At 45.2% G+C, this 144,179-nt stretch overlaps 1 protein-coding gene across 1 annotated transcript; it reads left to right on the top strand.

The window, feature by feature from the left end:
* The first annotated feature begins 82,918 nt into the window (after positions 1-82,918).
* SMYD2 (SET and MYND domain containing 2) lies at positions 82,919-141,929 on the top strand. The gene is made up of 12 exons (XM_069768505.1): positions 82,919-83,354; positions 104,477-104,540; positions 116,639-116,749; positions 118,184-118,244; positions 126,247-126,371; positions 127,448-127,515; positions 130,872-130,974; positions 133,807-133,917; positions 136,329-136,449; positions 138,585-138,759; positions 140,743-140,851; positions 141,084-141,929. The coding sequence occupies exons 1-12, from the start codon at positions 83,188-83,190 to the stop codon at positions 141,159-141,161; spliced, it is 1,293 nt and encodes a 430-aa protein (XP_069624606.1). The 5' UTR covers positions 82,919-83,187; the 3' UTR covers positions 141,162-141,929.
* The last annotated feature ends 2,250 nt before the right edge of the window (positions 141,930-144,179 follow it).

The raw sequence follows: 144,179 nt of genomic DNA, 5'->3' as shown, positions 1-144,179 counted from the left end.
AGAGAGGACTCCGCTGACCATAAGAGATTACACTCTACAGGAGAGAGAGAGGACCCCACTGACCATAAGAGCTTACACTCTACAGGAGAGAGAGAGGACCCCACTGACTACAAGAGCTTACACTCTACAGGAGAGAGAGAGGACCCCACTGACCATAAGAGATTACACTCTACAGGAGAGAGAGAGAGAGGACCCCGCTGACCATAAGAGATTACACTGTACAGGAGAGAGAGGACCCCGCTGACCATAAGAGCTTACACTCTACAGGAGAGAGAAAGGACCCCACTGACTATAAGAGCTTACACTCTACAGGAGAGAGAGAGGACCCCACTGACCATAAGAGATTACACTCTACAGGAGAGAGAGGACCCCACTGACCATAAGAGATTACACTCTACAGGAGAGAGATGACCCCGCTGACCATAAGAGCTTACACTCTACAGTAGAGAGATGACCCCACTGATCATAAGAGCTAACACTGTAGAGGAGAGAGAGAGGACCCCGCTGACCATAAGAGATTACACTGTACAGGAGAGAGAGAGAGGACCCCGCTGACCATAAGAGATTACACTCTACAGGAGAGAGAGAGGACCCCACTGACCATAAGAGATTACACTCTACAGGAGAGAGAGGACCCCACTGACCATAAGAGATTACACTCTACAGGAGAGAGATGACCCCGCTGACCATAAGAGCTTACACTCTACAGGAGAGAGAGAGGACCCCGCTGACCATAAGAGCTTACACTCTACAGGAGAGAGAGAGAGGACCCCGCTGACCATAAGAGATTACACTCTACAGGAGAGAGAGAGGACCCCGCTGGCCATAAGAGCTTACACTCTACAGGAGAGAGAGAGGACCCCACTGACCATAAGAGATTACACTCTACAGAAGAGAGAGGACCCCACTGACCATAAGAGCTTACACTCTACAGGAGAGAGAGAGGACCCCACTGACCATAAGAGCTTACACTCTACAGGAGAGAGAGAGGACCCCACTGACCATAAGAGCTTACACTCTACAGGAGAGAGAGAGGACCCCACTGACCATAAGAGATTACACTCTACAGGAGAGAGAGGACCCCACTGACCATAAGAGCTTACACTCTACAGGAGAGAGAGGACCCCACTGACCATAAGAGATTACACTCTACAGGAGAGAGGACCCCACTGACCATAAGAGATTACACTCTACAGGAGAGAGACTTAACCAGTGACCATAAGAGATTACACTCTACAGGAGAGAGACTTAACCAGTGACTCTGTGATGACCCCGATACTGACCACAACTGTACAAGATCTGATCATCAGCTAGATGTCATAAATGCAGGACATTATGGGGACTCCTACACGGCAATGGAAAATTATATTAGCCGCTTTCTGAGATTCAGTAGTGTGGGAAATGATGCCAGGTACATTTTTTTTTTTGTAAACCGTAAATCAGATCTCAAAGTTTTTGAATTTGCGTAAAACGTGAACTCGATCGTCCATGAATTGATCCGCTCAACTCTAAATACTGGTATTAATAATACATTTGAGAGACTCAGTCCTCTATATAAATTATTATGTAGCTGAATTTGCATTTTGGGAGACTCCCTGTAATGTGAGGTCAAATAATTTTTTCAGCAACATTTTCTCTGACAAGAACTCCTTGTAGAGAATAATACAGCGGCATAATGTCAGATCGCTGCGGCCCCGTCACTGTCTGTGGATCTGATGTGTGATTGTTCCTTTCAGAGGGACACAGATGTAGTTCTAATCCATGGCAGCAGTACGTGTAAAAGACAGACAGGTTGCTATACGGTACATATGCTTCACACTAGGCTTTCAGTCCTTTTTTTGACTTGGCAAAGGAAACCTTATGAAGATGAGTAAATGTGACAAATTTCACCTGAATCATCTGCAGAACGAGCTCAGGTATAAAATGCAGGAACTTTTAACCAATTGTTTCCAAGAAGACTCACAATACAATATAAGATTCCTCTCTACAACTTTGCAAATTTATTAACTCAATATATACCAATGACAAATCCAGGAAACCTATTTGCTACATCTCTACAGGCTTCAAACACAAAACGAAAAGGGCCTCACAAAAAAACTTTAGCCCCACAGAATGGACCCCACCCTCATTGGGATCTCCCAAAAATGTACTGCTTTTGTCCTTCTTGTTTGATATAATTATGAATGTACGCAGCCTCCACTAGGTGGCGATGATATACTTCTGACTGTATGCAGCCACCACTAGGTGGCGATGATATACTTCTGACTATATGCAGCCACCACTAGGTGGCAATGATATACTTCTGACTGTATACAGCCACCACTAGGTGGCGATGATATAATTCTGACTGTATGCAGCCTCCACTAGGTGGCGATGATATACTTCTGACTGTATGCAGCCACCACTAGATGGCAATGATATACTTCTGACTGTATACAGCCACCACTAGGTGGCGATGATATACTTCTGACTGTATGCAGCCTCCACTAGGTGGCAATGATATACTTCTGACTATATGCAGCCACCACTAGGTGGCGATGATATACTTCTGACTGTATACAGCCACCACTAGGTGGCAATGATATACTTCTGACTATATGCAGCCTCCACTAGGTGGCGATGATATACTTCTGACTGTATGCAGCCACCACTAGGTGGCAATGATATACTTCTGACTATATGCAGCCACCACTAGGTGGCGATGATATACTTCTGACTGTATACAGCCACCACTAGGTGGCGATGATATAATTCTGACTATATACAGCCACCACTAGGTGACGATGATATAATTGGGACTGTATGCAGCCACCATTAGGTGGCGATGATATAATTGGGACTGTGTTCAGCCACCATTAGGTGGCAATGATATAATTCTTACTGTATGCAGCCACCACTAGGTGGCAATGATATACTTCTGACTATATGCAGCCTCCACTAAATGGCGATGATATACTTCTGACTGTATGCAGCCACCACTAGGTGGCAATGATATACTTCTGACTATATGCAGCCACCACTAGGTGGCGATGATATACTTCTGACTGTATACAGCCACCACTAGGTGGCGATGATATAATTCTGACTATATACAGCCACCACTAGGTGACGATGATATAATTGGGACTGTATGCAGCCACCATTAGGTGGCGATGATATAATTGGGACTGTGTTCAGCCACCATTAGGTGGCAATGATATAATTCTTACTGTATGCAGCCACCACTAGGTGGCAATGATATACTTCTGACTATATGCAGCCTCCACTAAATGGCGATGATATACTTCTGACTGTATGCAGCCACCACTAGGTGGCAATGATATACTTCTGACTATATGCAGCCTCCACTAAATGGCGATGATATACTTCTGACTGTATACAGCCACCACTAGGTGGCGATGATATACTTCTGACTGTATGCAGCCACCACTAGGTGGCAATGATATACTTCTGACTATATGCAGCCACCACTAGGTGGCGATGATATACTTCTGACTGTATACAGCCACCACTAGGTGGCGATGATATAATTCTGACTATATACAGCCACCACTAGGTGACGATGATATAATTGGGACTGTATGCAGCCACCATTAGGTGGCGATGATATAATTGGGACTGTGTTCAGCCACCATTAGGTGGCAATGATATAATTCTTACTGTATGCAGCCATCACTAGGTGGCAATGATATAATTCTTACTGTATGCAGCAACCACTAGGTGGTGATGATATAACTGTGACTTTATGCAGCAACCACTAGGTGGCGATGATATAATTGGGACTGTATACAGACACCACTAGGTGGTGATGATATAATTCTGACAATATATGTTAGACTCATGAGGTGAGGTGGATACACTGAGCCCAATGTTTGGGTGGGCACACGGGCCATGGGCATCAGTGCAGTATGTAGATGGACGCAGGACGCAAATAACTGAGGAACAGGAAACTGCAGGTAGGTGGAGGACATAAGTAAACTGCAGGCAGACAGAGTGCAGGAAAGCACAGGTAGGCAAAGGATGTCAGGAAACCACAGACAGATGGAGTGAAAGATGTCGCAGGCAGAGGGAGGACATTAGGAAACCGCAGGCAAGCAGGTGAAGTGCAGGAAACTACAGTCAGGTGGAGGACGTCAAGAGACTGCAAGCAAGTAGTGCAATGTTGGAAGCCGCAGGCAGTTAGGAGATGATACTCCGGAGTAAAGGGAAAGTCAGCAACCAAGGAAGCAGCACACAGCCAGGAAGAGGTCCTGAAAATTGCAGGTGGAAAAAGAGAAGAGGTCCAGCATACCTGGGGACAGGTAGCCGACAGAACTCCGGAGTCACAAGAAGCCGTGAACAAGTTGGAAAAAGCACTAGAAGCTGCTGGTCTACAGGAGACGACCTACAGCCCGCAGTCAGATGGCTGTGGACACACAAACTGCAAGTTTACGCTCAGATTCAATACCAAAGCCCAAGGGAGGGATTAGATGATTTAAATAGGTCTAGGCAGTTCATCATATGGAAGCACACCAGACCTCTTGCAAAACCCAATGTGGAGCACCAAATCGTTCATTGGAGTGAGGCAGATGAAACAGCGTCCAGACAGGGACAGGTGTGTAACAGAATACAGCCACCACTAGGTGGCAACAATATAATTCTGACTGTAAGCAGCCACCACTAGGTGGCGATAATTGCATATGACTTTCTGTAGCATTAAAAGGGTATGCCAATCTCAAAGAATGGAGCTGCATTGCTAGGATATGCCATCACTTTGCAAGAAGCAACCCAAACTCTAATGCATACAATTTTACTTTCCTTTTAATTTAGCACAATATATCTTTTCTGGAAAGAAAAATGCCACAGTTGACCAAAAGATGTAAGCAGTATAGAAATAAACCCCATTCTCAATAAACTTATTCTGCAATACTAGATACGGCCCATCCACAGGTGTGGCACAAGTCCTAGAAGAAAGCAGATATCCTGTTCAATCCCTTTTACGAGGCTACGGACTCCACTGCATTGGTTTTTTACTTATTCATTTGATTGCTAAAAACAAAATGAGGCAATTTTTCAAATGGTTTTCTTAAAAAAAAAAAAAAAAATATATATATATATATATATATATATATATGTATATGCTACCATTTTACTGTAGAGTCTGTGGTACTATTATATATAGTTGTTTTTCCTACTGTTTTTGACATATGTAGTTCAGCACCCTCTATGTATCAGCGCCTTCCCTCTCTGCTCTTCCCCTCCCTTCTCTCAATGTTCAGGATAGCATATGGGATAGGGGAAAGGTTGTCAATGGCAAAGTAAACTGGATTAGAGCACACCCAGTGAGAAAGATAACACAGCATTAGTGTAGAGCCCATATGTCAAACTCTGACCAGTGGGCCAAATCTGACCCACTGGATGAGTATATTTGGCCCGCAACACTGGGCGGGTCCCCCAAGTATATTTGGCCCATAACACCGTGCTGGTTTCCCAAGTATATTTGGTCTGCAACGCCAATGTTTAGCTTATTATACTGTATGGAGTACTATATGGTTCCATTATATTATATGGAGCACTAAGTAAGGCCATTATACTGTATGGAACACTATGTGGGGCCATTATACTGTACGGAGCACTATTTGGCCTATTATACTGTATGGAGCACTATGTTGGCCTATTATACTGTATGAGCATTATGTGGGGCCATTATATTGTATGGAGCACTGTGTGCGGCCATTATACTGTATGGAGCACTATGTGGGGCCATTATACTGTACGGAGCACTATTTGGCCTATTATACTGTATGGAGCACTATATGGGGCCATTATACTGTATTTAGCACTATGTGAGGCCATTATACTGTATGGAGCACTATGTTGGCCTATTATACTGTATGAGCATTATGTGGGGCCATTATATTGTATGGAGCACTGTGTGCGGCCATTATACTGTATGGAGCACTATGTGGGGCCATTATACTGTACGGAGCACTATTTGGCCTATTATACTGTATGGAGCACTATATGGGGCCATTATACTGTATTTAGCACTATGTGAGGCCATTATACTTTATGGAGCACTATGTTGGCCTATTATACTGTATAGAGCATTATGTGGGGCAATTATACGGTACGGAGCACTATTTGGCCTATTATACTGTATGGAGCACTATATGGGGCCATTATACTGTATTTAGCACTATGTGAGGCCATTATACTTTATGGAGCACTATGTTGGCCTATTATACTGTATAGAGCATTATGTGGGGCCATTATACTGTACGGAGCACTATTTGGCCTATTATACTGTATGGAGCACTATATGGGGCCATTATACTGTATTTAGCACTATGTGAGGCCATTATACTGTATGGAGCACTATGTTGGCCTATTATACTGTATGGAGCACTATGTGGGGCCATTATACTGTATGTAGCACTATGTGGGGCCATTATACTGTATGGAGCACTCTGTTGGCCTATTATACTGTATGGAGAACTATGTGGGGCCATTATACTGTATGGAGCACTACAGTGCCTTGCAAAAGTATTAGGCTCCCTGGAACTTTTCAACCTTTTTCCACAAATCATGCTTCAAACATAAAGATACCAAATGTAAATTTTTGGTGAAGAATCAACAACAAGTGTAACACAATTGTGAAGTTGAACGAAATTTATTGGTTATTTTACATTTTTACATACTTTGCAAGGCACTGTATGTGAGGCCATTATACTGTATAGAGCACTGTATGTGAGGCCATTACACTGTATGGAGCACTATGTGGGGGCATAATACTGTATGGAGCACTATGTGGAGGCATTACACTGTATGGATCACTATTTGGGGCCTATTGTACTGTATGCTTATAACAAGAAAAAAGAAAAATTAAGTCAGCTCACAGTTCCTCGTCTCACTCCGGGGATCCGTCCGTCAACCATGGTCGCAGCTCGGCAGCCGCAACAACGAAATACAGACAAAAGATATGTGACCCGGCGATGTAGAATCCAGTACACCCTTAGAGATCTTATTTGTATAAAACTTCCATTTATTGAGAAATCGTTAAAAAATGTAAAAAAAAAAACACAGTTACATGCAGTCTGATCAAACCAATGGACATCTAGAGCAACATGTTCCGGCCTGTAGCGAGGCCTTAGTCATGGTCTCACTGAACAGACACAAATAGACAATATAGAGATACAAAAAGCAAGGCTTTTTAGTTTTTAGATAATTTCAAATATAAAATGTTTTTTTTTCTTCTGGATTTAGTTAATACAAAAATTTAAAATTCTAATAATATTTCTTATTCTTTTGCCCAATCAAAAAAATTGTCCACTAATATCAGAAATATTTCATTTTTCTAAGTATTTTTTACCGCGGCTACAACACATCCCTTACATCTGAATAACATCTATTATTAAAGCAAAGAAAATCACATCTGTAATTCATCTAGTGGAAATAATGACTAGTTTCGACTTATTTAATAGATGTTTAATTCTTGATTTTTTTTTGCTAAATAAAGTTTTCTGACCTTTGGAGGAGATTCTAGCTTCTAGCTATGTGTATAAAACACCTTCTTTCTCTGCCGTGTTAAGGATCTTTTCTTATGAAGATGGCAGCACAGTGGTTTGTATCCGCCATAAAAGCTTACAAATTCTTTTGAGGTTTAGCTGCTCAGCTATTCAACTCTTACCACAAAAACTTTGAAATTCATAAAGAAAAAAATAATGTAAGTTTTTGAAGGACATGTGTTGCTGTAGGTGATCCCATTAATTAAAGTGATTGCCTGCTAGGAAATGATACTTTTTTTTTTTTTTGCACGAAAAAAAAAAAAAGTTTTATGAATTTATTAGAAGCCTGAAGGTAGCTTTATATGCATGAGGCTTTATATGCTACTTATGCAATTTTTCTATCTGATCTGATAAAAAAAAACTACTTGAATGCTCCTGGAGCACGTAACGGCAGTGATGGCAATTGTGTGTGTTTATATTAATTGCATTGTGTGACAGCGTACTAATGAAGCTTATCAGTGGGAAGTTTTTGCTATTCTTAAAGGGGTTCTCAAGTTTGATTAAATTATCTTGAAATTCGTGTAAAATAGCATTATATACAAGTTACTTATATATTTCAATTAGCAAAGGTGCCTTGATTTCCTGATACCAGCAGCAAACCCAATTCCCAAAAGCTTCCCTTTCAGCTTGTGGTTGACACAGTAGAGCATTTATCTAAGGCTACTTTCACACTAGCGTCGGATTCGGCCCGTCGCATTGCGTCGGGCCGAGATTCCGACGCTAGCGTTTGATGCGCCGCACAACGGGTGCAGCGGATGCATTTCTCTGGCGCATCCGCTGCCCCATTGTGAGGTGCGGGGAGGTGGGGGCTGAGTTCCGGCCGCACATGCGCGGTCGGAAAAAGCGGTCCGTCGGCAGCAAAATACGTTACATTTAATGTTTTTTTGCTCCCGGCGGTCCGCCAAAACATGGCGCAACCGTCGCACGACGGTTGCAACGTGTGTCAATACGTCGCAATGCTTCGGTAATGTTACTCTATGGGGCAAAAACGCATTCTGCAAACAACTTTGGAGGATGCATTTTTTCCCCTAAACGACGCAAAACAACGCCAGTGTGGAAGTAGCCTTACTGGGTCATTTCAATAGCTAAGCCAACCTCCTTCTCTGTCTGTCATGGCCGATGCATAGATAAAAAATGGGTGTTATGCCCCTGTCCTTTATCCGTGCTTTGCTTCTCTCGCCAAGGTCCGCTAGACTCAGTTGTGCTCCACATTGGGCTTTGCAGATGGCCCGATGTGATCCCATGTGAGCACCTGTCCGGGCTTATATAAGGCTCTACTATTTCTCCAAGCATCTTGACCTGCTCTGCTGCCTGTCTACATACACTATCCTGGACGTCTTCTGCCTGCCTGCAGTTTCCAGTTTCCCAGCTGCCCGTCTGCAGTCTCCTGCCTGCCTGTGGTTTTCCAGTATCTCAGCTATCCGTGTCCTTCATGCCTCACTTGTTTGCTATACTGATGCCTGAGGCCAGTGTATCCACTAAGACCTTGTGTTTGGTGGATCCACCTCGCCTGGTGAACCTAACAATGGGGCTGGCTTGTTTTGATTATTTCTTGGTTTGAATCCCTGTTTCCTCACTTTAATTGACTATTTACATAGTAACATAGTAACATAGTTAGTAAGGCCGAAAAAAGACATTTGTCCATCCAGTTCAGCCTATATTCCATCATAATAAATCCCCAGATTTACGTCCTTTTACAGAACCTAATAATTGTATGATACAATATTGTTCTGCTCCAGGAAGACACCCAGGCCTCTCTTGAACCCCTCGACTGAGTTCGCCGTCACCATCTCCTCAGGCAAGCAATTCCAGATTCTCACTGCCCTAACAGTAAAGAATCCTCTTCTATGTTGGTGGAAAAACCTTCTCTCCTCCAGACGCAAAGAATGCCCCCTTGTGCCCGTCACCTTCCTTGGTATAAACAGATCCTCAGCGAGATATTTGTATTGTCCCCTTATATACTTATACATGGTTATTAGATCGCCCCTCAGTCGTCTTTTTTCTAGACTAAATAATCCTAATTTCGCTAATCTATCTAGGTATTGTAGTTCTCCCATCCTCTTTATTAATTTTGTTGCCCTCCTTTGTACTCTCTCTAGTTCCATTATATCCTTCCTGAGCAGCAGTGCCCAAAACTGGACACAGTACTCCATGTGCGGTCTAACTAGGGATTTGTACAGAGGCAGTATAATGCTCTCATCATGTGTATCCAGACCTCTTTTAATGCACCCCATGATCCTGTTTGCCTTGGCAGCTGCTGCCTGGCACTGGCTGCTCCAGGTAAGTTTATCATTAACTAGGATCCCCAAGTCCTTCTCCCTGTCAGATTTACCCAGTGGTTTCCCGTTCAGTGTGTAATGGTGATATTGATTCCTTCTTCCCATGTGTATAACCTTACATTTATCATTGTTAAACCTCATCTGCCACCTTTCAGCCCAAGTTTCCAACTTATCCAGATCCATCTGTAGCAGAATACTATCTTCTCTTGTATTAACTGCTTTACATAGTTTTGTTTAATCTGCAAATATCGATATTTTACTTTGTAAACCTTCTACACATATTTGATATCTTCCCGGTCATAATCCAGATATGGACCTTGGTTTTGGCTTCAGGCTTCTCGTTGAATACTCCCTCGTACTTCTCCATGACTCTGATAGTATTCATGGTATCAATTCTTGGTTATCGTGTGATGTTAGCCTCTGTAGTCAGTGCTACATCCCTTCCCAACATCTGTATTAGCAGATATTAGTTACTCCAAGATGCATGACTTGTGGCTCTCATGCAGAAAGTCCATATTTCCCAGAGGGAGTTAAGGGTCAAAGAGACTATACTAAAAAGCTACTTGTGAGCACAATGACCGCTACAAGTGATGTATTAGGAAGCCAAGGGCTGCACTAATTATGCAGGGTTATGCCGAAAAATGCAGAAGAGGACACTATAACTAGAAAGCTGCTTTTCAGGCAATGGCCTGCCTCTTGGACTTAATTCATTTTCATTCAGTATATACTCATTTGTCAGAAATCTTACAGCCACAACTCTTTGGCTACTCAACATCATGGTGCATTTGTTTATAGATTATCTGAAAGTCCCATCTGGACAACCCCATCTTACAATGAAGTCAACCGGATGTTAGACTGATCGCAACGACTCCAACTTCCCTAACCAGGCGGATCTACACTCCCGACATATTTACCACTGAAATGAATGGGTGATGACCATTACAAAATGGTTGCACTGCAACCGCCAACACAGTAGATATCTTCTCCAGCTCATCGAGTGACATCCTAAGCGGTATACTATTTTTTCATAATGCTCATAAGCCCTGATAAGATATCCAGCAGGAGAGTCCATTTTAAAAATGTATAAGGTAATTGTAAGATGGTTTAGCTATTCAGCTACATGTAAAAATAACCTGTCTCTAGTACACAAATTTACTTTTGCTTCTATGTAATATTAACTTGGCTAGCTTGTTTAATGACTGATTAGATGATACCTTTTTCTGCAAATTGTGACTCAAGTGTAAGAACACTCCATTAGAACTTCTTCACGGGGCGGCCTACCGGAGGATTCTCTTGTTGCCTGGTGGGCCAGTCCGAGCCTGCCCACGGCTGATTGGCAGGTACCATCAGTATAAAATCTGAGCCATTCATGGCAGTCTGTAATCTGTGACTGGAGTAATCATGATGTTGTTACAAAGTCCTCCAGAACATCACAATAATGTCTTGTTCTATTCAGCAATTGTTACCTTTATGTCTATTACTATAAACATAGACACAATCTTATCACACCTTAACATCACACCCACTTCTTACCCATCATGCCAACCAAGTGTTATAGCCCTCATTTCAACTCCTGGCTAGTTAACTTTACTGTTAAAAAAAAAAAGTCACTTTTTACATGAAAAAAAATTGCAGTTGGAATTTATCCAAAAAAAGAAAATAAGAACATAAGGATTTTACTATAATCAGCAACATCTTCGGTTGTATATATAAGACTCTGGGGAAAAATGACATGCAAATAGGACATTATATCTACGTGCACATCTGCATTTGCCTGGATACAGATTGATTTTGTAATAACTTTTTCTATAAATCTATATTTTGTGCATAGATAATAAACTTTGTAATTTATGTCTTTAAAGAAACATGTTTCTTTCCACTGGCGGACACCAGACATTTTCTCATAGTCAGTATTTTCTTACACAATGTCCTATATCTAGCTCAGGGCCCAAGGTAGCATTGCATGACATTGGTATTCAAAAACACCACAGGTGGGATCCCTGTGTCATGCATTATCTCTCATCATTTCTACTAGCCATAATCAGCTTTGCCTGTAAGATTCCATTGCATACAGAACATTTTCAAATTGTTTTGTAAAGTTAATTGCCAGCCGTATACAAACTAGGGGAGTTAACTGTTTTTTTAGGGTCCAGATGCAACTGATAACTTAACACCCATCATATTGTATTTACACATATGCATAATATAATGTCTCATACTCTAGATGACCGAGCATGTATATGAATTACATGAACATCCCAAGTGTGTAATACCTCATTTCACCTGCGGGAATGCTGTGGGCCTGCATTCCCCCACAGTTTGCAGTTGATCACTGAAAGTTACAGGAGGAGGATTCCCTGCAATCAGCCTATCTAGTTGTCAAGCGAAGAGTGCAAAAGAAAAAAAGGAGGTGGGGAGCACAGGAAAGGAAGGAGAAGAGGAGGTGCTGAGCACCAGAGATGGAGAAGAAGAGAAGGTGAGGGGCACCAGGTGGCGAGCTACAGAAGTAGAGCAAATAAGAGGTGAGGTGAATATTTATTTATTCTTTATTTTTTCAGCTCCAGAGCATAAAAAGGAGCATTTAATTTGCATCGAGTAACTACAACGTGAATCAAATTTCGAACATGAATCTAGGCAAATTCGCTTATCTCTACCGAGCTTCCCTATAAAGGGATTGTCCCGTGAATAAAGTCCATTTCAATCAAAGGATCTTGGAATAATAATAAGTTCCACAATTGGATGTATTAAAAAAATGTTCCTTTGCTGAGATAATCTTATAAATGTGCCCCTATTATGTACAGTGTCTTATTTTCTGTGGTCAACCATGCAGAGCTACTGCAGCTAATGGTTGGCATATACCATAGCTCCTGGCCAGGGGAGGAAGCATAAGTCACTAACGATAAGTGAGTACACAGACACACGGTAGGGGCTCACTGCTGCTGCCCCTGTGATAAAACAGGTAAGGAAATGTTACCTCAGGAAGTGTTTTTGCTATGTTGCTATTCTGCTGAGCTAATCATAAAACAAGTCGGTGGCTTAGGAGTTCCAGTGACTGCTGAGCTCCTAAGTCACTGACTTGATTTATGACAAACTCAGAGGGCGGTAAAAATAGTAGAAACACCCACTCCTGTGATAAAACAGGAAGGAAAATGTGTTACCTCACAGAAATAAGCAAATGAGAGTCCCTGCTCTCTGAATATATAGTTATCATAAGTGACTTGTGCTTCCTCCCCTGTCCTGGAGCTGTTGGTATGCCTCGACAATGAACTGGAGCAGCTCTTCATGCTAGGACACAGCAAATAAGACAGTACATAGCAAGGAATTATCTCAGCACAGTAAAAAAAAAATGTTATTACATCCAATTGTAGAATTTATTATTATTCCAAAATACATTAATTAAAACATACATAGTTTGTGGGATATTCCCTTTAAACTTTTTTCTGTTCTTTCTAAATGGAAAAATATTTGTTTTTGATGAGTAGATCTTGTCTGTTAAAAGTTTCTCTGAAATCTATAACAAATAACTTAAAGACTTCCACTAAAACAAGCCTGAATATTGTGGTACGTGGTAACTTATTAGTCACTTATTTACTGTGTAAAAGACAATGAGGGAGTCTTGACTTCTCACCTTCACTTCCTCTTTATGAGGCATTCTCTCATCACGCAGGTATCTTCCCAGAGCTGAAAAACAAGCCGTGCGGTTACAGTGCATCTCTTTACAGATGAAAATATTCCCCTGACTCTTGAGGGGAAAAAAAATGATATCAGAACTATTTTGCGCTTTGACACAAATTTGGCAGAAACTGCGAGCAGCACAGCAGGTGTGAAAAGAAGCGTTAACACGGATTTCCATCTTCCTTCTACAAAACTACAAGTCACAGAGCCATTACATCTGATTAAAGCGACGTCCTGATCATTTCCCGACTTACAAAGCCCTGGGTTCAGTTCTTATAGTTCTCGGAATATTTTATATTTTCAACATTCAAATATGGCCGTAGACCCCATGTCACTCCGCAATGATGGTTCAAGTGGAAAAACTGGAGGCATTGGCCAACATTATGGTGGTAACACCATTCCAAAGAAGTAAAAACTCTCTTCAAGGGACAGTACAGGGCCAGCTCAGAAGTTAGAACTGTTGCCTTGCCCTGATTGGGTCCCGAGTTCGAATCTGACCAAGGGTAACCTCCCAAAGTACTGCAGTGCGCAGGCGCCGGGCCTCTCTGACCTTTCCGGCGCCTGCGCACTGCAGTACTTTGTTCTGCCCTCAACAGGGCAGACAAAGTATGCCTGTGCCGGAGCCGTGGCTGAAGATCAGAAGAGGACGTCTTGGAATGAAGATGGGAGGTGCCGCAGCGGACCAGAGACACCCATCCGACCGGACCAGCAGCGGGACCGCCCCTGGGTGAGTATAATCTAATGTCTTTTTCTCCTCTTTCAGGTAACATCGGGGGCTTACCTACAGCATTACAGAATGCTGTAGATAAGCCCCTGATGCCAGTGGGCTTACCTCACCCGCGATTTTCGGGGTGACAGGTTCCCTTTAAAGGGCATTTGTCAGTAGGAGCTACGCTCCTAAGCTGACTATATGGACATGTATGTCATAGAAGGTTGAATAAAATCATATCTGGTGCAGCACGGTGGCTCAGTGCAGCACTACAGCCTTGCAGCGCTGGGGTCCTGGGTTCAAATCCCACCAAAGTCAACATGTGCAGTGAGTTTGTATGTTCTCTCCGTGTTTGCGTGGGGTTTCTCCCCACACCCCAAAGGGAATGTAGATTGTGAGCCCCAATGGGTTTATTGCCGATAATGTCTGTAAAACCTCTTAGCTATTTCACACGTAAGGGGCGGACCTCAAGGTTTTGTTACCGGATGCTTTTAGGGCTTTTGAAAAATTGAAGGCGTATTTTATGTCTGCTCCTGTTCTAACCCAACCCAATCTTCGGGAACCATTCATTATAAAGTTGATTGCTTCAGAGGTCGGGGTAGGGACCATTTTTTCTCAGGGGCCCAAAACTCTGACTAATTTGAGAACGTGTACATTTTTCTCAAATAAATTTTCCTCTGCTGAAAGAAAGTATGATGTCGGGAATCGCTGTAAAATTAGCTTCTGAAGAATGGAGCCACTTTTTGGAGAGGGCAGTAAATCAAATCACTGTGGTCACAGATAATAAAAATGTATCTTACATTGAATCAGCTAAACAGTTAACTCCTAGACAGGCCAGATGGTCCTTATTTTCCTCTAGATTCAAGTTCTGTATCACATTCCTGCTAGGGTATAGGAATGTGAAGGCTGACGCACTGTCACTCAGTCTTGATTCAGTTTCACCTCCAGAACCTCTATACTCCATTCTTCCAAAGGACTTTGTGGTTTATGTGGTATCCTCGGAGTTGAAAGCGGACATCCGTAAAACTCAGTCGTTGGCCCTGTCTACCACTCCAGGGTTCAAGCTATTTGTACCTGACTACTTAAGATCACGCCTGTTACAGGAGTTTCATGATTCCATCTTGTGTGGCCACCCTGATTTAATAGCTACCCAGAAAGCAATTTTCAGACTCTTTTGGCAGCCATCAATGAGTAAGTACGGGTGCTTCTCACAAAATTAGAATATCATCAAAACATTAATTTATTTCAGTTCTTCAATACAAAAAGTGAAACTCATATATTATATAGAGTCATTACAAACAGAGTGATCTATTTCAAGTGTTTATTTTTGTTAACCCCTATCTGACCTCGGACGGGATAGTACGTCCGATGTCAGCTCCCCTGCTTTGATGCAGGGCTCCGCGGTGAGCCCGCATCAAAGCCGGGACATGTCAGCTGTTTTGAACAGCTGACATGTGCCCGTAATAGGCGCGGGCAGAATCGCGATCTGCCCGCACCTATTAACTAGTTAAATGCCGCTGTCAATCGCAGATAGCGGCATTTAACTACCGCTTCCGGCCGGGCGGCCGGAAATGACGGCATCGCCGACCCCCGTCACATGATCGGGGGTCGGCGATGCGTCAGGATGGTAACCATAGAGGTCCTAGAGACCTCTATGCTTACAGATGACCGGTGGCTGTGAGCGCCACCCTGTGGTCGGCGCTCACAGCACACCTCCATTTCTGCTACATAGCAGCGATCAGCAGATCGCTGCTATGTAGCAGAGCCGATCGCGTTGTGCCTGCTTCTAGCCTCCCACGGAGGCTATTGAAGCATGGCAAAAGTTAAAAAAAAAAGTTAAAAAAATGTGAAAAAAATAAAAAAAATATAAAAGTTTAAATCACCCCCCTTTCGCCCCAATCAAAATTAATCAATAAAAAAAAAATCAAATCTACACATATTTGGTATCGCCGCGCTCAGAATCGCCCGATCTATCAATTAAAAAAAAGCATTAACCTGATCGCTAAATGGCGTAGCGATAAAAAAATTCGAAACGGCAGAATTACGTTTTTTAGGTCGCCGCGACATTGCATTAAAATGCAATAACGGGCGATCAAAAGAACGTATCTGCACCAAAATGCTATCATTAAAAACGCCAGCTCGGCACGCAAAAAATAAGCCCTCAACCGACCCCAGATCACGAAAAATGTAGACGCTACGAGCATCGGAAAATGGCGCAATTTTTTTTTTTTTTTTACAAAAGTTTGGAATTTTTTTTCACCACTTAGATAAAAAATAACCTAGTCATGTTAGGTGTCTATGAACTCGTACTGACCTGGAGAATCATAATGGCAGGTCAGTTTTAGCATTTAGTGAACCTAGCAAAAAAGCCAAACAAAAAACAAGTGTGGGATTGCACTTTTTTTGCAATTTCACCGCACTTGGAATTTTTTTCCCGTTTTCTAGTACACGACATGCTAAAACCAATGATGTCGTTCAAAAGTACAACTCGTCCCGCAAAAAATAAGCCCTCACATGGCCAAATTGACGGAAAAATAAAAAAGTTATGGCTCTGGGAAGGAGGGGAGTGAAAAACGAACACGGAAAAACGAAAAATCCCAAGGTCATGAAGGGGTTAATGTTGATGATTATGGCTTACAGCCAATGGAAACCCAAAAGTCATTATCTCAGTAAATTAGAATACTTTATAACACCAGCTTGAAAAATGATTTTAAGATCTGAAATGTTGGCCTCCTGAAATGTATGTTCAGTAAATGCACTCATTACTCTTTTTGCATCAAATACTGCATCAATGCGCTGTGGCATGGAGGTGATCAGCCTGTGGCAATGCTGAGGAGTTATGGAAGCCCAGGTTGCTTTGATAGGAGCCTTCAGCTCGTCTGCATTGTTGGGTCTGATGTATATCATCTTCCTCTTGACAATACTCCATAGATTCTCTATGGGGTTAAGGTCAGGCGAGTTTGCTGCCAATAAAGCACAGTGATACTGTTGTTTGTACACCAGGTATTGGTACTTTTGGCAGTGTGGACGGGTGCAAAGTCCTGTTGGAGAATGGAATTTCTATCTCCAAAACGCTTGTCGGCAGAGGGAAGCATGAAGTGCTCTAAAATTTCCTGGTAGACGGCTGCGCTGACTTTGGTCTTGATAAAACACAGTGGACCTACACCAGCAGATGACATGGCTCCCCAAACCATCACTGATTGTGGAAACTTCACACTAGACCTCAAGCAGCTTGGATTGTCTGTCTCTCCACTCTTCCGCCAGACTCTGGGACCTTGATTTCCAAATGAAATGTAAAATTTACTTTCCTTGTGGAGTGTGTCAATGACTGCCTTCTGGACATCTGTCAAGTCAGCAGTCTTCCCCATGATTGTGGAGCCTACTGACACAGACTAAGGGACTTTTTTAAACACTAAGAAAGCCTTTGCAGGTGTTTTTGTTAGTTATTCTAAATTACTGAGATAATGATTTTTCGGTTTTCATTGGCTGTAAGCCATAATCATCAACATTAACAGAAATAATCACTTGAAATAGGTCATTCTATATAATATATGAGTTTTACGTTTTGTATTGAAGAACTGAAATAAATTAACTTTTTGATGATATTCTAATTTTGTGAGAAGCATCTCTATATTAAAGATTTTGTATCCACCTCTGAAGTCTGCGCTAAAGTCTGTCATATCCGGCCAGCTAGAGAATTTGTTCCATTGCCAATTTCAGAAACACCGTGGAGTCGTCTGTCAATGGATTTCATCACTGATTTGACTCTGTCAGATGGGAAAACCATTATCTGAGCGGTATTTGACCGTTTCAGTAAACAAGCTCATTTTGCTCTGTTGTCAGGATTACCTAATGTAGAAACACTGTCCAGGTTGTTTATTTGTCATGTGGTGAGGTTGCATGGAATTCCTCTTAGCATTGTGTCTCATATGAGAGAGCAACTTGTCTCCAAGATCTGGAGAACTTTTTCTAAGAAACTGGGAATTGACAAGTCTTTTTCTTCTGCTTACCACCCTGAAAACAAGTGTCAGATGGAGAGGACTAATCATCTTTGGAGCATTTTTTTAGGTGTGTTTTGTTGCTGGTCGGCAGAAGGACTGGTCCTCACTCCTACCTCTTGCAGAGTTCGCCTTTAATGGTTGGGTCAATGAATCCACTGGAACTTCACCATTTTTCTGTAACTATGGTTTGCATCCCCATTTTGGTAAGTTTCCAGGATAAATTATGAGTGTCCAAGGGTGGACATCACTATACAGAATCTTGGGGATGTCTGGAAGGAAGCTGAAAGAAATATTGGGGTTGCTCAAGTTCTACAAAAAACAGAAGGCTGATAGAAGACATTCGGCGGTTCCTGTCTTTCAGGTTGGAGATAGAGTCTCGTTATCATCCAGAAACATTAAACTTAAGGTACCTTCAGCGAAGTTAAGTCCGTAATTCATCGGTCCCTATGAGGTCCTGGAAGTGGTCAATCCGGTGGCATTTAAGTTGAAGCTTCCTCCATCTCTCCACATCTCTAATATCTTCCATAGATCCCTGTTGAAGCAGTTTGTTCCCTCAGTGGTGTCACCCTAATCATCATCTCCTGTCAACAGTCTAGCGTATAAGGATCATCGGAAGGTCTGAAATCTCCTTCAGCACCTTATACTTTGGAAAGGATACAGTCCAGAGGAAAGATCCTGGGTTCCATCTCAATCATTGAGGGCTCATCGACTGATCAGGGTCTTTGCTAGGTTTTCTTAGAGTCCTGGGGGTCCAGTGGCGCACCTAAAACAGGGGGTACTGTCACGGTTTCATAAGTGACTGTGGTCTAGGGACTCTGTGAGTGACAGCTCAGCTGCACTATGGAATCTGGAGTGTGCTGGACTGTTGGTTACGTGAGTGACAGTCTAGCTATCCAATCTGATCCTGGGTCATGCTGGGCTGTCAGCATTGTGATTGACAGCTCTGCTGCTCTATCTGATTTAGATTGCAGACATCATCTCAAGCGCCTCCCATGCTTAATCATTTGCAAGGTACTTAGCTGGCTAGTTGTTAGTAGTTAGTGTCAGTTGTAGCTCTGCTTATGCTAGATGTGTTTACTTAGCTCTGTGTCTCTTTCCTCAGACCCTGTTGCCGGACTTGGGATTTGTTGTGACTATTCTTGTGAATTCTCCCTTCTTCTTTTGACGCTGTCTGACTTCAGGTATCTGACCCCGGACTTGGCCTCTTACTATCCTCTTGTTGTACTCCCTGATTTTGACGTACTCTCCTGGCATTTTACTCCAGACTGTTTCCTACCCACACCTTTGGCTAAACCCTCTGCACTACAAGCCCTCCTAGTATCTCACCTCAGACATCCAAACTACCTTGCAACCGAAACAGAATAGCCGGTCTCAGAAGCGCAGAAGGAGAACACAGACACCAGTTAGGGTAAAACCACAACGCGTTTCAACGGCATGCGCCATCGTCTTCAGGTGGAAATATCTTTCTCCCCCGTTGTGGGGTATCCGGCTGGAGCTGCGGGGACCTGCGCACTTATTTCCTCCTCATTGGGACGGCCGCTAGCGCTCCTTCTACAAACCACCATTTGTTGTTCTACATCCTAACTACCTTGTCTCACAGTATGCCTGTGAGTAGTGACTCAACATTACAAATGGGTCTCCTATGACCCAGCAGGTCCTACTCATTCCCTACACCCAGTAATCATATGACCGCTCCGTTAGTGCTTCTTGCTGCTGTATACACAGCGGTAGTTGAGCGCTATATATATACTGTACAGATATCAAAAAGGCAAAGATGGTAATAAACTTGTGCCTTCTTCCAGCTCTCGCACAATTCTGTGCAGCAGTTTTTATATTTTAGAACGTTACTGCTAAGTATAATGTGGACCGGCAGTCCAGAAGTAGGTAAAGTTATTGATTTACTGATTATTAAGATAGTACTTTTGGCAACTTTAAAGAGGACTTGTCACTTACCAAAATTATGTAATTTTTTAAATTTAGGACAAATGCTGCTGTTTTCCTGAATCCAGCATTGTTTTTCTTTTCTTCCTGCACCGTTTCATTCCCAAAATATGGCCTCGTCTTTCTTGTATATAAATCTAGTTTTTTAGCCAACCAGGTGTGGCTCTTCAGACGATACCCACAAAGAAGGGTTAAAGGCCACACATTTAAATATAAAACTCAATTTATATACCAGGAAGAGAGGGCCATAACTCAGGAATGGAGAGGCGCAGGAAGAAAAGAAAAACATCGCCGGATTCAGGAGAAAAGCGGCATTTACACCAGATAAGAGAAAAAATTGCATTTATATTACTCTCTACTAGATGGTGGCCCGATTCTAACGCATCGGGTATTTTAGAATATGTATGTAGTTTATTTATGAAGTTTTCAGAATAACGCAATTTATGCACAGGATTCGGCCCGCTGGGCGCGACCAATTAGCGAAGCGTGGTTCAAATTCCGCGCCAATACCGCGGGCGGACTGCGACTGTCGCTGATTGGTCACGCCCGGCCCCGAACAATCAGTGAAGCCAGGGCCGACTCCAGGCTTTTGAGGGCCCTGGCTCGGTACGAGCAATCAGCGAAGCGGGATTTAAATCCTGCGGCAATGTTGCTGATTGGTCGCGCTGGCTGGCCGTGACCAATCAGCGAAGCGGTGGGACCGGAGTATCGCGAGCTGCAGGAAAAGCTACTGCAGAGGCGACGGAAGGTGAGAATATCACAATTTTTTTTATTATTATTATTTTTAACATTATATCTTTTTAATATTGATGCTGCATAGGCAGCATCAATAGTAAAAAGTTCGTCACATAGGGTTAATAGCAGCGTTAACACACTGCGTTACACCACGTTATGCCGCGGTGTAACGCAGTCGGTTTAACGGACTGCTACAACGCTATGTGGGCGGCGGGCGCTGACTGGGGGGGGGGGAGTATAGAGGGGGTAACTGAGTGCAGGGGAGTAGGGAGCAGCCATTTCACGGCCGGACTGTGGCTGTCGCTCCCAAGAGTGCATTACCTTCTCGCGAGATGATGACGTAGCGGTGTCGCGAGACCCCTACGTCATCATCTCGCGAGACCGCAACGCATGGACCCGAGCGTCGCGGGGAGCGGGAAATGCCTGGGCTGGATCCGGAAGGTGAGTATGTAATGATTTTTTATTTTTTTTTATTATTTTTAACATTAGATCTATTTACTATTGATGCTGCATAAGCAGCATCAATAGTAAAAAGTTGGTCACACAGGGTTAATAGCAGCGTTAACGGAGTGCGCTACACCGCGGCATAATGCGGTCCCGTTAACGCTGCCATTAACCCTGTGTGAGCACTGACTCGAGGGGAGCATGGAGCGGCCATTTTGCCGCCGGACTGTGCCCGTCGCTGATTGGTCGTGGCTGTTTTGCCGCGACCAATCAGCGACTTGGGATTTCCGTGACAGACAGAAAGACAGAAAGACGGAAGTGACCCGTAGACAATTATATAGTAGATTTACGGAACAATGGTGGGTATGCTACAGGCAGAAGTAGAGGGAGATTTATCTGTCGGAAATAAAATACACTAGCTGCTTATGTTATAGCCAGATGAACCAGGTTTTCTCCGCTGCCAAATGTGACCTGCTTTAATAAATCGCCCTCTGTGCTTGCATAATGTAATTGAGTTAGCCAGTGATTCCCGCACCTTGCTCCATGCGGCGAGGTACTGAAAACATGACCTGCTGCGGATTGTGAGCAGAGGGGGCTGCTGCGCCTCCGCTTTATGATATTTAACAGCCATTCTGGTTGTAGCAGCTGAATACCTGGTTATAGCTGTACACCCGCTCGTGTCTTGTCACTATCCGCAGCTCTTCAGTCGCTGCACCTGCCGCACAGATGGTGATTTTATTGGCTGCTAGTCTGGAGAAGCGTAACATATGTCCTTGTGAGACATGAGATGGAGCCTAAAATAACTTTACCTGCTTCCCTTATGGAATTATAATGCAGTTTTCTAGAATACGCAGTATTTTACTCACTTTTTACTGACCTCTCTACCTTTGTTACATAATATACATCTGTTCCCTGCTAGGAACCCGCTTTACCTCTCCACCTGGCAAAAAATGCTCTTCATTTAGTTTTTACAGTTTCCTTTTAAATTAGAGTTAAACGGGTTGTCCAGGATTAGTAAAAAAAAAGACGGTTAATTTTCCAGAAGTACAGTGCCACCTTTATCCAAAGGTTATGGCTGGTATTGCATGTTAACTCATTGAATGGTAATATTAGATGAAACCTATGGCAAAGTGCAGCCCATTTCTGTGTGTTTGGGTTTTTTTTATTCTGTTTTCTAATCCATTAAAGGGGCCACCAAAATTTAAGAAAAAATGCTAAGAATGCTCTACAGTAATAAATGAGGAAATACCTCCGTTCCCGCCCTGATGGTTCCTGAGCCCATGCCAGTCTTTGTTCTACCTTCTCCAATGATGATTTATCATCACAGACATGTGACTGTTGCAGCCAATCATTGGTTGCAAAGGTGACCTTAGTGGTTGTGACATGTCACTGTCATAGACAGTGGTCACACATCTTGCTAGTGCAGCCATTGTTGGAGAACCTGGGAAGAATAAGAAAGATATCAGTAGAGGGGAAAATCAGTAAGATTTTTAAAGAAGATTAGGTCGATGAACAATCCCTTTAAATTATAGCAATCATTATTACCGTTACTACTAATAATATATTAATTATCACAGCCCAGAATATATAGGAAGATTTATGTTCACCCTATTTCTATGAGAACTTTCTCCTGCTATTGCATGCTTAGTTTAGGTGTAGATTCCTGTTCATCCAAAGCATCAGTCAGCAGCCGATTTCACTATTAAAATAATTAAAATTAATAAGAGTATCATATTGCTCACGGCTCTCTACATTACGGTTTACAGGAATTGATGGCTACATTTTATGCCATATGGGACAATACTTTTCCCGATAGGTGAAGTTTCAAGTTGTGAGACCTAGAACTGTCTAGAATTTATTGCATATAAGATGGGCATAGCTCTTAAAATTGCCTTTCTATGAAATGGTTATAGAAATGTCACATACAAAGATACATGGTGCTGCAAGGTGGAATTACTGTGCCAAAAAGCCTCTGTGTGTACTCTGCACCACGCCTGTGGGAGTGCTGTGCCACAAAGCCTCTGTGTGTACTCTGCACCTCTGTCTGTATCAGTACTATACCAAAAAGCCTCTGTAAGTCCTCTGCACCCCTGCCTGTGGAAGTACTGTGCAAAAAAGCCTTTGCCTACCCTGCACCTCTGTCTGTATGAGTACTGTGCTAAAAAGCCCGTGTATGTCCTCTGCACCTTTGCCTGTGGGAGTACTGTGCAAAAAGCCTGTGTACACTGAACCCCTGCCTGTGGGAGTACTGTGCTCAAAAGCCTCTGTGTATTCTGCATCTCTCCCTGTTGGAGTACTGTGCAAAAAAAGCCTCTCTGTAGTCTGCACCCCTGTCTGTGGGAGTAGTGTGCCAAAAAGCCTCTATGTATTCTGCAACCCTGCCTGTGGGAGTTCTATGCTGAAAAGCATCTGTGTGTCCTCTGCACTCCGACCTGTGGGAGCACTGTGCTAAAAAGCCTCTGTGTACTCTGCACCTCTGCCTGTGGGAGTAGTGTGTAAAAAAGTCTCTGACTACTCTGCACCGGTCTGTACGAGTACTGTGCATAAAAGCTTCTGTGCATCCTCTGCACCCCTGTCTTTTGGAGTACTGTGCAAAAAAACCTCTGTGTACTCTGCCAGTGGGAGTATTGTGCAAAAAAAGCCTCTGTGTCTACTCTGCACCCCTGTCTGTGGGAGTACTGTGCAAAAAAGCCTCTGTATGTCCTCTGCACCCCTGCATGTGGGAGTACTGTGCCAAAAAGACTCTGTGTAGTCTGCACCCTTGCTTGTGGCGATAATGGGAGAAATCTTGCAGCGGTTCTGGGCCTACCCAGTTTGACGCACATCCCTTGCCTGGCATGTGTATAAATTTGGCGGTGCAGAGTTTCCTTAAAAATTACCCACATATTTCAGAGCTGCTGCAGAAAGTGCGGGCAGTGTGGGCGCGTTTTCGGCGTTCTTACCCAGTTGCTGCTCGTCTGTCTGCGCTGCAGCGTTACTTCTGTCTTCCTTCTCACCGGCTGATATGAGATGTACCAACAAGGTGGAACTCCACCATGCATATGCTGGAGACACTGTGCGAGCAGCAGCAGGCAATAATGGAGTTTCAGCTGCAGCAAACCCAGCTGAGTCGCTCCGCAGAACAATATAACTTCATCACCAATGAGTGGGCCTCCATGCTGGAAATGTGTGCTGTGTTGCGCTGCTCCGCTTTCTCAACATGCCACAACATCCAGCATCACCATCTGATAAGGTCCATGTTAGCAGGAGGCAGCATTCAAACAACATGGTGAAAGAGTACCTGTCCAAACGTTTCCACGTATTAACTCATGGGTCTGCCCCCATTTAACTTTTGGGTGTCCAAATTGGACACATGGCCTTTATGCCTTGGAGGTGGTGGTCTGTCCTGCGGAAAGTGCACTGTTGGAACATGTGTTTATCTCGGCAGGGGGTGTGATCGCAGACAGGTGTAGTCGAGTGTCCACAGCCAATGTGGGAAAGCTAACATTTATTAAATTGAACCAGGCGTGGCTCCCACAGGACTTGCCCATACCTTTGGCTGACTAGACAACTGTACCAGCCCCACTCTGCTATTGTTCAACTCTATTTGCCATTCGTTTCATTTTGGGGCCTCCACAAATGAAAAAAAAAGTGTTGACTACCTCCTCCTCTACCTGTCCCACCTTCACCGCCACCTCCACCTACTCGACTTGGACATCCGCCTCCTGGTTCTAGATTGTTATTTTTTGTTTTGTTAATTCTACGCTCTTTTAAGCCAGTTCCATAAAAAAATAAAAACATGAACAAAAGGAAAAACCCCACAAAAACAATGTTGGATAACTGCTCCTTTGCCTCTTCTATCTACACCGCCACATCCACCTGATCCTCCACTTTGACCTCCGTCTCCTGGTTCAAGATTTATATATATATATATATATATTTTTTTTTTTTTTTTAAATACTATGTTATTTTAAGCAACTTCTCTGACCCCTTTTTTGCTTCCCTTTGCAGCCCCCTAGCTGTTACTATTACCATTTTAGAGCCAGATTGAAGCATCAAAGTTCGGGTCTCCATTGACTTCTATTGGGTTTGGGTTCAGGCTCATGTTCGTATGCCGAACCAAACTTTGAACTACAGTTCAGGCAAACCCAAAGATCCATGGCTCCGCCCAAGCACATAGCATTATCCTTCTCCACCATCTGTACAGTGGGCACAATGCAGTCAGGCCGGTAACTTTCTTCTGGCATTGACCAAACCCAGACTACTCCAATGGACTCCAGATAGAGAGGTGTGATCGGTCCCTGCACAGAACACATCTCCTCCAGAGTTCAGTGATGGTGGCTTTACACCAATCCATCCAACGCTCAGCATTGTGTTTGGCGATGTAACGCTGCATGCAGCTGCTCGGCCATAAAGCTCCAGGCGAGGGCACAGTGTTTGTGCTGATGTTAATACCAGAGGAGGTCTGGACTCTGCAGTTATGGAGTCAGCAGAGCGGTGGTGACTTTTCTATCCTCTGCTCCTCATTACTCGTTCCCACTCTGTATCATTATGGGGTCTCCACTTCTTGGCTGAGTTACTGCAGTTCCTTCCATTTTTCAGTAATATTACTCACAAGTGATGGGGGAAGATCTAGGAAGAAAACAATTAATTAACTTTTCAACTAACAAGAATTATTGTGAATAGATTCGCGGGACCCAGTTCATTGGCAACATCACTAATTTGTGACTGGACTGGAGCCTGAAAACCACTCCTTACATGATGGCATCTGTGGCTCTTCTTTTAATTTGAAGACCTGATGCAATGTCATAAGTGCATCATACTGCAACAATGACATTGTGCCACGATAGCAAATCAATAGAGGAGCTGTCAAGTTAGTGGCCACAGATTTCTTAAATGACCGATGGAGAACGTCCTGCAAATCAATTCACACCAACTTTAGATTGGACGGCTTCTTTCACACTAGCGTCGGAATCTCCCCGTCGCAATGCGTCGGGGAGAGATTCCGACGCTAGCGTTTAGCGCATTGCACAATGGAGGCAGCGGATGCATTTCTCCGGCGCATCCGCTGCCCCATTGTAAGGTGCGGGGAGGTGGGGGCGGAGTTCCGGCCGCGCATGCGGAAAAAGCGGTCCGTCAGGAGCAAAAAACGTTACATGTAGCGTTTTTTGCTCCCGACGGTCCGCAGAAGCACGACGCATCCGTCGCTCGACGGATGCGACGTGTTGCAATCCGTCACAAATGCGTCGTCAATATAAGTCTATGGGGAAAAAACGCATCCTGCAAGCACTTTTGCAGGATGCTTTTTTTCTGCAAAACGACGCATTGTGACGGATTGCAGAAAATGCTAGTGTGAAAGTAGCCTTACTACATACTTCACTGGTATCAGTGAGCTCTTTACCACCGGTCATTTGTCCACACATATTAGTAAAGGCAGATGGCATGGGGAGGGGCTGGAGGTTATACAATTGGAGCAATGAGGCTAAAACGAAACCTGATTTCAAGGCTTAAAGCCCCACTCCGGTGGGTTTTGTTTGGTTTTTTTTTGCACCTGGAGTGGTAATACTAATATCTGTTCCCTGCCTGTGTTAAAATACAAGCCACTGTATTCTGCTCTTTCCAGCGCCACTCCAGTCTCATTCCAACCATCTTTTGACTGCGGTTTCTGAGTGGCCAGAGAAGTCCGAGATAATGGTCACAAGCTCTCAATGTAAGTCTACGATAAACTCGTTCTGCCTCTCTTAGACTTAAGGTACCTTCACACATAACGATTTCGTTAACGATATCTTTGCAACGTCACGCTTTTTGTGATGTAGCAACGATCCCGCTAACGATCTCGTTATGTGTGACAGCGACCAACGATCAGGCCCCTGCTGGGAGATCGTTGGTCGCTGGGGAATGATCAGGACCTTTTTTTGGTCGCTGATCACCCGCTGTCATCGCTGGATCGGCGTGTGTGACGCCGATCCAGCGATGTGTTCACTTGTAACCAGGGTAAATATCGGGTTACTAAGCTCAGGGCCGCGCTTAGTAACCCGATATTTACCCTGTTTACCATTGTAAAAGTAAAAAAAAAAAAAAACAGTACATACTTACATTCCGATGTCTGTCACGTCCCCCGCTGTCAGCTTCCCTGCACTGACTGTCAGCGCCGGCCATAAAGCAGAGCACAGCGGTGACGTCACCGCTGTGCTCTGCTTTACGGCCGGCACTGACACAGACAGTGAGGGAAGCTGACGGCGGGGGACGTGACAGACATCGGAATGTAAGTATGTAGTGTTTTTTTTTTTTTTTACTTTTACAATGGTAACGAGGGTAAATATCGGGTTACTAAGCGCGGCCCTGCACTTAGTAACCCAATGTTTACCCTGGTTACCCGGGGACTTCGGCATCGTTGAAGACAGTTTCAACGATGCCGAAGTCTTTCCCCTGATCGTTGGTTGCTGGAGAGAGCTGTCTGTGTGACAACTCCCCAGCGACCACACAACGACTTACCAACGATCACGGCCAGGTCGTATCGCTGGTCGTGATCATTGGTAACTCATTTAGTGTAACGGTACCTTTACATTGAGAAGTGGCTTCCAGCTCTTCCAACAAACAATGGAGCCATCCGGTAGGTCACAACCAGAAGAAGACAACTGGAATGGCAGAAGATGGTGACCAGTAAGTATATTACCAGGAGCAGAGAAAATGCATTAGTGATACCACACCAGCTGTGAAATATAAAGAAAATCCCACCAGAATGATACTTTCAAGACTTATGACCATATTGTGTAAGGTTTCCAACATGCTCATGTGTAGCAGATGAACCGATAGTACCCACATATAGGCTCAGGCTGCCGCTCTAACCTCTGACCGCCATGGTACTATCCCTATATTTACCAGCCTCTAAACCCTCCATTTATTTAATGTAAATTATCCTGCTCATCCAAGCGCAACACTTCATATGTATTCAGAGCAGACAACGGCAGAAACAGGACGGAGTAAAGAAGAGCAGCAAATCCTTACTATGCCGTTTAACATAAACTGCACCTGCTCATTTTCATTTAACTTGGGGACGAACAAAAGGAAAATGCATTTGCCGTCCAAGGAATGTCAATGTGCCAATATCATTCGTCAAATCTGTTTCACCTCTAATACAGGGAAAGCTCAGCTCCTTATTTCACACAAGTCCAAAAACTTTGCCAGACTTTTGCATTAGCATCTTAGCTGTGCTCACAGATTTCTTTGACGCATGGTGTTTGTCACAACATGAATCACGTTGCCCTCCCTTTCCCGGGGCTCGGCACTACACACTATCTTCATAACAACATTTGCTGTGTAGGACTTCTTTCTTCTTTCACTCTTCTTGAGTTCCAAGCTGGCAGAAGACTTTTGGACCAGCCGATCTTCTGTAGGCACGTCTTCAAGCTTCTCCGATGAGCGCAGAATTACTCAGCCTTGGCAGCCATTCCATCTGCAATTCGAAACCCATGAAGTCTAAATTGGTTTTAAATCCTTCCAATAACAATCCTCAAAAGACTATTTATCGAATTAACTTCGTAGACTTCTAAATTCTCCGGCTCCCCCAATATTTGCTTATTAATTAATCATCGTTAAGGGACATGAAACTCTAACGTGATTGGTTGGAGGTTGTGATAAGTTTGTAACCTCTCGCTGATGTGATTACGTTGATAACCGAGGTTTAATGTTTCCAATTATCTCGGGATTTTCTCCTTCCAAATTCTTCCGAACATCGAACTCCACATCAATTTTTTTGGACCCATCTTGCCAGGAAGATGTGAAAATCTAATTCATGATTGATAACAAAGGTAAACTTGGTCTTTCTGTAATCATTAGGGCAGAGAAAAATATTCAAGGCGCCAAATCTTAATTATGGCTTCACTTATGAAACATAATAAAGTAGTTAATGCTTAAATTTAATAATCTGGGCAAAGACATGAGATTTAGATGGACAATAAAGTGAAAAACATAAAAAAAGAGCATGTGAAGTAGGGATGCACAAAGCAATTTTGTCTGGTATTATAGTAAGTAGAGGAAAATCCATGGCTTTTAAATCTTTCCAACAATGTTCAGTAGTAGAACTATATGGTACTTTCTGCATAACGGCACAATATTTTGGATACTGCAGGTAAAGATCTCATAACCACACTGATCTTAAAACAGGAGTCACTATATTTGACCACCACTCCACTCAAACTCTATCTATCCAAAGTCCTGTATGTATGGGAAATGGAGGACGAGAGTTGCCCAATCCAGTGATTTGGGTCCAAGAAGTCGGAATCTGACAGATCTAGCATTTATAATCAGCGGCTCATTCACATGTTAGTTTTTCACATATGAGTGTTATCCATTTTTTTCACGGACAGCACTCATTCCTATGACAATTTATGGAACTGTTGACATGTCAATGATTTTGCGAATCGAGTGGTCCTTACAAAATCACGGACACATATCCAACTTTGATTAAAGAGTTGGATCAAACTTCGTAATAGAAGTCGAGTCTGTGGAAACATTGCACTGCACTCGGATGACATCCCTTTGCTGTCTGTTTTTTACTGACAGATAGGACAAAGTAGAGAAACTTTTTTTCTCATCAGTGTATAAAACTGGTTAAACTCTGACCAAACTTTGGAGTGGCTCTGATGAAAATCACTGATGAAACTCGTACGTTAAAAAACAGATGTCTGAATGATGCCTTAGGGCTTACATGCATCTGCGTGAGAAACGGACAAGCGCAATCTTATAACAAAATCGGATTGCACTCTGACTAATGTTATTCTATGATTCCCTGCTCATCAATTTTTTTGTCAGCTCAGATCACTCTGAGAAAAAAATCGATTGGCCAGGTATATCGGACAAGACTCGCCAATGCAAGTTAATGGGTGTGAGAAAAAAAATCAGACAGCACTAGGACTGTCTCCTAGATAACCCAACATTTCATCAGTCAAATACAATAAATTCACTGTGTGACCCATCAGAATAGGACAGAATAGATAGTGTGTACATTGAATAGATAGATGGAAAGATGTTGCATATATAATTGGTGCAGTGCGTGTGTAGTTTGTTGTTCATGTATTTAGTTAATAATTCCATAACTTAAAGAAAAAAAATGGTGTGGGGTCCCCCAAAATTTAATAACCAGCTGAGGGAAAGCCAACAGCTGGGGGCTGATGTTTATAGACTGGGAAGGGGGTAATAAAAATGGAGCTTCCCAGGACATTAACATCAGCTCATATCTCTATGCTTAGCCTTTACGGATTATAATGGGGACCCCCCAAAAAATGCTGCAGGGTCCCCCTATAATTAATAACCAGCAAAGGCTAGGCAGACAGCTGCAGGCTGATACTAATAGGTTAGGAAGGGGCCATGGATATTGGCCCCCCTCCTGGACTAGAAACATCAGCTCTCAGCAGCCCCAGATATAGTGTATCCATAAGATGTGCCAATTTTGTAGCTTAGCCTCTACTCTTCCCACTTGACCTGGTGCAGTGGCAAGTGGGGTAATAGTATTGGGGTTGATGTCAGCTTTGTAGTGGCAGCTGACATCAAGCCCAGGGGTTAGAAATGGAGAGGCGACAATAAGACAATCCCATTACTAATCCCAAATTGTAAAAAACACTGCCTAAAGAAAGTCCTTTATCTGAAATAAACACTCTCCCTCTCTTTTACACATTTATTGAAAAATTAAAAATAATAATGCACCATATTTCTCACCTGGACAACGAGAAGATAATCCTTTTGTCCCACGAGGAGTCTAGCTCTGCTACATCTTGATGCCATGCTGAACGTTGGCATGATGCAAGCATTTGGCTTGGCATTCAGCACAGACACTGAGCTGCATGTAAGCATGCATGAGCAGCATCAGTGTCTTGTGGTGACATGCATAAGCTGAGCGGAATTCATAGCTGATGAACTCCGTTCACCTCACTGACGGCTTTCTGACTTTTCAGGAACAACATCGGACCGATTTTATTAACGCTGATGAGTATAAGGCCTTAACCTGTGAATAAAGGCTCATTCACTATTCAGTTTTTTCACGTACGAGTGAGTTTCAGCAGCGATTTTGGGCAGAGTTTCATCACAGTTTTATAAAAGTTTTATCTGAGTTTCATCAGTTTATCTTGTATGAGCAAAAAAAGGTTCTGCACCTTCTACTATCTGTCAGTATGTGAAAAACAGACAGCACATTGAAAGCATCAGAGTGAGGTCCAATTTTTTTCACCCAGAAACTTGCATTGCTGATTTTGATCAGACACTCGGATTAATATTGGACATCTCACTGATTTTACGCGGATTGTGCACGGATTTTGAGCGAAAAATCTCAGACATATAAAGAGGCCTATTCACTATTAAAAGCACAAGTGAAGTATGTCTAAATGAGAATGTGAAGAAAACATGAAGGAGCAATACCTCGCCACCCCATCTAATTTCAATATTACATCAGCAGGATCACATGGTAAGGTCTCCCCACTTGTACAAATGTGACATTCCGCACCCCCTAGAGACATGTAAGGTCAACTTGGCACAGTTTTACACAGACCTCTCCTGTACACACGGGCCCAGGGAGGTACGGGGAATGAGAGAAGATGGCCCATGCAATCACTGATGTTGCACCACACTCGCCCACAACCAGTACTCTTTTATGGCCAAGATGAATGTAAGGTGAGGGTCACGGAAAAGGCAATGATACATAAAGTTAGCCATATGTGCCAAGCTCTATACAGCCAACATTTCCCTGTCTCCACCATGATGATGACTCTCCATCTCCCCCTCTTCCTCCCTTTCTTCCTCCTCATTCACATCCTCAGTCCATCCATGTAGGAGAGACGGGACGAAGGTTGTGTGTCTACAAGCCTCTGTTGCGCTTGCCACCAGCTCCTGTTCCTCCTCAGCGTCCACCCCCTCATTGTTACCCAAACTGCACTGAGCATATGAGATGAGGCCGGGCTGGCTACAATCTATCTTTGTTATGTCATCCTCCATTCCCACATGGTCTGCATGCAAAGCTTCAGGTTAAATTGTGAGCAACGACTGTTTAAGTAGGCACAGAAGTGAGATAGCTGCGCTGCCTATGGTGTCATCACCACTCATCATCTTTGTGGAGTTCTCAAAGTCTTAGAGAACCAAACAAATGTCACACATCCATGCCCACTCTTCAGTTGTTACGTTCGGAGGCTGACAAGAATACTAACGGGCGTGTTGGAGCTGGTACTCAACCACTGGCCTCTTCTGCTCACAAAGCCTTGTCAGCATGGTCAGTGTGGAGTTACAGAGCATGGTGATGTTACACACCAGTCAGTGAGCTGGCACTTGCATACACTGCTACAGCACTGCCAGAGCAAAGACAGCTGTAGCCGACTTGTGGAAATGGGCACTGACACGGCGCAACTTGACCAGAAACTCTGTTAAATCTGGGTATGTTTTTAGAAACCACTGAACTACCAAGTTGAGCACATGTGGCAAGCATGGCACATGTGTGAGCTGCCAAACTTCACAGCCACCACTAGGTTACGCCCATTATCACACACGACCATGTCTGGTTGGAGGCTCAGCTGCAAAAAACACAGATCTGTCTGGTCTGTTATTCCTTTAAGTAACTCTGACGAAGTGTGCGGTAAGTCAGAATGTGCAAGGACAGGTGCAGGGCAGGAGGCATTTTTGTCAGTTTTTTGGACAGATTTGGGAGCATCTAGCACAGGGGAAGAGGTAGTGGTGTCATCCAACGGCACCAATCATGGATGCAGAAGTTCAGCCCACCGAGTCGGGTGCTTAGATGACATGTTCGTGATCATGCTGGTGGTGGTTAGATTTTTAGTGGTCAGGCTCCTGGTCAGGTGAATCAGTTGTCTGCCTTCTCCCTCTGGTCACCCCACTGCGTCTTCCTGTCTGTTTTTGTGCTGGCGATTTCTCCCCCTCAGCTCTGCGGGCCTCGTTCTGCATGGCAGCTTCCCAGGTTGGGTCAGTGACTTTGTCATCCACCACCTTGTCTTCCACCACCGCACCCTAGTCCTCCTGATTTTGTGACTTAACAACAAGACTTATCGGCAACTGTGTCTCATCATCATCTTCCTGCTTATCCCAAATTTGCCGTTCCCCACCATCATGTTCTTCAGGTTTCCATACAAAAGAGAAAGAAAGTGGAGTAGCCACAAACCACCAATAGCATTAAAATATTAATACTTATTTGAAAAAAATAATTAAAAAATAAGTTTCAGGTAATACAACAATATATCAAAATTAAGAAGGATTAACATGCAGAGATCCACTGAGCGACTCCAGCATAATAAGCAGTGTATAACATATACAAAACCTGTAGACCCATTCAGCGGAGAACCTCCTCCACTGCTTTGTCCCTGTTGTCTCTAAGGCCCAGTATGTTTTAGGCTTCTGTACTTTGGCGGCGGAGCTGGCTTGAAACGAAGAGGCCTTGGCGGCGACCTTCGGGCAAGGCCTCTCTGGTAATTTCAAGGATGAGTTGGCTAGCAGAGACCTACCATCCTCGCTAAATTCCCTTATACACCTGGCCACTAGAATAGATCTCCATTCCATGAGTGAACTCACGAACAAGCTTTAGCGTCTTCTCGTGTCAGAAGATCACCCATACTGGCTCCAAACTTCCAGTTCCCTTTGCTATCACATGTCACACCACGAGCCACTGAGATGATGCAAGTTGAGAGGGTTTAACTTTTTGTACAGCAACGACAGTAGAGATACAGAGAGAATGTTTATATGTACTGTGGAGGCAAAGGACATTTTGTTTGCCACTGCCCTATGAGATCGGGAAACACCTAGAGTTGGCTGGAGAGATGACCTTAGGTTAGAGTAATTACTCTCCATAGTTACTGACCGAAGTTACTTTGACTTGGCAGGAGAGGTCCCTCTGGATTCTGGCACCACAGGCTATTTCATTCATCTGGATCTGGACCGTTGACTTCAGCTCCCTACACAACAGCTTGATAATCCTGACTGTTGCCTCTACTGTCAGACATCTCCTGGCAGAACCTGTTTGATTCATCATGTTGCCAGTTGGTCACTCTGCAGATTGGAGTCCTGCACACTGAGAGGACTTCTTTCTACATGCTATCAAGATCTGTGAATACTGTTCTCCTGGCCCTTCCATGGCTGCATCTACAAGAGCCAGTTATTGACTGGTCCTCCAGTTAGGTACTTAATTGGGGAGCTTCTGGCTATCAAGATGGTGCTCGAGGAATGGCCTCATCTACTGTAGCGTCATAAAAATCTGACCTTCCTGCAGTCCACCCAATAGTTGTATCCTCATCAAGCCAGGTGAGCACTGTTCTTGACTTATTTTAACTTCGAATTACACTTCTGTCCTGTGGAGAAGAATGTCAAAGCTGATGCTCTGTCATGATACTTTGATGTGATCAGTTCCCTGGAGGAGCCTCAGCACATCATTCACTAATCCCAGCCCAGATTGGTTAAGCATCCCCAGTCCTTTTAAGAAACATTTCTCTGGGCAAGACTTTTGTACCTACTGTTAAGAGTAGGAAGATTTTGTTTTGCGATCACGAAACCAAGTTGGCTGTCCATATGGGCATATGCAATTCTATTAAGCTTATTGCTCACCGCTTCTGATGGCTCAGGGACTTTGTAAAAGATGTCTGGGACTTCATAACCGCCTGTCCACAGTGCACCAGAAACAAGTCTTCCAGAGACAAGCCTACTGGCTTCCCTCTGCCATTGCTGGTTCTTTCTGCTCCCTGGCAACATATAGCCTTTTCATCATAGACAGAGCCTTGAGGGAGGGCGAGAAGAAGCTGACCACTGAGCATCCAGAGAGGTGTATTTGCCAGGAAAGAGTGATGAGTATCTGCCTCATCAAGAGGCTGACAAGTGGAAGTCTAGGTGAAACGAGTTGCAGCCTAGGAATAACTGTACTGTCACTGAAGTGTAAGCCACTTTTCGCAATGATTTTGTTATTTTGCATGTATGATCAATTGAGAGATATTGTCACATTTTTTTGTAAGGCTGGTTAGCTATAAATGAATGGTAATAAAGGTTACATTGGATGACTTTTTATAGGATTCAAAAACAACATTTTTTTTTACCTATGTCCCAAATATTAAACACTTTATACAGTAATGCGCCATTGACAACCATCAACAATTACAATCTATTCTTCTGACACTGCACGGATGTTATCCAGTACTTAAGTATAGTATTAGTTGTTTTTTCTTCTGTTGCTCCGCTCTGTGGACACATCTGCTTGGCCATATGACCACTTCCTTTCTTGATCCGGACTGAACACCGGGATTAGGGAAGTGACCCTTGGACACGGCTGCTTCCTATCCAGGTTGCCTCTTGCCAATCATCTTATTTTAAGCATTTACTTGATGAGGAGAATGAGCGATGCTTCCTCCAGAGGGTGAATCCTCGCTTATTCATTCCTGTCTTTTGTTCTTTACACTTCGGAGGAATCATCGCTGTTATCACCTCTGCCTTGGATTGAATGGGTCATAAATTTCACCTTTCCCATAAAAGCGTAAAGTCACCAGTCTGCCCGATGTTTGTTATTCCTACTCTCCAAGTGACGGTTTTGAAACGCGTGTGAGTGCCAAAGTACTCACCAATCTGTCAGTACTAATTGTGAGGATCTTCCGAGCTGTAAGGCTGCTGGAAAGGAGGTTTTGGTGATAGGTCATACATTTATAGACACTGAAAGAATAGTGAAAAACACTTGCTATCCCATTGGTCTTGTTAAAGGGCCACTAATCCTAAAACTCTAGTCAGTTTGTGATCACGAACAATTACCCATGTAATGAATCATAGAGAAGGTGAGCTTACAGTGGTTGTCTAGGAATTTAAGTTGATGACCTATCTTTGGAATAGGTCATCATTATCTGATCTGTGATACCTATTTGCCCCGCCAATCAGCCACTCCTGAAATGCTCAGTTGTGAAGCTGTGCTCGAATAGGAGGCAGATATGCAGTACCTGGCTGCGGCCACTATGCAGTTGATGGAGCTGTGCTGTGCAACTAAGCACTTAGTACCACCACTGGCTCCGGGAACAGCTGATCAGTTGAACTGCCGGGTATTGCACTCCCACTGATCGGATATTGATGACCTAGCCTAAGGATAGGCAATCAATATAAAAGTCCGGGACAACACAAATTTTGGTGCACATCTGGTTTGCAGATTTTTTTATTTTACTTATTTAGCTTTACACCACTTTAATGTACTTAAAAGTAGGCATGGCTTAGCAGGGTGGAACTACAGCCTGGCAGATTTGCTATAATTTACCCCAGAAATGTAATTATATTATAGTGGAAGGTGTCACGTTCTGGCTGGTGCATAGATAGATGTGCTAAATTTATTAATAGATGTGCTTAACAAACTTGGTGCATCTCACTCAGTCAAATGTTAAATTAAGGTTGTGTTCATGTAGGGAATGTGATATTATGCCTTTAATATGTTTTGCCAAATATGACAAAATGTGATACTGTTACACTAGCCAGTGTATTATCACCCCTGTATATGAGCACGAAGATCTTTCAGGTGGCGCCTCTGGAGAAAGCACCGAAGACACCTAGCCACACGTTTCCTGAGACTACTTGAGAGAGAATGGGAGGAGCGACTAGAAGTGATTCCTCCCTGGAGCGGGTGAGGCCCAGAAGAGAGTAAAAGGTGCAGCTGCGAGGTATCATTATGCGACCCAGCACCGACAGCAATGCATCGGTCTTGTGGCTCTGGAGGAGTGGCAATGGCGACAGTAGAGAGAGGTCGGGCCCAGTTCATGGCGTGGAGCAGCGAGGAGTGGGGAACGTTGCCCTTACCTGAAGCCGGAGGACCTCGGCGGCTGCCTGAGGTAGTGCGCCATCTGGATGGTGACAAGCGACGAAGCTCAGTGGGACGAAGCGATCAGCATCGGGAGCCTGTGGAGTCGGAGTCCGGACTACCGTCGAGACCGGGGTCATCTGCTGAAAGGCCGGAGTCCTCATGTGTACGCGAGCCCGGACCAGAAGCTAGGCTGCAGCCGGACTACTTCCGGAAAGATCAGGCAGCACCACCTCCGCTAAAGGATGCAGCCCGAGTGTGCCTTGACCCGTGGCCCAAGTGAGTGAGACCCCTTCCCCATCACCTACCCCTGGAGCCCGGCCTCAGTCACTTATCCTTGCCACGACCGACCAACCTGCGCCCGACGAGTTGGAGGCTCCGGAGCGTACAACGGCTTGCTGGGTGTTGCAGGGAAGCCACGTCATGGGCGCTCAGGCGTCTCAGGGATCCGCATGTCCTGCTCATGTCAACGAGTGCCCATTTCCTTCTCCCGACCAGCTGTCCTGGATAGCTGGCGTAGTGGAACAAAAGAAAAAGAGGGAGAAGGAGGTGTGGGCCGAATTGCGGCAGCCAGGAGGTGGCGCTATGGCCGGGCGCCGCACCTTTGGTCAACTAGTTTATATGGAGTTGGGCCGAGGTTTTGGCTTCATCTGAGAAGTCGGGACCCCCCAGAAAGTCTACGTGAACGGAGCTTTGGTAAAATTTGGGAGACCCCTGGAGGAAGGGGACTGGGTCTCCTTCTACAAGAGGACCGCCTTCGGGGCTATTATGCGATGGCCGTGACCCTGTGCCCCCCAGAGGAGGTGCAATAACATGTGGGATCGAGCTTGGTCTATTCAGACTCCCGCAAAGTTTTGTTCTTCAAGCCCACTACCACAATTGCTTCATTGGGGCAATCCGTGGTTTCTGCGGCTGCAGAGCCACTCTCATCCCGAAGTCGGGGATGGAATTTAAAGGAGTAGAGACAGGACAGTGGTTCATGTTGTGCCGTTACACTTAAAAGAAAAATGGTGAAGGACTGTCCCGCATCCTTCGGGGCAAAAGGGAAATGCCCTGGAGTTACATGATGAGAAAAGGTCATAAGTACATTTGTGTTGCCTTTCATGTTTGATCCAGAGGACTATGAGCTGGATAGCTATATTCAGAGCCTATGGACTCCTTTTTTGCATCTGTTATGCCCCTTCTGCTGGAAAGCAGGACTTTTCTAAGTACTGTATTTTAGGGTACAGGAGTACCACATTCAAAGAAAGGGGGGAGTGTCTCCCGTTGACATATGAACTTGACTCATATTGAGTCCCCTTTACTATTAAAGTATATATATGGTCAAAAGTATTGACACCCCTGCAATTCTGTCAGATAATACTCATTTTCTTCCTGAAAATGATTGCAAACACAAATTCTTTGGTATTATTATCTTCATTTAATTTGTCTTAAATGAAAAAACACAAAAGAGAATGAAGCAAAAAGCAAAACATTGATCATTTCACACAAAACTCCAAAAATGGGCCAGACAAAAGTATTGGCACCCTCAGCCTAATACTTGGTTGCACAACCTTTCGCCAAAATAACTGTGACCAACCGCTTCTGGTAACCATCAATGAGCTTCTTACAATGCTCTGCTGGAATTTTAGACCATTCTTCTTTGGCAAACTGCTCCAGGTCCCTGATATTTGAAGGGTGCCTTCTCCAAACTGCCATTTTTAGATCTCTCCACAGGTGTTCTATGGGATTCAGGTCTGGACTCATTGCTGGCCACCTTAGAAGTCTCCAGTGCTTTCTCTCAAACCATTTTCTAGTGCTTTTTGAAGTGTGTTTTGGGTCACTGGGCCCTACATTATGGTGCAAAATTTGTTGGTAGTCTTCAGACTTCATAATGCCATGCACACAGTCAAGCAGTCCAGTGCCAGAGGCAGCAAAGCAACCCCAAAACATCAGGGAACCTCCGCCAAGTTTGACTGTAGGGACCGTGTTCTTTTCTTTGAATGCCTCTTTTTTTCTCCTGTAAACTCTATGTTGATGCCTTTGCCCAAAATGCTCTACTTTTGTCTCATCTGACCAGAGAACATTCTTCCAAAACGTTTTAGGCTTTTTTAGGTAAGTTTTGGCAAACTCCAGCCTGGCTTTTTTATGTCTCGGGGTAAGAAGTGGGGTCTTCCTGGGTCTCCTACCATACAGTCCCTTTTCATTCAGACGCCGACGGATAGTACGGGTTGACACTGTTGTACCCTCGGACTGCAGGGCAGCTTGAACTTGTTTGGATGTTAGTCGAGGTTCTTTATCCAACATCCGCACAATCTTGCGTTGAAATCTCTTGTCAATTTTTCTTTTCCGTCCACATCTAGGGGTTAGCCACAGTACCATGGGCTTTAAACTTCTTGATGACACTGCGCACGGTAGACACAGGAACATTCAGGTCTTTGGAGATGGACTTGTAGCCTTGAGATTGCTCATGCTTCCTCACAATTTGGTTTCTCAAGTCCTCAGACAGTTCTTTGGTCTTCTTTTTTTTCTCCATGCTCAATGTGGTACACACAAGGACACAGGACAGAGGTTGAGTCAACTTTAATCCATGTCAACTGGCTGCAAGTGTGATTTAGTTATTGCCAACACCTGTTAGGTGCCACAGGTAAGTTACAGGTGTTGTTAATTACACAAATTAGAGAAGCATCACATGATTTTTCGAACAGTGCCAATACTTATGTCCACCCCCTTTTTTATGTTTGGTGTGGAATTATATCCAATTTGGCTTTAGGACAATCCTTTTTGTGTTTTTTCATTTAAGACAAATTAAATGAAGATAATGATATCAAAGAATTTGTGTTTGCAATCATTTTCAGGAAGAAACTGAGTATTATCTGACAGAATTGCAGGGGTGTCAATACTTTTGGCCATGACTGTATGTTATTAAAGTTTTGAAATGGTTGGGGACCACCATATTGAAACAAAGGGGGAATGTAGGGAATGTGATATTATGTCTTTAATATGTTTTGCCAAATATGACAAAATGTGATGCTGCTACACTAGCCAGTGTATTATCACCCCGGTATATGAGTACTGCTACACCTAGAGTGTATTACTCTGTATATGTACATGTCTGATTATGTGCACATTCACTGTTTGGTAGGGAAAGTAAGTACCCCAGGGCCGGTCTTTAGGTTTAGTGTTAGGGGAGCACTGGCCACTAGGTGGGGGCATTATAGTTATAGTGTAGGACAGAGTAGTAAATTGTTAACTGTAGGAGGGGCATGGTGGGATAAGTTAGAGAGGTCTTCCGGTTTGGTTCAGTTGGGGCCGGGGTGCCCGTGTAGCTCACAGGGCTGTCTAGCCCAGGGCATCACCATGCCACGTAATGTTTTCTCAGAAGATTGGGCACAGCAGTCAGTATCCAGGGGGCCATAGAACAGAACAAAGCACAGTGACACCAGAGATAGCGGTGCAGTACAAGTGGGACTGCAGTGCTACCGGAAGAAGACTAAGCAGAATGGTAACAAGGTATGCAAGATGTGGCAGATTTTTGCATGGGCCGCTATTCTAAGGACCGGGGCGAAACGACAGAGAATACTCCCACAAGAAGCAGGATTTCTGGGCATTGAGGACACTGAGGGACCGGAGGAAACAAACTGTCCTGGGGACAGGCTTAGCAGTAGAGAGAAGAGGCAAGGGAAAGCATTGCCAATTGTTAAAATTGACTGTGCCCTGGATAATGCGGTGTTAAGTAAAGAAGTTGAAGTTAAAGTGAAGCCGGACTGCGACTCTTTAATTGCAGAGCCGTCTGTAGGGAACACACTCTCGTGCCGGGAGATCCCAGATGACACAGAGAAGCAGCACCGAGGTACTCAGAGAAGAAATCATGATCTTGTGCTGGGAGGGGGCCATGGGGTGATAGTAGGATTACTGTCAGCCATGACTACGGCCCTGGCTCCAGCTTCCCCAGCTTCCTACGTTCACACAAAGTTTTTTTGCTGAGATTTTAGAGCAAAAACTATGAGTTTTGATTGGAGGGTTGGACAGTTTCTACTCAGAAAATCCAGTACAAATACCTGGAATGTGCTGGGCAGTGGGCACACAGAGCTGCCTACCTCTCATCTTCTGCCCTCCTGTCCTGTGCTGCTGCTCTGCACACTATAGCTCCTCCCCCTCCAGGTCCTGGCAGATCAGACATCAGAGACAGATCTGCACAGTGCACACAGAGTGTAAGTATTGCACCCATCCTCCTCTTCTGTGTGCCAGGAGCTGCCCCCACTCACTGCAGCCTGCACATTACTGAAGCCGGCCATGACTCCAGCCACAGGTGCACGCTGCGTGTCCCGCCCTCCTGTTCCTGCTCATCACACACTGCACTGCAGGTCCTCGAGCGGCCCTCAGCAGCTGCTTACACACCGGCCCGGGGGGCATATGCATTCCTGCAACCCGGCCCAGCCCGCCCCTCAATACACCCTAAGTGTGACATATGAAACGCCAGTCTTCAATAGCATTTTCTGCACTTTCAGAAATCTTTTTACATGGTAACATTTTTGAGAGGTGGGAGTCCGGGTGCTTAGCTCACCATTGATCTCTAAATTCACTGGTCAGAAGCAGTCAGTCCAGCACTGCTCTCTTTGGAGACTATAGATGGGCTCACAGGCATTCTTTCTTTAGACTTGTAGTAACAGGGATAGGATAATAATAAGTCATTGACAGAAAGGGGTAAAAAGTTAACTTGTAGCTCTCCTGCTGTTGCATCAGAACATCTAGGAAAGGGTAAGGCACCCATACGCATTGGACTAAAGTTTGGCGAGACTGGCTGTCAGTATAATGTCTATGGGAACCTCCCATTCTTCCACTGACAAATGATGTTGGTGAAGAGGAGAATCCAGATTGTTGAACTTCAATGCCTAATCCTTTCATTTTTCCTGGAGATAAGCTGTTACCCGAGTAGTCTAGCAGCAAATTTCCCACAGAGAGCACAGGAGCAATCCTGTGTATGGAGGAGTCGGGAGAGAGAGATGTTGGCCAAGGATCATTCAGCCAAAAACTCTATAATGGGTATGAGGGCCTTCACCGTTGGACTGTTGCCCTAATTTACTGTTTATAAAGGGGAATATAAGGGACATGACTGCAGCATCTGACTACGCAGGGTTTGTATGGGTCTGTAACCATGGAGTCACATAAGTCTGATAAATGTCTGATCGTTGGGACCTAAACAATTACTGGGATGGTGGTCCTGAGAGTCCCATGTTTGAAAGTAGCAGCAGTTCAGCACTGTTTAAATCTATGGCTATCTATGGGACTGACAGAGATAGCCAAATAAGAACATTGCTTAATTACCTCCATCAACTCCCTCCATCCTTGTAATCTGGAGGTCTCAGCAATGAGCAACTTATCGTGTGAATAGGTGATAAGTTGTGATATTGAGACAACCCTCTTAACTCCTTTTCATCCTAGACCACCATAAATTTTTACTGAAGAACCCTTCTCCACCAGGGATGATAAATAAACCTCTCCAGGCCTCTAGTGATATTACCACCGTCAAACAACCTGCATTTACACATTTCGGAGCTGCAGACACATTCATGCCCTTGGTAAAAGATTTTATAACACATTTTGCTATTCCTCTTTAATGCCTCGTCGTCACACTTGTTCTTTTCCCATTCAGAAGTTTCCGATCTCAGGGGAGAAGAACTTGTGAACACAAGATTTAAGGAAATGATTGAAAAACAAGGAAACGTGTGATTTATTTGACCCCTGCGAGTTCATGAAGAACATGTGCATCATGTGACCACTTCATTTGTTTTGTTTTTTCTTTTTTTTTTTTTTAAAGTCCAGAACATGTGAATCATGTACAGATCACATGCTGGATCAGGATAGAGCGTGGGCCTGTGGAAGATGTGTATGAATCCAAAGTGAACCGCAGCCACACACATCGCTGATAAAACAACAACAAAAACAACTCAACTAATAATGGATGAGAAATCGAGTACAAATATCATCTTAATGGGAACTTGTCATCAGGTTTCTTGGCTCTAAACTCCTGCCACCACATTGAGAGTCATTTAATAGGGATCCTAACAGTCAGTTCCCTGCAGTCCAAAAAACTTGCAAAAATTATCTTTCTACTGTACAGTGCTCTTGCTTCACATTACTGAGAGCAGAGTCCAATGGGCGGGTACAGATCAAGCTCGGCGCCTGCTAACCAGCCCGTCTGCGTTTGATTGATGGGATGATGTAGCGCCCCAGGGTCCTGGTCGTTGCAGTATTATCGTTCTCATCTAGGGGGAAGTGATGTTACGTTTGGAGGCAATAAAGGAGATCTCACTACCAGGTAACACCAACACACAACACATTTCATACTCCAGTCCACCAAGGGGAGCTATGCTCCAATTTATTAGGGCACTCTTCACAATTAGGTAAAACTGGTGGTCTGGATTGGAAGTTAGGCAGATACTAGCTGGGCTACGGCTCAGGCAGTTGCTATCTGAGCTCCGCTCAGGTATTTAGTCCCTGACAGGGGTGGGATCCTGTCAGAGGCCTAGACAGAAGGACACGGAGCTGTGCCTGCCCCACGTGTGGCAGCTTCCAGAAAGAGACACGAACAGAGAACTGTATTGTAGAGAGTGAGAAGAAGTCATAGCAAAAGAAGAGGAAACCAGAAGGAGTTCTGCCCTGCACAGGCTGCCTCCTTCTGAGGTGCAGGATCCTGGTAGCCAGAACACAGAGGGAGCAACAGTTTTTTATGCCTTGCTCCAGAGACCGGCAGGACAGGTAATTTTACGTTACCTGCCCGCCCTATACCCAGGAGGCAAGGTGGCACCCACGAGATGCTGGGGCGTGATAGAGTCTCTGTAAAAAGCCTCAAGTCACTGGTCATACGGGTTTGTCCTATCCATCTGGGGGACAGAGAGAGACACAACATCTAGAACATCTACAACAGTTGTGAGGACCTTATGAGAGGCTCAGCAATAAGGTACTACAACACCCAGGTGCTAGAGGAAGGCTACTGATTTCCACCTGGATAAGGGGACTCTGGATCTGCCTCCAAACCGGCCAGACTCTGCCTGCCCTGGGATTTGGTGCTGTGGACTGTGGATGCTGAAGCTTTCAGTAAAAGGTAAAGAGACTGCAACCTTGTGTCCTCGTTCTTCACTGTGCCTCACACCATCCAGCATCTACACTCTGCGAAGCCCTGGGGACACACTTCACCTGTAGGAAGGTACACCATCTAGCTGCCATAATATCACCCCAGTGGACCCCTAAGCAGCGTCGGTCACCCTGACCGAATACCACAGGTGGCGTCACGAACATTTTCCCTTCTAAAGACCTTTCCCTTATCTCAACGGACCTCCCGAGGGCCACAGACCGGGTCAGCCACCGTGACATCCCCTTGAGAACCGAAGGACCCGATACCGAGTACCCCTTGCCCTTGGGGGCGCTCCAATCATTTTAGCGTCACGAACAGGATCTACTTAAGCCTGAAAATCGGGTCATGTGCGTCTACAGACTGTGTTAGAACTGTGCTTAATCGTGATTTACTAAAAGACTGTATTGCAAAAGACCGCCAAAAGTCCCACCAAAACCGCTGCCATTACAGCGCCACGAAGAGCGCAGGAGAAGAAGAAGGGCGTGCCATCGTGGGCGTGAACCCACTGAGAGCGCAAAAAATATGCCCGCCCCCCTGCCAAAACTGTGATGTGAGAAAGAAGGAGGTGCCGAAAAACAACATGGCGGAGGGACGTAAGCGAACCTCCGGAGCATGGGATGGAGCACGAGGACTCTCCCAGCCAGGGCCTGCAGGAACTGCACCCTTCACCGAATCTGGATCTCCTGCGGAAGGAAGAGGAAGAACGCACCTATCAGCTCGTGCGCCAGGAGCTGGAAGCTGTGGCCGGGTGGAAGAAGACCTTCATCGGGAGCCTCACCAGACGTCTGTCGGCAGCCTCGTCTGGTCCGGAGCAAGAAAGAAGTTCCGGCGCTCCGAAGCCAGAAAGCAAGGCCCTGCCAGAAAGTGAGATGCTGCAAACAGAGATGACAACGCCGCAGCACAAGGCCTTGCAACCAGCGTTCCAGACCTCAGCAGAGGCGGAGCAGACCGGCACCGGAGGGACTGCATCTGAAGCAGGTATGAGGAACAACCCTGTCCCGGTGACCGACCCCAGTCCAGCGACTGCTCATGCCACATCTACTGACCCCGCTCCAGTGACTGATCTCACCGCGGCCCCTGACTGTGCCACGCTGCAGGCCGACAATTTACTGGTAGGCCTGCTCACAGCACTATCAGCCCTCCGATCTGATTGGGCCATTGCTACGTTCCCTGGGACCATGACTCTGATATGGAGAGACAGTGGCCCCTGGCCCACCCAGCATAAGAGAAAGTAAAAGAATGTGATTGTACATAGTTAAAAGTTAATCCATTATTGCAAGTTCCTGAATTGACTGTTGCTATTTTCAAGTTTATTGAACCCAGCCAGGATTTTCACTTAAAGGGGTCCAACGTTTAAAGGGATCCTCTGTTTACAGAGTTTCGTTTTGCTTCAAGGACATTTGGATCATGGACAGTGAATGGTCCACAAACTTTCCGTTGCACATAGTTGGCACCTCCAATGTGCACTCTGGTTCTGCCCACTTGCCGGCGTGGGTAGGGCTGGACTTGCTTGTAAATAGTTTGCACCTTCTTAAAGGTGCTTTCTACTGGTTTTACAACGGAGGCTTTTACAGAGACTGCATCCAACAGAAACTGCTGTTAATCTTGTTGTGAGAATTGTTTTGTTTTGCAGACCTGAAGAAAAACCCGTTGGTGTGGCAGAATTCCGGGTCAGGATACACGTCTTGTAGCCCGCCCAAGCCAACGTTGGGGGTTCATAACGGGTCCCTCGCATCACATCACTTTTGTTGCTAAATTGACTTGAATGTTGATGTGATTGATACTTTGCACTACCTCAGAAAAGACTTGTTCGCCCTTAAAGGGAATGTATAATTGTTGCACTTTGCCAGGAAGTTAATATATTATAGAGTTAATATAGCAGATAGTAAGTTAATGTAATAAAGAAAATTGCTAAAAGAGGAGCTTGTCGCGGAACATCAGCTAGGCGGAGCTGGTATGATAGGAGAATAGCTGGGCAGACGTGGGAGTCTGTAGCTCCTGGTAGAAAGAAGGAACTGAGAATCAATTTGAAACTGACATTTGATGTACTTTTGAATATACTGAAGAAAATGCAGTGAGCCCGTGGGGGTTGATAGACTGATCTGCATTTAAATAAAGTAAGCCCATGAGGGTCAGTTGACAAATTTTTGCACTTAGAAGAGAATAATTGTTTTGCACTTGAATAAACATAGAATGTTTGCCTTTACACTTAATAGATAGTATACCCGTATGGGTAATTACATTTCATAGTTAGTTAATATAGTGTTGCTAAGATGTTCTATTTCTAAAAGTAGGCCTGCACTGTAAATATGTTCATTGTTATGCAACGTTCAAGTGCTCTCACCTCCCATAAAGAAAACCTTAGTATATATTAACTTGTTTTATAGCATTTTAAATATTGCATGTCCTTTTGCTAATGTATTGTTGTTTTCTTTTCCCAGTCTCGGAGTACTGGATTTAACGGGGGGTGGGGAGGGGGAGTGCAGCGCCCCAGGGTCCTGGTCATTACAGTAATATCATTCTCCTATAGGGGGAGTGATGTTACGTTTGGAGGCAATAAAGGAGATCTCACTACCAGGTAACACCAACACACAACATATTTCATACTCCAGTCCACCAGGGGGAGCTATGCTCCTATTTATTAGGGCACTCTTCACAATTAGGTAAAACTGGTGGTCTGGATAGGAAATTAGGCAGATACTAGCTGGGCTTTGGCTCGGGCAGTTGCTATCTGAGCTCCGCTCAGGTATTTAGTCCCTGACAGGGGTGGGATCCTGTCAGAGGCCTAAACAGCAGGACACGGAGCTGCGCCTGCCCGTGTGGCAGCTTCCAGAAAGAGACACGAACAGAGAACTGTATTGTAGAGAGTGAGAAGAAGTCATAGCAAAAGGAGAGGAAACCAGAAGGAGTTCTGCCCTACACAGGCTGCCTCCTTCGGAGGCACAGGATCCCGGAAGCCAGAACACCGAGGGAGCAACAGTTCTTTATGCCTTGCTCCAGAGGCCGGCAGGACAGCTAATTCCACGTTATCTGCCCGCCCTATACCCAGGAGGCAAGGTGGCAACCACGAGAGGCTGGGGCGTGATAGAGTCCCTGTAAAAAGCCTCACGCCACCGGTCATACGGGTTTGTCCTATCCATCTGGGGGACAGAGAGTGACACAACATCTAGAACATCTACAATAGCTGTGAGGACCTTATGAGAGGCTCAGCAATAAGGTACTACAACACCCAGACGCTAGAGGAAGGTTACTGATTTCCACCTGGATAAGGGGACTCTGGATTTGCCTCCAAACTGGCCAGACTCTGCCTGCCCTGGGATCCAGCACTCTGGACTGTGGATGCTGAAGCCTTCAGTAAAGGTAAAGAGACTGCAACCTTGTGTCCTCGTTCTTCACTGCGCCTCACACCATCCACCATCTACACTCTGGGAAGCCCTGGGGACACACTTCACCTGTGGGAAGGTATACCATCTAGCTGCCATAACATCACCCCAGTAGACCCCTAAGCAGCGTCGGTCACCCTGACCGAATACCACAGGTGGCGTCACGGACATTTTCCCTTTTAAATACCTTTCCCTTATCTCAACGGACCTCCCGATTGGCCACTGTCTTTGTCCACCTAGTGCTGGTGTCAACCCAGGCTACAAAGCCACTGTCAGTGGTAATGTTATGGTGGCACTGTAGATGTAAGTAATTTAGGGAACTTTGGTTAAATTTGACATGGAGCACAAACTGGCACATCTTTATGGCGTTGTGATTAACACTGTTTCATTGGCACCATGATTGGCGGTGTGACGGCTACTGCCAGGCTACAGGGCACTGCGACTGGCTGTGTTGTAAGACACTAGCTGTCACTGTTTTGATGTCACTGAAGCTGCCACTGTATGGAGAGCACAATGCCATCTCAAGCACGGACGTGTAGCAAGTGGCTGTAATAGTAACTACATGCCTTAATGATAGATCAAATCCTGTATTTTCTATCATTCCATAGAAGTGAGAAGATATAATCCAGCGAAGCAACGTTGTCTTTTATGGAAGTGTATAATGTGTTACATAATCAGTTTTGTGGCTTCGTATCCCGTCCCTTCCCTCTGATGGTTGCTGGATGCTGTGGGGTTTTTATTTCATTTTTTTTAAAATGCAATTTGAAAGCATCTCCTGGCAAGGACATGTGGGCTAGAGATGGGCAACTTACACAACTTAGAGGTACTGCCAAATCACAGCCACGCCAAGGAGCTTACTTGGCTTTTAGAGCCAAGAAGTAGATGAGCCAGATCAAACACTCAGTGATTACAGATCAGTTGAGGAAAATACTGCATTGCAGCAGCACCCACTGCAAAATCTTCTAAACCTCCTCGATTCTCATAGGGACACAGCAATGGAATATTCTGTACCCTACAGACTTTATAGCCATTATAGATTATAATGATTATTATCTGGGTGCGATAAAGTTTAAATGTCATTCATTTATCGACAATTGTAGCTATTCTATTATTTCATTCTACAACTAGGCCACTAAGAGGCACTGCTGCTCCGAATTCTTAGGCTATATTCACACTTTGCGGATTTTGCTGCGGATCCGCAGCGGATTTGACCGCTGCGGATCCGCAGCAGTTTCCCATGAGTTTACAGTACAATGTAAACCTATGGGAAACAAAAAACGCTGTGCACATGCTGCAGAAAAATCCGCGTGGAAACGCTGCGGATTACATTCCGCAGCATGTCACTTCTTTTCTGCGGATTTTCACCTGCTCCAATAGAAAACTGCAGATGAAAATCCGCAGAAGAAACCGCAGTAAAAACCGCGATAAATCCGCAGTAAAAACCGCGATGGGTTTTCACTGCGGATTTTGGAATTCTGCTGCGGAAAAATCCGCAGTGGAATCTGCAAAGTGTGAACATAGCCTTAATATCTGTGAATTAAAGAAGACCTGGCACTTGCCTATATATATATATATATATATATATATATATACATACATGCATATATATATTACTTGGTGCAAATGCCACTTTTTTGTACTCCCTGTGAATTACTATACTCCTGTGTGCTAGTAGATTTTTCTTTGAATCACTATTATTATTATTATTATTTATTTATATAGCACCATTAATTCCATGGTGCTGTACACTATTACTCAGGCTGCTACCGCCTTTGGTTCCTTTCCACTAGAGGTCCCCAGAGCTGACTGCAGAGGTGGGCTGCCAACCCTGGGAAAACAGCAGTGATTGGATATGGATATGATTGGATATGCTTAACTATTGGGTATGCCTAACTATTATCTGAGGTCTCTGCAGACTCCAGAGTATAATAAATGTAGAATCTCGCCCCGACCTTTACATGTCTCTCTGCTCCCTCCAGTGTGTTCTTCCATCTTCACAGTGGTCTTCGAAGCTTTTGATGCTCACTATTCCTTAAATGACATCATGATATGCGTCATCCCACGACATCCTGACTAGAGATGAGCGAACCCGAATTATAAAGTTTGGGGTTTGTACCAAAACTCCAAACATGGAAGAGAGTGAGATAGACTTGTGTAGCCCCCTACCCCTTACTACGACCATTTTACAGCACCAAAGCTCAGTGCTGGGGTCCGAGTAGACTTCTGGTACCCGAACTGAACTAAAGTTTGCTCGAACCAGAACATCCACGGGTCCGCTCACCCCTAATCATGACATCACATGAGGCCTAGTGAGCGACAGAGCACTGTAAAGGTGGAGGTCGAGCCAGGAGAGCGGGATCTGTGCAGGAAGACCAGGCGAAGAGCTGTGTGAATGAACATATGGGGTCTGGGTCAAGGTGAGCATATATTTTTTTTCAGTTAGGACATGTTCAGATGGGCGTATTTCGCTGTCCCTATACGGACCGTAATGCGCAGACTGACCGCAGGTCTCTGACCCAACCTTACAGCCGTAAACGTTTCTGTAGATTCAGGTCAGGAGACCCGTGATCATTCCAGGCCTTGCAGTTAATATACTGACTGAGATATACAATTTGACTGTAAATTTGCATAGAGAAATCTGCGCTCAGTTTGGGAATTGCGGTCTATATATAGACCGTGACATACGCCCATCTGAACTTGGGCCTAAAAGCTTTTCTTTTCTCCTCCATTATGGGGCAGTAGCTAAAATATAGCATAAACAGGTTTTCACCATGTTAGACAGTACATATAAATGATAGGGGAGTTTTAAGAATCCATGTTGCTGCTCTTAGCAACCAATCACGGTGCAGCTTTCATTTCATATCGGGCCCTTGGAAAATGAAAAGTGAACTGTGATTGGTTGCTATGGGTAACAAAGACAGTTTACCTTTTAAGGCCTTTTCATTTCATCTTGTCTGTATGTTTAGTTATTTTTAATAAAACCCATAGAAAACTAAAAAGCATTTCCACTTAGTGTGCTATTAGTCAGCGATTAGCAAATGCACTGAAGACACACATTCTTTGGCCATGAATTACTCATGACCTAAGGAGGATACAGGACATCGCCTGAGTTCACCTGCAGTACAAATAAAGGTTTTGCAAGACTCGGTGACCTTGTACTGTCTGCACAAAGAACAAATAGTTCAGGCACATAAGACATTTGCTCAATTCTGACTTGTGAGAGATTAGGAAGATCAATAAGAGGGGGGCAGATCTCTATGGTACAACCTGGCATTAACCACTTAATGACCAATAACCAAAATTAACATCTTGACTAGGACTAGTCATGAGTCAAACGATCTGTAACAAATCAAACTTGTTGCAAATTTCCCAAAAAACTTAAGATTTTGGCAAATCCAAAATTTTCAGAATCCAATTTTACACGAAATCAACAGAATGACAGCCATTTTGCGTGCTCCTCACATCCTTATACCATTTCCCTGATCCTCAGCTTGTATCTTTGTTTTTTTTTCCAACACCAAGGCCCACTTGATGACATGGGAGGGCAACACGTCATTGACGGGCATAGCCTGATACATGGCCACATGGGTCTTTGCACCAGAAGAGTAAAAGACTCGTGCTGACAACTGGGAAGCTGTGGTGGTGTTGATGGCGGTGTAATGAATCAGTTGAGAGCTTAGGACAGGGGATAATAATTTTCTTCTAACCCCTTACCTTCTGATTTGGCGTAGTGGAATTAGGTGCACTAATAACATTAGCAAATACCTCCAATTAGAAATGTAGTATAGTTCTTCTGATAAGATATGTCGCTTACCCCATGTGCAGGGCATTGCAGTAGCTTAGGTATCCATGATTACGATCACTAACAACTAACTGTCACTATATGAGTGGTCGTAACCATGCATACCTAAGCTACCCGATATCTGGATTTTGGTGTAAATGGGCTGTCATATCGGGTCATCAAGCTGAAAAGGGAGGTAATCGAGCAGTTACTGGTGCCAGGGCCATACAGACGCAGGGTGCTAGATATGGCCCATAGACATGTGTTGGGTGGTCATTTGGGGTTGGAAAAAATCCAGGAACTGATCCTCCAGAGGCCGTACTGGCCCGATTGTCACCGAGGAATCCTGAATTATTGTAGGTCTTGTCCCACCTGCCAACTGACCTCCCCGTTGGCTCAATTTCATAGCCCCTTAATGCCGTTGCCTAACATTGAGGTCCCATTTGATCTCATAGCCATGGATCTAGTAGGACCCCTGGTCAAGTCCACCAGAGGGCATCAGTACATCCTGGTGGTACTGGACTATGCTACACAGTGTCCGGAGGCCATACCACTATAAAATTCCTCCACCAAGTGTATAGCCTAGGAGTTGGTCCATACCTTTTCCAGAACGGGGTTGCCTAAAGAGATCCTAACTAACCAAGGAACTCCGTTTATATCAAAGGTGATGAGGGAGTTGTGCAAAACTCAGCAAATCCCACAACTCCAGACCTCAGTCTACCATCCAAAGAGGAACGGTTTAGTGGAAAGGTTTAATAAAACCTTGAAGGCCATGTTGAAGAAAGTCGTAGAGAAGGACAGCCGAGATTGCGACTGTCTACTGCCATACCTTCTGTTCTCCATCAGAGAGTTAGCACAGGCCTATACTGGATTCTCCCCTTTTGAACTGTTGTATAGGTGAGAGTTAATAGGGCATATCAGGGCCAGGTTCATGAGTAGTCAAAAAGATTGGTAGGACTGGGTGCTCACATATCCTCACCATGGGGCCATGGTACAACAGATAAACAGATAAAAAGGAGACATAGTTTCTCATTCAGTGTCTTGGTGTGAGATTTCTTGAGTTGCTCATCTTTGCTAAGGAATGAAGAGCTGGACACTAACCCAAGCGGGCAAACCCGCACCACTGTGTGGACGATTTACTTAGGCTGTTTTTGGTTTTGCTATCCTGAACGGTTTATGGAAGTCTTAATAAACTAGCCCGGATGTCTTACTGAACCTACCACAAACCGCAACCGAGTAGAAACCCTACTCCTCTTTACCTTTAAGAAATTCATTGTATTTGAAACACTGAACCATTACATGACCCTACTGGCTGCAGTATAAACAGAAAAGAGCAAATGCTTCATGTACCACTCCCTCCTCGGACTCTCTGCAGGCCCCAATTTGCATGGGTTCACTTGCCTCAATAGGATGAGAGGGAGTAATCACAAAAATAGTCTCAAATGTTATTTAGTGATGAGAGAGAGAGACTTCAGTGCTACACAACTCAGGGACCACGGAATGGTGGGTTATTCCAGGAGGTCTCCACTGCCCAGTGTCTGAACTGAGAGCAGTGTTCCTCCACTTTACGATTTCCCTGAACCAACCTACGAATCATTGATTCAGCAACCGCTAGTTTATCTGGGTTGTCATAAAGGAGCCCCAGATCAATGACAAAACAATACCCACACGCTGACTCTCTACCCCAGGTTAGGTAGATACTTGTCGAAATAGTCCGGTTAAAGGGAACCTGTCACCTGAATTTGGCGGGACCGGTTTTCGGTCATATGGGCGGAGTTTTCGGGTGTTTGATTCACCCTTTCCTTACCCGCTGGCTGCATGCTGGCCGCAATATTGGATTGAAGTTCATTCTATGTCCTCCGTAGTACACGCCTGCGCAAGGCAATCTTGCATTGCGCAGGCGTGTACTACGGAGGACAAGGAATGAACTTCAATCCAATATTGCGGCCAGCATGCAGCCAGCGGGTAAGGAAAGGGTGAATCAAACACCCGAAAACTCCGCCCATATGACCGAAAACCGGTCCCGCCAATTTCAGGTGACAGGTTCCCTTTAATTTTATCTAAGGCTCGGATAACTGATTAAGGTGGAGTAGAACCTGCGGAGGTGTGGAAAATGCAAGCTGTTTTTGCTGCTTCTCAGCATACAACAAACAGCAAATTCACCCACATAATATACAAACCAGGGAGACAAATATCTGAATCTGGTAGGTTTCTATTCAGTCTAAGAAAAGCCCTTCTCTGACCCTGATCTGTCCCTGCCTGCTCTCAGAAGTTGGCCCCCTAAGATAAAGTAATGGCGCCCCCACTCGACGGCGGCTTACCCTGAATGTCCTTAGCAGCTCCTAGGATCGCTAGAGTACCAGTTCCCTAAAGGAATAAAACACAAAACAACTGCAACCAACAAAACTACAGCACAGTAAACGAATCCAACAAAGTCTATCACCATCAGGAAACACCAGCAGGTGAACTTATTCAAAGCTGCACCCGAAAGGTGATAGGACAGACAAATAGAGTAAATGAAAAACATCTGTTATTCAAAACCGACAGAAACAAAGATAACAAAGCTGAAAAACCCAAAGAAAAGGTGCATCTGCTGTGGCTCAGTGAAAAGAGATGCACAGAATTAAGGCATGAAAGTATATGAGAAAAAAAAAACAAATATTTGCTATATTAGATACTGGTAAAAACAATGCAGTGTAAAGATTTTTAATTACATATCATGGTGCAAGTTACATAACGACGTGCATGCCCGCCTAATGAGCTACAGTAAGTGCTGGTGGACACAAATGCTCAGTCTCTCTCACCACAGCCACGTCTCTGCTTAGAGATCCTCTGTTCCTGAAGAACAGTCAATATAAGAAGCTTTCTGTGTGCATGTCAGGGAAGGAGCAGATCATGCAGTATAGCCGAGAAGACTCCTTCTATAAAGGAACTAAGAATAGGTTATGTGTCAGCTGCCAGAAGGGGAAGGAGACTATTTCTGTCCACAGCCCTATCTACATAGAATAGCACCAAAAGGGACCCAGGAAAGCATAACTGATGGAAAAGGTCATTTTGTGTTAAAAACACTATAAATTATTTTAAAGCTGGAGTTGAGCAAAACAATCTGCAGGAAATTAATCCGGCGGCCACATCGGTACTCTATGGCAGTCGGTCCAGAGCACTACAAATTTCCCACTACCTGCCAGCACAATGAGCGCTTCTGATTATGCCTTCATGATGTCATGGTGGCTTATTACACAGAAGAGACACTCAAGATTCCATCAGGTAGAAGGAAGTGTTCAGGGATCCGGTCCAATTGCCAAGGAGTACCGACGTGGCCACTGTATGCGAGCCACGGTTAGATTTAGGGAGGTCACTTCATACCTCTGTTCTCTGGATCGGTGGAGGTCCTAGCTTTGGTGACCCCAATAATCAGAAAGTTATCAGAAAGTACCGTCATTATTTTTCTTGTGGATAGCTAACACAACATCTCAGGGTCCATAATAAAAACACGCTAATGAAACGTGCTGTAAAATAAATTAGAAAAAGGAATTATTCATGAGATTTAAGATTTTTTTTTCCAAGAGCATACAAAAACATTGCAGCGTGATGTCCTATGTAAAGTCAGTGAATGCGAGTGATCTATTCCCGCTGTATTTCCAGCAATCCTCCACTAGAGGGCGTCATACTATGTAAAATAAATAAATAAAAAAAATAATAATAAATCTGATTGAAGTTTTTATTTTGGTTTTACTCATCAGTAGAAAGTCTCTTCTGAAATACATTGTTTTCACAGTATCTTATGGCTTACAAGGATCTAATCAGAATTTGATATTTGTTTGAAATATTTTCATATTAACTTTTACATTTTCTACCTCAATTATGATTGTACGCCGGGCCCCCGGCGCCTTTTATATTATTGGACGATCCATGATGTAATAAAGAATTTATTTTTTTTTTAAAGCAAATTTGGAATTGTCAGAGCAATATAAATTAAAATTGATATATTAAATATATATAAAAATAAAATTTATATATTAACCCCTTAGTGACAGCCAATTTAGTACTTAATGACCGAGCCAATTTTTACAATTCTGACCACTGTCACTTTATGAGGTTATAACTCTGGAACGCTTTAACGGATCCTGCCGATTCTCCTGAGTACATCGATACCCCATATGTGGGGCTAAACCACTGTTTGGGCGCACCGCAGAGCTTGGAAGAGAAGGAGCGCCGTTTTACTTTTTCAATGTAGAATTGTCTGGAATTGAGATCGGACGCCATGTCGCTTTTGGAGAGCCCCTGATGTGCCTAAACAGTAGAAGCCCCCCACAAGTAGTTCCCCTTAAGGAACTTATCTAGATAAGTGGTGACTGGTGAGCACTTTAAACCCCCAAGTGCTTCACAGAAATTTATAAAGTAGAGCCGTGAAAATAAAAAAATCCTTTTTTTCCCTCAAAAATGATATTTTAGCCTGCAATTTTTTATTTTCTCAAGGGTAACAGGAGACATTGGACCCCAAAATTTGTTGACCAGTTTGTCCTGAGTATGCTGATACCCCATATGTAACATAGTAACATAGTTAGTAAGGCCGAAAAAAGACATTTGTCCATCCAGTTCAGCCTATATTCCATCATAATAAATCCCCAGATCTACGTCCTTCTACAGAACCTAATAATTGTATGATACAATATTGTTCTGCTCCAGGAAGACATCCAGGCCTCTTTTGAACCCCTCGACTGAGTTCGCCATCACCACCTCCTCAGGCAAGCAATTCCAGATTCTCACTGCCCTAACAGTAAAGAATCCTCTTCTATGTTGGTGGAAAAACCTTCTCTCCTCCAGACGCAAAGAATGCCCCCTTGTGCCCGTCACCTTCCTTGGTATAAACAGATCCTCAGCGAGATATTTGTATTGTCCCTTTATATACTTATACATGGTTATTAGATCGCCCCTCAGTCGTCTTTTTTCTAGACTAAATAATCCTAATTTCGCTAATCTATCTGGGTATTGTAGTTCTCCCATCCCCTTTATTAATTTTGTTGCCCTCCTTTGTACTCTCTCTAGTTCCATTATATCCTTCCTGAGCACCGGTGCCCAAAACTGGACACAGTACTCCATGTGCGGTCTAACTAGGGATTTGTACAGAGGCAGTATAATGCTCTCATCATGTGTATCCAGACCTCTTTTAATGCACCCCATGATCCTGTTTGCCTTGGCAGCTGCTGCCTGGCACTGGCTGCTCCAGGTAAGTTTATCATTAACTAGGATCCCCAAGTCCTTCTCCCTGTCAGATTTACCCAGTGGTTTCCCGTTCAGTGTGTAATGGTGATATTGATTCCCTCTTCCCATGTGTATAACCTTACATTTATCATTGTTAAACCTCATCTGCCACCTTTCAGCCCAAGTTTCCAACTTATCCAGATCCATCTGTAGCAGAATACTATCTTCTCTTGTATTAACTGCTTTACATAGTTTTGTATCATCTGCAAATATCGATATTTTACTGTGTAAACCTTCTACCAGATCATTAATGAATATGTTGAAGAGAACAGGTCCCAATACTGACCCCTGCGGTACCCCACTGGTCACAGCGACCCAGTTAGAGACTATACCATTTATAACCACCCTCTGCTTTCTATCACTAAGCCAGTTACTAACCCATTTACACACATTTTCCCCCAGACCAAGCATTCTCATTTTGTGTACCAACCTCTTGTGCGGCACGGTATCAAACGCTTTGGAAAAATCGAGATATACCACGTCCAATGACTCACCGTGGTCCAGTCTATAGCTTACCTCTTCATAAAAACTGATTAGATTGGTTTGACAGGAGCGATTTCTCATAAACCCATGCTGATATGGAGTTAAACAGTTATTCTCATTGAGATAATCCAGAATAACATCCCTCAGAAACCCTTCAAATATTTTACCAACAATAGAGGTTAGACTTACTGGCCTATAATTTCCAGGTTCACTTTTAGAGCCCTTTTTGAATATTGGCACCACATTTGCTATGCGCCAGTCCTGCGGAACAGACCCTGTCGCTATAGAGTCCCTAAAAATAAGAAATAATGGTTTATCTATTACATTACTTAGTTCTCTTAGTACTCGTGGGTGTATGCCATCCGGACCCGGAGATTTATCTATTTTAATCTTATTTAGCCGGTTTCGCACCTCTTCTTGGGTTAGATTGGTGACCCTTAATATAGGGTTTTCATTGTTTCTTGGGATTTCACCTAGCATTTCATTTTCCACCGTGAATACCGTGGAGAAGAAGGTGTTTAATATGTTAGCTTTTTCCTCGTCATCTACAACCATTCTTTCCTCACTATTTTTTAAGGGGCCTACATTTTCAGTTTTTATTCTTTTACTATTGATATAGTTGAAGAACAGTTTGGGATTAGTTTTACTCTCCTTAGCAATGTGCTTCTCTGTTTCCTTTTTGGCAGCTTTAATTAGTTTTTTAGATAAAGTATTTTTCTCCCTATAGTTTTTTAGAGCTTCAATGGTGCCATCCTGCTTTTGTAGTGCAAATGCTTTCTTTTTACTGTTAATTGCCTGTCTTACTTCTTTGTTTAGCCACATTGGGTTTTTCCTATTTCTAGTCCTTTTATTCCCACAAGGTATAAACCGCTTACACTGCCTATTTAGGATGTTCTTAAACATTTCCCATTTATTATCTGTATTCTCATTTCTGAGGATATTGTCCCAGTCTACCAGATTAAGGGCATCTCTAAGCTGTTCAAACTTTGCCTTCCTAAAGTTCAATGTTTTTGTGACTCCCTGACAAGTCCCCCTAGTGAAAGACAGGTGAAACTGCACAATATTGTGGTCGCTATTTCCTAAATGCCCAACCACCTGCAGATTTGTTATTCTGTCAGGTCTATTAGATAGTATTAGGTCTAAAAGTGCTGCTCCTCTGGTTGGATTCTGCACCAATTGTGAAAGATAATTTTTCTTGGTTATTAGCAGAAACCTGTTGCCTTTATGGGTTTCACAGGTTTCTGTTTCCCAGTTAATATCCGGGTAGTTAAAGTCCCCCATAACCAGGACCTCATTATGGGTTGCAGTTTCATCTATCTGCTTTAGAAGTAGACTTTCCATGGTTTCTGTTATATTTGGGGGTTTGTAACAGACCCCAATGAGAATTTTGTTACCATTTTTCCCTCCATGAATTTCAACCCATATGGACTCGACATCCTCATTCCCTTCGCTAATATCCTCCCTTAAAGTGGACTTTAGACAAGACTTTACATAGAGACAAACCCCTCCTCCTCTCCGATTTTTACGATCCTTTCTAAACAGACTGTAACCCTGTAAGTTAACTGCCCAGTCATAGCTTTCATCTAACCATGTCTCGGTTATTCCCACTATGTCAAAGTTACCTGTAGATATTTCTGCTTCTAGTTCTTCCATCTTGTTTGTCAGGCTTCTGGCGTTTGCGAGCATGCAGTTTAGAGGATTTTGTTTTGTTCCAATCTCCTCACTGTGGATTGTTTTAGAAATGTTCTTACCTCCCTTCTGAGTATGTTTTCCTGGGTCGTCTTTGTTCGAGTCTAATGTTTTTCTTCCCGTCCCCTCTTCTTCTAGTTTAACGCCCTCCTGATGAGTGTAGCGAGTCTTCTGGCGAATGTGTGTTTCCCATATGTGGGGGGGGGGGGGGGCACTGTTTGGGCACCCATCGGGGCTCGGAAGGGAAGGAGCGCCTTTTTGGAATGCAGACTTAGATAGAATGGTCTGCGGGCGTCATGTTGCATTTGCAGAGCTCCTGATGTACCTAAACAGTAGAAACCCCCACAAGTGACCCCCATTTTGGAAACTAGACCCCCCAAAGAGCATATCTAGATGTATGGTGAGCACTATGAACCCGCAACTGCTTCACAGAAGTTTATAATGAAGAGCCATGAAAATAAAAAAAATCATATTTTTTCCACAAAAATGATATTTTCACCCCCAAATGTTTACTTTCACAAGGGTAACAGGAGAAATTGGACCCCAAAATGTATTGTGCAATTTATGCTGAGTAGGCTGATACCCCATATGTGGGGGTAAACCACTGTTTGGGCGCATGGCAGAGCTCGGAAGGGAAGGAGCGCCGTTTTGGAATGCAGACTTAGATAGAATGGTCTGTGTTATGATCAGGTGGCCTTGGAGCAGCATGAAATGACCTTCGCTGGAGCAGTGGTAACTTTACTGACCGCAAACCCTGATCCTATCACCGCAACTAGAAGTAGCCGTGGGGTGTGCCTAACCAGACCTAGAGACCTCGACACAGCCGGAGAACTAAATATCCCTAAAGATGGAAATAGGAAAACTCTCTTGCCTCAGAGTAGACCCCCAAAGGATAGACAGCCCCCCACAAATAATGACTGAGTAGGAGAGGAAAAGACACACGCAGACTGAAAACAGGGATAAGCAAAGGAGGCCACTTCTACCTAGAAGGGAAAGGAAAGTACAAGTATAAAACACTACAAAATATCCACAGCAGAAAAATACAAAAACTCCACCACCTAACTAAAGATGTGGAGAGTATATCTGCGACTCCAGCGAATCCAACTAGACTGAGAAAAACATCAGGCAAAGTCTAGCAGGAACAAAATAGAAACAAGATGGCACAGAAAATTAAAGACACAGCAGTGAGTCTAAAACAAAATGAAGCAAGCACTTAACTTTGCTGAATTGGCAGCAAACAGGAGAGGCCAGGCAGGACCAACACTTCCAAAGGAACAATGGACAACTGGCAGGGACTAAAGAGTCCTGCAAAGCTATATACCCCAGTCAGCTTTGCAATTAGCAGATACACCTGTCCAATCCTGCAGTCCAGGCACAACTGCATTACCCTCTACAACCACCGGAGGGAGCCCAAAAGCAGAATTCACAACAGGTCTGTGGGTGTTATGTTGCGTTTGCAGAGCCCCTGATGTACCTAAACAGTAGAAACCCCCCCCCCCCCAAGTGACCCCATTTTGGAAACTAGACCCCCCAAGGAACTTATCTAGATGTGTGGTGAGTAGTGTTGAGCATTCCGATACCGCAAGTATCGGGTATCGGCCGATATTTGCGGTATCGGAATTCCGATACGGAGTTCCGATATTTTTGTGATATCGGGAATCGGTATCGGGATTAAGATTAATGTGTAAAATAAAGAATAAAAATAAAAAATATTGATATACTTACCCTCTGATGCGCCCTGGTCGTCACCGCTGCAACCGCCTTGCTTTCGTTCCAAAGAATGAGCGCGTAAAGGGCCTTCGATGACGTCGCGGCTTGTGATTGGTCGCTGAGCGGTCATGTGACCGCTCACGCGACCAATCACAAGCCGCGACGTCATCGAATGTCATTAACGCGCTCATTCTTCGGAACGAAAGCAAGGCGGTTGCAGCGGTGACAACCAGGGCGCGTCAGAGGGTGAGTATATCAATATTTTTTATTTTTATTCTTTATTTTACACATGAATATGGATCCCAGGGCCTAAAGGAGAGTTTCCTCTCCTTCAGACCCTGGGATCCATTGCAGGATACCTTCCGATATTTGTGTCCCATTGACTTGTACTGGTAGTATTGGTATCGGATATCGGTATCGGCGATATCCGATATTTTTCGGATATCGGCCGATACCATCCGATACTGATACTTTCAAATATTGGACGGTATCGCTCAACACTAGTGGTGAGCACTTTGAATGCCCAAGTGCTTCACAGAAGTTTATAATGCAGAGTCGTGAAAATAAAAAATATTTTTTTTCCACAAAAAAGATTTTGTAGCCCCCAAGTTTTTATTTTCACAAGGGTAACAGGAGAAATTGGACCCCAAAATTTGTTTGGGCGCACGGCAGAGCTCAGAAGGGAGGGAGCACCATTTGAATTTTTCAGCGCAAAATTGGCTGTCGTGTTTGGAGACCCCCTGATGCACCTAAACAGTGGAAACCCCCCAATTCTAACTCCAACACTAACCCCAACACACCCCTAACCCTAATCCCAACCCGATCCATAATCCTATTCAAAACCCTAACGATAATCACAACCCTAACCCCAAAACAACCCTAATCTCAACCCTAACCATAACCCTAATCAAAACCCTAAATCCAACACACCCCTAATCCCAACCCTAACCTCAAACCTAACCCTAATCCCAATACACCCCTAATCCCAACCCTAACCTTAACCCTAATCCCAAACCTAACCCTAATCCCAAGCGTAACCCTAATACCAACCCTAATCCAAACCCTAACCCTAATCCCAACTCTAACCCTAACTTTACCCGCAACCCTAACCCTAAATTTAGCCCCAACCCTAGCCCTAACTTTAGCCCCAACCCTAACCCTAGCCCAACCCTAACTTTAGCCCCAACCCTTGCCCTAACCCTAAGGCTACTTTCACACTTGCGTCGTGTGGCATCCATCGCAATCCGTCGTTTTGGACAAAAAACGGATCCTGCAAATGTGCCCGCAGGATGCGTTTTTTGCCCATAGGCTTGTATTGCCAACGGATCACGACGGATGGCCACACGTCGCGTCCGTCATGCACTGGATCCGTTGTGTTTTGGCGGACCATCGTCACAAAAAAAGTTCAATGTATCTTTTTTTGTACGTCGCGTCTGCCATTTCTGACCATGCATGCGTGGCCATAACTCCGCCCCTTCCTCCCCAGGACATAGACTGGGCAGCGGATGCGTTGAAAAACTGCATCCGCTGCCCACGTTGTGCACAACGTGCGTCGGTACGTCAGGCCAACGCATTGCGACGGCCCCGTACCGATGCAAGTGTGAAAGAAGCCTAACCCTAACCCTAATTTTAGCCCCAACTCCTCCAGCTGTCCTCCATGCGTCCACCATTTTCTTACTTGCGATCGCAAATCAGGGGTCGGTAAAAACCGACCCCCATCATGTTCTTTGGGGTCTCGGCTTCCAGGGGTAGCCGAGACCCCAAACATTTTCCGGGTGCCGGCCGGCGGGCACACTGCGAATGTGCCTGCCATTTTTTGGCCGGAACAAGATGGCGGCACTCATCGGGAGCCATGAGGAGCACCGGGAAAGACAGGTGAGTATCGGGGGGCTATCGGGAACCCCATTTCTCTGTCCTCTGATGTGCGATCACATCGGAGGACAGAGAAATTAAATGGGAAATTGCATTTTGTTTTTGCGACCGCCGGTAAATGGTTAATTATCGACGATCGCAACCTGGGGGTCGGTAAAAAAACCCCGAATCATGTTCTCTGGGGTCTCGGCTACCCCTGGCAACCGAGACCCAAGAGAAAATCCAACTCTGGGGGGCGCTATTCACTTTTTCCACAGCGCCGTTAATTAACTTCGCTGTGGTTTAAGTACCCTTAACTGCCGCCATTGAAAGAAGTATCGGTGGTCGTTAAGGGGTTAAATATATATTAAATATAAATTATTTAACCCGTAAGGTAAACACTGTAAATAAAAAAGAACAGATACAAGCTCAGATTAATTTTTTTGGGGCACTGCACCTCCCCCCCCCCCCCCCCCCAAAAAAAAAGCAAGGATAACTTGTATGTACCCCCAAATGGTACCCTACTAAAAACTTCAGCTTGGCGCCCAAAAAAAACGAGTCCGCACAGTTGCAGCTAAGGAAAATTGAAAACATTTTGTGTCTCAGAAAATGGCGACACAAAGCTTTTTTTTTTCCAAAGTTCTGACATTTTTTAACTGCTAAAATAAGGAGGGACCCAAAATGTCAACAAATTGCACTTTATTGCCATCTTTTCAGTTCAACCACTGAGGTCAGTCATTGTTAGTTCATGCTGTGGCCACCAGATGGCGATAGGTGATAAGAGAACAGTCAGGGCTTATTTAACTCTTCAAAGACCCTAAGGTGTTCTGCTTCCATTCCCCCCCCCCCCCCCCCCCTTCTGTTCTTACAAGAGCCATAACTTTTTATTAATTTATTTTTTTTCCACTGGATATAATCATATGAGGGATTGGTTTTTATAGGAACGAGTTGTAATTTTCAATAACACCCATTCATTTTACCCATGTATTGAAAAATGCAAGAAAAAAATCCAGATGTGGTGAAAAGGTAAAAAAACAAACAAACACAATTCCAACATTGTGTTGTGAAATTTTGTTTTTTTTACGGCATTCATTGTGCGGTAAAGATAACCTGGCAATATAATTCTCCAGGTCAGTGCAATTATGGTGATACAAAATGGCTAAGGTTTAGTTTTTATATTTTAGCTATTAAAAACAAAGATCCGAACTTGTAAAAAATTAAAATACAATTCTGCTGTTTCAATTCTTTTTTTGGCGTATAACTTACAGATTAAACAAGTTTATGTTTCGATAGATCGGAATTTTATGAACATGACATACCAAATGTATATTTTTTTAATTCTTGAAGGGGAAATAAGGAGATATATGTATATATATATATATATGTATATATATATATATATATATATATATATATATATACTTAAATTGCCTACACTTAAAAATAAAAAAGCGGAAAATAAAAAAAAAAATTGGTATGCCATATATATTTGTCCTTTTGAAAAATAAAAAATTCAAATATAAATATATATAGATTTTTTTATTAAGACGTCAATATTATGAAGAAGGTGGACTCAGAGATAGGAAGAGAAAACGTCCGGCACATGATCACAAGGATGGATCATGTGATGACCGCCGCGAGTGTGAATCCGAGTGCAATCCTACCAGTGTGTATGGTGCACTCTGCATAGACCCAGCATGGCCCACATAACCCCCTTTGAGGTTAAAGATTGTTTTGCCAGTTTCCTGGATTATTCCAGAGGAGAGCTTCTGGTTACCACTGTGGCCAATCAGCGGCCATTGATTGCCTGCACCGGTCACTTTCCATTCAAGCCCGAAGAAAGACCTAAGAGCTTTGATCGCAGCGGTTTAGCTCCCTAGATGGCGTGGAGAGCAACAACCTTGACATCTATCTGGTTAGAAACAGAGGTTGCTTTTGTCACCCAAGAATTTGGGAACCCATTGGGTTGTTTAATGGCAGCCGTAACCCATGGGCAGGTGATCCTTCATGTTAGAGCCGCCCATATTCTTCTACGTACGTCCATGGTTGCTCTTCTTTGTGAAGGAATTACATTGACCTCTTTACAATGAAGGATCTGTCGGATGTGCGTCTTAAAGGTGGCGACAGGTGTGCTTTAAGGCTTTCATAAAAATATCAGCAAAGGCAGTCAAAAATAAACAAATCATCTAATTAAAAATAAGCTGCTGTTTGTGGAAGATTGATAACTTTCTTCTAGTGCCAGCCCGGCAGGATTTCTGGATGGCGTCTCGGAGTTGTGTTCATCTCTGCTGAGAAGTAACAGTTGTTGCACCGGTAGTCACGGACAATTAAATCTTCTCCTCTTGTAGAAATAATTCTCACCAGCTGAAGACAACAGCCACAATCTGGTGTGGAGCTGTCTCTATTAAAGTCCCACACATGCTACTTACTGTGACACCGCTCTTAACCCCCGCTATGCCGAGGCAGCTGGCATGTCCATTGGCACAATGGAAGCCGCTCTACCATCCTTACATGCCTGGCAGAGGACGCTTCTTTCCTTGATTAAGCTTCTTACCAAGGAAAAACAAAGCTCGAAATTACCAAGAACCATCAATAACACGACGGTTAAGCAATGTAAATAATTTATTGGTCAACAGGCGATAAAATTGGAATGAGGCACCAATGCATAGGGGACAGTGTGATGGGTGAGGAGGTCAGGAATTGTAAGTGACAAGTCCTGTACATCTATGTCGTATACACATCTCACAATTAGGGCTCGTGAACGCGACCATATTTTTGGTCCGAGTGCGATCCGACAAAACATTGGACAAATGTAAGTCTATGGGACGTGCACTGTGGTCAAACTGTGATTAGCATCATCGGCTCCGATGAGAGAAAATAAGGTCGTGTGACCCTAGCCTTATGGAGTAGACTCACTATACGACTACATACTATTTTGAGTCTCATCAACATTTGACGTGAGCTAGCTAAAGATCAACCTGTCACCGCAACGTGAAGGAAAGGCTAAGTGCAGCATGAAGGGATAAGGGAAAGGGAACCAAACACTAGGGAAGGGGGGAGTGGAGACCCCTAGACAGATCTAACGTCACCCCCTCTGCCCTATTGTCCCTATATAGGTTCCGCACCTATCGCCGAGCAGGATACCTAATCACTCCCTGACCCTGGCGATAAGCCAGGACAGGATGTGTGCTAGTCAATCCCCACTACCACTAAAGACAGATGGGATACACAAACAAGGGGGAACACTTAGCATGAGTAGACTCAAAGAGAAACACGGACGTCCTCCAAACACCAGAGAGGAAGATAGCCAACTGTTATAGCTCCAAGCTGCAACAGGGAACTGGAAATAGAAATATCAACCGCGCCTTTCAGCAGCAAGCTGGGAGTTATATACACCTCGGTCCAGGTGTGTCAACTAGAGCCGGGGAAGTTGCCACTGGGCCCTAAAGTCAGAAGGCCCAGGAAAAAGTCTGCAACGCAAACTGCTGAGACCTTCTGAGACCGTCTGCAGCCTCTGACACACCCGTGACACAACCACCGGTTTTGCAACCCCCTCCATTTCCTTAGTGGTCCAATTTGCAGAAACATCCCCCAATATCAGTATGTTTTAAGAAAAGTAATGGTTACCTGGGGGAACGAGGTCCAGACTTTTCATAAGTCAGGGATAAAAAAAAAAAATAAACACCTACAGAAGGCAGAGAAGTTATCAAGATATAGAGCATATAGATCTGTCTACAACCTGATGAGGTGTATTTGTAAAGCCCTCGGCCCAGATGAGCAGTCATTACGCAGCACGGACAGGTCTTGTTGGTGCAGCAGAGAGATGTAGATGGAACAACAGAAGCAGTGATGGCTGAGCGACAATGGGAGGAGAAGACAGGAACCGCGGGTTCCGAAGAAGCAGAGTTGAGAAAATGGCAACAGTTGTGAAAGAGTTGTAATCTGTAAGCTATCAAAGTCGACTCAGTGATGAGTTGAGTTGTACGACGATATAGGAACCCAGCTTTATAGCAGAGCTGAGTTTGTCGCAGAGTCGAATGCAGAGCTAACAGCAGAGTAGACGGAGTAATACAGCAGAGCTAGGTTTGACACAGAGTCTAATGCAGAACTCATTATGACTTCAGTGTCTCCAAAGTGGGGGGTCCTACCTCTCGTTCTCCCACTGTTGACTAGAATGAAGTGGCTGAAGCACCCTTTATTCACCGCCGCCCCCTACAACATTACAACCAACCTAAGCATTTTTTTAGAAAATCCAACAGCCAATTCAATCAGCCCCTTCATGCAGAGATGTGCCAGGGACCCGATCAATCAGACATGAAGGACTTATCTATAAAATATCAATCACCAGTATCTGTATTTCCCACCACAGAATGATACAAACCGTGGGTTTACTACCAATTATGGGTTTACACAAAAGTACATTTACCTAATAAATAGCAATACCTCCTCAGGCAGAAAGTAGATGTGTATTGGACACACTGCAGACAAAATAAATGGGTTTATTTCTCATTCCCTCTACGCTAGAAAACCGGCTTCAGAAAGTTGCAAAATTTGTAATTGCATTTTTTTTTTCCCTTTCTCATCAAAAAGTTTCAGCTAAAACACACCACAGCCGGATCTAATGCGTCTCTTGGAACCAGATTACTCTTGTTGATTACTCTTCGAAATCAACACAATCAATTTCTATTAGTTTCAACAATAGTGACATATGTTTGAACAAGTTATGAGTTTTTCATTCTTCTGTTTGCAGAGGAGCTTACAATCTAATTTTTCAACCCTAGATGTGGAGAGAAGCAGAAACATTTCAGAGGAAGACAGCGGATCCATCTGGAGCTCTCCGAGGAAGTATGGCCACAAGAGGTGGCACGTGGACCCCATGCAGGTGGTTCCTTGGCCAGAATCAAACCAATGTGTCCCATGTACCATCCACATTACTAATACAGGTGGTTCATATACTGAGTTCACTTTTCTTAGTAGACCAACTCCGCCAATGACTGTACTGGAGGCTTTACATAAAGATAAAATAAGGAATGACCTAAATCTGAGAGATACCAAGAAGTGATGAATTTCATTATATTTATCCACCATAAGGTATTGGAATAACAAGTAGTGCATATGACCCCTTTAATCACAATTCATATAGCCTCCAGATCAACACCATCTCAAGAAATGAGGACCCCAGACTCTCTAAGCAAAAACAGAGCCAAACCAGGCCCCCTAAACAAATATACACCTCAGAAATAAATTCTGAACCCAAACCAGCTCCCTTAAATAGTGAGCCAAGACAAAACTCCCTAAACAAATGCAGAAACCTGACGGGACTTCATAGACAAATACGGACTTCAGAGCAGATGCTGTAAAATAAATACAAGCCCAGATCTCTTACAAAAAAAAAATACAGACACCTCAAAACGAATACAGATCCAGATCGAACAATCTAAACTAACACAGACACCAGAACCCGATACGGACACTCCCCTAAAAAATATACCATATACCCTAAGCAAAAAACAGACCCCCCAAAGAAGAGCCTAATACAAATACAGACCCCCAAGGAAGACCCCTATACAAATACAGACCCCCAAAGACCCCTATACAAATACAGACGCCTTAAACTAACTCAGATCCAAGACAAAATCCCTAACCATATACACATCCAGACAAAACCCACTAAAATAATAATACAAATATATATAGACCAAGTCCAGACCCTCTAAATAATTACAGATTCCAAAACCAGCCAACCACATAAATTCTGCCCCCCACCCTACAAAGATATAAACCCCCAAAATAACAACACACCCCCTCAAGAGGACTGCAGAATGAGTAGAGGTGAGCATTTAGCGCCCAGGAGACATGACAACTATTCCAGTAACTTTTTGTATAATTCGAGAGGCATTGAAAGAAGTTCGGCAGAATCTGAACCCAACGCTATGGATTATAAGAAGGTGCCGTGACAAGGCGTCTTTCAAGATATCTTCCTGTTTGTCTCCAAGAGAGTAGGAAAACGAGGAACCAAGTGACGTCAATCATCCACCGTCCACCAAACGGATTTGCTTATGTTTTTGATAACATTCCAATCGGCATTTATCACGGGTCACAGTGAATCACCTCTATCTCCTTCCTTCCATGGTTCCGTCATCTTGCTGGACCCATTTCACTTCACCTTTCCTCTCACGCAGAAAGAAAGATGTATTTTTTTTGAAAAAAAAGAAAAAACCTCCATTGTCTTTGTCTCCTTTATCCGCTTCGATGTCTCATTTTCCAAAAATATACCTGGCACTCTTATTCCCACAACATTGTTCCTTTTGTTTCAGGAAAGAGATGATGTCAGGAGGCAGCAGAAAAGCTGCTGAAGAGGCCAGGAGGTGACTTCCTTGCTCACCTGATCTCCATTCACTTTGGTTGTTAATTGCATTTTATTTTATTTTTTAAAATTCCTCGAGCAACATGTTCCTCCCTTCCTCCAGCACAGGAAGGAGGATTTTACTGCTCTTACTAAATCTTTTCCAGTGGACGTATTGTTCTTCAGATACCGGAGGATTTCATTTGCTTTCCATTCCATCCAGTCTACTCTTTATCTTTGGCTTTTCTAAAAAGAATTAGTTCCACGAATCCATAGATGAATCTAATGTCTATAAAAACAAACCTGCGTCGTTTTTTTTTATCCTTCTCCATGAGGTTTCACCATGAGTGATCGTAAACTTCTGAGCCCCCTCCCTTTGTGTATCCCCTGGATCTCCAGTCCTGGTTGGACAGAGTATAGAGTATGTAATAACAGACATCAAGAGCAGTGGCAGAGATTTGGTGTTGGACCTGGGAGGGTGAGAAAAACTAGGTTTCTTTGGGTTTTTTTTTTTAAACAAATTGTACCTTGGGAAAGTGTTCTTTTCCGAAACCGTAAAACCCCTTTATTACAATAATTGGATTGATCATCCTTCTATAGTCCCAACTCCGGTCCTCAAGAGCCACCAACAGCTCATGTTTTCAGGATTTCCTTAGTATTGCACAGGTGATGGAATTATTGCCTGTGCAGGTGATGCAATTATCTAAGGCCTCATTCAGACAAATGCGGGTGCATCTTAGTGTCTATGTTGTGACGGACATTCCCCATCCAACCGGAAGACCCAAACTACCACCATCTATCACTATGAAAGCCCAGATCATGAGACTCAAGGATATGAGGCCACAGATAGATGGATGGACAACTGGTAAACGATTGAAATGCAGCTATACATGAATAGTATTAGTAAACAATCTAAACAAAAAAAACAAAACAAGAATTAGCTTTTACTAAGTTTGCGTTGCAAAAAAAAAATTATATAAATCACCCAGTAATTTATGTGTACCCTGAAACAATGCTAAAAAATAATAACATTTGTCCCACATAAAGCAAAGCCAAAAACTAAACTTATTTATTTTTTTCGGCCTTACTATGTTACTATTTAGGTTCTGTAGAAGGACGTAGATCTGGGGATTTATTATGATGGAATATAGGCTGAACTGGATGGACAAATGTCTTTTTTCGGCCTTACTATGTTACTAATGAGGTGAGTAAAATTTTAAAAAAATGGCTGGTCCTTAAGGCCCTTACTGGTCTGGTGACTAAGGGGTTAAATGTGTTGAAGAGTAGGTATTAATTATACATAGGCTAGGTCAGTGATTTTCAACCTTTTTTGAGCCGCGGCACACTTTTTATACTTAAAAAATCCCGAGGCACACCACCAACCAAAATGGCACAAAATGGTGCGTCCAGGTTTGAGATGAAAGTCTGCAGTCATTCTATGTGACTGCAGGCTTCTGAATTCTCACAGCGCAAGCACTGCACACTTTCAGGATTCTCCCTTGCCGGTGGCCAGAGTGGACGGTCATGACAGCACAAGTATGTGATTTGGATACTTCTGGCCACATTCTAACTAGACGTGTCCGGCCTCAGTCAATTCATTTTCATTGAATGAGGCCACACATGTCTAGTCAGCACGTGGCCGCATGTATGTAAATCACCAACATCAGAGAATTATGATAGCAGTGTGCACTGTGAGAATTCAGAAGTCTGCAGTCACATAGTATGACTGCAGACTCATCACAACCTTGGACATCCCCTTTAATGTTCCTAACAAATAAAAATGAGAATTAGTATCACAAAAAAAAACACATTTACATCCAGGTACCTGATAGATGACGTTGTTTGTGGAGTCGCCTCTTTCTTTTCATCTTCACCTTGTCCAGATGCCATGATGACTCTTCTCATCCACCGGCAGAGCTCGTTTCTGCAGACTTCCATCTTCTCCTGTCTTCTGCAGCACATCCCGACACAACACCCTTAAAGATAGCAGTGTTATTATAATGCTCCGGAATAACAATATCTGCCCTAGGCTGAGCCCCTGAGTAAATAATTGCCCCTCACTTTATTCCCAGCACATAATATGACCCTCACTGTCCCTCTTATGGTACATGCCATCCACACTACCCTCTCTCTCTTTTCCATACTTCACACTGCCTTCTCATACAGTGTCCCTCATAGAGAGCCCAGTCTCCTACTGTGCCCCTTCATTACACTCCTCCTACTTGGCATACTGTCTCCTCCTGGCTGTTACCCTCACACTACTCAGTATCTATTATGTGTCCACTCACACTTTCATCCCCCCATACTGTCTGCACACATTTCTAATAGCCTCCTCCTGTACATCCCCCCCCTGCTAACATACCCCTTTGCTCTCTCCATATTTCCTCCTCACACATTCCCCCGACTCCCCATACTGTCCTCACACATCCCATCACCGTTGCTCCTAGTACTGTCAGCACACATTTTTCCCCTCGCTACTGTGTCCACCCCCATCTCCCCACTCACCCCCACAGAATATATCCACTCCCCTTCCGATAGAATAAATCCATCCCCTTCCACACAGAATAAATGCACCCTGCCCCACACATGCTAAATAAATTCCAGCCCCCCCCATGTACACACTGAATAAATCCCCCCCACACACTGAATAAATCCCCCCCACACACTGAATAAATCCCCCCCACACACTGAATAAATCCCCCCCCACACTGAATAAATCCCCCCACTCACTGAATAAATCCCCCCCACACACTGAATAAATCCCCCCACACACTGAATAAATCCCCCCACACACTTAATAAATCCCCCCACACACTTAATAAACCCCCCCACACACTTAATAAATCCCCCCACACACTTAATAAATCCCCCCACATACTCCCCATAAACCCACCCCACGCTGAATCTTCGGTGTCTTCAGCTCCACAGCACAGGAGCACTTACCACCAAGTGTCTTCTGTCTCCTGCGCGCCGGATAGTGACGTCAGCAGCGTGATCACATGACTTGATCACGCTGCTGGCGTCGCTCTGACCCAGCGGTCAGAGCCTCAATTGTACTCGCAGCTGGTAGATGTCTGCGAGTACAATTGATCTCCGGGAGCCGGCGCGCTGCAGCTTCTCTGTGCCGGCTGTCAGCTTGACAGTCGGCACAGAGAACAGCTGACTCCCGTTCCCCGCGGCACACCCGACCATGTGTCGCGGCACACTAGTGTGCCGCGGCACACTGGTTGAAAAACACTGGGCTAGGTGATAACTAGTGATGAGCGAGTATACTCCTTGCTCGGGTTTTCCAGAGCACGCTCGGCTGGTCTCTGAGTATTTATGACTGTTTGGAGATTTAGTTTTCTTCCCTGCAGCTAGATGATTTGAGGCTACTAGACAGCTTGATTACATGTGGGAATTCTCTAGCAACCAGCAACCCCCACATGTACTCAGGCTGGCTAGTAGCTGTAAATCATTCAGCTGCGGCTATGAAAAACTAAATCTCTGAGCAGTGGCGGATTATAATGAGGTAAATCTGGGCAGCAGCCCAGGGCCCAGTGGTGTGGGAGGCCCTGGGCAACCGCTGATTGACCTCAGCCGCCATCAGGGCATTACTGCCCTGACTGGCGTATGGGCCCGGTGGGCGGAGGGGGCCCGCATCGGGCCCTGTCTCATCTGCTCACCAGGCCCCCCCTACAGGCGCTGCGGCAATAAGGCTATTGACGTTCGGGTGCGGGCCCGCACGTCAATAGTTAACAGCCGCCAGACAATCGGAGGCTGGCAGCTAACGTGTGCCGCAGAGCGCACATCGCCGGAGTCTGACGTCATTGTCAGCCGCCGGCGAGTGCACGCTTCACCTAAGTGGAGGGAGGAAGCTTCGCCCGCCGGCCGCCACAGGAGCGCAGCTAGGTAAGAACTCATGTTGTTTTTTAGAGCGACGATCCCGGGGCAGAATGCTGGAGATACTGGGGGCACAAATGCTGGACACGCTGGGGGCAGAAATGCTGGACAAGCTGGGGGCAATATGCTGGACACACTGGGGCAGAAAGCTGGACTGTCACGATTTACACCGTGACCATCACCACTACGTCACGGGTCGGGGTGACTTTAGGCCAACAGACGGCTATCACATGTGCAGGGGGCTTATCTTAGTTATCCCTCCACTCCACAATGTGATGAAAAACGCACACAAGGCTATTGACCTTAGTTTACAGCAGGGGCTTATTTTAGGTATCCCACTGCTCTTCAATATACCACGAACTGCATGGATTTATGTATAACCCGCTTACAGTTCCACTTGCAGCTCTCTGGCGACCCCCTCACCCTCAGGTCAGATTAGGTACTGCACCTGGGGTAATTAGTCGCCAGAAAGGCTGCCTGCTATGTACTGGCTATTGGGCACGCTGCAGTGATGCGATACACTACTCCCACTTAGGCAGGAACAATAATTATCAACGCCGCAGTCGCTACAAAAACACCCAGAGGCCTGCACACGGTAAGCTGCCACTAGCTTCGATTAAACGGGTCCAAAGCTAACCCAAAACAGTAGCGTAATTCCCTTCAGGATACAGGGTACGTTTTAGAACAGGAGAACGAATCTAGTATATTAAATATTATACTCCATAAATGATTTTCAGGCAGTGTTTATAAAAAGTTATATAAAGATGTTACAGTATGAGACAATTGAAAAAATATGTACAAGGTAATTATAAAATAAACAGGGATTAAATGAGAAAAGGTACAACTCACATGTTCTTAGTTCATATCAGTTCAGGCAACCAGGCTATGCCAGACCCTCCTACCTTTCAGTCTAACTAAATGTAAGCTAAATTTGTCTAAGGCTTGTAACTCCGCTACCGAACATGTCATGGTCATAACAAACCCAGCATTCATCTCGTATTAACATTGGCATTCTAACAAGATTAAATATGTCCTATTTGGGATGCCTAATTACCGAGAAAACCCTACTTTTTTACCTGATGGAGTTAGAAGCTCAGATTTACCGTGATGGATAGAGGCTCCGATGGACTTTAGCAATATCTATTTTCCTTTTTTCTATCCTAACTCATCAGCCCAATATCTTATCATATTGGAACAAAGGACTCTCATGGATTTCTGGAAACTTCTAGACAGTTCTGCTAGAGGGAGATTTGAGCCTAGTCGTAAATACCTTTCGGCAATAAAACCCTCTTCCCCCATACATTCCAACACAAAGAGAGCCACCGAGAGAAGGGGGGGGTTTAGCCCCCAGCATGAGCTGAAGGACAAAGCTACACCATCATATTATATTTCATACAATATCGTGACACCTCCCCCTTTTGGTCTGCGCTACGGAGGTAGAACCCCTTGGTATGCCTCCATGCGCACCTCAGTAGGTTCACCCTGGCGGGACAGTCCATCTGCATTCCCATGCTCCCTGCCCGTTTTGTGTTCAATGGTGAAGTCAAACTGCTGAAGGGCAAGGCTCCACCGTAGCGTTGGTTCCACACATGGTGTTTAGCCAGCACAGAGGGTCGTGGTCGGTCACCACAGTGAAGGTGCGACCGTACAAGTAGGGCTGCAAGCGCTGCAGGGCCCAGACTATGGCCAGGCACTCCTTCTCGATGGTGGAGTAGGCCACCTCCATCGGCAAAAGTTTCCGGCTCAGGTATAACACGGGGTGCTCTTGGTCTTCCGAGTCAACCTGGCTGAGCACAGGACCAAGGCCAAACTCGCTGGCGTCGGTCTGCACCAAGAACGGTCGACTGCTTTCAACACAGGGGCGTTGCACAGTGCTGTTTTCAATGCCTGGAAGGCCCCCTCACAGCCATCGGTCCAGTTGACGATGTGGGGTAGCTTCTTCCTGGTGAGGTCCGTCAAGGGTTTTGCCAGGCTACTATAGTGCTGTACGAATCGCCTATAGTACCCTGCAGTGCCCAGGAAGGACATCACCTGTTTCTTGGTCACGGGAGTGGGCCAGTTCACGATCGCGCCCACTTTCTCAGGCTCTGGCTTTAGGGTGCCTCCGCCTACCCGGTGCCCCAGGTAGTGGACCTCCCTCATGCCCATCTGGCACTTTCCCGGCTTGATAGTCAGTCCAGCTCGGTGAATTCGCCTGAGCACCTCCTCGAGATGCTGCAGGTGTTCCTTCCAGGAGGGACTGAAGATGGCAATGTCATCCAAGTACGCCACTGTGGACTTCTCCAGTCCCTGAAGCATGAGGTTGACCATCCGCTGGAAAGTGGCAGGGGCATTCTTCATGCCGAAGGGCATGACCGTGGACTCGTACAGTCCGAAGGGCGTGATAAAGGCGGACTTCTCCTGCGCCTGGGGGCTCAGGGGAATCTGCCAGTATCCTCGACTCAAATCCATTGTCAGGTATTTTGCGCCAGCTAACCTCTCAAGCAGCTCCTCGATGCGCGGCATTGGGTGCGCGTCAGAGGCTGTGATGGCATTGAGCCCCCTGTAGTCCACGCAGAACCGGGTGGTCCGGTCTTTCTTTGGCACGAGAACTACAGGTGAGGCCCACGCGCTCTTTTACCGTCGAATCACCCCCAGCTGTAACATCGCATCGATTTCCTCGCGCATAACCTGCTGCACCTGGTCAGAGATTCGATAGGGTGTTCGTCGTAGTGGGGCGTGATTCCCGGTGTCCACCTCGTGGACTGCTCAGTCCTCCCAGGTCGGTTGGAGAACACGACCTGGAAGGGTTCCAGTGTGGTTCGCAACTGCAAACACTGGGGTTCAGTTAACGAGGTGCATACCTCCACGTCCTCGATGGACCCACTGGCCTTGGCTTGGGCCAGCATGTCCAGGAGGGTGTCTTCCTCCCCGTCTTCGGGCAAGCAGACCGGTAGGACGAAAGGTTCACGTTCGTGATGAGCCTTCATCATGTTGACGTGAAAGGCCTTTCGCCTACCCCGAGCGTGGTCAAGCGTGACCACGTAGGTCAGTGATTTTCAACCTTTTTTGAGCCGCGGCACACTTTTTATACTTATAAAATCCCGAGGCACACCACCAACCAAAATGGCACAAAATGGTGCGTCCAGGTTTGAGATGAAAGTCTGCAGTCATTCTATGTGACTGCAGGCTTCCGAATTCTCACAGCGCAAGCACTGCACACTTTCAGGATTCTCCCTTGCCGGTGGCCAGAGTGGACGGTCATGACAGCACAAGTATGTGATTTGGATACTTCTGGCCACATTCTAACTAGACGTGTCCGGCCTCAGTCAATTCATTTTCATTGAATGAGGCCACACATGTCTAGTCAGCACGTGGCCGCATGTATGTAAATCACCAACATCAGAGAATTATGATAGCAGTGTGCACTGTGAGAATTCAGAAGTCTGCAGTCACATAGTATGACTGCAGACTCATCACAACCTTGGACATCCCCTTTAATGTTCCTAACAAATAAAAATGAGAATTAGTATCACAAAAAAAAACACATTTACATCCAGGTACCTGATAGATGACGTTGTTTGTGGAGTCGCCTCTTTCTTTTCATCTTCACCTTGTCCAGATGCCATGATGACTCTTCTCATCCACCGGCAGAGCTCGTTTCTGCAGACTTCCATCTTCTCCTGTCTTCTGCAGCACATCCCGACACAACACCCTTAAAGATAGCAGTGTTATTATAATGCTCCGGAATAACAATATCTGCCCTAGGCTGAGCCCCTGAGTAAATAATTGCCCCTCACTTTATTCCCAGCACATAATATGACCCTCACTGTCCCTCTTATGGTACATGCCATCCACACTACCCTCTCTCTCTTTTCCATACTTCACACTGCCTTCTCATACAGTGTCCCTCATAGAGAGCCCAGTCTCTCTACTGTGCCCCTTCATTACACTCCTCCTACTTGGCATACTGTCTCCTCCTGGCTGTTACCCTCACACTACTCAGTATCTATTATGTGTCCACTCACACTTTCATCCCCCCATACTGTCTGCACACATTTCTAATAGCCTCCTCCTGTACATCCCCCCCCTGCTAACATACCCCTTTGCTCTCTCCATATTTCCTCCTCACACATTCCCCCCTCACACATTCCCCCGACTCCCCATACTGTCCTCACACATCCCATCACCGTTGCTCCTAGTACTGTCAGCACACATTTTTCCCCTCGCTACTGTGTCCACCCCCATCTCCCCACTCACCCCCACAGAATATATCCACTCCCCTTCCGATAGAATAAATCCATCCCCTTCCACACAGAATAAATGCACCCTGCCCCACACATGCTAAATAAATTCCAGCCCCCCCCATGTACACACTGAATAAATCCCCCCCACACACTGAATAAATCCCCCCCACACACTGAATAAATCCCCCCCACACACTGAATAAATCCCCCCCCACACTGAATAAATCCCCCCACTCACTGAATAAATCCCCCCCACACACTGAATAAATCCCCCCACACACTGAATAAATCCCCCCACACACTTAATAAATCCCCCCACACACTTAATAAATCCCCCCACATACTCCCCATAAACCCACCCCACGCTGAATCTTCGGTGTCTTCAGCTCCACAGCACAGGAGCACTTACCACCAAGTGTCTTCTGTCTCCTGCGCGCCGGATAGTGACGTCAGCAGCGTGATCACATGACTTGATCACGCTGCTGGCGTCGCTCTGACCCAGCGGTCAGAGCCTCAATTGTACTCGCAGCTGGTAGATGTCTGCGAGTACAATTGATCTCCGGGAGCCGGCGCGCTGCAGCTTCTCTGTGCCGGCTGTCAGCTTGACAGTCGGCACAGAGAACAGCTGACTCCCGTTCCCCGCGGCACACCCGACCATGTGTCGCGGCACACTGGTTGAAAAACACTGACGTAGGTGACCGGGTTTAGCTGTTGGTGGATGATGTACGGGCCCTCCCAGGTTGCCTGAAGCTTATCCTTTGGTACGGGGACCAGCACCCACACCTTTTGACCCACGTGGTAGGTCCGCTCCCGGGCGTTCTGGTCATACTAGTGCTTCTGGTCAGCCTGAGCCTGCGTCATGTTGTCATGCACCAACTGCATCAAGGTCTGCATCTTGTCACGGAAGCGCATGACATACTCCACTATGGACACTTCAGAAGGGTTTGGCTCCTCTTCCCATGATTCTCTTACCAACCCAAGGGGTCCCCGGACTCGCCTGCCGTACAGGAGCTCGAAGGGGGAGAACCCCGTCGAGGCCTGTGGAACCTCTCAGTAAGCGAACAGCAGGTGTGGGAGGTACCGCTCCCAGTTGCGCCCTTGTGTCTCAGCCAGCATGCGTAGCATCTGTTTGAGGGTACCATTGAAGCGTTCACACAAGCCATTGGTCTGTGGGTGATATGCACTCGATACCAGGTGCTTCACCTGCATTCTCTTACAGAGAGCCTCCATTAGGCGAGACATAAATTGGGTCCCTTGATCAGTAAGCATTTCTCTGGGAAATCCTACACGTGAAAAGATGGCCAACAGGGCATCCGCCACCTTATCTGCCCTAGTTGACAGAGCTACTGCCTCTGGGTACCGGGTAGCATAGTCTACCACAGTAAGGATGTATTGCTTTCCAGAGCTGCTGGGGACGGCCAGCAGGCCCACAATGTCCACCGCGATTCTCTGGAAAGGCTCCTCTATCACTGGTAAAGGGATCAGGGGAGCCATAAGAGCAGGCCCCGCCTTCCCCACTCTTTGACAAGTGATACAGGAGCGGCAGTAGTTTGACACATCTGTCCCCATCTTAGGCCAATAGAAGTGTTGAGACAGCCGGGCCTTAGTTTTGCTGATCCCCAAGTGTCCAGCTAGCGGGATCTCATGGGCAATCCGTAACAACTCACCCCGGAATTGCTGCGGGACGACCAGCTGTCTTTCCCTCAACCACTCCTTTTGTGATTCTCCGGGTACTGTCTCCCGGTATAACCTTCCTCGTTCCCAGAACACCCTCTCCTTCTCAGTCACGGAGGTGGATGTCTCGGCGAGTTGTCTCAAACTCTTTAGGCTCGCATCTGTGCGCAGAGCGGCCTGAAACTCCTGGCTAGGGGAAGCCAGAAGCGATGTCAGGGTCCCTTGCCCACAGGAACCCTCTTGGACCTGCTCTGGGTCCACCTCTGGTTCAGTCACACTGATGACTGAGGAGGGTCCGGAAGGCAGTTATCTGTGTTCCGGGCACTCTGACTGCGGGTGACAGCAGCTACGTAGGCTGTCTCCCCGGGGGTTTCTACAGACCCATCAGCCGGCGCTGCTATGGGCTCTACCTCCCCATCTACCCCCATTACCTCAGGAGCATTGCTACTTATGGGCCAGTTACCTTCCTCGTTGGCACTGGTCAATTGCATGGCCTCACCTTCTTCACGGTTCCCATGCATCTCCCCATTTCCTGTAGCACCGCCACTTGCCCCTGCTAGGGGTTCCTCAGACGTCCCACTCCGCAGAGCGACGTGGCTGAGCACGCCCGTACCTATGGACACATTAACCTTCACAGAAAAATCATTATCAGGTTCAGTTGGCACAGGTACAACATTTTCACCATCAATCCTAGGGAAAAAATGGTTATTAGATGCATCATTACAAGATAAAGCATGGTCAGGTAACACATGCGATTTCCCATCATTATCATCATCATCATAAGGGTTAACGTTTCCCTCATTAGATTGGGGAGGGGTGTCAGGGACATAGTATGCAACCATCCTCCCCAAATCAGTCCCCAACAAAACATCAGTGGGCAAATTATCAGACAGCCCCACTTCCTTCACCCCGCCCCCGGCACCCGAATCCATATAAACCCGGGCCATCGGTAAGGGACAGCTGATGCCCCCAATCCCAGTGACAGTTAGGGTTTTCCCCGGAATGATTTCTTCAGGGGCCGCCAGTTCGGGTCGGATGAGGGTTCGTTCAGCCCCGCTGTCCTTGAGGCCTGTAGCACCATGGCCTCCCACAGTGACGTGCTGTACATTGTCACACACCCTCCCAACCACACCACCCACCAAAAGAACTGCTGCATTAGGCCCTGTGGCCTTGGCTGGGATGTTCTTCTGCTTGTCTGGACAGTAGTGACTGATGTGACCAGTCCGATTGCAGAAGTAACACTTGCGAGGTTCGGTGGTAGGTCTGGTGTTGTTGGCCACGTGGCCAGGACCTCTGGTGTGTTGGCTGGCAGGGGTACAGGCGTTGGTTGCAGGCTTACCCCCTCTCCGGCTGGTGGTGACTGGCTTCCGTGCTTCCGATCTACGGTTGGCCTCATAGGCATCGGCAATCTGCGCTGCTTTCGTCACGTCTTTGGGTTCTCTGTCCATCACGAACTGTCGCACCTCAGCTGGGCAAATATGTAAGAACTGGTCTTTGATCATCAGGTCTCGCAGCTGTGCAAAGGTGGTCACTGACAGTCCTTGGGTCCACTGGTCAAAGTGGGTCCCCAGTCCATGCACCACATCACTGTAACTGTCGTGTGGGCCACGTTGGAGGTTCCGAAACTTTTTATGGTAAACCTCAGGGGTAAGCTGGTACTTGGCAATCAGAGCCTGCTTGATGGCCTCATAGTCACCATCTTGTTCTTGAGGGAGGGCAGCAAACGCCTCCAGAGCTTTGCCTCTCAGCCCTAGTGTCAGGTATCGGGCCCATTCTTGTGCAGGCAGCTGGTACTGTCTGCAGGCTTTCTCAAAGGCCCGCAGAAAAGTGTCCAAGTCCCCGTCCTTCTCCATAACAGGAAAGTGATCGGGCCGGGGCTTAGGTATCTGAGCGCTGCAGGGCTCACGGCTCTGGGCGGTGGAGGGCATAACCCTCTGCCGGAGCATCTGCCGTTCTTGTTCTCGCTGGGCTTGGCGCTCGGCTCTCTCAGCCACCCGCTCGGCTCGGGCCTCTCTCTCGGCTTGCTGGGCCTCCTGCCGGTATTGCTGAATCAGCTGCCGACGTCCCTCATGGTCGTCAGTGGGGAATTCTTTCAAGGCCGCCTGCAGGTGGGGGTCCAATTCGCCCTGGTTGCTAGTCGGGCCCGTATTCAATGGTTGGACCTCTGCTGCAGCACCATGTTCGCTTGTGCTGGCTTCTGCGGCCACTGAGCTCTGAGAGTGGTCTAGAGCAGGGGTGTCAAACTGCATTCCTCGAGGGCTGCAAACAGGTCATGTTTTCAGGATTTCCTTGTACTGCACAGATGATAATTTAATCAACAACTCATTATTTGTGTAGGTGATTAAATTATCACCTGTGCTGTACAAGGAAATCCTGAAAACATGACCTGTTTGCAGTCCTCGAGGAATGCAGTTTGACACCCCTGCTCTAGACCACTCTCAGAGCTGAGCAGCAGGGGGTGAGTGCTCTGTGCTGTATACTGCAGCAGAGGGTGAGTGCTCTGTGCTGTATATTGCAGCAAGGGGTGAGTGCTCTGTGCTGTATATTGCAGCAGAGGGTGAGTGCTCTGTGCTGTATATTGCAGCAAGGGGTGAGTGCTCTGTGCTGTATATTGCAGCAAGGGGTGAGTGCTCTGTGCTGTATATTGCAGCAGGGGGTGAGTGCTCTGTGCTGTATAGTGCAGCAGGGGGTGAGTGCTCTGTGCTGTATACTGCAGCAGAGGGTGAGTGCTCTGTGCTGTATATTGCAGCAAGGGGTGAGTGCTCTGTGCTGTATATTGCAGCAAGGGGTGAGTGCTCTGTGCTGTATATTGCAGCAGGGGGTGAGTGCTCTGTGCTGTATATTGCAGCAGGGGGTGAGTGCTCTGTGCTGTATATTGCAGCAGGGGGTGAGTGCTCTGTGCTGTATATTGCAGCAGGGGGTGAGTGCTCTGTGCTGTATATTGCAGCAGGGGGCGAGTGCTCTGTGCTGTATATTGCAGCAGGGGGCGAGTGCTCTGTGCTGTATATTGCAGCAGGGGGCGAGTGCTCTGTGCTGTATATTGCAGCAGGGGGTGAGTGCTCTGTGCTGTATATTGCAGCAGGGGGTGAGTGCTCTGTGCTGTATATTGCAGCAGGGGGTGAGTGCTCTGTGCTGTATATTGCAGCAGGGGCGAGTGCTCTGTGCTGTATACTGCAGCAGGGGGTGAGTGCTCTGTGCTGTATACTGCAGCAGGGGGTGAGTGCTCTGTGCTGTATACTGCAGCAGGGGGTGAGTGCTCTGTGCTGTATACTGCAGCAGGGGGTGAGTGCTCTGTGCTGTATATTGCAGCAGGGGGTGAGTGCTCTGTGCTGTATATTGCAGCAGGGGTGAGTGCTCTGTACTGTATACTGCAGCAGGGGGTGAGTGCTCTGTGCTGTATACTGCAGCAGGGGGTGAGTGCTCTGTGCTGTATATTGCAGCAGGGGGTGAGTGCTCTGTGCTGTATATTGCAGCAGGGGGTGAATGCTCTGTGCTGTATACTGCAGCAGGGGGTGAGTGCTCTGTGCTGTATATTGCAGCAGGGGGTGAGTGCTCTGTGCTGTATATTGCAGCAGGGGGTGAGTGCTCTGTGCTGTATATTGCAGCAGGGGGTGAGTGCTCTGTGCTGTATATTGCAGCAGGGGGTGAGTGCTCTGTGCTGTATACTGCAGCAGGGGGTGAGTGCTCTGTGCTGTATATTGCAGCAGGAGGTGAGTGCTCTGTGCTGTATAGTGCAGCAGGGGGTGAGTGCTCGGTGCTGTATACTGCAGCAGGGGGTGAGTGCTCGGTGCTGTATACTGCAGCAGGGGGTGAGTGCTCGGTGCTGTATACTGCAGCAGGGGGTGAGTGCTCGGTGCTGTATAGTGCAGCAGGGGGTGAGTGCTCTGTGCTGTATATTGCAGCAGGGGGTGAGTGCTCGGTGCTGTATACTGCAGCAGGGGGTGAGTGCTCGGTGCTGTATACTGCAGCAGGGGGTGAGTGCTCGGTGCTGTATACTGCAGCAGGGGGTGAGTGCTCGGTGCTGTATACTGCAGCAGGGGGTGAGTGCTCTGTGCTGTATACTGCAGCAGGGGGTGAGTGCTCGGTGCTGTATACTGCAGCAGGGGGTGAGTGCTCGGTGCTGTATACTGCAGCAGGGGGTGAGTGCTCTGTGCTGTATACTGCAGCAGGGGGTGAGTGCTCGGTGCTGTATACTGCAGCAGGGGGTGAGTGCTCTGTGCTGTATATTGCAGCAGGGGGTGAGTGCTCGGTGCTGTATACTGCAGCAGGGGGTGAGTGCTCGGTGCTGTATACTGCAGCAGGGGGTGAGTGCTCGGTGCTGTATATTGCAGCAGGGGGTGAGTGCTCGGTGCTGTATACTGCAGCAGGGGGTGAGTGCTCGGTGCTGTATACTGCAGCAGGGGGTGAGTGCTCGGTGCTGTATACTGCAGCAGGGGGTGAGTGCTCTGTACTGTATATTGCAGCAGGGGGTGAGTGCTCGGTGCTGTATACTGCAGCAGGGGGTGAGTGCTCTCTCCTCACTGCAGCAGGTGACGTGCCGGCTCTAGGACCCCGCGGCTCCCGCAGCTGCACAGCTGTCCTCCCCTGTCTGCCTGTCCCGGGGAGACATTAATAGCTGCTCCCAGGCACGGCGGCCTCTTTCTCTCTGTGGAGCCTCCCTGTGCGGACACCATGGGACCCCCTGATGCCATCGAGCGCTTCATAAGCCCCGGGAAGGGCAGAGGGATGCGGTCGTTACGTGACTTCAGGCCGGGCGAGTTGCTCTTCACCTGCCCGGCCTATACCTGGGTCCTGACCACCAATGAGCGGGGCAACCAGTGCGACCACTGCTTCACCAGGTACCTCCCGTGCTCTGCCGCCCGCGCACAGGCTGCCGTGTCCCCCGCCGCTCCTGTCTGTGTCCCCCGGGGCGGAATCATTACTGCTGCGCCTCTATTACAAGGAATGCGGTGGCGGCAAGGTCCTGGTGCACGTGGGCGGAAGCGCTGATTCCTGCAGGACTGCGCGGTCCTAGCGCCGCCGGATATATTCTGTATTAATAATGAGACCTTTCCTGCTACCTATACTCCACTGCAGTGTCTGTGTGAGCCGGGTGCTGAGGGGACTGTGCTGCTGCTGCTGAGGGGACTGTGCTGCTGCTGCTGCTGAGGGGACTGTGCTGCTGCTGCTGCTGAGGGGACTGTGCTGCTGCTGCTGCTGAGGGGACTGTGCTGCTGCTGCTGCTGAGGGGACTGTGCTGCTGCTGCTGCTGAGGGGGACTGTGCTGCTGCTGCTGCTGAGGGGACTGTGCTGCTGCTGAGGGGGACTGTGCTGCTGCTGCTGCTGAGGGGACTGTGCTGCTGCTGCTGCTGCTGAGGGGGACTGTGCTGCTGCTGAGGGGACTGTGCTGCTGCTGCTGCTGAGGGGACTGCTGCTGCTGAGGGGACTGTGCTGCTGAGGGGACTGTGCTGCTGCTGAGGGGACTGTGCTGCTGCTGCTGAGGGGACTGTGCTGCTGCTGCTGAGGGGACTGTGCTGCTGCTGCTGAGGGGACTGTGCTGCTGCTGCTGCTGAGGGGACTGTGCTGCTGCTGCTGCTGAGGGGACTGTGCTGCTGCTGCTGAGGGGACTGTGCTGCTGCTGCTGCTGAGGGGACTGTGCTGCTGCTGCTGCTGAGGGGACTGTGCTGCTGCTGCTGAGGGGACTGTGCTGCTGCTGAGGGGACTGTGCTGCTGCTGCTGCTGAGGGGACTGTGCTGCTGCTGAGGGGACTGTGCTGCTGCTGAGGGGACTGTGCTGCTGAGGGGACTGTGCTGTTGCTGCTGAGGGGACTGTGCTGTTGCTGCTGAGGGGACTGTGCTGTTGCTGCTGAGGGGACTGTGCTGCTGCTGCTGAGGGGACGGTGCTGCTGCTGCTGCTGAGGGGACGGTGCTGCTGCTGCTGCTGAGGGGACGGTGCTGCTGCTGAGGGGACGGTGCTGCTGCTGAGGGGACGGTGCTGCTGCTGCTGAGGGGACGGTGCTGCTGCTGAGGGGACGGTGCTGCTGCTGCTGCTGAGGGGACGGTGCTGCTGCTGCTGCTGAGGGGACGGTGCTGCTGCTGCTGCTGAGGGGACTGTGCTGCTGCTGCTGCTGCTGAGGGGACTGTGCTGCTGCTGCTGCTGAGGGGACTGTGCTGCTGCTGCTGCTGCTGAGGGGACTGTGCTGCTGCTGCTGCTGAGGGGACTGTGCTGCTGCTGAGGGGACTGTGCTGCTGCTGCTGCTGAGGGGACGGTGCTGCTGCTGCTGCTGAGGGGACGGTGCTGCTGCTGCTGCTGAGGGGACGGTGCTGTTGCTGCTGCTGAGGGGACTGTGCTGCTGCTGCTGAGTGGACTGTGCTGCTGCTGCTGAGTGGACTGTGCTGCTGCTGCTGCTGAGGGGACTGTGCTGCTGCTGCTGAGGGGACGGTGCTGCTGCTGCTGAGGGGACGGTGCTGCTGTTGGAATCTGCCAGAAAACAGACTTGGTGCGCAGAGTTCTGCTTTAAACCAGTAACAAGTGGCCGCACTGCGTGGAAGAGAAAAATGTAAGGCAGTTGTCACATAGTAGAATCGCACAACTGTTATAGTCAGCAGCGACCGATGCAAATGTCATCCTTGTGGCGTAATGTCGATGGTGGAATCCGTGGCGGTGACGCAGCCGAGAGGCCCAATCACAGGGTCAGGGCCGTGTGACTAGTCGCGAGGCGCCTGCTGGCTATGTTTTTGTCACTATTCAAGTCATGCCCCCTTTGTTTTTGTTGTTTTTTTTTTTTTTTAACTCTGTGATGCCCCCCCTTTTTTTTTTTAACTCCCATTGATGTCCCTTTTTCGGTGCAGTCCCAGTGATGCGCATATATATATATATATATATATATTTTTTTTTAGCCCCACACACTGGAGCGGACCTGTTGTTCAGTCGATTGTTAACCCTCAGGTTTCCGTACGGTCCCCCCCACCCCGACCCTGTTCTCAGTTACACCTGCCAGATCCCCTGTGATCCGGGACTTTTCTTCTATCCTATGGGCAGGGAATAATTTAATATTTTTGTTAACCTTTTAAACAAAAGTAATGTGTAGGCCACTATCTCAGTTCTTCCTGGCATTAAAGGGGTAGTCACGGCTCAGCAATTGAGTAAATCGCTTGGTGGAGACCCCTCTGTGGCCATATGCAATTCCTGCATAAGATCAGATCCCCTGTAAGTATCTCCGGCCGCACACAGAGGATGTGTGATGTCTTCGGCTATATTTAGGATGCCATTTTCCGTGGGGCTTCGGAGCCTTGACGTCTAACACTGGGTAAGAGGGTTCACATCTGCTCTGCGGTTTCCATGACTGGTCTTGCACCCGTGGGGCCCAATAGATCCTGGAGAGAAAAATAGTGATGTACAGCTGTAAGGTAGATCCTCCATAGATGTGAACAAGGCTTAAGGGGGATGTCCAGCTTTGAAAATGGGTCTTTAAAGGGGCTCATACTGGATTAACATAATAAAATGATCCCCTCTCACTGATGCCCCCAAGCTCCTCTTCCAGTGCTGACCCCCATCCCCTCCGGTTTGTTTCCTGGTTCTGTCCTTGATATTCCGGATATACTACAGTGGCCAATCACAGGCCACATTGGTGACACGCCTTAGTCAGTGATTGGCTGAGCCAAGGACCAGGAAGCACAGACCAGAGGGGATCGGTAAGGGAGATGTAGTAGAGTACAGATCAGAGTTACTGTTTGTTTGAGACTGGTCTAACAGCCTTTTATAAGGCTATGAGGCTGTTTGTTCAGGTCCAGAAACCTGCGGTCCGTACTGAGACTGTAAAATACGGACATATGAATTCGGCCCATGGGGGTAGTATTGGTAATTAAAAAAAATTAAATTAAATTAAATCGGTCTGACCCCTTTTTAAAGGGCATCTGTTGGTATTATCGACTCGCCTAAGCCGTTTATATGGGCGTTTAGGCCATAGGAAGCTGAATAATATCTACTATATAATTGTCTAAGGGTCACTAACGTCTTTCTGTCTGTCCTTCTCTGTCACGGATATTCATTGGTCTCGGCCTCTGTCTGTCATGGAAATCCAAGTCGCTGATTGGTCACGGCAAAACAGCCACGACCAATCAGCGACGGGCACAGTCCGGAAGAAAATGGTCGCCCCTTCCTCCCCGCAGTCAGTGCCCGGCACCCGCATACTCCCCTCCAGTCACCGCTCACACAGGGTTAATGCCAGCGGTAACGCACTCCGTAACCACTGCTATTAACCCTGTGTGTCCTCAACTTTTTACTATTGATGCTGCCTATGCGGCATCAATAGTAAAAAAAAAATAATGTTAAAAATAAAAAAAAATAAAAGACCTGCTATACTCACCTTCCGTAGTCCACCGAGCCGCACGCACCTGCCGCCATCTTCCGTTCCCGGCGATGCATTGCGAAATTACCCAGAAGACTTAGCGGTCTTGTGAGACCGCTAAGTCATCTGGGTAATTTCGCAATGCATCCTGGGAACAGAAGATGGCGGCAGCCACGCGCCTATCACCGGAGCTTTGCTGGATCCCAGGGGGTGAGTATATAACTATTTTTTATTTTAATTATTTTTTTTAACAGGGATATGGTGCCCACACTGCTGTATACTACGTGGGCTGTGTTAGATACCGCGTGGCTGCTATATACTACATAGGCAGTGTTATATACTATGTGGGCTGTGCTATATATTACGTGGCCACTGTTATATACTGCGTGGGCAGTGTTATATACTACGTGGCTGCTATATACTGCGTGGGCTGTTATATAGTACGTGGCCACTGTTATATACTGCGTGGGCAGTGTTATATACTACATGGCTGCTATATACTGCGTGGGCTGTTATATAGTACGTGGCCACTGTTATATATTGCGTGGCCTGTATTAACACATCGGGTAATCTACAATATGTATGTATATAGCAGCCACATAATATATAGCACAGGCCACGTAGTATTTGTCTGCTATATACTACATGGCTCCTATATACTACATGGCCTGTGCTATATACTATGTGGCTGCTATATACATAAATACATATTCTAGAATACCCGATGCGTTAGAATCGGGCCACCATCTAGTACCTTCATATCTGTGATCTGATGTCTTATTCCAGAGAAATCTTTTTTTTTTTTTTTTTTTTTTTTTTTTTTTTTTTAAATGTAAATGAACTGTTAAGATCTATGGGCCGGACATGGATATCTCTGAGATTCTGCCTGTAGAGCTTATTGTGAATAAAAGGGGTGTTACCAGTGTGAGACATGTAGATATGGAGAGCAGACTGTCAGTCATTACATGTCTCACCCCATTTCATTTACAATAAGCTCTGGAGGCAGATTCTTGGTGAGATCTGTTGTGAATTCTGCTTTTGGGTTCCCTCCAGTGGTTGTAGGTGGGAATGCAGTTGTCCCTGAGTCGCAGTCTTGGCCAGGTGTATCTGCTGATTGCAGTTCTGACTGGGATATTTAGGTGTGCAGGATTCATTAGTCCTTGCCAGTTGTCCATTGTTCTGGGAGGTTTTGGATCTTTGTCTGGTTCCTCCTGCCTTGCTGCCAATTCAGCAAAGATAAGTGTCTGGTTTTTGTTTCTGTGGCACACATGCTGTGTGCCTAATCTGTGCTATTCATGTGTTTTCTCTTGTCCAGCTTAGATTGTGTCAGTGTTTTTTCAGTATGTTGGATTCTCTGGAGTTGCAGATATACGCTCCACATCTTTAGTTAGATGGTAGAATTTTTTGTATTTTCTGCTGTGGATATTTTTGGAAGGGTTTTAATACTGACCGCTTAGTATCCTGTCCTATCCTTTCCTATTTTAGCTAGAGTGGCCTCTTTTGCTAAATCCTGTTTCCTGCCTGCGTGTGTCTTTTCCTCTACTACTCGGTCAATATTTGTGGGGGGCTGCCTATCCTTTGGGGTTTTGCTCTGAGGCAAGGTAGATATTCCTATTTCCATCTATAGGGGTATTTAGTCCTCCGGCTGTGTCGAGGTGTCTAGGATTTGTTAGGCACACCCCACGGCTACTTCTAGTTGCGGTGTTAAGTTCAGGATTTGCGGTCAGTACAGTTTCCACCAACTCAGAGAAAGTTCCATGCGGCTCCAAGGTCACCGGATCATAACAGAGATCTATGTCCCGCCCATAGATCTTAACCGCTCACTTACATATGAAGAAAAACCTGGATTTCTCTGGAATGAAACGTCGGATCACAGATCTGAAGGTATCTTTTTGTTCAGCTACCTATGACCTACATGCCCATATAAACGGCTTAGGAGGGTGGATTCTACTGACTGATGCCTTTTAAGACCAAGGTCGTGACTTTTGTGGCAGAACTAAAGGAAAAGAGAAAACCTAGGCCGATTTTCACATTAGCCCCAATAGTGGTGTTTCCCCCCCCCCCCCCCCCCCTTCCTCCAAATAGAGGGGAAATACATTGCAGCCGCACGCTCTGGTCCCGAGTGCCGGGTATTGATGCGAGAGACTCGCATTGAACTCGCAAGTTTGACCCCAGCCTAAATGTGAGCCTAGCCTGACATGGCACCTGTAGAAGTCTTGCGTTTTTTGGAAATTTTTTAATTTTTTTTTCTTTTGTTTATTTGCTCAAGTTCAGACACTTTTTTTTTTGTCTTCTCTCATGAGCCAAGTTTATGCATGTTGTTGGCCATTAGTCCGCCTGTCTTGCCACGCTCTGTGTCGTACAATTAAGACGTACCTTTCGTGCCATGTAAAGCACTCTAAGACCTCGAAGCAGTCGAGGTTCTCTGCTGGGGGTCACAACGGATGTTCACATGAAATGCTCTTACATGTCTGGGGGCAGGAGGGATGGAGAACGGCCATCAATCAGTGCCAGGGCCGCTGGGTGGCAGGAGGGGGACGGGTCTCGGAAGACATGCTGGTGACAGATACAGTGGGCCAGGATTCCCGTGCTGAGATAGTGTTCTCCTCACATCCAGATTTTTTTCAGCTGTTCTTCCTTTTGACATTTGGCACCTGTCGTCACTTAGTTATGTAATTACATTTCTCATGTCGGGGCTTCTTTTTATAAACCGGCCCCTCGGTGTTAAGCCTTCCAGCTATTAGCGGCGTGCCTTGTAGGACTTGTCTTGACCCACATAATTAATCGGCCTTGTCCATTGTCACGGGGTGCATTATTGTAACGTCAACTGTGCTCATTTGTGCCTTCATTACACGCTGGCCAGCGACTGCTGATCATAGCTCAGTCTATGACCTCCCTTCCTCTTCTTAGTCATCCAAAATAAGCATTTTTCCAATTAAGGTCGCCTATTTTTGGGTGACCACTAATGACCTTCATCCCAAGAGTTGGCGTTAAGCTTTTCCAGACTCCTAAATGGCAATTTTCCCCATGGGTTTACTGCACCTTTTCCTCTGGAAACTTGGCAGTCAAGGTGAGGAGGAAGGTGTAACGACTGCCAAATAAGTTACGGTAACTTTTTGGCAATCAGGATCAGGAGAAGAGAACATGGTGCAAACCGTTGTGATTTCTCACCCTCCCCCCCCCCCCCCCCCCCCCCCCCCCCCTCCACACAAAAAAAGGAAAAATAAATTCTGCTTTAGCCAAACCCTTGTTTCAGATCACACCCATCCTTGGCCTTCCTGTGCCCCTATCATAGCTCTCGTTTGCCTCTTTCGCGAAAGAATCGTTCCAGAAGCTTTGAAGGAGTTTTCGGAATGTAACTAGGAGTTTGAAGTCCTTCAAGAGATTTCGAAATTCTCCCTCTGCTCCTCCATGTCCAGTTCCTCTGGTCAGCTTTTGGATTGTTAAGGCTACGTTCCTACAATAAGTTTTTGTTGAGTTTTTTTTTTTCTAAGCTGCATGTTTTCAGAAAAATATGCAAGTAACCCATTTTACTTAATGGGTGGAGAAAATCTGTAACCTCAAAAGCTCATCATGGGAGCGTAGCCTAAATCTTCCAATGCTGACTAAGCCTTGTGTGGGCATGACCCGTATCAATGACTTGTCTCTGTGACCACACAAGGCCTAGTCAACACCTGGAGATTGGAAGACGTGAAGCCGCTGGACTGAGGGGGGAGCTGCAACTGCAGGAAGGTTGGGCCTCAGATAGGTGAGGGTCTTCATATTTTTATTTTAAACCATTCCCGGCCTTTCAGCTGCCGTTGGATGACGAGCCGCGCTGATGGCCTGTCAACAGTGGCCAGCCAGGAAGCTTGCATGGTCAGCAGGTATGGTGCACATGTCCCATCCTGAATAAGACGTGTCCATGATGCCACCATCTAATGTGAGCTCCCTAGTGGGTGCCAGTCGGCGAGACCTCCGCGCTGCTGCTTTCCTGATGCAGTGAGCGATGCCAGAGCCTCCCTTTAGTTTGGTTACACACTTCCATTAATGTCAAACCAAATAAAAGTCTGAGGCGGCATTACTGAGAGGTGCTAATGATGTCAAGTCCACCCTTAGGAGTCCAAAAACTGCCAAATAAATAAATATGATTGTGTTATTTATTTTGTGATTCGAAAACTTTTATTTTTGCACTCAGATTCATCTATTTGGGGCTCAAAGAAATCACTTGCAATTGGGTTTAATTAAAAATGCTGCACTGTTTGCCTTTTATAGCCTCTCTGTTACACAATCTATTGCTGGCTGGAGAATGAGCTAACTGTGAATCACTCAGTGACATGGTTGTGATAGTCTTATGAGAGAGCTTGTAGTTCTTTTCTCTGACTTATGATGACCACAGACCACATCAAAGTTGAATGTGCAAGGAAATAGAGCCTGTAAAAGCCAAACAACGCAAATTTTGTAATGAAGCTCGATTGCAAGAAAAATGGCTCCAAATACACTGCCGATTCTGATGATGTAACGTAGCTACATTGGATGGCAATACTGATTAAATATTTATACTGTGCTGGGACTACAGAAAGGAGCTACTCAAAAAAATGTTATTTGGTTGTTTGGTGTTGGGATGTGGGTTGGGTTGTTGTTGTTGTTTGTTTGTTGGTGTTGGGTTGTGGGCTGTTTTGGTTAGTGTTGGATTGTTGGTTGGTATTGGAATGTGGGATGGTGTTCTGATGTTTGTTGTGGTGGTGGGTTGTTGGTTGGTATTTGGATGTGGGTTGGGTTGTCTGTTTTGGTTAGTGTTGGCTGGTATTGGGATATGGGATGGTGTTGGGATGTTTGTTTTGGTTGGTGTTGGATTGTTGATTGGTATTGGCCTGTGGGATGGTGTTCTGATGTTTGTTGATGTGGTTGTTTTGGGTTCGTGTTGGATTGTTGGTTGGTATTAGGCTGTGGGATGGTGTTCTGATGTTTGTTGATGTGGTTGTGTCTGGGTGGTGTTGGGTTGGTTTTGGGTTGTTTGGTATTGGGATGTGGGTTGGCGTTGGGTTGTTGTTTTGGTTGCTATTAGGTTGTTGGTTGGTGTTGGGTTGTTGGTTGTTTTGGTTGGTGTTGGGATGTTTGTTGATGTGGTTGGTGTTGGATTGTTGGCTGTGATGTGGGATGGTGTTCTGATGTTTGTTGATGAGGTTGTTTTGGGTGGTGTTAGGTTGTTGGATGGTATTTGGATGTGGGATGATGTTTGTTGTTTTGGTTTGTGTGTGTTTTTTTTTTTTTTTTTTTAAATTCTTGCTCCTAAAAGGAAGGTTTTTTGAATGGGCTATAGTCAGTCTATCATTGTCTACTATACGAGTGATGTTGCCCCACCTTCCTTGCCACAGTCGTCTGAGTAAGCTCTCACCTGTATAAGAACTTTTTAGCCCAGGCATCCATGCAGAAACTTACAAAAAAAAAAGTTGGCTATTTTTTAAAAATTTATTAACCCCTTCCCGACCTGTGACACAGCGTATGCATCATGAATGTCGGTGCCAATCCGACCTCTGACGCATATGCTGTGTCACAGAATGATCGCGTCCCTGCAGATCGGGTGAAAGGGTTAACTCCAATTTCACCCGATCTGCAGGGACGGGGGAGTGGTACTTTAATCCCCCCCCCCCCCCCCGTGGCTACGATCGCTCTGATTGGCTGTTAAAAGTGACGTTTCACTTTCAATCAGAGCGATAGTAATATTTCACGAATGGAAATTGGTGAAATATTACAATCCAGCCATGGCCGATGCTGCAATAGCATCAGCCATGGCTGGAGATCGCGATCTACTTAGTGGACTCAACTCGCAGCCTGATGTTACGGGCGGAGAGCCACACTAAGTCGCCAGGAGCAAAAACCGGAGCGGGGCGCCGGTGTGTATCAGCCGAAACCCTCATTCTCTCCTTGGAGGCCCGGATGGCATCCTGTGTGTGGTCCCAGATGTCACGTGCCTCCACCGCCCAGTCTGCCACCCTAGAATCGGTGGATGACACGGGCATGGGCACAGGGACACGGGGATGCTGGCCGAAATTAAGGAGAAAAGGAGTTTGACCAGTGGAATCGGCTACGGCGTTGTTCAAGGCAAAGATGCCCAGTCATCCTGCCTAGCAGAGACGAAATGTCGCAAATATGTCACCAGAGTCTGGTTGGTTCTCTCCACCAACCCATTTGTCTCGGGATGGTATGCAGAGGAGAGGTTTAACTCTATGCTGAGTAAACGGCAGAGCTCTCTCCAAAACCGAGACGCGAACTGGGGACCCCGATCGCTGACAATCTTATCAGGCATACCATGCAATTGGAAAACGTGCTTAATGAACAACACCGCCAAGGCCCGTGCTGAGGGTAACCGAGGAAGCGGCACTAAATGCACCATCTTAGAGAAATGGTCGGTGACAACCCAAATAATGGAGCAGCCACGCGACTTGGGTAGGCCCACCACAAAGTCCATCCCGACCATCTCCCAGGGCCTGTCTGCCACCGGTAGAGGGTAAAGCAACCCAGCAGGCCGTTGCCGAGGAGACCGATTCTGGGCGCAAGAAACGCACGCCTGAATATAGTCCCTGACATCTCGGGCCATATGCGGCCACCAGTATGTTCTCGCCAAAAGCTCAGATGTCCTCTTGGTCCCAAAATGCCCACCCACTCTGGAGGAGTGAGCCCAAGAGAGAACCTCCGGTCGCAAGTTAGCTTGTACGAAAGTCTTGCCCTGGGGCACAGACTCAAGCGAAACCGGAGCTACAGTTCTCAGGCTCTCAGAAGGGACAATAAGCCGAGGCTCCTCCTCCTCCGATGACACTACGGAGCGGGAGAGAGCGTCAGCACGAACGTTCTTCTCCCCGGAGAGGAAATGGAGAGTAAAATGGAACCGGGAGAAGAACAGGGACCATCTAGCCTGGCAAGAATTCAGCCGCTGGGCCGTTTGTAGATATACCAAGTTCTTGTGGTCAGTGAAGACTTGGAAGGGAAAGCGAGCTCCCTCCAAGAGATGTCTCCACTCTGAAAAAGCCAACTTCATGGCTAGCAACTCCCTGTCCCCGATGGAATAATTCCTCTCCGCTGGTGTGAAGGTCTTGGAGAAGAAGAAGCAAGGATGCTTCCGACCTTGAGCATCCTTTTGGAAAAGGATTGCTCTAGCACCAACGGATGAGGCATCCACCTCCAAGATAAATGGTTTATCAACATCGGGGCGATGTAGGATGGGAGCACTAGCGAAGTGACTTGATCGAGAGAAAGGCTTTGGAGACCTCCTCTGACCACAACTTGGGATTTGCTCCCTTTTTGGTGAGGGCAACCAAGGGAGCTACCAAAGTTGAGAAGTGTGGAATGAACTGGCGATAGTAATTAATGAACCCCATAAAGCGCTGCGCCGCTTTGAGAGAATGGGGTTCCTGCCAGTCCATTACAGCCTGTAGCTTGGCAGGATCCATAGCCAAACCCTGGGCAGAGATGATGTAACCAAGGAAAGGCAAGGACTCCTGCTCAAACACACACTTCTCTAACTTGGCGTAGAGGGAGTTTGCCCGTAAGAGGTCAAAGACTTTGCGAACATCTCTCCGATGGGAGTCAATATCTGGAGAGAAGATGAGAATATCATCCAGATAGACTACGACCGAGGTGGTGAGCATATCCCGGAAGATGTCGTTCACAAAGTCTTGTAAAACGGCTGGGGCATTACAGAGCCCAAAGGGCATCACCAGATATTCATAGTGCCCATCCCTGGTGTTAAAAGCCGTCTTCCATTCATCCCCCTCACGGATGCGAATCAGGTTGTAAGCACCCCGCAGATCTAACTTCGTAAATACCCTCGCTCCCCGTAGCCTATCAAACAGCTCAGATATCAGGGGTAATGGGTACTTGTTCTTAACGGTGATGGCGTTAAGACCCCTGTAGTCTATGCATGGACGTAAGTCTCCAGTCTTCTGTACGAAGAAGAACCCAGCCCCTGCCGGTGACACTGACTTCCTAAAAGAATCCTCTTGCCAGATTTTCTTGGATGTACTAAGACATTGCCTCCGTCTCCGGGAGAGATAACGGATAGACTCGACCCCGGGGAGGCTCAGCACCAGGCAAGAGGTCAATAGGACAGTCATAGGGGCGGTGAGGCGGAAGGGTCTCCGCAGCTCTTTTGGAGAACACGTCTGCATAGGGCCAATAGTGCTTGGGGAGAGAGGAAAGATCTGCGGGTACCTGTGTAGTAGCAACCTGAACGCACTCCCTCTGACATCTACCCTCGCAGGATTTACTCCATCCCAAAATTCTCCCAGAGGACCACTCAATATGAGGAGAATGGTAGCGAAGCCATGGTATCCCCAACAGGACCTCATCAATTCCCTCAGGAATGACTAATAGGGAGATTATCTCCTGATGTGATGGAGACACAGAAAGCGTGAAAGGAATGGTTTGGTGGGTCATCTGTGAGGGTAGTGTTGACCCATTTACCACTCGAACGGTTACAGGCTTGGCGAGCATCACCAAGGGTATTGCGTGACGCTGGGCAAAAGAGGAAGACATAAAATTACCCTCTGCCCCAGAATCCACGCATAGCTTGACCATAAGAGTGGATGGGCCTATGGTAATTGTCCCCTTGAAGGACAACTTTGAGGCAAACGTCGCCGTGTCTAGTGTACCTCCTCCAACTGCCACTAGATGCTGACGTTCCCCCGACCGCTGAGGACCCTTGGAGGCAAGATGTCCTGACTGCCGGCAAACATGACGGACCTTATGTGCACGGGCAGACTGAGACTTGGATCCCGCTCGTGTCACCCCTAAGGCCTCATGTGACTCGGACGCCTGGACTGGAGATTCCAAAGGTTTGGCGAAGGTGGGAGCCAGCCGAAGCCTCTGCCTACACTGGGCTCGCTCCAACCTTCGCTCGTGAAAACGAAGGTCTATGCGAGTAGATATGGCTATGAGCTCCTCCAGTGTGGCGGGAATCTCCCTAGTGGCCAAAGCGTCCTTCACATGGTCAGCCAGCCCCCTCCAAAATACGGGAATGAGGGTTTTATCTGGCCATTCCAACTCAGACGCTAATGTCCGGAAGAGAACGGCAAAATGGCTGACCGTGGTTGAACCCTGAGTCAAAGCCAGCAGTTGGAGCGCTGTATCATGGGTGACTTGAGGTCCTAAAAAGACCTGTTTCAGAGAGTCCAGAAACCGAGGAACACTCCGCACCACATGATCGTTGCGCTCCCACAGCGGCGTAGCCCACTCCAACGCTCTGTCCGACAAGAGGGAGATTATGAATCCCACCTTTACCCGCTCAGTAGGTAAACGTGCAGCCAGGAGCTCGAGGTGTATACCACATTGGCTCACGAAACCCCTACAGGACTTACTGTCCCCAGAGTATCTCTCAGGCAAAGGAAGGTGAGATGGGGTCGGAACAGAGGTGGCAGTGGGTAAAGCTGCTGCAGCCACGCTAGCAGCTTGAACAGCTATTGCGGTAACATCCACCGCCGAGGTTGCACGCTCAAGAGATGCCAACCGGCCCTCCAGCAGCTGGATGTACCCCTGCAATCGCTGTTCATTCGCCATTACTTAGCCAGATCCTGGCGCTAGTATACTGTTAGGGTTGGCGGAACGCACCAAATATATTGTTTATTAAATGGAATTGGTGCGTTCGCAACCCGGGATCCACCGTGCAGGAAAGTACCTGCTGCTAAATAATGGCGGCTCTATATGGCGGTATATACCAACTCTGTTAGCTTCACAGAGTAACCGCGAGAGGCAGGCTCTGTGCCCTGTTAGACTTTCATAGAGGCACAGGCCAACTACCCAGATGTGAGCAGTGAGTGGTCATGCATGCATACACAATCTCCTCGCCGGAGGAGCCAGCATTCTAGGGGCTTATTTCAGCCGGGTCCCTGAACACATACAAACGCATGACCACATTGGCGCAAAGCATATGACAAAAGACGATACTAGCACATGGCCGTGCGGTCATGCGCAGTTTATATAGTTACAGCACAGGAAGCTGCTACCAAAGTTTTGCCCTTTCAGGACCTTCCTGGAGGACCAATGGGATGCGCTGCAGTACCTGAACATGTGACCGAACATGTGACCCTCGACCTCCAATGGGAGACCTTGCCCTGGGCATGCTCAGTGTGTGTAAATAAGGACTTAGTCCCAGAGAGGCCTGCTCGCCGCAGATCAGTGCAGGGTACCATAGGAATGCCAGAAAAGGCAGTAGTGATCCTATGCACCGAATCAGCCTCAGCGAGACGCTGGGAGCAATGTCTCCGCTGAGCAGACCCCACTGCGGCCGATGCTGAATGGGAGACCGCAGCAGACACGGATCGAGATTCCCCCTGTGCAGCAGAGGAAACTCGACTCCTAACAGTTACAAGTACATTTTGATCACTGTGATAGAATCACAGCGATCAAAATAATAAAAAAAATAAATAAATAAACCCCCCTTTATCACTCCCATAGGTAGGGACAAAAATAAAATACAGAAAATATTTTTTTTTTTCCCCACTAGGGTTAGGGTTAGAATTAGGCTATGTGCACATGATGCGGATTTGGCTGCGGATCCGCAGCAGATTCGCCGCTGCGGATTAGTAGCAGTTTTCCATCAAGTTTACAGTACCACGTAAACCTATGGAAAACCAAATCCGCTGTGCCCATGGTGCGGAAAATACCGCACGGAAACGCTGCGTTGTATTTTCCGCAGCATGTCAATTCTTTGTGCGGATTCTGCAGCGTTTTACACCTGTTCCTCAATAGGAATCCACAGGTGAAATCCACACAAAAAACACTGGAAATCCGTGGTAAATCCGCAGGTAAAACGCAGTGCCTTTTACCTGTGGATTTTTCAAAAATGGTGCAGAAAAATCTCACACGAATCCGCAACGTGGGCACATAGTCTTAGGGTTAGGGTTGGAATTAGGGCTAGGGTTGGAAATGGGGTTAAGATTAGGCTTGTGGTTATGGTTAGGGGTGGGTTGTGGTTAGGGTTGTGGTTAGGGTTACGATTAGGGTTAGGGGTGTGTTGGGGTTAGTATTGGAGTTAGAATTGAGGGGTTTCCACTGTTTAGGCACATTAGGGGTCTCCAAACGCAACATGGCGCCACCATTTATTCCAGCCAATCTTGCATTCAAAAAGTCAAATGGTGCTCCCTCACTTCTGAGCCCTGACGTGTGCCGAAACAGTGGTTTACCCCCACATATGTGGTACCAGCATACTCAGGACAAACTGGGCAACAATTATTGGGGTCCAATTTCTCCTGTTACCCTTGTGAAAATAAAAAATTTCTTGCTAAAACATCATTTTTGATGAAAGAAAAATGATTTTTTATTTTCACGGCTCTGCGTTATAAACTTCTGTGAAGCACTTGGGCGTTCAAAGTGCTCACCACATAACTAGATAAGTTCCTTGGGGGGGTCTAGTTTCCAAAATGGGGTCACGTGTGGGGGGTTTCTACTGTTTAGGCACATCAGGGGCTCTGCAAACGCAACGTGATGCCCGCAGACCATTCCATCAAAGTCTGCATTTCAAAAGTCACTACTTCCCTTCCGAGCCTCGGCATGTGCCCAAACAGTGGTTCCCCCCCCACATATGGGGTATCAGCGTACTCAGGAGAAACTGGACATCAACTTTTGGGGTTCAATCTCTCGTGTTACTCTTGTGAAAATAAAAAATTGTGGGCTAAAAAATAATTTTTGAGGAAAGAAAAATTATTTTTTATTTTCACGGCTCTGCGTTCTAAACTTCTGTGAAGCACTTGAGGGTTTGATGTGGTCACCGCACATCTAGATTAGTTCCATGGGAGGTCTAGTTTCCAAAATGGGGTCACATGTGGGGGAGCTCCAATGTTTAGGCAAACAGGGGCTCTCCAAACGTGACATGGTGTCCGCTAACGATTGGAGCCAATTTTTCATTCAAAAGTCAAATGGCGCTCCTTCCGTTCTGAGCCTTACCATGTGCCCAAACAGTGGTTTACCCCCACATGTGAGGTATCGGTGTACTCAGGAGAAATTGCCAAATACATTTTAGGATCCATTTTATCCTGTTGCCCATGTGAAAATGAAAAAATTGAGGCTAAAAGAAATTTTTTTGTGAACGGTACTTTTTCATTTTTACAGATCAATTTGTGAAGCACCTGGGGGTTCAAAGTGCTCACTATGCATCTAGATAAGCTCCTTGGGGGTCTAGTTTCCAAAATGGGGTCACTTGTGGGGGAGCTCCAATATTTAGGCACAAAGAGGCTCTCCAAACACAACATGGTATCCGCTAAAGATTGAAGCCAATTTTTCATTGAAAAAGTCAAATGGTGCTCCTTCCCTTCCGAGCCCTGTCGTGCGCCCAAACAGTGGTTCCCCCCCACATATCGGGTATCGGCGTACTCAGGACAAATTGTACAATAACTTTTGGTGTCCAGTTTCCCTTTTTACCTTTGGGAAAATAAAAAAAATTGTTGCTAAAACATAATTTTTGTGACTAAAAAGTTAAATGTTCATTTTTTCCTTCCATGTTGCTTCTGCTGCTGTAAAGCACCTGAAGGGTTAATAAACTTCTTGAATGTGGTTTTGTGCACCTTGAGGGGTGCAGTTTTTAGAATGGTGTCACTTTTGGGTATTTTCAGCCATATAGACCCCTCAAAGTGACTTCAAGTGTGAGGTGGTCCCTAAAAAAAAAAATGGTTTTGTAAATTTCGTTGTAAAAATGAGAAATCGCTGGTCAAATTTTAACCCTTATAACTTCCTAGCAAAAAAAAAATTTTATTTCCAAAATTGTGCTGATGTAAAGTAGACATGTGGGAAATGTTATTTATTAACTAATTTGTGTCACATACCGCTCTCGTTTAACAGAATAAAAATTCAAAATTTGAAAGTTGCGAAATTTTCAAAATTTTAGCCAAATTTCTATTTTTTTCACAAATAAACGCAAAAATTATCGACCTAAATATACCACTAACATGAAGGCCAATATGGCACGAAAAAACAGTCAGTCTCAGAACCGCTAGGATTCGTTGAAGCGTTCCTGAGTTATTACCTCATAAAGGGACACTGGTCAGAATTACAAAAAACGGCAAGGTCTTTAAGGTCAAAATAGGCTGGGTCATGAAGGGGTTAAGCTTGCAATTTTTGTTCAGATTTGGGCCCATAATGTGGTTTAATACGCAGATTCTTCTGGACAAAGGCCATTGGGCACTGATTCCACTCCTCCATTACCATCCCATATATTTTATTTTTTTATATATTTATCTTGGATCTAATAATCAAAACGAGCAGATTTTCCTTTTCCGGCCAAGTGTTTGTAATCTTCAAGCCAACTTAAGATAGCCGGTGTTATTTGCTGCGGAGAGGCGTCCGACACAAACCAGATCCCTCTTGCTGTGTCTCAGATGCCTTCTTTGGAAGCAGAACAATGACTGATAATATGTGGATAGGGAACATTGGAAGTCCTTGGTGTGGGAATGTTTCTTTTTTTTATTTGTTTTAGATTCTTTTTAATTTATACACTGAAAATTATTTTTATATTACGGTAACAGGGATAAATTGTATCGACATTTTTGTTTTTTATAATTGGATGATTTTCTAAAGCGAAATAAAACTACTATAGCTAGAGAATCTTAAGAAAAGGCAACATACATGTTCAGGAAACGCTGCGTGTTTGACGCTGCGTAGAGTCGCAGCATCAAACACGCAGCGTCCAGATGTTACAGCATAGTGGAGGGGATTTCATGAAATCCTGTCTCCACTATGCGGTAAAACACGCAGGCGGCAGACCCGTGTAAACAGACATGCGGCGCGTCTTTTCAGAATGCAGCATGTCTGCTTACAATGCGGTGACGCTCCGTCGCTGCGCCGTAAGTTTATCATAGACTATCATTAGATGCGGTAAAACCGCACCTAATGATTAGTCACATGCGTAGAAACGGTGTACACACAGCTTACTACACATGTCTGCCGGCTCACTTGTCCCTCGTCCACCGCAGTTCTCGCGCTAACTTCTCTCCGGTCACTAGTCTGGTTCTCACAAACGGCTTATCAGCTGATTGTGAGAACGCTGCAGTGTAGGTGATCGCTGGAGAGTTATCTCCGGAGATCATCTACAGGTTCTGCTACATCTGGATCTCAGGCATCCAGATGTAGCAGAGCCGGACTCGTCTAGACTGTGTACACATACAACACACAACATACACTATGCAACATACGACATGCAACTTGCCACATACAACATGTGACGAGCGACATACGACATGCAACATGTCACATGCGACATGCAACATACAACATGTGACGTGCGACATGCAACATATTCCATGCAACATACGACATGCAACATACTGTACATACATACAGAACATGCAACATTCAGTACATACATATAAACATACAGTACATTAAACAGAGTACGTACTCACCATCACCTTGTCACCTTGATCCCCAAAGCCATTGTCACCTGTAACAAATAATAAACAAACACTATACTCCCTGATCCGCAGATATCCAATTAAAACGAGTGTCCCACGATGATCTCCCGTGGACAGCAGCCACATCAACTGATGTGACCGCTCTCCAGGGGCTCCAGGAATACAATGATGGAAGGTATCCTTCCACAATGTATTCCCCACAATGCATTCCTCCGCCCCTGTGAGAAAATGGTCCCTAGTCTCACTTGTGGCACTGCTGTGTGGGAATTTTCCCACACAGCTTTGCCATAAAGTGAGACTCTGAACTAAGGTAACCTCAGTGATACACTGCAGGAGCCATTGTGTCCTGTCTGTGTCACTGAGGGTCCTATAGAGCAGTGACATCACCCGATGTCACTGTTCTATAGGGGAGATTCGTTATTAATTGGACTACGGCAGAAAGTAAGTATACGGTTGGTTTATTTTTACTTTTTTGCAGGCGCTCAAGTATGGTGAAATTAAAAATAATAAAATACTTTTTTCTGGCTGTATCTTTATTTATTTTTACACTTTAACTACAATAGGATTAGTAATGGATAGGCGTCATATTGACACCTCTCCATTATTAACGCAGCTTAATGTCGCCTTATATTAGCAAGGTGACATTAACCCCTTACTACCCCATATCCCACCACTGCAGGGGAGTGGGAAGAGAGGGGCTAAGTGCCGGAATTGGCGCATCTTACAGATGCGCCATTTCTGGGGCGGCTGCGAGCTGGTATTTGTAGCCCGGGGGGCCAATATCCATGGCCCCCCTCTAGGCTATGAATATCAGCCCGCAGCTGTCTGCGTAGCCTTTCTGGCTATAAAATATAGGGGGACTCCACGTCTTTTTTGGGGGGTTCCCCCTATTTTTATAGCCAGTAAAGGCTATGCAGACAGCTGCGGGCTGATATTCATAGCCTGGGAAGCTCCATGGGTATTAACCCCTTTCCAGGCTACAAACATCAGTCCCCCAGGCGCTGGTTTTCCCTCTCTGATGCAAAAATTTGCGTGGGAGCTCCCACGCCTTTTTTTTTTTTTTTTCAAAATTTTTTTAAAAACCTATTGTGTTTAATAATACTCAGACCAGTCTCGCATCTTAATACCTGGCACTGCTGCCGGCACTTAGAAGCGGATCGTGCAGTTGCATGTATTTCTATGCAGCTGCACGCTCCACTCCCGAGTGCCGGCGCCAGTGTCGGGTATTAAGATGCGAGACTCGTCCGAGTTTCTCGCATGTGTGATCCCAGCCTTAAATAAAGACAAACGAAATCTGCGTTAGGCCGGGGTCACACCCGCAAGAAACTCGCACAAGTCTCTCGCTTCGATACCCGGCACTGCCACCGGCACTCGGAAGAGGAGCGTGCGGCTGCATGTATTTCTATGCAGCTGAACGCTCTGGTCCCGAGTGCCTGTGGCAGTGCCTGGTATTGACGCTGGCCTTAAACGCAATATGTTTAATTTAAAAAAAATAAATGGCGTGGGCTCCCGCGCAATTTTCTGCGCCAGATGGGGAAAGCCGACGGCTGGGGCCAATATTTGTAGCCTGGGAAGGGGGTAATACCCATGGCCCCTCTCTAGGTTATGAATATCAGCCCGCTGATATCTGCGTAGCCTTTACTGGCTATTAAATTAAGGGGACCCCCAAAAAAATGACGTGGGGTCCCCCTATATTTTATAGCCAGAAAGGCTGCGCTGATATTCATATCCTGGAGAGGGGCCATGGATATTGCCCCCCTACCCGGGCTACAAATACCTGCCCGCAGCCGCCCCAGAAATGGCACATCTGTAAGATGTGTCAATTCCGGCACTTAGCCCCTCTCTTCCCACTCCCGAGTAGTGGTGGGATATGAGGTAATAAGGGGTTAATGTTACCTTGCTATTGTACGGTGACGTTAAGCCTGGTTAATAATGGAGAGGCGTCAATAAGACACCTATCCATTATTAATCCTAGAGTAGTGAAAGGGTTAAAAAAAATAGACACAGCCAGAAAAAAGTATTTTAATATTCTTAATTTTACCATACTTACCATACTCGATCGCCTGCATAAAAAATTAAAATAATAAACCAACCGTATACTTTCCGCCGTAGTCCAATTAATAACGAATGTCCCAGGACAATCTCCCCTATAGAACAGTGACATCGGGTGATGTCACTGCTCTATAGGCCCTTCAGTGACACAGACAGGACACAATGGCTCCTGCAGTGTATCACTGAGGTTACCTTAGTTCAGAGTCTCACTTTATGGCAAAGCTGTGTGGGAACATTCCCACACAGCAGTGCCACAAGTGAGACTAGGGACTATTTTCTCACAGGGACGGAAGAATACATTGTGGGGAATACATTGTGGAAGGATACTTTACATCATTGTATTCCTGGAGAGCGGTCACATCAGCTGATGTGGCTGCTCTCCACGGGAGATCGTCATGGGACACTCGTTTTAATTGCCTGACATCCAGATGTAGCAGAGCCTGTAGATGATCGCCGGAGATGAGTCTCCAGTGATCGCCTACACTGCAGCGTTCTTCCAATCAGCTGATCAGCTGTTTGTGAGAACCAGACTAGTGACCGGAGATGAGATAAATTATCGCAAGAACTGCAGTGAACGAGGGACTTCCGGCGGCGGGACAGGAGAGCCGGCAGACATGTGTAGTAAGCTGTGTGTACACCGTTTCTACGCATGTGACTAATCAGTATATGCGGTTTTGCCACATCTAATGATGGTCTATGGTAAATTTATGGCACGGCGACGGAGCGTCACCGCATTGTAAACAGACATGCTGCGTTCTGAAAAGACGCGTCGCATGTGCGTTTTCGCGGGTCTGCTGGCTGCGTGTTTTACCACATAGTGGAGACAGGATTTCATGAAATCCCCTCCACTATGCTGTAACATCTTGACGCTGCGGCTCTATGCAGTGTCAAACACTCAGCGTTTCCTGAACGTGCCCTTAAAATCTCCGCATCAGCTTAAAGGGATTTTCCATCTGACTTTTTTTTTCCCACCAACTGCATTTATTTGAGGCTAAAAATCATTTTTTGCAATTGGGCTTCATTAAAATTTTGCACCTTTAAATCGATATCTCCCTTCTCTAGACATTATACAAAGGGTAGAGTCACTGTCACAGTCCTGACATAATGTTGAATTATTCATGTACAATATAATGACTAAATCTAATAAAGTTCTAATAAGTATTAGTCTGTAATTGCTGTTTTTTTATTAATTTTTTTTAAGGAAAGAAGGGCTTTCAAAATGTGGCAAATGCAAGCAGGCCTTTTATTGCAATGTGGACTGTCAGGTAAGACATTATTTGTTATTATTATTTATTTCCAGAGGATCTATTCCAGTAGAAATCCTGCTCATAATTGGGAATCTCGCTCCTTTATTCCACATTCTAAAATCTAACACAAAACATTCTTACTAAAGTCTTCACTAAAACCTGGGCATCCTGTCCTATGGTATCTCTGTTGCTGCCTATGCACAGTGCAAAAGTACAGATTGTCATACTGCAGCACTCTGCATAGGGAGTGAAAGACTGAGATAACAATGTAACAGTGTAATCCTTATACTGGTCACTGTCTTCTCAGTCATTGCTTATGCAGGGAGCAGCAGCATGACAGTCATCTCCACTGTTGTGCTCCGCATAGGTATCGCAGCTGGCGATCAGTGTGCAGTTTTACTTTTGAGTAAAGCTTCTGCCTGCTGGGCCATCACGGCTCCCGTGCGCTGCTAGAAGTGCTTGCCATCCACTTAGTGAAGATTTCCAAGGGGTTGATTCTAGATCTTATGGACCATAGTAGGAGCCTAAAATTTTGACCCCCTTCTAGACTTTGGTGTCTGGAGCAACAACCCCTGTAACTACTGAATAACTTAACTTCCTCCAACCCCATTGATTTTAATGGGAGATATGTAGACGACAGTTCCACTTCAGCTCCTCGGGGGCGGTGCCTCGTGTAAGAGGAGGTTGTCTGAAGGTGCTGTCTTATCTGCATAAATGCAATCCGTCGGCACATGGTGCTGCAATATACTAACATAGCAAATTTGTAAATGAAGATGTGATTTCCATGATGCCATGTTTATCCATAATATGGGAAGAAGGAACAAGTCGTTCTATTTGGTCTCAGTTGTGCCAAGAGCATATGTTGCATTCTGCAAAGTACATTTAAGGCAACTAGCGGCATAGTGTGTGCGCCTTTTATAAATATGGTGAATGTCTCCTGCACGATCTCCAAAATGTCATTTAAAGCTACTTTCACACTGGCGTTTTTTTTAATACGTCGCAATGTGTCGTTTAGGGGAAAAAACGCATCCTGCAAAGTTGTTTGCAGGATGCGTTTTTGCCCCATAGTTACATTACCGACGCATTGTGACGTATTGACACACGTCGCAACCGTCTTGCGACGGTTGCGCCGTGTTGTGGCGGACCGCCGGGAGCAAAAAACGTTAAATGTAACGTTTTTTGCAGTCGACGGACTGCTTTTTCCGACCGCGCATGCGCGGACGGAACTCCGCCCCCACCTCCCCGCACCTCACAATGGGGCAGCGGATGCGCCGGAGAAATGCATCCGCTGTCCCCGTTGTGCGGCGCAACAAACGCTAGTGTCGGAATCCGACGCTAGTGTGAAAGTAGCCTAATTTGATAAAATATACCTCAGTTATTTCAGACATTCTGTGAATGTAACTGAAAAGACCACACATCTTTGAATTCTGGATTTTTTTTTTCTCCATTGTTTAAGAAGCCCACTTTTCAATAAATTTGGGTGGTTGCTTCAAAGAAGTCCTATTTAAATTTTTTATTTTTTTTTAAATCTATTAATCATCCAAAATTTAAAATGCCGGTCACTTTTTCTTCAACTTTGTGTGATCCTGCCTGAGGATAGGTTTTAACCCCTTCCCGACCCATGACGCCACGTAGGCGTCATGAAAGTCGGTGCCATTCCGACCCATGACGCCTATGCGGCGTCATGGAAAGATCGCGTCCCTGCAGATCGGGTGAAAGGGTTAACTCCCATTTCACCCGATCTGCAGGGACAGGGGGAGTGGTAGTTTAGCCCAGGGGGGGTGGCTTCACCCCCTCGTGGCTACGATCGCTCTGATTGGCTGTTGAAAGTGAAACTGCCAATCAGAGCGATTTGTAATATTTCACCCATTATAACGGGTGAAATATTACAATCCAGCCATGGCCGATGCTGAAATATCATCGGCCATGGCTGGAAATACTAGTGTGCCCCCACCCCACCCCTCCGATCGCCCCCCCACCCCCCCGATCTGGCCGGGACACTGCTCCGGCTCCCCTCCGTCCAGTGCTCCGCTCCCCCCCGTGCTCGTGCCCGCTCCCCCCGTGCTCCAATCACCCCCCCGTGCTCCAATCACCCCCCCTGCACTCCGATCCACCCCCCCCCGTGCTCCGTTCCACCCCCCCGTGCTCCATTCCAGTCCCCCCGTGCTCCGTTCCACGCCCCCCGCGCTCCGTTCCACCCCTCCCGCGCTCCGATTCCTCCCCCCGTGCTCCGATCCCCCCCCCCGTGGTCCCCCCCCACCCTATCATACTTACCGATCCAGCCGTGGTCCCGTCCGTCTTCTCCCGGGCGCCGCCATCTTCCAAAATGGCGGGCGCATGCGCAGTGCGCCCGCCGAATCTGCCGGCCGGCAGATTCGTTCCAAAGTGCATTTTGATCACTGAGATATAATCTATCTCAGTGATCAAAATAAAAAAAATAATAAATTACCCCCCCCCCTTTGTCACCCCCATAGGTAGGGACAATAAAAAAATAAAGAATTTTTTTTTTTCCACTGTTAGAATAGGGTTAGGGTTAGGGTTAGGGGTAGGGTTAGGGGTAGGGTTAGGGGTAGGGTTAGGGGTAGGGTTAGGGGTAGGGCTAGGGGTAGGGTTAGGGGTAGGGTTAGGGGTAGGGTTAGGGTTAGGGTTAGGGCTAGGGTTAGGGTTAGGAATGTGCACACGTATTCTGGTCCTCTGCGGATTTTTCCGCTGCGGATTTGATAAATCCGCAGTGCTAAACCGCTGCGGATTTATGGCGGATTTACCGCGTTTTTTTCTGCGCATTTCACTGCGGTTTTACAATTGCGATTTTCTATTGGAGCAGTTGTAAAACCGCTGCGGAATCCGCACAAAGAAGTGACATGCTGCGGAATGTAAACCGCTGCGTTTCCGTGCAGTTTTTCCGCAGCATGGGCACAGCGATTTTTGTTTCCCATAGGTTTACATTGAACTGTACACTCATGGGAAACTGCTGCGGATCCGCAGCGTTTTCCGCAGCGTGTGCACATACCTTTAGAATTAGGCTATGTGCACACGGTGCTGATTTGGCTGCGGATTGGCCGCTGCGGATTCGCAGCAGTGTTCCATCAGGTTTACAGTACCATGTAAACATATGAAAAACCAAATCCGCTGTGCCCATGGTGCGGAAAATACCACGCGGGAACGCTGCGTTCTATTTTCCGCAGCATGTCAATTCTTTGTGCGGATTCCGCAGCGTTTTACACCTGTTCCTCAATAGGAATCCGCAGGTGAAATCCGCACAAAAAACACTGGAAATCCGCGGAAAATCCGCAGGTAAAACACAGTGCCTTTTACCCGCAGATTTTTCAAAAATGGTGCGGAAATATCTCACACGAATCCGCAACGTGGGCACATAGCCTTAGGGTTAGGGTTGGAATTAGGGTTGTGGTTAGGGTTAGGGGTGTGTTGGGGTTAGTGTTGTGGTTAGGGGTGTGTTGGGGTTAGGGTTGTGATTAGGATTATGGCTACAGTTGGGATTAGGGTTAGGGGTGTGTTGGGGTTAGTGTTGGAGGTAGAATTGAGGGGTTACCACTGTTTAGGCACATCAGGGGTCTCCAAACGCAACATGGCGCCACCATTGATTCCAGCCAATCTCGTATTCAAAAAGTCAAATGGTGCTCCCTCACTTCCGAGCCCTGACGTGTGCCCAAACAGTGGTTTACCCCCACATATGGGGTACCAGCATACTCAGGACAAACTGCGCAACAATTACTGGGGTCCAATTTCTCCTGTTACCCTTGTGAATCTAAAAAAATGCTTGCTAAAACATAATTTTTGAGGAAAGAAAAATGATTTTTTATTTTCACGGCTCTGCGTTGTAAACGTCTGTGAAGCACTTGGGGGTTCAAAGTGCTCACCACATATCTAGATAAGTTCCTTGGGGGGTCTAGTTTCTAAAATGGGGTCACTTGTGGGGGGTTTCTACTGTTTAGGCACACCAGGGGCTCTGCAAACGCAACGTGACACCCGCAGACCATTCCATCAAAGTCTGCATTTCAAAAGTCACTACTTCCCTTCTGAGCCCCGACGTGTGCCCAAACAGTGGTTTACCCCCACATATGGGGTATCAGCGTACTCAGGAGAAACTGGACAACAACTTTTGGGGTCCAATTTCTCCTGTAACCCTTGGGAAAATAAAAAATTCTGGGCTAAATAATTATTTTTGAGGAAAGAAAACGTATTTATTATTTTCACGGCTCTGCATTATAAACTTCTATGAAGCACTTGGGGGTTCAAAGTGCTCACCACACATCTAGATAAGTTCCTTTCAGGGTCTAGTTTCCAAAATGGGGTCACTTGTGGGGGGTTTCTACTGTTTAGGCACATCAGGGGCTCTGCAAACGCAACGTGACGCCCGCAGAGCATTCCATCAAAGTCTGCATTTCAAAACGTCACTACTTCAATTCCAAGCCCCGGCATGTGCCCAAACAGTAGTTTACCCCCACATATGGGGTATCACCGTACTCAGGAGAAACTGGACAACAAATATTGGGGTCAAATTTCTCCTGTTACCCTTGGGAAAATTAAAAAATTCTGGGCTAAATAATTATTTTTGAGGAAAGAAAACGTATTTATTATTTTCACGGCTCTGCATTATAAACTTCTATGAAGCACTTGGGGGTTCAAAGTGCTCACCACACATCTAGATAAGTTCCTTTGGGGGTCTAGTTTCCAAAATGGGGTCACTTGTGGGGGGTTTCTACTGTTAAGCCACATCAGGGGCTCTGCAAACGCAACGTGACGCCCACAGAGCATTCCATCAAAGTCTGCATTTCAAAACGTCACTACTTCACTTCCGAGCCCCGGCATGTGCCCAAACAGTGATTTACCCCCACATATGGGGTATCAGCGTACTCAGGAGAAACTGGACAACAACTTTTGGGGTCAATTTCTCCTGTTACCCTTGGGAAAATAAAAAATTGCAGGCTAAAAGATCATTTTTGAGAAAATAATTTTTTTTTTTATTTTCATGGCTCTGCGTTATAAACTTCTGTGAAGCACTTGGGGGTTCAAAGTCCTCACCACACATCTAGATTAGTTCCTTTGGGGGTCTAGTTTCTAAAATGGTGTCATTTCTGGGGGATCTCCAATGTTTAGGCACACAGGGGCTCTCCAAACGTGACATGGTGTCCGCTAATGATTGGAGCTAATTTTCCATTTAAAAAGCCAAATGGCGTGCCATCCCTTCCGAGCCCTGCCGTGCGCCCAAACAGTGGTTTACCCCCACATATGGGGTATCAGCGTACTCAGGACAAACTGGACAACAATATTTGGGGTCCAATTTCTCCTATTATCCTTGGCAAAATAGGAAATTCCAGGCTAAAAAATCATTTTTGAGGAAAGAAAAATTATTTTTTATTTTCATGGCTCTGCGTTATAAACTTCTGTGAAGCACCTGGGGGTTTAAAGTGCTCAATATGCATCTAGATAAGTTCCTTGGGGGGTCTAGTTTCCAAAATGGGGTCACTTGTGGGGGAGCTCCAATGTTTAGGCACACAGGGGCTCTCCAAACGCGACATGGTGTCCGCTAACAATTGGAGCTAATTTTCCATTCAAAAAGTCAAATGGCACGCCTTCTCTTCCGAGCCCTGCCGAGTGCCCAAACAGTGGTTTACCCCCACATATGAGGTATCGGCGTACTCGGGAGAAATTGCCCAACAAATTTTATGATCCATTTTATCCTACTGCCCATGTGAAAATGAGAAAATTGAGGCGAAAAGAATTTTTTTGTGAAAAAAAATTACTTTTTCATTTTTACAGATCAATTTGTGAAGCACCTGAGGGTTTAAAGTGCTCACTAGGCATCTAAATTAGTTCCTTGGGGGGTCTAGTTTCCAAAATGGGGTCACTTGTGGGGGAGCGCCAATGTTTAGGCACACAGGAGCTATCCAAACGCGACATGGTGTCCGCTAACGATGGAAATAATTTTTCATTCAAAAAGTCAAATGGCGCTCCTTCCCTTCCGAGCCTTACCATGTGCCCAAACAGTGGTTTACCCCCACATATGAGGTATTGGTGTACTCAGGAGAAATTGCCCAACACATTTTAGGATCCATTTTATCCTGTTGCCCATGTGAAAATGAAAAAATTGAGGCTAAAAGAATTTTTTTGTGAAAAAAAAGTACTTTTTCATTTTTACGGATCAATTTGTGAAGCACCTGGGGGTTCAAAGTGCTCACTATGCATCTAGATAAGTTCCTTGGGGCGTCTAGTTTCCAAAATGGGGTCACTTGTGGGGGAGCTCCAATTTTTAGGCACACGGGGGCTCTCCAAACGTGACATGGTGTCCGCTAAAGAGTGGAGCCAATTTTTGATTCAAAAAGTCAAATGGCGCTCCTTCCCTTCCAAGCCCTGCCGTGCGCCAAAACAGTGGTTTACCCCCACATATGAGGTATCAGCGTACTCAGGACAAATTGGACAACAACGTTCGTGGTTCAGTTTCTCCTTTTACCATTGGGAAAATAAAAAAATTGTTGCTAAAAGATAATTTTTGTGACTAAAAAGTTAAATGTTCATTTTTTCCTTCCATGTTGCTTCTGCTGCTGTGAAGCACCTGAAGGGTTAATAAACTTCTTGAATGTGGTTTTGAGTACCTTGAGGGGTGCAGTTTTTAGAATGGTGTCACTTTTGGGTATTTTCAGCCATATAGACCCCTCAAACTGACTTCAAATGTGAGGTGGTCCCTAAAAAAAATGGTTTTGTAAATTTCGTTGTAAAAATGACAAATCGCTGGTCGAATTTTAACCCTTATAACTTCCTAACAAAAAAAAATTTTGTTTCCAAAATTGTGCTGATGTAAAGTAAACATGTGGGAAATGTTATTTATTAACTATTTTGTGTCACATATCTCTCTGGTTTAACAGAATAAAAATTCAAAATGTGAAAATTGCGAAATTTTCAAAATTTTCGCCAAATTTCCGTGTTTATCACAAATAAATGCAGAATTTATTGACCTAAATTTACCACTAACATGAAGCCCAATATGTCACGAAAAAACAATCTCAGAACCGCTAGGATCCGTTGAAGCGTTCCTGAGTTATTACCTCATAAAGGGACACTGGTCAGAATTGCAAAAAACGGCAAGGTCTTTAAGGTCAAAATAGGCTGGGTCTTGAAGGGGTTAATTAGAAATGGCTACAGGGGAAAAGCCTAATTCAGTAATAAATTAATTTTTTTTTTTTTCTTTCCCTTTTCCAAAATTGAGATCCAAAATACAAAAGGAAGGAAATCTTAAGTTCTGTCCAAAGCATTAGTTGGTTGACTTTTAATTGACAACCCTTGTCTATTGATTAGTGGGACTGTGACCTGTGGAACCCGGAACGATCAGCAGAACAGGCCACTTTTGTCCACTTTAGAATTGAGGGGCATTAATTTTTGTGGCTGTCCGGGGCTGCACTCGCTTTTTTTGGGTAACCCCATTGTCCATGAATGCAGCGGCGGTTGCCTCTCCCATCTGATAAGTTCCCCATTAGATTTTAAAAAATCTGTGTTCGGCCGCATCAAACCATAAAATTAGTGTTTGTTAAGAACCGATTACAATTTACTTGTTAATAAAATAAAGCTTTTTTTTTTGCAAGAAATTTGCAATTTTCCCCATTTTTAGATCGAGAGAATGACACCTTAATTTCAATGGATATTGTGCAATGCTTAATTTGTCCTGCGGAGGCGCTGCAAGGAAAACGTTTCATTTTGCTGCCAGGTTCCCCCACTGATTGAACACTGGAAGGCATAGTACTCCATTTTATTAGGACCTTTCTGTTGAAAAAGAATTTTCCAAAGCGGAGAACACCTGTGTTATATTACATAGTAACATAGTAACATAGTTAGTAAGGCCGAAAAAAGACATTTGTCCATCCAGTTCAGCCTATATTCCATCATAATAAATCCCCAGATCTACGTCCTTCTACAGAACCTAATAATTGTATGATACAATATTGTTCTGCTCCAGGAAGACATCCAGGCCTCTCTTGAACCCCTCGACTGAGTTCGCCATCACCACCTCCTCAGGCAAGCAATTCCAGATTCTCACTGCCCTAACAGTAAAGAATCCTCTTCTATGTTGGTGGAAAAACCTTCTCTCCTCCAGACGCAAAGAATGCCCCCTTGTGCCCGTCACCTTCCTTGGTATAAACAGATCCTCAGCGAGATATTTGTATTGTCCCCTTATATACTTATACATGGTTATTAGATCGCCCCTCAGTCGTCTTTTTTCTAGACTAAATAATCCTAATTTCGCTAATCTATCTGGGTATTGTAGTTCTCCCATCCCCTTTATTAATTTTGTTGCCCTCCTTTGTACTCTCTCTAGTTCCATTATATCCTTCCTGAGCACCGGTGCCCAAAACTGGACACAGTACTCCATGTGCGGTCTAACTAGGGATTTGTACAGAGGCAGTATAATGCTCTCATCATGTGTATCCAGACCTCTTTTAATGCACCCCATGATCCTGTTTGCCTTGGCAGCTGCTGCCTGGCACTGGCTGCTCCAGGTAAGTTTATCATTAACTAGGATCCCCAAGTCCTTCTCCCTGTCAGATTTACCCAGTGGTTTCCCGTTCAGTGTGTAATGGTGATATTGATTCCCTCTTCCCATGTGTATAACCTTACATTTATCATTGTTAAACCTCATCTGCCACCTTTCAGCCCAAGTTTCCAACTTATCCAGATCCATCTGTAGCAGAATACTATCTTCTCTTGTATTAACTGCTTTACATAGTTTTGTATCATCTGCAAATATCGATATTTTACTGTGTAAACCTTCTACCAGATCATTAATGAATATGTTGAAGAGAACAGGTCCCAATACTGACCCCTGCGGTACCCCACTGGTCACAGCGACCCAGTTAGAGACTATACCATTTATAACCACCCTCTGCTTTCTATCACTAAGCCAGTTACTAACCCATTTACACACATTTTCCCCCAGACCAAGCATTCTCATTTTGTGTACCAACCTCTTGTGCGGCACGGTATCAAACGCTTTGGAAAAATCGAGATATACCACGTCCAATGACTCACCGTGGTCCAGCCTATAGCTTACCTCTTCATAAAAACTGATTAGATTGGTTTGACAGGAGCGATTTCTCATAAACCCATGCTGATATGGAGTTAAACAGTTATTCTCATTGAGATCATCCAGAATAACATCCCTCAGAAACCCTTCAAATATTTTACCAACAATAGAGGTTAGACTTACTGGCCTATAATTTCCAGGTTCACTTTTAGAGCCCTTTTTGAATATTGGCACCACATTTGCTATGCGCCAATCCTGCGGAACAGACCCTGTCTCTATAGAGTCCCTAAAAATAAGAAATAATGGTTTATCTATTACATTACTTAGTTCTCTTAGTACTCGTGGGTGTATGCCATCCGGACCCGGAGATTTATCTATTTTAATCTTATTTAGCCGGTTTCGCACCTCTTCTTGGGTTAGATTGGTGACCCTTAATATAGGGTTTTCATTGTTTCTTGGGATTTCACCTAGCATTTCATTTTCCACCGTGAATACCGTGGAGAAGAAGGTGTTTAATATGTTAGCTTTTTCCTCGTCATCTACAACCATTCTTTCCTCACTATTTTTTAAGGGGCCTACATTTTCAGTTTTTATTCTTTTACTATTGATATAGTTGAAGAACAGTTTGGGATTAGTTTTACTCTCCTTAGCAATGTGCTTCTCTGTTTCCTTTTTGGCAGCTTTAATTAGTTTTTTAGATAAAGTATTTTTCTCCCTATAGTTTTTTAGAGCTTCAATGGTGCCATCCTGCTTTAGTAGTGCAAATGCTTTCTTTTTACTGTTAATTGCCTGTCTTACTTCTTTGTTTAGCCACATTGGGTTTTTCCTATTTCTAGTCCTTTTATTCCCACAAGGTATAAACCGCTTACACTGCCTATTTAGGATGTTCTTAAACATTTCCCATTTATTATCTGTATTCTCATTTCTGAGGATATTGTCCCAGTCTACCAGATTAAGGGCATCTCTAAGCTGGTCAAACTTTGCCTTCCTAAAGTTCAGTGTTTTTGTGACTCCCTGACAAGTCCCCCTAGTGAAAGACAGGTGAAACTGCACAATATTGTGGTCGCTATTTCCTAAATGCCCAACCACCTGCAGATTTGTTATTCTGTCAGGTCTATTAGATAGTATTAGGTCTAAAAGTGCTGCTCCTCTGGTTGGATTCTGCACCAATTGTGAAAGATAATTTTTCTTGGTTATTAGCAGAAACCTGTTGCCTTTATGGGTTTCACAGGTTTCTGTTTCCCAGTTAATATCCGGGTAGTTAAAGTCCCCCATAACCAGGACCTCATTATGGGTTGCAGCTTCATCTATCTGCTTTAGAAGTAGACTTTCCATGCTTTCTGTTATATTTGGGGGTTTGTAACAGACCCCAATGAGAATTTTGTTACCATTTTTCCCTCCATGAATTTCAACCCATATGGACTCGACATCCTCATTCCCTTCGCTAATATCCTCCCTTAAAGTGGACTTTAGACAAGACTTTACATAGAGACAAACCCCTCCTCCTCTCCGATTTTTACGATCCTTTCTAAACAGACTGTAACCCTGTAAGTTAACTGCCCAGTCATAGCTTTCATCTAACCATGTCTCGGTTATTCCCACTATGTCAAAGTTACCTGTAGATATTTCTGCTTCTAGTTCTTCCATCTTGTTTGTCAGGCTTCTGGCCTGACTGGTTTTGCTGCATTACCTAAATTTCACTGGTCAAGAAATCAAAATGGATTCTCCTCCACGAGTCATGAAGGCGTTGTAAGCAGAGGCATGTTATAAGGGTTAAAAGTTGATCAGCAATTTCTAATTTTTCCAACAAAATTTACAAAACCCATATTTTTTTTTTTTTAGGGACCACCTCGTGTTTGAAGTGACTTTGAGGGGCCTTTATGATAGAAAGCACCCAAAAGTAACACCAATCTAAATACTGCACCCCTTAGGGTGCTCAAAAGCACATTCCAGAAGCGTATTAACCCTTCAGGTGCTTCACAGGAATTAAAGCAATGTGGGGGAAAAAAACACATTTTACATTTTTCCCGCAAAAATGTTAATTTAGCTCCAAATTTTACATTTTTACAAGGGTAACAAGAGAAAATGGACCATACAATTTGTTATGCAATTTCTCCTGAGTAAGCTGATATTACCATATGTGGGGGAAAACTACTGTTTGGGTGCATGGAAGGGCACAGAATGTAAGGAGCACTATTAGACTTTTGTAGCACAAAATTGGCTTGCATACATAGTGGACACCATATTGTGTTTGCAGAGCCCCTGATGTGCCTAAACCGTGGAAACCCAGGTATTTCCCCGAATTGGGGTTTAATTATACTTTTTATTTTTTTTTTAATTAGAAAAAATATTTAAAAACAGTACCGTCTGGGGTATAACTTTTTGGCCAATCTGAGAGATATCTATAGACTATTGGCAAACTTATCCCTTTTGTTATGTATAGATATCACTCAACCCTACTTGTTGGAGTTCCTTCATAGTGAATTAATCAGTGTCCTCCTTGTTTAGATCCCTAGTGATGTGCTGTAATCTGAGGGAAAATATAGTAGTAAGCATTTCATTTTCCTGCAGCGCCCCCGCAGGTGAAATAAATCATTACACATTCATATCAAGGAGGACAAGTCCTCCTGATGGAGCCAGAGATGCTCTTTGAACCCTCTGACCTAGATATGAGGGTCCTAAACAGAGGACAAGTCAACCTTTTTTTTTTTTTTTTTTTTTTTTAGGGTTCAGTGTACTGCATGATGCCAACAGCGTCATTTTCTTTACTTTAAGTATTAGAGCTTTACTATGGGACCCCATGTCTCGTGTGTAAGATGCCTGTCGTCTGACTTGTTTAGGACGTCAACACTTCTCTTCCATTCTCCTCAGTAAAGCCGTGTTTGTTGTTTTTATGGATGTTCTGAAGATTTTTTTTTTTTTTTTTTTCACACCAGGTTATTTGTATGTGTGTTATTTATTTTTTGTTTTTTTTTCTTTTGTAGAATCTCATCCTCTTATTTGTAGAGGAAACCTATTTCCCTTAACCTTTTGTCTATAGAGGAGATGACTATATCCTTGTTTTTCTTTTCTGCTGATGTAGAAAGGTGACTGGCCCATGCACAAGTTGGAATGCTCCTCCATGTGCGCGTACGGACAGAACTGGAACCCCTCGGAAACCGTAAGACTTACTGCAAGGATATTGGCCAAACAGGTGAGGCCGCCGAGGAAGTCCCTGCTTCTCCTGCTTTGGAAAGATTTACGGCGTATCTGTCCTGGGGCGGGGAGACTCGTATAGCCTGGCTGCGGCATAGATCTCGTCGCTCTGGTTCTGACGAGGAGTTTGTGGCTGTTATCTGAGTTGATGGATATGCTGAAAATTAAAAAAGACAAAACTTTTTTTTTTTTTTTTTTAATTTCTATGTCTTCCCAAACAGTAGCCTGTGTGGCACAGAGCCTATTGAAGAGGAGCTTTGCAATTTTCATAACATTTTTAGCACAGTTCATTTTAGATAGGAATAAAAAAATTATTATATATATATATATATATATATATATATATATATATATATATATATATATATATATATATATATATATATATATATATATATAATATTATATATATATTAATTAAAATATATATTATAATATATATATATATATATTATAATATAATTCATATATATTATATATATATTGTAATATAATTCATATATATTATATATATATTGTAATATAATTCATATATAATATAATTAATATATTATATAATTAATATATTATATAATTAATATATTATATAATTAATATATTATATAATATTAGTATTTTTATTTATTTTATTTACTTTTTTTTAATTCTTTTTGGTGTTAAAATCCAGGCTTATTATTTCCAAGGTTATAGTAAAAGACAGAGTTAGCGTGCAGCCGCCACGATTTGCAGGAATATTTTAATACCGGTTTCTAAAGCGCTGCTGGAAAGTGTCGGGGCCGTAAAGATTTTTATTTTTTTTTTAATATCATTTAAAGTCTTTCTACAAAAGAAAACTGACGTGGCAAGAGTGGAGCGGCTCTGCCCGGAGCGTACTGTCTTATGGCGCACAAACAAATGATCTTTTCTGGGAAGACAGTGATGGCGAGTTTGTAGGAAAAGACAAACACCGTAGACTTTGTCAAAGCGGAATATGCAAAATCCCATCCTCTTAACCTCAGCTGCGGAGCCACCTGCAAATCCATATTTAATGGGCAAGATTACAAAGTCCTGGCCTAAGGCCACCAGCTGAACGGCGCGTTTCAACTGTCACCAGCGAGCCGATTCACTTACCTCGAAGTCCAACCTGCCGGTCGCACTTATCCGGATCTATCGGAAACAAAGGGAAATTATATATTTAAATAAACCCTGCTATTTTTCAGATCATCATACATGCAGATGGAGGAAGATCATAATACGGCCTCGTGGCGATAGTTTAGAAAAAAAAATGGAGTACAGAAACTTGGGGAGGGAGATCGTCAAATTATGATTCTTTATTTTTTTTTTCATTTTTTTTACCTCCCCCCCCCCCCCCCCCGCCCCCTCCAAAAAAAAACAAAAACTAGTGTTTTGTTGAAAAAAAAAAGTATTAATTTTTTTTCTCTTTAAATCTCAGAAATTGCATCCAGAAAGAACGTCATCGGAGAGGTATCTGTCGGTCAAAGAGTTTGAATCACGTAAGAATAGTTTTAAAATTTGATAATATAATACCGTATTTTGGGGGAGTTTAGGACGCACTCCAACTTTAAACAACTGAAAGTAGTAAATACAATGAATTCATACTAAATAAAACTTTCCTAGTGGCTTAAGAAAAAAGAGCTAATGTCACGGTCAGGTTTAGTCTGGAGCATTTTTAGTCAGCAGTGGCAAAACCAGGAGGGAGAGCGGCGCCCTCGCTGGGGTTTGAGGAGGGAGAGCGGCGCCCTCGCTGGGGTTTGAGGAGGGAGAGCGGCGCCCTCGCTGGGGTTTGAGGAGGGAGAGCGGCGCCCTCGCTGGGGTTTGAGGAGGGAGAGCGGCGCCCTCGCTGGGGTTTGAGGAGGGAGAGCGGCGCCCTCGCTGGGGTTTGAGGAGGGAGAGCGGCGCCCTCGCTGGGGTTTGAGGAGGGAGAGCAGCGCCCTCGCTGGGGTTTGAGGAGGGAGAGCGGCGCCCTCGCTGGGGTTTGAGGAGGGAGAGCGGCGCCCTCGCTGGGGTTTGAGGAGGGAGAGCGGCGCCCTCGCTGGGGTTTGAGGAGGGAGAGCGGCGCCCTCGCTGGGGTTTGAGGAGGGAGAGCGGCGCCCTCGCTGGGGTTTGAGGAGGGAGAGCGGCGCCCTCGCTGGGGTTTGAGGAGGGAGAGCGGCGCCCTCGCTGGGGTTTGAGGAGGGAGAGCGGCGCCCTCGCTGGGGTTTGAGGAGGGAGAGCGGCGCCCTCGCTGGGGTTTGAGGAGGGAGAGCGGCGCCCTCGCTGGGGTTTGAGGAGGGAGAGCGGCGCCCTCGCTGGGGTTTGAGGAGGGAGAGCGGCGCCCTCGCTGGGGTTTGAGGAGGGAGAGCGGCGCCCTCGCTGGGGTTTGAGGAGGGAGAGCGGCGCCCTGGCTGGGGTTTGAGGAGGGAGAGCGGCGCCCTCGCTGGGGTTTGAGGAGGGAGAGCGGCGCCCTCGCTGGGGTTTGAGGAGGGAGAGCGGCGCCCTCGCTGGGGTTTGAGCAGGGAGAGCGGCGCCCTCGCTGTGGTTTGAGCAGGGAGAGCGGCTTGTTTTTTGTGGTACAAGTTGTACTTTTGGTACGACATTATTGCTTTTAACATATAGTGTACTGGAAAACGGGAAAAAAATTCCAAGTGTCTAGAAATTGCAAAAAAAGTGCAATTCCACAGTTTTTTGTTTTTTTTTCCACCATGTTCACTAATTGCTAAAACTGACCTGCCATTATGATTTACAAGTTCATAGACACCAAACATGTCTAGGTTCTTTTTTTTATTTAACCCCTTAATCCCATATGACGTACTATCCCGTCCAGGTGACCTGGGACTTAATTCCCATGGACGGGATAGTACGTCATATGCGATCGGCCGCGCTCACGGGGGGAGCGCGGCCGATCGCGGCCGGGTGTCAGCTGCCTATCGCAGCTGACATCCGGCACTATGTGCCAGGAGCGGTCACGGACCGCTCCCGGCACATTAACCCCCGGCACACCGCGATCAAAGATGATCGCGGTGTGCCGGCGGTGCAGGGAAGCATCGCGCAGGGAGGGGGCTCCCTGCGGGCTTCCCTGAGACGATCGGTACACGGTGATGTGCTCACCGTGTACCGAGCGTCTTCTCCCTGCAGTCCCCGGATCCAAAATGGCCGCCGGGCTGCATCCGGGTCCTGCAGGGAGCACTTCCGGGTCAGGATCAGGCTGCAGCTGCAGCTCTAATCCTGCCCGGCTGTATGTCAGATCACCGATCTGATAGAGTGCTGTGCACACTGTCAGATCGGTGATCTGTGATGTCCCCCCCTGGGACAAAGTGAAAAAGTAAAAAAAAAAATTTCCACACTTGTAAAAAAAAAAATAAAAAAAAAATTCCTAAATAAAGCAGAAAAAAAAAAATATTATTCCCATAAATACATTTCTTTACATAAAAAAAAAAACAAAAAAACAATAAAAGTACACATATTTAGTATCGCCGCGTCCGTAACGACCCAACCTATAAAACTGGCCCACTAGTTAACCCCTTCAGTGAACACCGTAAGAAAAAAAAAAAAAAAACGAGCCAAAAAACAACGCTTTATTATCATAACGCTGAACAAAGAGTGGAATAACACGCGATCAAAAAGACGGATATAAATAACCATGGTACCTCTGAAAACGTCATCTTGTCCCGCAAAAAACGAGCCGCCATATAGCATCATAACCAAAAAAATAAAAAAGTTATAGTCCTGAGAATAAAGCGATGCCAAAATAATTATTTTTTCTATAAAATAGCTTTTATCGTATAAAAGCGCCAAAACATAAAAAAAATGATATAAATGAGGTGTCGCTGTAATCGTACTGACCCGAAGAATAAAACTGCTTCATCAATTTTACCAAACGCGGAACGGTATAAACGCCTCCCCCAAAAGAAATTCATGAATAGCTGGTTTTTGGTCATTCTGCCTCACAAAAAAATCGGAATAAAAAGCGATCAAAAACTGTCACGTGTCCGAAAATGTAACCGATAAAAACGTCAACTCGTCCCGCAAAAAACAAGACCTCACATGACTCTGTGGACCAAAATATGGAAAAATTATAGGTCTCAAAATGTGGAGACGCAAAAACTTTTTTGCTATAAAAAGCGTCTTTTAGTGTGTGACGGCTGCCAATCATAAAAATCCGCTAAAAAACTCGCTATAAAAGTAAATCAAACCCCCCTTCATCACCCCCTTAGTTAGGCTAGGTTCACATTGCGTTAATGAGTTAACGCTAACGGACAGCGTTGCACGGCGAAAATGTCACAATTAACGCCGTGCAACGGGTCCGTTAGCACAACCATTGACAGCAATGTGATTTTCAGGTGTAGCGCATCGCTAGAGCGTGCCATTTTCGGCTCGCGCTAGCAAGGTGCCATTCTTTTGTGGCGCGCCTCAGACGCTGCTTGCAGCGTCCGCGGCGCGCCCGAGGTCCGATCCCCGATCTTCCAGAGCGGGGACGTTAACGCGACCACTAAACACGACACCTAAAAAGACATTGTGTTAGCGCAATCCGCTAGCGCTAAACGGATTTCCCTAACGCAATGTGAACCTAGCCTTAGGGAAAAATAATAAAATTAAAAAAAATGTATTTATTTCCATTTTCCGGTTAGGGTTAGGGTTAGGGCTAGGGTTGGGGCTAGGGTTAGGGTTTGGATTACATTTACGGTTGGGATTAGGGTTGGGATTAGAATTAGGGGTGTGTCTGGGTTAGGTGTGTGGTTAGGGTTACAGTTGGGATTAGGGTTAGTGGTGCGTTTGGATTAGGGTTTCATTTATAATTGGGGGGTTTCCACTGTTTAGACACATCAGGGGCTCTCCAAACGCGACATGGCGTCCGATCTCAATTCCAGCCAATTCTGCATTGAAAAAGTAAAACAGTGCTCCTTCACTTCCGAGCTCTCCCGTGCGCCCAAACAGGGGTTTACCCCAACATATGGGGTATCAGCGTACTCGAGACAAATTGGACAACAACTTTTTGGGTCCAAGTTCTCTTGTTATCCTTGGGAAAATAAAAATTTGGGGGGCTAAAAATCATTTTTGTGGGAAAAAAAAGGATTTTTATTTTCACGGCTCTGCGTTGTAAACTGTAGTGAAACACTTGGGGGTTCAAAGTTTTCACAACACATCTAGATAAGTTCCATGGGAGGTCTAGTTTCCAATATGGGGTCACTTGTGGGTGGTTTCTACTGTTTGGGTACATCAGGGGCTCTGCAAATGCAACGTGACGCCTGCAGACCAATCCATCTAAGTCTGCATTCCAAATGGCGCTCCTTCCCTTCCGAGCTCTGCCATGAGCCCAAACAGTGGTTCCCCCCCACATATGGGGTATCAGCGTACTCAGGACAAATTGAACAACAACTTTTGGGGTCCAATTTATTCTGTTACCCTTGTAAAAATACAAAGCTGGGGGCTAAAAAATCATTTTTGTGAAAAAAAAAAAGAATTTTTATTTTCACGGGTCTGCGTTATAAACTGTAGTGAAACACTTACGGGTTCAAAGTTCTCACAACACATCTAGATAAGTTCCATGGGAGGTCTAGTTTCTAATATGGGGTCACTTGTGGGGGGTTTGTACTGTTTGGGTACATCAGGGGCTCTGCAAATGCAACGTGACTCCTGCAGACCAATCCATCTAAGTCTGCATTCCAAATGGCGCTCCTTCCCTTCCGAGCTCTGCCATGCGCCCAAACAGTGGTTCCCCCCCACATATGGGGTATCAGCGTACTCAGGACAAATTGGACAACAACTTTTGGGGTCCAATTTATTATGTTACCCTTGTGAAAATACAAAACTGGGGGCTAAAAAATTTTTGCGAAAAAAAAATAAATTTATTTTAACGGCTCTGCGTTATAAACTGTAGTGAAACACTTGGGGGTTCAAAGCTCTCAAAACACATCTAGATAAGTTCCTTAGAGGGTCTAGTTTCCAAAATGGTGTCACTTGTGGGGGTTTTTAATGTTTAGGCACATCAGGGGCTCTCCAAACGCAACATGGCGTCCCATCTCAATTCCAGTCAATTTTGCATTGAAAAGTCAAATGGCGCTCCTTTCCTTCCGAGCTCTGCCATGCGCCCAAACAGTGGTTTACCCCCACATATGGGGTATCGTCGCACTCAGGACAAATTGCACAACAACTTTTGTGGTCTAATTTCTTCTCTTACCCTTGGGAAAATAAAAAATTGGTGGCGAAAAGATTATTTTTGTGAAAAAATATGATTTTTTTTTTTTACGGCTCTGCATTATAAACTTCTGTGAAGCACTTGTTGGGTCAAAGTGCTCACCACACCTCTAGATAAGTTCCTTAAGGGGTCTACTTTCCAAAATGGTGTCACTTGTGGGGATTTCAATGTTTAGGCACATCAGGGGCTCTCCAAACGCAACATGGCATCCCATCTCAATTCCAGTCAATTTTGCATTGAAAAGTAAAATGGCGCTCCTTCCCTTCCGAGCTCTGCCATACGCCCAAACAATGGTTTACACCCATATACGGGGTATCAGCGTACTCAGGACAAATTGGCCAACAATTTTTGAGGTTCAATTTCTTCTCTTACTCTTGGGAAAATAAAAAATTGGGGGCGAAAAGATCATTTTTGTGAAAAAATATGATTTTTTATTTTTACGGCTCTGCATTATAAACTTCTGTGAAGCAATTGGTGGGTCAAAGTGGTCACCACACATCTAGATAAGTTCCTTAGGGTGTCTACTTTCCAAAATGGTGTCACTTGTGGGGGGTTTCAATGTTTAGGCACATCAGTGGCTCTCCAAACGCAACATGGTGTCCCATCTCAATTCCTGTCAATTTTGCATTTAAAAGTCAAATGGCGCTCCTTCCCTTCCGAGCTCTGCCATGCGCCCAAACAGTGGTTTACCCCCACATATGGGGTATCAGCGTACTCAGTACAGATTGTACAACAATGTTTGGCATCCATTTTATCCTGTTACCCTTGGTAAAATAAAACAAATTGGAGCTGAAATAAATTTTGTGTGAAAAAAAGTTAAATATTCATTTTTATTTAAACATTCCAAAAATTCCTGTGAAACCCCTGAAGGGTTAATAAACTTCTTGAATGTGGTTTTGAGCACCTTGAGGGGTGCAGTTTTTAGAATGGTGTCACACTTGGGTATTTTCTATCATATAGACCCCTCAAAATGACATCAAATGAGATGTGGTCCCTAAAAAAAAATGGTGTTGTAAAAATGAGAAATTGCTGGTCAACTTTGAACCCTTATAACTCCCTAACAAAAAAAAATTTTGGTTCCAAAATTGTGCTGATGTAAAGGAGACATGTGGGAAATGTTACTTATTAAGTATTTTGCGTGACATATCTCTGTGATTTAAGGGCATAAAAATTTAAAGTTGGAAAATTGCGAAATTTTCAAAATTTTCGCCAAATTTCCGTTTTTTTCACAAATAAACGCAAGTTATATCGAATAAATGTTACTACTAAAATGAAGTACAATATGTCACGAGAAAACAATGTCAGAATCGCCAAGATCCGTTGAAGCGTTCCAGAGTTATAACCTCATAAAGGGACAGTGGTCAGAATTGTAAAAATTGGCCCGGTCATTAACGTGCAAACCACCCTCGGGGCTTAAGGGGTTAAGTGGTGGAAAAAAACAAAAAAACAACATTTGTTAGAGCAAATGGCGCTATTTTACGAGACCTGTAGAGTCTCCAGTTTTGTTGATCTGGGGCTGGGTGAGGGCTTATTTTTTGCACGCTGTGCTGACGTTTTTATTGTTAGAATTTTAGTGTAGATATGATCTTTTGATCACCCGTTATTGCATTTTATTGCAGTGCAGCGGTGACCAAAAAAAATAATTCTGGTGTTTTGAATTTTTTTTTTTTTTTTTTTTTTTCTTGTTTAACAATCGAGTTATTTTTTTTTTTTTTAATATATATATTAACCGCGATTCTGAACGCGGTGATACCAAATGTGTAAATTAATTTTTTTTTTTTTTCTTTATTCACTAGAAGTCTGCAATACTTTGATCTGTTACAAAGCGGCGATGGTCAGATCGCCTCTATGTAGCAGAAATGCTCATTGGCTATGAGCGCGGAGCACGGGATGGCGCTCATAGCAATCTGGCAATGACAACCATAGAGGTCTGCTGCAAACCTCATGCCAACCCATCGGTGACCCACGATCACGTGACGGGGTCACCGATGGGCGGGATCTCTGGAACTCTTGCCGGAAGCGCACGTTAACGGGTTAACAGCTGCGGGTGGATCGCGATTCCACCCGCGGCTGTTTCGGGCACATGTCAGCTGTTCTAAACAGCAGGGCAGCTAGAGGAGGCATCTATTAAGAGCATAATTGCAATAATTGGACCAAGTGTTTCTTCACAAGTTCCCTTAGCATTTTGTGACATTAACAAGGGGTCAAAATGTCCATTAATCTGCAGGTTAAGGCTAAATTAACACGAAGAGTATTTAGTGAGTTTTTGATGTTGCAGATTTTCTGCACCTATTATGCAAATTGGGTTAATTACTTTTCATTGCATTTTTAATGCACTTTTATTGTGTTTTTTCACTGCCGGTTTTTTTTTTGTATTTAATGTTTTAAATAAAGCTTTGTTTTTTTATATCTCCCATCTATTTGGCGTTGACAAGTTTTGACAAAACTTCACGTGTGGACTACATGCATTTTTTTTTTCTTTTTACCTGCAAATTTTCCACTTCTAATGCAATTCTATGTGGAAAAGCCACACAAAACTCAGCGTACTCACGAGAGAAATTAATAAGTTGCGGATTTGAAACCTGCACCACCGCTTACGCTTAGAACGAGAGTTCTATAAATCCCATCAACTTCGCTGGAACTGTAAGATGCTACATTTTTGACGCAGTGAAAATATGCAGAGTCAACTATCCATCTAAAACGTCTTGTCTGAACAAAGCCCAGTAGCGCTCTAAAGTCGTTTGGCCTCTGTAATGAGTGCTCCGTTGTCGGAAGGAAATTAACTTTTTGCTCCGGCTTTCAGTTATGGAGGCGGAGCCAGAGGAAAAACTCTGCCTTTCAGTGAGAGGCGGAGCCAAAGAAACCGACTGAAATCTAGAGAGGCCACGCCCCAGCACTCTGACAGCTCACAGTGTATCTGTACAGAACTGGCTGCCAGTCAGTGCCGGGGAGCAGTAACTGAAGCTGCGTTTTTTTTTCTGGTTGCGGTCCTCTCAGTCCTGACTGCTTTAGAACGCGATTAACCCCATATCTGCAGGTGAATAACGTTTGCATACACGATCGGTTCCCTTTACGTAAGGGGTGACTGCTGGGTTCTCCTGTCTGTGAAATAGAAGATGCAGGCGTTTTTTTTTTGTTTTGTTTTTTTAACTAGATTTTTTTTAATTTTAAGTGCGCAAACAGCTCGGCGTTACATTTGGTGGTGGAACCAGTGGTGCAGTCATTTCTCCAAATTGTCTCAGGACAGGAGACTTTTTTTGTTATCATTACATTATATTATATACTCTCTAATCCTTATATATATTTTAATTTTTTTATAGACCTTGACAAGCTAGACAATGAAAAGAAAGAACTTATCGAGACTGACATTGCTGCCTTGCATCATTTCTACTCTAAGAATCTGCCCTATGCCGACAATGCGGCACTTGAGGTCCTCTTTGCACAGGTAACTGCTCCTTATTCTGTTTGCTCCTTCTGTTTTGCAAATACTTCTCTTTATACAGACACTCTAGTCGCTTCCAGAGCTGCAGTCCAAATTTCCAGTTGCTTTCTGCTAAATTTTCAATTTTCATCAGCTCTCGTCTCTGTACTGCCCCCTACTGGTTCAGGGGCTGTACTGCGCATGTCCTGCTGTATTGCAGTTTTTAGAAAAAGTACAAATTGGGGTTTGTTGCAACATAAAAAAAAAAACTTTTCCAAAGTGCTTTGTATTGTGGAGATGTGGCCAAATTTATTAGGAGTGCATCTCTTGGCACCACACAGAAAAAAAAAAAATGAACGCAGCTTTGGTAGTGACTGGAGATGAGGACATGGGTAGGGATTAACAATAAGATGCAGATTATGGGTTCACATACTTTTATAAACTAGGCAGACAATATCATTTCTTCCTTAGGGGACTTGTACATGGTCAGACAGTTTGCCACATTATTGAAGGTGCTGACCATTAACCGGTCCTTGGTTGGATCCTTGCCGATTTTCGCATAAGGATGGGCCCATAATCTGGTATCCAGAAAAGTGTTATAGTTTCTATATCAAAACTTGGATTATCCCATCAGGAAAATATCTGGTAGGATTTGGATTTATCAAAATGATCACAATCCTGGAGCAACGGAGTCTTGGTTATGGGGAATTGAATAAGTACATGGACATCTCTCCAGTAAAATTAATGGGACAAATCGAAACCTAGATGATGTTTTTTTTTTTTTTTCCAGTACTATGAGTGCTGGGACTTCCTGTACATCACCAATGTCCCCTTTATAATCCTTTGTAAGGGATTTGGGAAAAAAAAAGCAGCTGTCCTACAACTTGGCCCGATTAAAGCGAAGAAAAGGTTTGTCGCGGTTTTCAAGGACAAAGCAGCCATGTTTAACGATTATTTAAAAAAAAAAAAAAAAACTTCTAGGGGAGATGATTTCTGAGCCACGTGTAAGGAGATCAGGGTAAAAGAAGTTATAGGAAGAATTCTAATAACGAGCATTATGGAGAGCACGGATCCTCTCTAATTCCTCTTTCTTCTTGTAGGTTAACTGCAATGGCTTCACCATTGAAGACGAGGAGCTGTCTCACCTAGGATCAGCGATATTCCCGGAGTATGAGAGTCTCATGTCAATTATGCCACACATCAAAATGACCACCTTGCGTGCTGGGATGTACATGGCGTAGGGGCAGTGGGGACTGGGGTGTACATGGCGTAGGGGTAGTGTGGGGACTGGGGTGTACATGGAGTAGGGGCAGTGTGGGGACTGGGGTGTGCATGGAGTAGGGGAAGTGTGGGGACTGGGGTGTGCATGGCGTAGAGGCAGTGTGGGGACTGGGGTGTACATGGAGTAGGGGCAGTGTGGGGACTGGGGTGTACATGGCGTAGGGGTAGTGTGGGGACTGGGGTGTACATGGCGTAGGGGCAGTGGGGACTGGGGTGTACATGGCGTAGGGGCAGTGTGGGGACTGGGGTGTACATGGAGTAGGGGCAGTGTGGGGACTGGGGTGTACATGGCGTAGGGGTAGTGTGGGGACTGGGGTGTACATGGAGTAGGGGCAGTGTGGGGACTGGGGTGTACATGGCGTAGGGGCAGTGTGGGGACTGGGGTGTACATGGAGTAGGGGCAGTGTGGGGACTGGGGTGTACATGGCGTAGGGGCAGTGTGGGGACTGGGGTGTACATGGAGTAGGGGCACTGTGGGGACTGGGGTGTACATGGAGTAGGGGCACTGTGGGGACTGGGGTGTTCATGGAGTAGGGGCACTGTGGGGACTGGGGTGTGCATGGCGTAGGGGCAGTGTGGGGACTGGGGTGTTCATGGAGTAGGGGCAGTGTGGGGACTGGGGTGTGCATGGCGTAGGGGCAGTGTGGGGACTGGGGTCTACATGGCGTAGAGGCAGTCCGGGGACTGGGGTGTACATGGCATAGGGGCAGTGTGGGGACTGGGGTGTACAAGGCCTAGGGGCAGTGTGGGGACAGGGGCCCAGTGTTGGTTGGTCCGGTTCCCAATGCTATTGTGCAGGTTTCCTTCATCTTAACGGAAGCAACCACTAGAGGTTGAAAAATTGGCTTAAGTCACATAAGGGCAAAAATAATACACACTAGACCCATCTATTGCAAAACCAGACGCCATATTAAGGGTACAGGTTGACCTTTCCTGTGGATCCCCTACTCTTCTCCAAACATTTTAAGTTGGAGATGAGCAGATTTGATCCGGCCGAGGACCAGTTGCTCCTCCTGACTTGGCATTCACAGTTGCCTGTAAAAATGTAGGCACCCCTGGTCAAAATTGCTTAACTGCTCACGACAACAGTAAGTTGAAGATGATATTATCTCTAAAAATGCTAAAGTTAAAGATAACAGATCTCCTTTGTATTTTATATATATATATTATAATATAATTTTTTTATTTTCATCTTTTACATTTTAAAAAAGTACACAAATGAAAATGGACCTATTCAAAAGTTTGGGCGCCCTGCATGGTTTGAGCCTAGAGAGTGAATACAAAGTGTCCAAACACACCACTACAGAAGGATGTATATTGAAAAATATTACATTTTATTCAGATAAGTTTAATATAAAATATCATGAATCACCGGTATTAGTATTATGAAACGTGCACAAGGGATAAACAAGGGCAAAAATTACTCAAGCAAGATAAGAGTGGTAAAGTGGAGAAGTAACAGGCTATATGTAAGTATGTATACAGTTTACCATATGTGGAACTATCCTGAGGCACAAAAAATACCAAATTAGGTAATAATGTGCAAAAAGTATTAGTCATGCAGGACTGCCATATAATTAATGGATTCAAAACCTACCCATATTGTAGTATAACACCCGTCCACGATGCCACAGACGCCCCGACGCGCGTTTGACCATGTTGGCATACACTATATTGTCAAGATATTGACCAAATCATGTGTAGGTGGTGGTTAAGGTTTTTTTTTTTTAAATGTTTGCATCAAATTGTTACAAATTGCTCACGTAGTTGTTGAATGTTATGTAAAGTCAAAAAAGCTTTTTTATTTTTTCCGTTTAACCTATTTAGCGAATAAAAAAGTGGCATGTTTTGCTAATATTTTGCCAAAATTTCAGTTGTAAATAAAATCCCTCCAGATGGGTGAAGGAGTATATTTTGGGACAAAATATGCAGCTTTTGAGAGTCAGTTGATGAATCTGCCAAAAGCATCTGGAAACCTAAAACCGGCTCTCACAATAGCAAACGGTTCTAAAAAAAAAGTGATGCTCCTGGTCACTGTAAGGCCTCCTTCAACACAGTATAGGTGTTTTGTGCCTCGTGGCATACTTGTGTGCATCATACGTATGCTACGTACCAGAAAATATACCTTGCAGAAGATGGATAGACCTCTGATCTCACAACACCAGGACACCTTATAAAAATTGGCATCCTTTAGTTCCTTGTATGTTGACCTAATGTTACAGCTATTAACCTAATAAATGAAAAAGAATTACATGGGTCCCACCCATTTTTATTTATTTTTATTTTTTTTTTTATAGCCAGCAGAGGTAAAGAAGACAGCTGCTGGCCTAGATGATTAGGCTGGTTATTTTAGTCTTCCCAGCCTAAAAATACCAATCCATTGCCTCCCCAGAAGTGGTGTGTCCCATGAGATGTCTCCAATTCTGGTGCTTCACCTTCGCTCTTCCCGATTTTTGCCCCGCTGCGGTGGTAATCGGGGTAATAGTTTTTGGGGTTGATGTCAGCTTATCCAAAAGCACAGCTGACATCAAGCCTTGGTGTCAGTAATGGAGAGGAGTCTATCAGACTCCCCATTACTAACCCAAAAATAAAAATGGGGGGGAAAAAACACAACAAAAATATAATCAAATGACATCGGCAAAGACTTCTGCTCTACCTACGTGATGGTGGGCAGGTCAGGCGGGTAGTTGGCGACTACCAGCTTGTTGTTTTGCTATGGGGATAAGAACGAAGTCCAGGATAACCCCCTTTTTTAATAGGTGTCTTCTGTTTTGAGATCCTCTCTTGGCTAGAGTAGCGAGTGGTTATGAAGAGCGTCTCTCTATTGGAGGACCGTCCTGTCCTGTATTACATATGCGGCACATTGATCTAAATCAGCACTGTGTAATACTTTGTTTCTCCTGTGGTGGCGCTGCAGAGAACCAGAATACATTACAATCACATTGCACTAGCACTAGGTATAGGAATGAATTCACCCAGATGCCAAATTCAAGGTTAAAGGCAAGGAAGGACAGGACAAATGCCAAGGTGGATGGATTTTATCTCCTCTGCCAGAATAAATCTTGTATATTGGCATCTTCTATAGCAAATCTTTTTAATTTCCTTCCGATACAAACACTTTTTACTTTTCTGATTCTGGGTTGTATCAGGTCTCTAGCTTCATTCCCAGCGAAAAAGAAGAAAAAAATCTAGGATTTAATACCGTAATTTAACCCTTTCTAATGCGTTTTCCTTCTTCTGTAGCGTTGCACTAATGAATCACAGCTGCTGCCCCAACGTGATCGTGACCTACAAGGGCACTGTGGCCGAGATCCGGGCCGTGCAGGAGATTAGCGCTGGAGATGAGGTGAAACCTCTCGATTATTTCACATCCTTTAGTAGACTCTTAATTACCACACCACCACCCTTTTTATAGGCAATCGTTCCATTCTAATAAGGGTCTTTGCCCATACATCACAAACTGGATAAAAGTAAAGGAAGGGTTCTTGGAGACCAACAAGGGCCAAATTATGTCAGGACAACTGGGTCAGAACATCACCAAAACTATAGGTCTTGTGGGTGTTTCCAGGGAGGTGGTCCCAGCGTGAAGTGGATCTTGTAGGGGGAGTGTTGTTCAAGAATGTGATGGGTCATGTTTGGGGGGGTGACCCAGCATGTGACCAGTCCAGTAGGGTGTTCACCATCATACGGTAGGTTTTTTGAGGGGTTATGGCATGCGATCAGTAATGTGGGAAGAGGTTCCCAGAATTTGGCTGGTCTAGTAGGGTGTTCATCATCATACGGTAGTTTTTTTTTAAGGGGTTAACAGCATGCATTATGCAGGCTCCGGTCATGTGGGGAGAGGTTCCCAATATATAAAATGGCTGTTGTGGAGGGTTCCTGGTTTATGATGGCTCTTGTGAGGTGGTTCCCAGTATAAGGTTGGTCTTGTAGTGGGGGGGTCACAGCATGGGATGGATCTTGTCAGTGAGGGGTCCCCAGCATATGGCAAAAAAGTGGTTCAAGGAAGGACTTCAGGTGAACGTGTGCTAGGTGGTCATAGATGTCCAAGGCTCAGTGATTTGTGTGCTCCCACAGAGGAGCTATGATGGCAGACATTGCTGACCAAGTTTGAGCATTGAGGCTTGCTGTGTAACTTAGCCAGACATGGATATGTGAGCATCACACCATGGAGTATTGGAATAAGGCGGTCTGGTCTGAATTACATTTTTCCATACGGACAGGCAGGTTCATCACTTTCCTGGGGAAGTGGCTGCTCCAGAGTGAAGACCATCTGGTGGGAGAGTGTGTGATGGGGCAATGATCTTCTGGGAAACCCGGAGTCCTGGTATCATGGATGAGATGCCGACCACCAATATAAACATCGTACACATCAAATATCCCCTTTATAGCAGCGGTAATCCCTACTGGTAGTACCAAGGAAGTGGGGGGGAAACAACTGCACAAAAACGGCAATGTGGCCACCACCCACGTGAGGAGCGCTGCCTGCGAATGACTTTTAGCTGTCGCCCTCCACTCGGAGCTGTAGTGCATGGAGCCGGGCTGAGGCAGGGTTTGTCTTTCCATAGCAGGAATATATCCTGACCTTATGCCGGAGGTATTTGTGGGGAGCGCTAGGAAATTCTTTAAGTTTGAGGACACTCGAGTAACAGCTGCTATGTAAAGCCAGGACCTATATGGGGGTAGGGTTCTACCACGCGGTATAGCCTGCTGGATAGTCTCCATTCTGTGTAAGGTGGGAGCGGAGGGTCCCGCTATGAGGACGTCATAACACACCAGGCTTATGGCTAGCTGCAGGCTTATCTGGATAAACGTGATGGCATGGGACGGTCATACTATGGCAGCCTGATCCTGTCTATGGCAGCCTGATCTCGCTAAGATCTACAAGATGACTATGAACGTGTGATTAAATGGTGTCCCCTGAAGAGTCTGCACGCCGGCCCCCCAGATCCGGCCCCCACCAGCTGCTGCAGTGCAATGTTACCTTGTCCTGCGGGTCCATCTTGTGGTCAGTAGTAGTAACTGCACCAGGTTTTTTCCAAAGACGTTAGAGGCTCCTTTTTTGTAATATTTGTAGATCCAATATCGGCATAAAAATTTCCTTTTAACTACATATGATTTTATCGTATATTATGTAATATTACATGCTGCTTTTTAAAATTGTGTGTTTTGACCCAAAAAATCTGTTCTTTTCAATTTGATAAGGCCTCATGTTCCCATGATGTCCAGTGAATCCCAATCTGTGTTGTAAACCTCCATCTGCTAACATGCACCCTTATCCCTTATCAGAGTTGTGTGTGAAGACAATCATTCGTAGAGAAGTGTCCTCCCACTCTATTAGCCGCTAACAGAGCTCTGCCATGTCATATGGTCGCCCATTCATTTAAAGGGGTTCAACATTGATGGCCTATACTTGGGATAGGTCATCAACGTCTGACCAGTGGGGTTTCTGCACCCGGCATCTCCGCCGATCAGCAGTTCCTGTTGTCAGCAGGAGCCTGAACTGCTCAGTTATGGAGCTGCAAGCTCTGACTGCGTAGTGGCCGTGGTCGTACTCCACATCTGCCCGCTATTGATTTTAATAGTAAGTGTCCTGTGCAGCTCCATAACTGAGCAGTTCTGGCTGCCGCCGACACAGGGAGCAACTGATTCTGGGGCACGGGTGTCGCACCGCCACCGATCAGACATTGATGCCTTATCCTAAGGACAAGCCAACAATGTCTTAAGTCCCGGCCAATCTGTTTAAAGCTGATTTTTCACCCGATTTCACAATACAATTTGGGTACGTTATTAAATAAATCTCCTAGACCTGGTGAGACGGGTGTACTTACGTTGAGAATCTGTCGGAATGGCTCATTAATCCTGATTGAGCCTAGTTGCAACTTAACTCATAAGGTCAGTGATGCTTCCCAAAAAAAATTGCATTTCTTTTTTTTTTTTTCTCCCAAAACAAGTACAACAGCCTCATCAGGTCCAAACAATGATTTAAACAAATATAAGCCGTTTTAATGGTGGAATTTGACCGATTTGCTTTAATTGCATGCCATGTGGTGGCAGATGGTTTGCTGGAGTTCCAGAAGCCAAAACCTTGCAATGAACTGTTTAAATGGGTCACTGATCTGTGGACCTTGTCGCTCGTTCCTTATGAACATTTCTTCATTATCTTCTCAAATTCCAGGTGTTCACCAGCTACATCGATTTGCTCTACCCTACAGAAGATCGAAATGACAGACTTAAGGATTCTTATTTTTTCACCTGTGACTGTAAGGAGTGCACCACCAAGCAGAAGGTAGAGGGGGCATGTTCTTCCCATTGGGGGGTGGCCCAGACCCTGAGGACCATATGGTATGGACAGAAGCTGAGCACATTTTCCTATGTCTGTCCCAGCTCTGTCCTCTGTCTTCAGTGCAATGAAATCCGTCTGAATAACGGGAGGAAAAGGCGATACGAGCAGGGTGGACGAGATGGGTCCTGGGCCTTTCTCTATTCTCGATCTATAGGTGTCTTTGTGACCCTCCCAACCTCTCTGTGACATAATAGTAGAACCCATAGATTTTGCGCTAATATTCTAGATAGAATTTATTGCTGCATTCACAATGACCCATATATAAGGTTTCCATATTAATTGTACCACATGTCAAATTGTGCAAGAGAAAAAATACATTGGAATGGTTCCTCTTATCACACCCACCCAAAAAATGATGTTGGGGAAGTTGTTCTGCCTCTTTTAACACTCGACACTTTGGCAGGTCCCTCTCTTTATTCACCATCAACCTGATCCCAGTGGGGTGAATGTGAAGGGAGCTGCTCCCAGAATCGCGGTTAGGGCGCCGTCAGATGGTCGTATAAATATAATTCTTTACAAAAAATAAAAAAAAGTAAATAAAACGAGTGTTAAAAAAGAAAAAAAAATTGTCGCCATTTTTGGAGAAACCTAACTTTATAATGGTTGTCTGGGCTAACTTTAATGGTGGCTTGAAAAAATGAATAAACAAGGCAATACTCGCCTACCAACGCTTACCTAGAGCTTGTCCCCCATGCTTTTACATGTGTTTAACCCCTTAATGAGCGCCGATACGCTTTTTAATGGCAGCAGTTAAGGGTACTTATTTCACAGTGCTGGTAGGGTCTATCACAGTGATCAAAATAAATAAAAAAAATAGTAAATCAATCTCCCCTTTATCATCCCCTTGGTTAAAGAAAAATAATAAAATTAAAAACATTTATTTAGAGTTGAGGTTAGGGTTGTGTTAGGGATACGGTTCATCAGGGGGTCTCCAAATGCGACATGGCGCCCGCCATTGATTCCAGCCAATTTTGCGTTCAAAAAGCCAGACTGTGCTCCCTCCCTTCTGAGCCCTGCCATGCTCCCAAACAGTGGCTTTTCCCCACATATGGGGTATTTGTGTACTCAGGAGAAATTGCACAACCAATTTTGTGGTCCATTTTTTTTTTCCTGATACCCTTGTGAAAATACAAAAAAAAAAAAAATTGGTTCCAAAGTAAATTTTGAGTGGAAGAAAGTAAAATGTTAATTTTTCTTTTTCCTTCCACATCGCTTTAGTTCTTGTGAAGCGCCTGAAGGGTTAATAAACTTCTTGACTGCAGTTTTGCGCACCTTGAGGGGAGCAGGTTTTAGAATGGTGTCGCTTTTGGGTATTTTCTGTTACATTGATCCCCAAACTCGCTTCAAATGTGAGTTGGTTTTGTAAATTTTGTTGAAAAAATTTGAAATTGCTGATCAACTTTTAACATTTATAACTTCCTAACCAAAAAAAAAAAGTTTCCAAAATTGTGCTGATGTAAAGTAGTAAATGTTGTTTAACTATTTTGTGCGACACCACACTCTGGCACAAAAATTAAAAATATGAAAACTGCTAAATTTTCAAAACTTTTTGCCAAATTTCCATTTTTTTCATAAATAAACCCAAGTCCTATCGAAGAAATTTTACCACGAACATGAAGTACAAGTTCGCCTCCTTTCTCTAGGAGGTATTATTACATCCTGAGGATTGAAAGGATAAATTAACAAGTACTAAGTATCTGAAAAGGGCGCCACAAAAATAAATAAAATTCTCCCTGTAAAAATTTTTTTTTTTTTTAACTCGCATGAGCAAAGATTAAGGCTGTGCGCACACGTTGCGTTTTTTTCGCTATAAAAACGCATACACATGCATCCTATCATTTAGAATGAATTCTTCAATTTTTGTGCACATGATGCGTTTTTTTCCGCGAAAAAAAATGCATTGCGGCAAAAAATGCAGCATGTTCAAGCTTGCGAAAAAAAACACGCAAAAAACGCAGTAAAAACGCATGCGGATTTCTTGCAGAAAATGTCCAGTTTCCTTCAGGAATTTTCTGCAAGAAATTTACGTGTGCACATACCCTAAAACTATAGCTCTTGGAATGCATAGAGGATAAAACACAAAAAGGGAAACTTTTAACTCCAAAATGGATTGTCTCTTTAGATGGAGAAGGGATCATTTCCAGAACGTCAGAAAGGACCACCAGCAAGAAATAATGACTACTGACCCCATTTATCAAGCCTGTCTTTAAGGCCATCTTCACGTTACGACTGAACGGTTGACAAACAGACCACAACTGAACCTGACATCATGCCCTGGTCTTATAGAGAGGGAGCCGAATCATATACGACCAGAAGGAAAATGTAATTATCTTCACTTATTTCTTTCTCTACAGGATTCCTCTAAAATGGAGCTCAGGAAACTTAATGACCCCCAGAATCCTCAGACCGTACGTGACATGATCAGATACGCCCGTAATGTGGTGGAGGAGTTCCGTAGGGCGAAACATTACAAAAATATCCTTTTTTTTTTTCTGTTCTATGACTTAATGCTTTTTATATATCTGACCTACAAAACACCGCAGGCTTTCAGGACATACTGAGAGTTGTAGTCTCACCAGGCTAGGGTCACACAACTGTTTTCTCTCCAACTGAGAAAGTCGACGGTCCAATTGTACTAATTGGAGTTTTTCTCAGAGGTGGGAGGGGAAAAATTCTCCATTTTTTTTCACTGTTATGTCTGTCCATGAAAAATAGTCCACACTTGGATCTCATCAGCGCACGATCCAGTGTTTTCCACGGACCCACAGACCTGCATTGCCCCATTTTGATCCTGCACTCGGATGAAAGTCCGACATGTCATGGATATTTTTTTTTTCCAGTACCGAACATATGCAACGCCTCATAGCATAACATGGGGACGTGTGCAATCTGTCAAAACCACGGATGGCACTCGTCCACTTTAAACGGTCATGTGCGCAAGCCCTTAGGATGTTTAATATCTTGCTGATCACTAGTACGGATGCGCGGACCCAAAACCCCAAAAAGTAAGTTTGTGCACCAGAACGGTACCCAAACTTGATCTCAAGCACCATTCAAGTGAACATTCCCAAGCTGTCCTCTGTGAGAGCGTGGGGAAACGCCGGCTCTGACCGGCCGTAACCTTACTGGAGTCGCAGCTGCTGGGTATTGCAGACCGCAGCGGATTCCCACACTGTCATACAGAGGACAGAGTGTGATCCAGCTGCTGTGGCCAACGGTGAAAGGGTTACCGCCAGTCAGGCGTCGACTGATGACTACTACTGTCAGCGTCGCCTGGTCTCACTGGTGGTGGCGAGAACAGGCGACTCTTATAAGAGTATTCACCAGCCGGTGCCTGTGCATAATAAGAAATAGGTCAGTGATAAATATAATTAGTGCAGTTCGTGTGTAACTTACTGTATATGTATTTAGCCAATAATAAAGAAAAATATTGCGGGGCCCCCTTTATTTTTTAATACCCACCTGAGGCAAAGCAGACATCTGGGGGCTGGTGTTACTATTCTGGGAAGAGGCCAATATCCATTAAGCTTCCCAGGCTATTAATATCGGCTCACAGCTGTCTGCTAAGCCTTTACTGGTTATTTAAAAAGGTGGGACCCTGAAGAAATGATATTGTGTCCCTCTGAATTTATTTTAACAACGAGCAAAGGCTAAGCAGACTGCTGAAAGCTGATATTAATAGGCTGGCAGAAGGAGCCATGGATATTGGCCCCCTCCCAGACTAATAACACCATCCCTGAGCTGCCCCAGAAATGGCGCATCCATTAGATTCTGGCACTTAGCCTCGGCTCTTCCCGCTTGCCCTGGTGCGTTGACAAGCTGGGTAATGGTTTTGGGGTTGATGTCAGCTGTGTGATGTCCGCTGACATCAAGCCCAGGGGTTAGTAAAGGAGAAGTCAGTCAGACACCCCCATTACCAAACCTGTAGTCAAAAGCAATAAAAACACAGAAAAGTTCTTTAATTGTTAAAAGCATTTAACAATTATCCTCTATTACCCATTTATCACCTTTAGAAATAAATAATAAAATAATCCAAAGGGGTCCGCCGTAAATCCTTCTCACCCCCATGATGATCTCCGATTATGCTATATCCGGATGCAGTGACCCCTCAGCGCGGCAGCTGTAACACAATGACAGTAGCATGTGAATCAGGCTGCTGTAACGAGCGCTGACGTCAGTAAGGTTATCGCAGTTAACAGCCGATTAACTGTGGTGACCTTACTGAGGTCATCGCCCGCAGCTGTCTGCTTGTTATCAAAAATAGAGGGGGCCCGAATGCACCGGCCAATCACACTTTCTCATGCCTGTGATGGGGCTGGAAGTGCTTACGCCATAAACATTGGTTGGTTGTGTTGCAGCCTTTCAATAAGCTTTATTCGGTGTGTTGAACCCGAACAGTAACGAGGACCTCTGGGACAAGTCAGTGTTTGGGGTCCGCTCGGGTTCGGCTATCACTAATCACTAGGGGTTGGACCGCGTGACGCAGAGGTGCAAATTCTCAGACTCTGCTCTATTATTTGTCTGCGAGGCAGTAAAGTGCAGCTGTCGGCCATTGCCCTTAAGATATGGTAGGATCTACCTCATTGGCTTTCTCTCCTTAACTATGCAACCTCCTAGCGAGCTGCTGGAAATGTGTGAGCTTAGCATGGAGAAGATGGGAGCCGTGTTCGATGATAGCAATGTGTACGTTTTGCATATGATGTACCAAGCCATGGGAGTCTGCCTGTATCTGCAGGACTGGGATGGAGCCTTGAAATATGGTCAAAAAATTATCAAACCATACAGGTAAATGATTATACATTGCTGAACGATCTCTTGAAATAACATGGATGCCTGGTTATTAGGAAAAACATGGTTTCAATGATGAGCTTTATTTTTTCCCATAGCAACCAATTACAGCGCAGCTTTCATTCTGCCAGACCAAGATATGAAATTAAAGCTGTGCTCTGATTCGTTGCTATGGGATTCCGGTGCAGATTTCTGAAAATGCTTTGAAAGAAATGTTTGTTTTTTCCATAGCAACCAATCGCAACTCAGCTTTCATTTCATATTTCGCTCTGGGAGAATGAAAGCTGTGCCGTGATTGGTTGCTATGAGTTTTAATAAATAGGCCCCATAGTGTTCAGGTAGTGCGCCACACCTGGGTTGTGTTTAGTACCGCGGCTCGGCTTCATGAAGTTTGTGATGTGTTTTTGTGCCATTACTATACGTAACGGGTTGAAGTGCTTGTAGCAGTTGTTATAAGGCTGGCACCGGAGAGAAGCCAGTACTAATCGCAATGGTTTTTAACCTCTTGGATGCCATTTTTCCTTGTTTAGGGCTGCGTGCCCACAATGAGTTTTTGGTGCATATATTTTTTTTTATTTTCCCAGCGTCAAAAATGCATCTTCCAGTTCCAGCAGAGTGAATGGGATTTATAGAAATCTTGTTCCCGCTGTGTTTTTTTTTTTTTCTTAGTGTAAACTGCCCTGCGGTGCGCGTTTCATATCCGCAACATGTCGGTTACACTTGCACGGCGATTTATGTGCAGATTTTCCCAATAGACTTGCATTAGTTGCTGAAAATCTGCAGGGGAAAAAAAAAACACTTGTGTCTTTAGTACGTTTCCACAGTGGAAACCCATCAAAAACACATGTAATCTGCACATGACTGTATCAATGACGTTATAAAAAAATATTATTTAATCAATAGTGTTATCACTATAGAGAGAGGGGGAAAAAACCCTCATACAACTCTATTCATTGGGAGGAAAAAAATATAAATAAAAAAATAAATAAAATGTGTATGTGTGTGTATATGTATATGTGTATATGTATATGTGTATATGTATATGTGTATATATATGTGTATATATATATGTGTATATATATGTGTATATATATGTGTGTATATATATGTGTATATATATGTGTATATATATATATGTGTATATATATGTGTATATATATATGTGTATATATATATATATATATATATATATATATATATATATATATATATAATGTGTGTGTTACAGGTCTCAGAAGATGTATATTGCCACTGAAATGGAATTGTCAGCTCTGGTTGACCTGTAAAGTGGAAGTATATTAGCCCATATTTGTGTGCCTAATATAATGTGACGCTGGGTTGTAGGGACTCTTCTGGGTGCATGTGGTGATGCCAGTGGGGAAGGTTGTTAGTGATGTCACAATTAGTGATGAGCAAATGTTCTGGGATAAGGTGTTATCTGAACATGCTCTGGTGCTAACCGAGTCTTCGGCGTTCTCGAATAATGTTTGACTCCCTGCAGCTGCATGTCTCACAGCTGTTAAACAGCCGCAACACATGCAGGGATTCCCTAAGGCTATGTGCACACGTGGAAAAATCCGCTGCGGATTTATCGTGGTTTTTAATGCGGATTCTGCTGCGGTTTTCCATCTGCAGTTTTCTATTGGAGCAGATGGAAAACTGCTGCGGATTCCGCACAAAGAAGTAACATGCTGCGGAAAATAATCCGCTGCGTTTCCACGCGGCTTTTTCCGCAGCATGGGCACAGCGTTTTTGGTTTCCCATAAGTTTACATTGTACTGTAAACTCATGAGAACCTGCTGCGGATCCGCAGCAAAATCCGCACATAGCCTAGCAGAGGCAGTCCCTGCATGACCGCCGAGGGACCTGTAGCCGCGGGGACTCTGAACATATTAGTCGAGCACCCTGAAGACACGCGGTTGGCCCCCGAGCATGGTCGCTCATCACTAGTCCCAATGTTTTGGTGGCTTTGTCTTCCAGTAAGCACTATCCCCCGTACTCTCTGAATGTCGCCTCCATGTGGTTGAAGCTCGGACGACTTTACATGGGACTGGAAAAGAAATCGGCCGGTACAAAAGCCCTGAAAAAGGTATCTGCAGTTTTCATGAACTTAAAGTATAAGCGTGAAAAGCTTCTGCCGTTTTCTTCTAACTAACATTTTCCTCTGGCTGTCAACTTCCTACAAAGGTCCACTGCAAAAACAATTAAATTTTTTTTTTTTTTTTTTTTAAATATTGTATTAAAATTGTGATTGTTACTGTGGCAGCGGGCACATACTAACACAACATGCACTACAATTAGGTATTTTGTTTTCCTTTCAGGCTATTGCTATAATGGAGATCGCTCACGGCGTTGATCATCATTACATAGCAGAAGTCAAGAAGGAGCTGGAACAGTGAAGTTGAGATCTATGCAACGCACTTCTCCTTAAATGTTTGTTGGAATGCACACGTGTATGTCTGGATGGACCTGCTAAGCAAAGTGCTGCTTTACCCCATGTGTTGGAGCTGAAACACCTGAAATCTATTTATTGTCTGTCCTGTCTCGGCATGTAAGATGTTTGGCGATCGATCACCTGTAGCACTCAGGGGCTTCTTAACTAAAATCGGACGATGCTTGTTCATGCCTCCAAATATCACTAGGGGGCAGTCTTGGAACACTCATCCTATGGTAAAGCGTAGCCTCTGCAAGGCTTGTAGCATGATAAAGGGCTACATGTCAAAAGCCTGTGTAGCAAAAAAAAAAAAAAATGAAATTTGCAGGAATAAAGTTTTTGACTATTTTTTACTTTGAATGTAATTTTGAAATTAATTCAAGTCACCTATTTCTAAGGAAAAAAAATAGATAATGTATTGATCTCTGACCGATTTTACAGAATCCAATCTGTTTGATGACCGCCCTGTAATACACCTAGATTTCACTTCTGCGTCATATACTGTATTTGATAATATTGGCATTTGTTTTATGCTTTGGGTACATTTTTTTTTTTTTTTTATCATTTTGACTCCTTTCTTTTTAGAAATGTAAGATGCTCTTTTTGTTTTGTTTTTTTCTTCCTGCAAGCAGTTGCCTGAAACCAAAGTTTGCCTGTGAGTTTTATTACGAAATTGCTGTTTCACACTGCAAAGTAATAAAAAAATAAAATAAAAAAGTGATTTTTCTCTTTATTTACTCTTTTAATTGCACAGGATACAGCTAACACCCTTTTTCTGCTGTCTTTGCTGGCACAATATTTGCTGCATTTTTTTTGTGCACAAAAACAGACTACTATTTTTTAGCCTGACATGCTGTGCAAATTTGAAATCTGCAAAATGTCAATCAAAGCTAAGTAACAGGAAGTTTACAAAACCAAGCAGTTTTATTTTGCATATGATAGATCAAAGAGACAAACCGCTGAAAGAGGATAAAAGCATAAAAAAAACATGCACGCTATGCTTGTTAACTGGAGGTTTCATGTTCTAGAGGAGGGGTCTCAAACTCTGGCTTGACACACACACCCACACACACACACACACGCACGTACGCAATATAGTCTGATATATGACGAAATATCCAATATGAGGCAATATCTGTTGGGAACACTTAAACAACAGAATATAACTCCATGCAAATCAAACTTCTGTGAAATCAAACTGTCCACTTAGGAAGCAACACTGTTTGACAATCAATCTCACATGCTGTTGTGCAAATGGAATAGACAACAGATGGAAATTATTGGCAATTATCAAGACACTCAAAGGAGAGGTTCTGCAGGTGGGGACCACAGATCACATCTCAGTACCAATGCTTTCTGGCTGATGTTTTGGTCACTTTTGAATGTTGGTTGTGCTTTCACACTTGTGGTAGCATGAGACGGACTCTACAACCCACACAAGTGGCTCAGGTAGTGCAGCTCATCCAGGATGGCACATCAATGCGAGCTGTGGCAAGGTTTGCTGTGTATGTCAGCGTAGTGTCCAGAGGCTGGAGGCGCTACCAGGAGACAGGCCAGTACACCAGGAGACGTGGAGGGGGCCGTAGGAGGGCAACAACCCAGCAGCAGGACCGCTACCTCCGCCTTTGTGCAAGGAGGAGCAAAGCCAGAGCCCTGCAAAATGACCTCCAGCAAGCGACAAATGTGCATGTGTCTGCACAAATTGTTAGAAACCGACTCCACGAGGATGGTCTGAGTGCCTGACATCCACAGATGGGGGTTGGGCTGTGAGCACAACACCGTGCAGGATGCTTGGCATTTGCCACAGAACACCAGGATTGGCAAATTCGCCACTGGCGGCCTGTACTCTGAAAGCAGGTTCACTCTGAGCACATGTAACAGTCTGGAGATGCCGTGGAGTGCGATCTACTGCCTGTAACATCCTTCAGCATGACCGGTTTGGCACTGGGTCAGTAATGGTGTGGGGTGGTATTTCTTTGGAGGGCCCCACAGCCCTCCATGTGCTCGCCAGAGGTAGCCTGACTGCCATTAGGTACCGAGATTAGATCCTCAGACCCCTTGTGAGACCACATACAGGTGCGGTTGGCCCTGGGTTTCCCCTAATGCAGGACAATGCCAGACCTCATGTGGCTGGAGTGTCAGCAGTTCCTGCAAGATGAAGCCATTGAAGCTATGGACTGGCCTGCCCGTTCCCCAGACCTGAATCCGATTGAGCACATCTGGGACATCATGTCTTGCACCATCCACCAACATCACGTTGCACCACACACTGTCCAGGAGTTGGCGGATGCTTTAGTCCAGGTTTGGGAGGAGATCCCTCAGGAGACAATCTGCCGCCTCATCAGGAGCATGCCCAGGCGTTGTAGGGAGGTCATACAGGCACGTGGAGGCCACACACACTAGTGAGCATCATTTCCTTGTCTTGAGGCATTTCCACTGAAGTTGGATCAGCCTGTAACTTCATTTTCCACTTTGATTTTGAGTATCATTCCAACTCCAGGCTTCCATGGGATATTAGTTGTGATTTACATTGATCATTTTTAGGTTTTATTCTTCTCAACACCTTCCACTATGTAATGAATAAAGATTTACAACTGGAATATTTCATTCAGTGATATCTAGGATGTGGGATTTTAGTGTTCCCTTTATTTTTTTGAGCAGTGTATAATCCAATATATTAGGTAGGATCTGTTAGGACTCTTTCAGACGTCCATGTCTCCGGTAGGTGAGGTGACAATTTTCACACATACAGGAGACATTTGCACACACAGACCCATTCAAGTGAATGGGTCTGTGCACGTCAGTGTTTCCATGGACCGTGTGTCCATGGGCAAAACATGCCAACATGTCCACTTTTTAACAGCAGTGCGGTCTGCAAAACGTCTTGCACACAGATGATATCCATGTGTTATCAGTGTGACACATACCGGCGTCTGGGAATCAAGACGTAATGTTCGCACAGTTCCCCAGCACCAGGTGTGAA

The sequence above is a fragment of the Ranitomeya imitator genome, chromosome 5 (genome assembly GCF_032444005.1).
Source record: "Ranitomeya imitator isolate aRanImi1 chromosome 5, aRanImi1.pri, whole genome shotgun sequence".
NCBI lineage: Eukaryota > Metazoa > Chordata > Amphibia > Anura > Dendrobatidae > Ranitomeya > Ranitomeya imitator.
Note: the sequence above shows the minus strand (reverse complement) of the source record. Positions and strands in the feature narration are given on the sequence as shown.

Bases quoted from the DNA above. Each gene is read 5' to 3' on its own strand.
- SMYD2 (XM_069768505.1), top strand. From the start codon at position 83,188: ATGGGACCCCCTGATGCCATCGAGCGCTTCATAAGCCCCGGGAAGGGC. The intron at 130,975-133,806 runs GTGAAACCTCTC...CTCAAATTCCAG, and splicing joins AGATTAGCGCTGGAGATGAG to GTGTTCACCAGCTACATCGA. The intron at 136,450-138,584 runs ATATCCTTTTTT...TAACTATGCAAC, and splicing joins TAGGGCGAAACATTACAAAA to CTCCTAGCGAGCTGCTGGAA.